The following is a 132,603-nucleotide window of genomic DNA, read 5'->3' as shown; positions in this document are numbered from 1 at the left end:
TCATAATTTTGGTTGGAAGGGGAACCCATTCCAGGGCTTGAGAGTGGCTCTTGTCTAATACTTGGAAATGAATTATGCGAGGAGACTCACGCTGACAAAGCGAGAGGCTTTATTGGGAAGGGGCACCTGGGTGGAGAGCAGCGGAATAAGGGAAACCAGGAGAACTGCTCTGCGTGTGTGTGACTCGTGGCCTTGGGTTTTATGGTGATGGGATGAGTTTCCGGGTTGTCTCTGGCCAGTCCTTCTGACTCAGGGTCCTTCCTAGTGGTGCACACATCACTTAGCCAAGATGGATTCCAGGGAGGAAGAGTCTGAGAGATTGGTACACATATGGACTGGAGTCTTCTCTATGGTTTTGCCACCTTTCCTGAATTCTTCCGGTAGGTGGTGGCTCATTAGTTTCATGTTCCTTATCAGGACCTCCTGTCATAAAATAACTCGTGCAGATGGTTACTGTGGTACCTGGCCAGGGTGGACGGTTTCAGTCAGTGTTCCCCTTAACAATAACACAGTCACAAATGATTAAATCATTGGCCATTGGTGATTAGATTCAATCTCCAGCCCCTCTCCTCTTCCTTGAGGTGTGGTTGGGGCTGAAAGTTCCAGCTCTCTAATCACAGTGGTTGGTTCCCGTGGAAGCTAGCAACCCCCACCACATCCGTAGGGTTCTTCCAAAAGTCATCTCATTAACATAAACTCAGGCTGTGGTTGAGTTGCAGGAAACAGTGGTGCAAGAGGATGTTGCAGTGAAAAAGAATAAAAAAGTTTTCCTTTTACTCTTGCCCTTCCCTGAGTTTTTTTTTTTTTTTCCTTTAACTGTTCTAATCTATAGTCTGTAATGAAGTTTACTTTTCTAAAAACTAACCTGATAATATGTAAGTTACACCCTGTACCTATCTCCCTCTAACTCTGGATGAGCTACATTTTGCACCTGTTATCCTTCGTGCGCATGTTAGTCGCTCAGTCGTGTCTGACTCTTTGTGACCCCATGGATTGTAGCCCTCTGTCTATGGAATTCTCCAGGCAAGAATACTGGAGTGGGTTGCCATTACCCTTCCAGGGGATCTTCCCAACCTAGGGATTGAACCTGGGCCTCCCGTGTTGCAGGCAGATTCCTTACTGGCTGAGCCACCAAGGAAGCCCTGTTATCCTTTAACTCTATGCTAATCACATCCTATATCTGGTGCTTACCTTTGCAGCACTCTTTTCAGACCACCCCTTGTAGTTCTCTTTTTGCACCATAGAAAGAAGGCTGCAGGGAATTCTCTGGTAGTCCAGTGGCTAAGACTCTGAGCTCCCAATGCAGGGGGCCTGAGTTCAATCCCTGGTCAGGAAACTAGATCCCATATGCCCCAACTAGGACCTAGAGCAGCCAAATGAATAAATTAATTTTAAAAAGAAAAGAAAAGAAGGCTGCAGTACAATAAACCAAACCAAGACAATAGACCTAAGTGGCTACCAGACCTAATCATAGGGCTACCTGTTGCCAGTCTATGACTGCTTTTGAAACAATGCAAGAGGAAGAAGAATGTTAGATCCTTTCACTTTGTTTCTTATCACCTACCCCTGACTGGGAGCCCCTATCTATATGATCCTGCAGATTCCTGATTAGGGGGGCACAGTTCTTGAGGTGCCAGCCTGCTGTGTTTCCCCCCCTAGCCAGCGAGGATTAAAACCATCTTTCTATTTCCTCCAAACTCTGTCTCTATAATTTCTTGTCTTTGGTGGGCATGTGTGCAAGGTAAGTTACTCAGTAATATCTGACTCTTTGCGACCCTATGCACGATAGCCCGTCAGGTTCCTCTGTCTATGGGATTCTCCAAGCAAGAATACTGGAGTGGGTTGCCATGTCCCCTCCGGGGGATTTTCCTGCCCCAGGATCGAACCCGATCTCTTACGTCTACCTGTATTGGCAGGTGGGTTCTTTACTACTAGGGCCACCTGGGAAGCCCCTTAGTGGGCAGAGAAAGCCAAGATTTTGGCAATAACAAGGATGGTGATATCCCAGATCTCAAGTGAGTCCCTGGGACAGGCCACCAAGTGTGGATCCTTGGCTTCACATGGGAAAGAACTCAAGAGCAAGCCATACTAAAGTGAAAACAGATTTATTTAGAGCGGTGCACATCCCATAGATGGAATGTGGTCCAGTTCAGAGAGTGAGAGCAACCCTGGGAGAAACTCACCATAGACAGAGTGCGGTCCATCTCAGAAGGTGAGAGGTCCTCAACTAAGGGTGGCTAGCGTTTATGGACTGGGTAATTTCATAGGCTAATGAGTGGGAGAATTGTTCCAACTATTTGGGGGAAGGGGTAGAGATTTCCAGAAATTGGGTCACTATCCAGTTTTTGGCCTTTTATGATTAACCTAGGAACCGTCAGGGTGCCTATTGGTGTGTCATTTAGGTGCTAATGTATTAAAATGAGATTATAATGAGGCTCAAAGTCTACTGGAAGTTGACTCTTTCACTATCTTGAACCCAGCTGGTTCTAACCAGTTTATGTCGTGTCCTCAACAGCCATGTCATTCTTTTAAAGGTTATACCTTCCCAACTTCCTGTCTCATTTGAAAGGGACTTGTAAAAATAACTCAGGATACTCCTGTCACTTTTATGCTCTGCAACTATTTCAGGAGCTGGGAACAAAAACTAAATATCACAACAAAAGATATTCCTACAACTCTTATCACTTAGAAAATCACAAGGGCTTTAAGAGGAATCATGGATGAAAGCGAAATGTATTTCTTATTCTTCTATATCGCTCTCTGATGGACCCTGTCAATGATGAAAGGGATGAAAAGACAAGCTAAAGACTAGAAGGAAATATTTGCAAGCTGCAAAGCTGAAGAAGGACTTATATCTAGAATGTGAAAGGGGGACGAAAAGACAAGCTAAAGACTAGAAGGAAATATTTGCAAGCCGCAAAGCTGAAGAAGGACTTATATCTAGAATGTGAAAGGAAAATCATAATGAAGTTGGTGAAAGGTCGGGTATGTTGAGACATGCCCCGGGAAAGTTCCGCAAGGCAAATTCCGGAGGCTGGCTAAACTTCCGGAGGCCGACCCCCTGCAGCCTGGTCCAATCATGTACCAACACAGAGCCCTTGGACACTGACCGCCGCTGTAGCCAGCGTTTTCTTCCTTATATGAAAAGACCTGGCTTGGACGCCGGCCCTGGCTATAAAACCCCTCCCCACCCCTCATACCTCGCAGACTCCCTTTGTCTCCTCACTCACCCGACCCCGGGAGTTCTGCCTGAGAGCGACCGCTCAATAAAGGCCTTTACCACCGGTCCTTAGAGGCGGCTTTTTTCCTCCCGCGGCGTTTTTCTAACAGTTGGTTTTGCTAAGAGACCTCTAAACTGGAGCCAGGAGACCATTGAGGAAGTGTGACTTATGCAGGGCTCAGCCAGATGGAATATGAACTTTGAACACATTGTCTTAAAGTAGGCTTCCAGAACATCTGCACAATGTTCCAGAAACTCAAGATAACTTATCAGACTATTATTCTAAATAACTCATGACTGCCTATAAGGACAAATATTTTCTTTTTTGCTTCAGAGCCAATCATAGTCTTGAGAGACAACTTTAACAATCTTGTTGCTTTTGCCTTTATAAGCCCCTGACTCTTTTTCGGACTTGGAACATTCTTCTATGTTACCTGAATCTCTGTCTCCTACATTGTGTTTCTTAAGTCCCCCAATAAAACTCTTTGTTCTTTTCAGCCTCAATTCGATTATTGTTGGACAAGAATATATTTTTAAATGCTGAAAACTTAACAGTAAAAAACAAAAACCAAAAGGATGCAATTAGGAAATGGGGGGGGGGGGGTGCAATAAGCACCTAGAAAGATATATAACACCACTAGTCCCTAGTAAAATGAAAATTAAGACTATCAGCAGATAGGGTAGGGGTCCCCAGAGAAAGAGAACCAGGCATGGTTTTCTTGTCAGAAGAGAAGCAATTTTGTGATCTAAGCCTAGTCACAAAACTTGCCCTTGAACAAGCCTCAGTGGTTAATGCTCTTAAGGGAACGAAAGAATGCAGGAACAAAGGAAAAGCAGTCAAGAAACAATAGTTCAGCCGTAAAGCAAAGTCCTAGTTCCTCCTCAAGGGAAATACATTACAATCTGATGCTTATCTTTGAGTTCTGCAGGAACTCAGCCCCTCATCCAGGTGGAAGACAGTTACTACATGCTGAGACCCGAGAGTGGTCAGAACCTAAGGAATGAGTGTGTCAACCTTTTCTAACTCTCATGATTTCAAGTCAATGTTTGCACTCTGTCCACCTTTGCCCTAATTCTGTGCTGAATGCTCAGCTGCTCAAACCCCTTCATGAATATGCATGTATCCTTAGCTTAAAACTTCCATAATATTGCTGTTTTGAGTTGACATTGACACTGAGCAGGGCTCCGTGGGACTCCTGGGTGCAGGAGACTTTCTGTTCAGGCTCCTTGACCTTCCCTGAGTTCCAAAGGCCAGGTTCAAGCCATTGCTAATTAGGGAAGGGAGAGGATGCAGAGACCAGGGAGGAGAAACAATAGTGCGGCCTTGAGGCAGGGTCCTGGTTCCCCCTTAAGGAATATACATAACAATATCTTTGAGTTCTTTGTAGAACCAAACCCCTCAATAAATGAAGGACAGAATTACTTGAAGCATTCTTCAGAGAAGATCAGGAGACCACCTGAGGCCAGATTACAGGAGTGTAGGCCCTACAGCACACACTAATCCTATCTGTATCCCCTGCCCTTGAAACATTGTTATAAAATTCCTCACTAAACTCTCCTGGGTTGGGGCACAAAGTTTCCACTTTGCCTGGCAAAGCAATAAAGCTATTCTCTTCTACTTCACTCAAAACTCTTGTCTTAGATTTGATTTGTCACCAGTGCACAAAGTCTGAGCTTTCAGCATCAGTGCTACTTTGGGCAAGATCTCTGGTGTTCTCCTTACTTGATACAAGTAATAAATTCTCCCTTCCCCTGGTTTTTTTCTTTTTTGGGCTGTGATGGGTCTTTGTTGCTGTGCATGGCATCTCTCTAGTTGCCAAGAGCAGAGGCTACTCTCTAGTTGCGGTGCACAAGCTTCTCATTGAAGTGGTTTCTCTTGTTGCAGAGCACGTGTTCTAAGGTGCATAGGCTTCAGTAGTTGCAGCTCCCAGGCTCTAGAGCACAGTCTTAGTTGCAAACACAGTATGTGGGATCCTCCCAAACCAGGGATTGAACCTGCATCTCCTGCATCAGCAGGCTACCAGGAAAGCCCCCACTGCTCTCACTTTTTATCTTGATCGTGTCTTATGGCTGGACATAGGTAACAAGACCATACTGAGATATCACTTCATGCCTATTAAAACAGCTAAAATAAAAATGGGTGGGTTTCCCTGGTGTGCGCATGAGTGTAAGTTGATTTAGTCGTCTCCAATTCTTTGCAACCCCATGGACTATAGCCTACCAGGCTACTCTGTCCATGGGATTCTACAGGCAAGAATACTGGAGTGGGTTGCCATGGCCTCCTCCAGGGGATCTTCCCAACTCAGGAATCAAATCTAGGTCTCTTCCATCTCCTGCATTGGCAGGCAGGTTCTTCACCACCAGCACCACCTGGAAAGCCATGACCCAGTGGTGAAGAATCTGCCTACCTATGCAGGAGATGCAGTTTCCATCCCTGGTCCAGGAAGATCTCACATGCCGTGGAGCAACTAAGCCCATGCACCACAACTACTTAGCCCACTTGCTGCAACTACTGAATCTCGCACAGCCTAGAGCTTATGATCCACAACGAGAGAAGCCACTGCAACGGGAAGCCCCCACTTGCCATAACTAGAGAAAAGTCCGTGCAGCACCAGAGACTCAGCACAGCCAAAAATAAAATAAACAAAATAAAATTAATAGGTGACAATACCAAATGATGGAAAGGATGTGAAGAAAAGGAATTTCTCTTATATTGCTGGTGAAAATGTAAAATGGTATATCCTGTGGAAAGAGCTTGGCAAACTTAATTTAGTTTAAAAAGAAACATGCACCTAGAACATGACCCAGCAATTGCACTCCTTGATGTTTAGTCCAGAGAAATGGAAACCCACATCCACACCAAAAGCTATATGTGACTGTTCATCAAAACTTTATTTGTAATAATAAAAACTGGAAACAGCTATTAACAAAAGGTCCTTCAACGGGTGAAAGTTTAAAAAAATGTGGCACATACTTTCCATGGAACTTGACTCATCAATTGAGAAGAATGAACTACTGATACACACAACAGTATACATGGACCTCAGAGCATTACACTGAGTGGGAAAAAAAGCCAAGCTGAAAAGATCACATACTATAGATTCCAGTTAACTAACATTGTCAAATGACATACTAGACATGGAGAGTTGATTAAGGGCCAAGGTTTAGGAATGGTGGAAGGGAGAGTTGGGGTGTGTATATTGCAAGTAACTGACTATTAGCTCTTTTTATTGTAAAATACAAGTGTCTGACTTAAAGCTTTTGAGGGCTGAGGCCTCTACTTCAAAGGTGCTCATCTTAAACACACATGCTACTTGTAACACAACCAGATAAAGAGCCAGGCTGCCCCACACAAGAAGCTCCCCTTTTGGAAAGCCCTGACCAATCTCAATAACTGACCACTTGACTGAGCAACCCTGCTTTTTTCTTCCCACGTTTTAATTCCCCAAAGAGTAAACCTGAGAAACCCCAGGCACCCCATCTTTAACCCCAATAAAGACTGAACCCGAGGTCCGTATTGTCTTTCTCTCTCTCCTGTGATCTTGCTGTGTGGCCCAAGACGTGCTGTGTACCCTCCAGTGTAATAAATTTTGGTTTTTTTTTTCAAAGTTCCCAGATGGTTTTTGACGATATGTGTCATGTAATCGTAATAAGAGCCATAAGGGCCAGTCCAGTTGCAACTCTGGCTCCAAAAGGGGAAATGATAAGATGGGGATTATCAAGCGCAGTATAGCTCAGGTATTTCTAGCCCACAGTATCCCCACAGAAGGCTAAAACATACACAGAATGGGGTGACTTTACAGGGCATTTGTGGTGAAGGAATAATACTGTCCTTTGATAGCAACTGGGTTGCATGAATTTATACATGACCGAATAAAAAGTACTCACACATATATTGCAGCAATATTAATTTCCTGGCTTTGATAGTGTTACTGTAGTTACAGAAGGTGTAAAATGTTTGCAGCTTCTTATGAGTATATAATTACTTCAACATAAAACACAGACATAGAGAACCGACAAGTGGACATAGGCTGGAAGGAGAGGGTGGGATGAATTGGGAGTTTGGGTTTGACATATATACACTACCAAGTGTGAAATAGATGGCTAGTGGGAAGCTGCTATAAAGCACAGGAAGCCCAGCTCCGTGCTCTGTGATGACCTGGAGGGGTGGGGTGGTGGGGGTGGGAGGGAGGAGCAAGAGGGAGGGGATGTGTGTATACTTATGGCTGATTCATGCTGTTGTGCAGCAGAAACGAACACAGCATCGTAAAGCAATTATACTCCAATAAAAACGTAAAATGTCAAACACATACAATTTTGTGTATGTAAGCTATAATACAGTAAAGTTAATTTTTAAGTGATCTTTTAAATGTTTGGGGAAATGTAGGGTAACAGCCTGAGATCATGCTGTGGAGCCAGGAATAATCGTGCCAGACCCATAACCTTCTTCTTTAATCTCAGAGAAATGTCTTAACCTCTCTGAGGATCCATTTTGTCATCTGTAAAACAGACACAATACTGCCCACATTACAAGGTTGTTGAGAGGTAAAGAAATCTACATAGAATGTTTAGTTCCCAAAAGCATTCCACAGATTTTAGTTTTCTTTGTCTTTTCCCTTATCCTCTAATGGGATTTCTTATATAAAAGAATTAAAAAATCATTAAAATATATTCTTTATCATCTCTCTTTACTTTAGTGGTTAGTCATAGCATTGGTACTCACCCAGTCCTTACCCACTGTAATTCTATGTTCTGTAAATTCACCCAACACAGGAATTGTGGTTTACCAGGGAGCAGTGCTAACACTTACCACTAGGTGGCAGACCACTCTGTCTATTGAAGAAGCGATTTGGTCACCAGAGGTGATGGTAACCAGCTATATTTAGATTATGAAGTCTTGGGGATTCCTGCTCTGCAGGATATCTGGAAGAGATATCGCCAGTTTCTCCAAATTTTTCTAACCCTGAGATTTCTTAATGTGATCCAATCCTGTACTCAGTTAAACTTGGTTCAACAGTGTATCAAATATTCATTAAGCTCCTATGACAAATACTCTGCAAAGGGCTGGGGACCAGAGCCATGCATGGCACGGTAGCTTTTAGACTCTGTGTGTGTGTGTGTGTGTGTGTGTGTGTGTGTGTGTGTATGTGTGTATTTATTACAAAGTGTTTTCCTATCAAATCCTCCTGTATAAATCATATAAGGAATTGCAAAATGTATCTGTTCTACTTTGACCTGGGCAAAGCTACAAAGAATATGACTAAGTGGACAAAAATGATTCAGATGGATTTCAAATCAACTATGGTACCTTCTCAAGACATCTGGAGTCCTAGGGTAACCAATCTGTCCCAGTTTTGCTGGGACTTTTCCAGTATTAGATCTAAAAATCCCACATTCCATGAAACCCCTTATGCGTGAGTGCTAAGTTGCTTTAGTAGTGTCCAATTCTTTGTGACCCTGACACAGGCCTGACAGGCTCCTCTGTCCATTGGATTCTCTAGGCAAGAATACTGGAGTGGGTTGCCATGCCCTTCTCCAAGGGATCTTCCTGACCCAGGGATCGATCCCGTGTCTCTTGCATTGGCTGCATTAGCAGGTGGATTCTTTGCCACTGAGCCGCCTGGGAAGCCCAGCCTTTGGATTGGGCATAGGCAAATAGACGATGATTTAGGCATGAAACTTGGGCGAAGCTGAGGCAATGAATTGGTCAGCTGGTGTTAGTAAAAACACTCAACCACACAGAGTCTTCAACAACACCATCCTCTGCAACACATACACACACACACACACACACACACACACACACACACACACACACACACCAAACACCCCTCGGAGGCTGAGTGTGTGGATTACACAACTCTGCACTCTGCTACCAAGAGCATCTTGTTAGGCATGGTAAAAGCAGACACCAGTTACATGCTTAAAATAAGTTAGGAGAGGGACTTCCCTCATGGTCCACTAGCTAGGACTCCATGCTCCCAGTGCAGGGGGCTTGGGTTCAATCCCTGGTCAGGGAACCAGATTCCACAGGCCACACTGAAGATGGAGGATCCAGCATGCCTCAGCTAAGACCTGACACAGCCAAATAAATAGATAAATATAAAATGGCTCAGAAGTAAAGAATCTGCCTGCAATGTAGAAGACCTGGGTTCAATCCCTGGGTCGGGAAGATCCCCAGAAGAATGGCAACCTACTCCAGTATTCTTGCTTGGAGAATTCCATGGACAGAGAAGCCTGGTGGGCTACAGTCCATGGGGTTGCAAAGACATGACTGAGCGACTAATACTTTCCCTTTAAAAAAGAAGAAGAAAAAGAATATCCTTTTTAAAAAAGAATGTTAGGAGGATTGCACAAAGATGGATCACCTGGCACTGTCAGATGCTGTTCGGTGCTGGCAACAAAGAGGGACGGGGGCGGGGTGGGGGGGGGGGCGGTAGATGAGTAGGAAAGTGGGACCCAGCCTGCTGCCCATGCTGCCCATGTACAGCCTGTACATCAATAATGGATGGACTTCAGGGGCTGTGCCAATTTTCAAGGTAAACAAGGCTCAGAGCTCTGCGGCCAGTGTGTTTGATTTGGCACGGGGCCAGGGCGGGAGCAGAGACAGGCATCTCATGATAGTGACTCACAGTGCCTGGGAATGGCTGCACCTGGGGAGGGTGTGTGAGGGACCATCCAGCCACCCTCGGGAGAGCCGACCTCTAGTTTGGGTGAGTCATGAGGCCCGGTCACCAGAGGTCATCCCCTCCTCCAACCTCAGTGACTTGCAGTCATTTCCTGTGTCACCCTTAGGCTCTGAGGGAACAGAATGAGATGTTGATAAAGATAAGGCTCCCTTTATCTATTCTTTGGCTAACCTGAAGTCAAGTTTGTATGTGAAATGGAAGATAAGTGACTGAATCTTTCTCTTATTTAATAGGTCACTGTCACTTTCAATCTGGTCCTGATTGTTAATGTTCCATTCTGATACGTTTACCCTTGTGTTTAATCACTAATACACTTACACGTAGGGCTACTCTCGTGGCTCAGTGGTAAAGAATCCACCTGCCAATGCAGGAGACACGGGTTCGATCCCTGAGTAGGGACGATCCCCTGGGGAAGGAATTGGCAACCCACTCCAATATCCTTGCCTGGAGAATCCCATGGACAGAGGAGCCTGGTAGGCTACAGTCCATGGGGTTACAAAGAGTTGGGCATGACTGAGCAACTATTACTTATAATTGATAGTCAAGATTGTTGAATGAGTGAATGACTATTCTGGTCCAGGATTTTGTCTGTGTTTTTACCTTTATGCTGCTACCAGAGACTGCTTCCAAGGAGATTTCTCTCAAATATCTCTGGCCTTGAATCAGAGTCAGGATGGAACCCTTTTTGTCGACCATTTGGCATTTAGGATCTTAGTTCCCCATCGAGGATCAAACCCGTGCCCCCTGCAGTGGATACTCAGAGCCGTAATCACTGGAACCTTCCATAAAAAAAAAAACCCAGAGCTTCCAAACAAGACCAAGAACCTCCATATGAAGTGCAGGCAGCTGGACCCTGAGATTGCACCCTTGTTTAGACCCATTGGTCATTTTCCTCTGCTTGCCCATCTGTGAGCAAATTCTTCCTATTAGACCTTCTATTATAGCTGAATCAGCTGTAAACAATTTCTACCTCAAGAAGAAGTGGGCAATAATAAGTATGAGTAACATATAAAAAAGAAAACTTGCAGATCTCTGCTTTTTTTTCTATTGCTTTTTCTATTATTTGTAAACCAAATAAAGCTCATAATGAAAAATCTAGCATAAATTCTTCAGTGAATTTAAATATTTTTGTATTTTATTAAAGATACCATTTCTACAGATATTGGATTGTCATATATCTGTGTGTGATACTTTCTTTAGTCAGCCTTCAGTCAAAGACTTGGTGATTCGGTGGGTTTTCAGAAGTTGGGTAAGAATTCCTTGGTCTCTGAAGTTGGGCTCAACATGCTAAGGAAGAGAACGTTACTTGAATCCAAGATACAACTTGATCCCAGACTCAGGAGACCCCCCATTTGAATAGAATCCAAGGAAAATAAGGGAGTTTCCCCTTCTTCATCTCTTAACTTTTCCTTCTTCAATATTGGTTATGAGTCTCTACACTCTTCTAGAAAGATATTCCTTCAAAATCCCCCAGAGAAATATTTGATACTTCCAGGAGTTCTTACGGACTAGATTCCAGTTCAAAGGTCTTTGACTTTGAAAAGTGAAAAACAAAAGGTGGGGGACTTTCATATGTGGGAGAATTCCAAGTCCTTACAAAAATCCCAGGTGGCTCAGCAGTAAAGAACTCACCTGCCAATGAAGGTTCAATCCTTGGGTCAGGAAGATCCCCTGGAAGAGGAAATGGCAACCCACTTGAGTATTCTTACCTGGAAAATCCCGTGGACACAGGAGCCTGGCAGGCTACAGTCTGTGCAGTTGCAGAGTCAAACACAATTTAGCAACTGAATCACAGCAACAACCTACTGTATAGCCCTGGGAGCTATAGCGGACATCCTGTGATAAACCACAATGGAAAAGAATATTAAGAAGAATGCATATATATGTATAGAATATATATATATAACTGAATCACTTTGCTGTACAGCATTGTAAATCAACTATACTTCAATAAAATAAAATTTAAAAAACTACCAATGCCTGCTTCCCTCCAGATATTCTAATTTTGTGGATCTGAGATACAGTCGAGCAATAGGATTTCAAAAATCTAATAGGCAGCAAAATTAGACAACTACTCACCTGGACAAAAAAAACCATTTGATCTGTGCATTGGCCACAGTGCTAAGCATTTGCACTGGTCTCACTAAGGCTAGATGCTAGTACCCTCTCCTTTAGTCTGCTAAGGGTCTCAAGCAATCAGTTAGGTTATTATACCAAGTTCTCGCTAGTGGTAGTTGGAGAGACTTTGAAAATCAGAAAGGCAATGAATATGAAAATTCCCAGATTACCATGAGAAATAACATCCAAGACAAGGGAGTTGAAAATTGGACTACATACTTTTCTTAGAGTCTGTTGCTTAGATATTCAGCTCAATACCTAGTACACTACACATGTGCATTAAATGGCCACAGAAGAAAATTGGATACTGATGAAGTACCATTTCCTAATGGGTACTAATGCTTTCAGACTGCTCAGATTCATAAGACTATGCCCTGCACAAGCAATTAAGACTTAGAACACATTTTCAATATGATGATACTTGGGTTCTGTGTCATGAGGCCTGATGAAGGTGTGGTCTGTTGTGTTCTAAAGTCAAAGGCTTGGTTTAGTTCCAATATGGATCCATATTATAACAATTTTTTTTTAACATAGTGGGATTTTTTAAAAAGTTACGAATGAGGGTGGGATGTATGGAGAGAATAACATGGAAACATACATTACCATATGTAAAATAGATAGCTAATGGGAATTTGTTGTAAGACTCAGGGAACTCAAACTGGGGGCTCAGTGACAACCTAGGCTCCCACCTAGAGGAGTGGGATAGGAAGGGAGGTGGGAGGAGGTTCAAGTGAGAGGGGACATGCGTAAACCTATGGCTGATTCACGCTGATGTTTGGTAGAAACCAACACAACACTGTAAAGCAATTATCTTTCCATTAAAATAAATACATTTTCAAAAATATGCTAGAGCAACAAAAAATAAAAAAGATATTATGAATGTAACTTAAGTTACAGATGCTACAGATATAATGTATAGCACAATGAATATAATTAACACTGCTATATGTTATACATGGAAATTGTTAAGAGAGAAATCCTAAGAGTTCTCATTACATGGAAAAAAAATTTTTCTGTTTCTTTAATTTTGTCTCTGTATGAGATGTGGATGGCCACTAAACTTATTGTGGTGATTGTTTTCGTGACATCTATGAGTCAAATCATTATGATGGACACCTTAAACTTACACGGTAGTGTCTGTCAATTACTTCTCAATAAAGCTAGAAGAACAAAACAATAGCATTGTGAATTACAGGTATGCACATCAATACATCAATACAGGGGCTTTCCAGGTAGTTCAAATGATAAAGAATCTGCCTGCAATGCTGGAGACCTGGGTTTGATCCTTGGGTCAAGATTCCCCGGAGAAGGGCATGGCTACCCTCTCCAGTATTCTAGCCTGGAGAATCCCATGGACAGAGGAGCCTGGTGGGCTATAGTTCATAGGGTCACATGCTGTTAGTAGGCAGAATTAGAAGTTACCATTCCACGATGGACTATGATGCCTGAGCTAGTTTGTGTGAAATAAGTTAGTAGTATCAAAATCACCAGGCATTCTTTAGTGACAGAGGCCTGGCTTCCAAAAGAGTTCTAACACTGGCATCTCTGAAGGGGAAAGACTGAAAAAAGAAAAGGGGATGACTTTAGAATGGGAAGAGAGGAGAAGTAAAATTTAGAAAACATTTAATGGATGAAGTCATAAATCTCACCCCCCAAAATAGTTTTAATGAATCTGAGATTAAGAGCCTAGGTAGATCTAACCAAATCACTACGGCTGAAAATATTCTCTGCCATATATGGACCCATAGAGTATCACACAGTTTCCCTGGCTTGGTATCACCCATTTATTCCCATTATACATTGACATCCCCCAAACTCCTGTCATGCTCTGAACTCAGTTTCTTTGAGCATCAAATTATCCGGTAGTATTGTTGTCTTCCTTTATTGTCTGGTAGCCAGTCATTTACTTTGCATTTCCATATGTCATTCTATTAAGTTTTTAAAGAAATAAACTTAAAGATTTCAGTGTTTGAGGAAAGAAGAAATTCTTTGCAAAAGGAACTTTAATGACAAAACTGCAAACGGTCATGCAAATCAATCGGAGCTGGTTTGATGGGTTTCAGAGAATGGTTCTGTCTACTTTATATTACTTTGGCTGTACCTGAGTTAAGAGCTTAGTTGAGGTCTGGCCCCAGGATGTCAGATGGCAGAGAAGGACAAGTAGCCCAAGAGGTAAGTCACTGCAAATGACCCAGGAGCCTGGCAGAGTGAACCCAACTGCACGTCACACCTGGGTGTGATGGTTAATTTCATGTGTCAACTTGGCTATAGCACTGTACCCAGTTTTTGTTGAACACCAGTCTAGATATCAGGCTTCCCTGATAGCTCAGTTGGTAAAGAATCTGCCTGCAATGCAGGAGACCCTGGTTTGATTCCTGGGTAGGGAAGATCAGCTGGAGAAGGGATAGGCTGCCCACTCCTATATTCTAGGGCTTCCCTTGTGGCTCAGCTGGTAAAGAATCTACCTGCAGACTCTGTGGAAGAAGGCAAGGGTGGGATGTTTCGAGAGAACAGCATCGAAACATGTATATTATCTAGGGTGAAACAGATCACCAGCCCAGGTTGGATGCCTGAGACAAGTGCTCGAGCCTGGTGCGCTGGGAAGACCCAGAGGGATTGGGTAGAGAGGGAGGTGGGAGGGGGGATCTGGATGGGGAATACATGTAAATCCATGGCTGATTCATGTCAATGTATGACAAAAACCACTACAATATTATAAAATAATTAGCCTCCAACTAATAAAAATAAATGGAAAAAAATAAATATTATGAGCTGAAAAAAAAAAAAAAGAATCTACCTGCAATGTGGGAGACCTGGGTTCAATCCCTGGGTTGGGAATATCCCCTGGAGAAGATAAAGTCTACCCACTCTAGTATTCTGGCCTGGAGAATTCCATGGACTCTATAGTCCATGGGATTGCCAAGATTCAGACATGACTTAGTGATTTTCACTTTCACTTAGTCTAGATATCACAGTGAAGGCACATTTTAGAAGAAATTAATATTTAAATTGGTAGACTTTGAGTAAAGTAGATAACCCTCCACAATGTGGGTGGGCCATGTTCAATCAGTTGAAAGCCTTAAGAGAAAAAGACTGAAGTCTCCAGTTGTTGTTTAGTCTGTAAGTCATGTCTGACTCTTTGCAAGCCCAAGGACAGCAGCCCACCAGGCTCCTCTGTCCATGGGATTCTCCAGGCAAGAATACTGGAGTGGATTTTCATTTCCTTCTCCAGGGGATCTTCTAGACCCAGGGGTCAAACCCTAGTCTCCGGTATTAGCAGGTGGATTCTTTACCACTAACCACCAGGGAAGCTCGAGGTCTCCAGAGGAAGAGGGAATTCTGCCTCCAAAGGGCTTTTGGACTTGAGATCACAACATCAAATCATCCCTGAATCTCCATCTCCAGCCTGCTGGTCTGCCCTGAAAATGTCAAACTTAGTCCCTCAAATCACATGAACCAATTACTTAAAAACCCTCCTCTCTCTCTCCATGCGTACACAACACACACACACACACACATCTTTTTTTTTTTTTACATTTTTTAAAGGTTTTTTTGTTTTGTTTTGTTTTTAATTGGAGGGTAATTGCTTTACAACGTTGTATTGGTTTCTGCTTACAATGTGAAACAGCTTAGGTATACATATATCCGCTGGGATATATTTATGCTGGGAAAGACTGAAGGCAAAAGGAGAAGAGGGCGGCCAAGAATGAGATGATTAGATAGCATCACCAACTCAATGGACATAAACTTGAGCAAACTCTGGGAGATTGTGAAGGACAGGGAAGCCTGGCACGCGGCAGTCCATGGGGTCACGAAGAGTTGGATACGACGACGGGTCGACTGAACAACAATAAGAAAGCCCCCTCCCTTTCGAGCCTCCCTTCCACACCATCCCCATCCCACTCCTCTGGTTCGTCGCAGAGCACCAGGCTGAGCGCCCGTGTTATCCAGCGGCTTCCCACTAGCTGTCTGTCTACACATGCTAGTGTGTATATGTCAGTGCTACTCTCTCTCATTTTGTCCCACCCTCACTTTCCCCTATTCTCTACATCTGCATCTCTATTCCTGCCCCCACACACATCCTATTGGCTCTGTTTCCCTGGACAACCCTGCCTAGTATAGGAGGGAGCCTTCTCCTAGGTCCGATTCTTCCCCTTATACATATCCAGCATGCAGGTGTGTTTAACACTCTGAGAAGGGGAAGTGTTAGTCACTCAGTCATGCCCGACTCTTTGCGACCCCATGGACTGCAGCCCACCAGGCTCCTCTGTCCATGAGATTTTCCAGGCAAGGATACTGGAGTGGGTTGCCATTTCCTTCTCCAGGGGATCAAGGGGAAAGGTACAGCTAAAGGGGAAAACTATGACCCAGGCTTCCTGCAGCTCCCTTCAGCTTCAGAGCAGTCACTCTGAAATGGGTTTCCCCACTGCCCAGAGAGGAAACAAACAACGAAGAGTCATCTAGAAGCTCTCCTCTCCATGTGCAGGCAGTGAGGGGCAGGGAAGAGTGACAACAGTCTGCAAGCAGGGCCAGGTGAGCTGGGCATGGATCTGAGCAGGGTCTCTCTAGCTCATTTGTCCTCCTAATAGGAAAAGGGGCTTCACTGGAATCAAACTGGCCAAGCCTAAAGGGCATTAAAGCTTCCCTGGTGGCTCTGATGGTGAAGAATCTGCCTGTAATTCAGGAGATCTGGTTTCTATCCCTGGGTTGAGACGATCCCCTGGAGAAGGAAATGGCAACCGACTCCAGTATTCTTCGCCTGGAGAATCCCATGGACAGAAGAGCCTGGCGGACTATAGTCCATGGGATTACAAAGAGTCAGACACGACTGAGCAGTTATTATACAAAGGGCGTTGGGACTAGACCTGTGAGCATCCCAGGAATATCTTCAGAGGAGAATCTCTAGAAACCCAAGACTTTCTGTTAGAGGCTCTGAGCATTGAGTTTATTTATTTAGCTGCCAAGGGTCTTAGTTGGAGCACTTGGGATCTTTCACTGTGACTCGGGAACTCTCTTGTTTTGGCACACCAGCTTAGTTGCTGTGAGGCATGTGGGATCTTAGTCCTCCAACCAGGGATCGAACCTGTGTCCCTTGCATTACAAGACAGATTCTTAAGCACTGGACCACCAGGGAAGTCCCTGAGCACTGGGTTTTTTCATATTACAACCGTGGGACTTTATTTTGAGGTCACTCGCTGCTAGAGTTTGAAAATGTGAGTTATATTTGCGTGATACTACATTAATTGGACAATATTCCATTACCATCTGAGCCACCAGGGAAGCCCCACAAATTACAAAAAAAAAAAAAAAAAAAGCGACCTGTCAATTCATTGCTGTGAAGTGGACAAGAAAAATTGAATAGATTTGTCAACAATATATTCTCCTTTGTGTTTTCATCTTTCCCTGGATTACGCAGAATAAAATCAGTTTCTTGTGACATTTCAGGGACTTTTAAAACAAATGAATCTCCAGGAGATTCCAGGACTAGAGTGGACTGACTTTCCAAAACTTATTTGTCCATGTGATCATTTTTTCAAGAAGCATTTCTTGAGGTTTGTGTTTCATGGGACATGTGAAATAAACATAATCTTCTTTCTTATTACTCCCCAGTTCTCTATTCCTTTTGTGTGCAGAACAAAGCTCTCAGTCTGACAAGAGAAGCCCTTCACAACCTGCCCCCTGCTCTGTAGGTGTATCTCTCACAATTTCTTTCTTTCCTTCTTTTTTGGTTTTATTAAACTACTTGAGTTAGTACTAGTTAAATCTGAAGTCTCTGGTCTGGGGCTAGACTAATAGAATTTTTTCTTGAGCAAGAAATGGTTTACCTGCTCCCTCATACCACCACTCCCTCTTTGACCATAAGGATCATAGCTATCCTAGTTATTATGTCAGCTTCTTAGACTTTCAAAGGAATATTCAAATCAAGCAAATTTGCTGTGGAGGAAGTTAGTTGTTTAATATGAAAGCAATCTAATTTTTGGAAACCTAGCTAAGTTCTTCTGGAAACTCTAAAGACTAAATCTCTTGCTGGTATTTTCAGATAATGATTTTGTACATTTCAGATGACTTTATCTTAATTCATTTCCATTTTTGCTTTCTGTGTCTGTCCTGATGGTAGATATGGTTCGCATGATTTCTGTTCAGTGATGCAACCAAATTTACCATCCCTGGAACCCATCAGGTCCATGCCCATCTTTCATTATGAAAGAAGGATTTGTTTGGCTTCTCAGGACAAGAAAGATCTATGTACAAAGGTTCTATCCTAGCACGTATGCACAAAGAGCCTTTTGCATTTAATTTTTATTGTTATTATTCTTAATTTTTGGCCATACAGTGCCACATGCCAGATCTTAGTTCCCCTACCAGGGACTGAACCCATGCCCCCTGTAGTGGAAATGCTGAATCTTAACTGCTGAACTGCCAGGGAAGTCCTGCCTTTTGCATTTAGAAAAGAAGTAAGTAAGACTTAGTCCTGTTAGGCTCATACAGCTCTGAGAAATTTAGTATGAACTAGGAACCAGTCATGAGAGCTGGAGTTTACATCTAAAGGACTTCTGTATTCGTGGTTTGGGTTATTTATATGCTTTGGTTTAGCGTTTCCTCCTCTAACCATCATAGAAAAGCAAAAAGAAAAAACAAAGTCTCTGGTATTGCCACAAGCTGAGAAATACACCCAATGTCTACAGAACGATACCATGCAGTAAAGTCTGGACCAGCGTTGAGGAGGCTCTTAGAAGACACCCTTCCACGTAAGAAGGTTGCTAGGCTTGAAATGTTCCCTTTCAAGAAAAGGTTCTCTCTCCCATCCTCAAAGAACCTTTACTTGGGGGTTATCTCTGCTCTTCCCTGCTGAACTGCTTATGGCTAGCTACCTGGTACACATTCAAGTTCATGACATGCTTGGCCTTTTAACTTCACCAATTCCAAGGCCAGAGCTGTGTTTAGAAGCCACCCTTCCTGCTTTCTTTTCAGAACCAAGATCAAGGTTTTCTTATGAAAGTGGGACTTCCCTGGCAGTCCAGTGGTTAAGACTCCACACTTCCACTGCAAAGGGCAAGGGTGTGGGTTTCCAGGAATTAAGACTCCACATGTTGTTGCATGCTAAGTTGTGTTGGACTCTCTGTGACCCCAAGGACTGTAGCCTGCCAGGCTCCTTTGTCCACGGGATTTCCCAGACAAGAATACTGGAGTTGCCAGTATTCCCCCTCCAGGCGATCTTTCCAACCCAGGGATGGAACCCATGTCTCTTGCATCTCCTGCCTTGGCAGGTGGATTCTTTACCACTAGTGCCACCTTGGAATCCCAAGATCTCTCATGCCAAGCAGCCAAAAAAAAAAAAAAAAAAAAAAAGAGGTTTTCTCATAAAGGATAGTTTTTTCACTGATTTAGCAAAGAGGGAGATGGTCATCAGAGAGAGGTTTAAAAGGATAAAGTGGAGGACACTCTTCTATCCCACAGCTCTCTCTGATCTCCACGTTTTGGCTTCTGCCAGTTCTCTCAGAATAAACTGTTAAAGGAAGCACAGATCGTCTGGGCCCCACCCACTAGCAGCCCGGCCACAGCTCCATCTGTCTTGGGGTTTCAGAAAAACCAGATCCACATCTGAGTCACTGGTGGCCTCTCTGGGTGAAATGGGGGCTGGCCTCTGGGATCAGGTGATGGTGGCATGGCTGGAAACACAATTACTAAGCCAATAGGAAGAGTGAATGTATTATAGGCATGCTTGCCCTGCTTCTGAAATTCAGGAGCTGCAAGGAAGCTACTTTCAAAGTGCAAGGAGGATTTCAGTTCACCACAGGCTGTCTGGAAAGCAAGAATGTGGAAACATCTCATTACCTCAAAGCACAGCTGCTAGAGAGGAAGCCTGAGTTTCTACAGATGGATCAGAAGAGCAAAATTCACAGGCTGACAACTCTCCACCTCAGCTCAGCCGGGGTTGATCACTTCCCTCAGAGTATGGTTGTTGGGGGAAGTCTGTAAGGGGGTTACTGGCCTAAATTTCCTGCCCGGGGAGGGGGGGGGGTGTCTCTAAACTCAGCATTAAGAGAAGGGTGGGTACCTCCACCATCTCAATTCTGCAACAAGTGCAGGCAAGCACCAGTGGTTTTAGTCATTCATTTATTCATTGGTTATTTCACATCATTTCACCAATACTTACTGAGCGCCTACTAGGTGCCCAGTGGTGCACGGATGCTGAAGAGACAGCAATTAACGAGAGGGGCTGTATCTGAACTGGTGACAGCTCAGACTCACGGTGCTTTAGGATAAAGGACAGATGACCCTGTCTTCATGCTACCCAAGAAGGGCCAACCTGCAGGAGTTAGAAGTCCAAATACATGAACATGAGAGCCAAAAGACCTATGGGTTGGAAAGGACAGTTGGGAATTCCCTGGCAGACCAGTGGTTAGGGCTCCATGCTTCTATGGGCTTGGGTTTGATCCCTGGTTGGGGACCTAGGATCCCTGAATCTCTCGCTGCCAAAAACGAAAAGGGAAGGGTCTCTTTGGATGATCCCTCTGACTTCCTTTTCTGACTCCCGGTGTTTTTCCAGGAAAATGACACTTACTGACTCACAATTAATAGTGTGAACTCTGAATTATTTTCTTAGTTCTGGGTCAGCATTGATTCAAACTCTTTACACCAGTCCTCTCTCCAACCAGTTGCATTTATTTGTAAGAAAATTAATGGGAATTATTAGTTTATAAGTTTTTTTTTCCAGTCATGCCATGCAGCACATGAGATCTTAGTTCCCTGACCAAGGATTGAAACTGCACCCCTTGTCTTCACAGAGTCTTAACCACTGGACTGCCAGGGAAGTCCCTAAGTTTATGATTATTCTATAAAATTAATGGGAATTATTCCGTTAGAACCATAGAATAGAGGAGGGAAGGATAAGTATTTGTTTCCTACTGGGCACATTCAAAGATAATTAAAAATTAAACTAATGTCTCTGATATCATTAGTGTTTCGGTTTTATCAAGATAAATGTGCAAGTGATAGGAAAAGAAGAGGTAGGGAGGAAAAAGGAGAAAGAAATGGAGCTTACAGAAGTCAGGAGGCTTCCCTGGTGGCTCAGTGGTAAAGAATCCACCTGCCAGTGCAGGAAATATGAGTTCGACCCCTGGTCCAGGAACATCCCACATATTGAGTAGCATCTAAGCCCAAGCGCCACAAGTACTGAGTCTGTGCTGTGGAGCCAGGGAGCTGTGACTACCGAGCCCACGTGCCCTAGAGCCTGTGCTCTTCAACAAAGAGAGAAGCTACCACAATGAGAAGCCTGAGCACTACAACTAGAGAGTAGCCCCCGATCGCCACAGCTAGAGAAGGCCCGAGGGGAGCAAAGAAGACCCAGCATGGCCAAAAATAAATAAATAAAATTATAGGGGGAGAAAAAAGTCAGGAGCAAGACTTCCCTGGTGGTCCAGTGGTTAAGACTCCATGCTCCCAATGCAGGGGGTCTAGTTACCATCCCTGATTGGGGCACTATATCCCACATGCCACAACTAAAGACCTCACACACTGCAGCTAAGTATTAGAATCAGCCAAATAAAAATAAATAAATAAATATTTTTTAAAAAGTCAGGAGCTTTGCCACAATGAAGTAGGTAAAACAAGATTGGAATTTAATATCGCTGTTTCCTGGGCTTCTCCTAACTGCTGCACCCAAAGGGTTCAGATCTTTCTAAAAACTGATGAATAAAGATAACAGCCACTCATCCTTCAAATCTCAGCATCCAAGCTTCAGAATATGAAAGCCAGGAATTAATACAACATTCAAAGAGGCATCAAAACTATAATTGAAAGACACATCCTGGTTTCTATTTTTACTTTTCAGCTCTTAAAAGCATAAAAAAACCTTAGGACTGGCAGCACCTAGAAAAGACATCTAGAAGTTGATATTTAGCTGGAAATTTATTTCATTGTCTATTTAAAGATATCTAAGGAAGAAAATGTCACAGCTTCCTAGATGAATCACTCCAGTGTTGAATAACTTCTTTAGCCTTCACCTACATCCAGTCTTCTGAGTTTCTCTAAGATGCTCTGCTTTTGTGATCAGGACTGTTACTAATCTACTTTTTTCACAATTCAACATCACAGTACAAGCACCCTCAACAAGACCCGTGAACCTCTCAAACAGTGGGATTTGTATGAGTTGGTGGCTAGTGACCTGGGAGCACTGAAAACACAACCCTATCCACCTGGACCAATGGATGGGACCTTCTCTGTCATGGGCAGGTGGCAGAGCTCTTGCTTTGAGCTTTGGTGAGTCCCTGCATGTCCTCCTGCCCAGGAATCTTTCACGTTGTGTCTTCTCCTTTATTACTTTGAAATCTGCTTTTAAATATCCAGGTAGTTTACTTATTTATTTTAATTTAAGTACAATTGATTCAGAATATTGTGTTAGTTTTGAAACAGAACAAGACCTTATGTTCCTTGACCCCATGTCCTCAACCTTCTTTTTGTTTGTGGAAAATTTAGCCAAAGAATAAGTTTAGAGAAGTGAGAAAATGCAGAAGCAAAGAAAAGTAGTCAAAGAGAACAAAACAATAATAGATTAGACAGTAAGCAAAGTCAAGGACCTTCAGTTCCTTCTCAAGGGCTATAGATAATATTTGGAGCCATATCCTGTGAGCTGTCTTGTAGATACTTAAACCTCCACCAGGTGGGAGGAGTTAATGACCAGACTGTAGCCATGACATAAGCCGCCACAATTTCAAGAACTGGTCTGACGGAAATAGGAACAAATCCACCCTAGAACTGAAGATTAACTGTACCTAAAATAATCAGGAGGATGCTGATCAGAACTCTGATGACCAATTTCAAGATGACTGTCAGAGCTGACTGTGCTCTTTTCTGCAATGTAGCCCCTCTCTCTGTCTATAAAAACTTTTGCCCCCTGATTATCAGTGGGGGGTGATATACTCCAGTATTCTTGCCTGGAGAATTCCCGTGGATAGAGCAGCCTGGCAGGCTACAGTCCATGAGGTCGCAAAGACTCCAATACAACTGAGTGACTAACACTTTCATTTTCATATATTTCATGTATTTATATTATTTTTCAGATTCTTTTCCATTATGGTATATTACAGGATATTGAATATCGTTGCCTTTGTTATACAGTAGTTCCCTGTTTATCTATTTTATGTGTAGGTGTTTGTGTCTGCTAACCCCAAACTCCCAATTTATTCCTTCCTGCTTCCCCTTCAGTAACCATAAGTTTGTTTTTCATGTCTGAGTCTGTTTCTGTTTTGTAAATAAATTCTTTTGTGTCGTATTTTAGATTCCACACATACATGATATCACAGGCTATTTGTCTTTCTCTTTCTGATTTACTTCACTAGTATAACAGTCTCTAAGTCCATCTACATTGCTGCCAATGGCAGTATTTAATTCTTGTTTATGGTGAGTAATATTCCATTATATGTATTATGGGGCCTCTATTTCTCCAGTGCAGCTCTTGTCTCTCAGGCTTCACCAGTGAAGAGAAAATCACGAGCCCAAGTCATAACTCCAGAGACTGATCCTCTAAGGCCCACTCAGTCCTCCTGGAACTCCAGCTCCACACTTGGCCATGCTAAGGCCCCACTCCAGAGTTCTTCCTCTCCTCAGTACTAGACACTTGTTTTTGCCTGCCCAGCCTTCATCCCCTCCTCAACTGATAGAACTCTGATTTCCTGTAGGATCATTCCCTCCCCCCAAATTACTAATACCGTATAATCCAGAAATCTCACTTCTGGGTCCATACACAGAAGAACTGAAAGCAGGGTCTTGAAGAGATATTTGTACACCCATCTTCATAGCAGCATTATTTACAATAGTTAAAATTTGGAAGCAACCAAAGTGTTCATAAATGGATGAATAGATAAGCAAAATATGTTACACACATACAATGGAATACTACTTGGCTTAAAAAGGAGGGAAATTCTGACATATGCTACAACATGGTGGAACTCTGAGGATTTTATGCTAGGTGAAATAAGCCAGACACAAAAAGATAAATACTGTATAAGTCCACTTATATGAGGTATTTAGAAGAGTCAAAATCTTGGAGACAGAATGTAGAGTGGTGATTGCCAAGGCTATTGTGTAATGAGTCTAGAGTTTCAGTTTTACAAGACAAGAGTTCTGGAGATGAATGGTGGTGATGGTTGTACAACATTATGAATGTATTTAATAGCATTGGATTACATCATTTAAAATGGTTAGGACAGTAAATTTTATGTTATGTGTACTTTACCAAAAAATCTCTTGAGAGCTTTTAACCAGCCTGATGCCCAGGCTGTATCTCTAACTAATTAATTACATCAGATTCTCTGAGGGTGGGATCCAGGCATATATATGTATATATATTTTCTCCCTTGAAAATAATGGAAATAATGACAGACTTTATTTTCTTGGGCTCCAAAATCACTGCAGATGGTGACTGCAGCTATGAAATTAAAAGACCCTTGCTCTTTTTAAGAAAAGCTATGACAAACCTAGACAGTGTATTAAAAAGCAGAGATATTACTTTGCTAACAAAGGTTTCTATAGTCAAAACTATGGTGTTTCCAGTAGTCATGTACGGATGTGAGAGTTGGACCATAAAGAAGGCTGAGCACCAAAGAATTGATGCTTTTGAACTGTGGTGTTGGAGAAGACTCTTGAGAGTCCCTTTGGCTGCAAGGAGATCAAACCAGGTAATCCTAAAGGAAATGAATCCTGAATTTTCATTGGCAGGACTGATGCTGAAGCTGAAGCTCCAATACTTTGGCCACCTGATGGGAAGAGCTGAGTCATTAGAAAAGACCTTGATGCTGGGAAAGGCTGAGGACAGGAGGAGAATGAGCTGAGAGAGGATGAGAGGGTTGGATGGCATTATCATCTCAATGGACATGAGTTTGAGCAAGCTCGGGGAGATGGTGAAGGACAGGGAAGCCTGGTGTGCTGCAGTCTGTGTGCTATGCTGTTCTTAGTCACTCAGTCATGTCTGACTCTTTGCAACCCCATGGGCCGTAGCCCACCAGGCTCTTCTGTCCATGGGGATTCTCCAGGCAGGAATACTGGAGTGGGATGCTATTCCCTCCTCCAGATTATCTTCCCAACAGAGGGACTGAACCCAGGTCTCCTAGGCCTTTACGGTCTGAGTTACCAGGGAAGCCCAAGAATACTGGAATGAGTAGCCTTCCTTTCTCCAGGGGATCTTTCTGACTCAGGAATCAAACCAGGGTCCCTTGCACTGCAGGCAGATTCTTTACCAGCTGAGCTACCAGGGAAGCCCAGTGCTACAGTATATGGGTCACAAAGATTCGGATGTGACAGAGTGACTGAACAACAATAAAACTCCCCTGTTAATTCAAGTGCAGTCAAAGCTGAGTCCCAGTACACTAAAAGTAAAGTATATGTCAATTCTCCCTTCTCAAACTCTTCTGGAATAGCACTGAGTGGAATGTTGGGTAGGATCCCCTGTAAATTAACAAAATATAAAGACCTATATGGCCCTCTCTGGTGGCTCAGATGGTAAAGAATCTGCCTGCAATGCAGGAGAGCCAGGTTCTATCTTGGGATCAGGAGGGTCCCCTGAAGAAGGGAATGGCAATCCACTCCAGTATTCTTTCCTGGAGAATTCCATGGACACAGGAGGCTGGTGAGCTCCAGTCCATGAGGTCACGAAGAGTCGGACATGGCTGAGCAACTAACACACACACCTATATCATTTATTTTTTAAGCCTACTGATTATTTCTTTTTTGTGTTTTTTTTTTTTTCTTTAAAACATTTTCATTTATTTATTTGACTATTTGGCTATTTCTCTTGTATCTTCTTTCTCCACCCCCTCTTACTTTCGCTTCTTTCCCTCTTCCTGTCTTCCTTTCTGCTAAGCATATTTAATGTATAAAAACTATAAAATGTATAATGTGTAGAAACTATACAGTCCATGGAATTCTCTAGGCCAGAATACTGGAACGGGTGGCATTTCCCTTCTCCAGGGGATCTTCCCAACCCAGGGATCGAATCCAGGTCTCCCACATTGCAGGCAGATTCTTTACCAGCTGAGCCACAAAGGAAGCTCATATTTAATTGAATGCATGTAAGTTTGGTGTTAGTATGGTGCTCTTTTCCTCCTCTATCAATTGTCTTCCAAAACAGAAATTCCTGAATTAACTGCCTTTCCACCTCCCAATTTACATCTTGTCTGAAGTTCTAGTTCTAGTTCCTAGCTCTCTACCTTCCTCTCCTCTTCCTTTCATTCTTGAGCAATATAGCTCTTGCCCAAATAGTATGCCCAAGGTCCTTTACTTACAGCATTCCCAAGATGGCCGTGCCAACAAAGGCCTTCTGGAATCCTCATTTTCTCATATTAATTTCATAGTGTTGGGTACTCAGGGCTTAGTAAAACTTGTCTATGTGTAAGGCGCAAGTTCCCTAGGAAGACAGGAGATGGAAACCCTGCATCCCAGGGCAATGGACTTTTGAGAAGTGCCCCCTTCAACTTGTTACTGTTGGCAATAAAGTTTACTCAATCAGTTGATTGAAAGGACGGTCTTCTTTGGTTTGGGTGGGTGTTAAAGGCAGGACAGTTAGGGGAGGTGGAAAGAGAAACGCTCTTTCTGTGTACCAGATCCCAGTCAAGGCCCAAGGGATGCAGTTATAAAAGGCACAGCGCCTGCCATAAGGAAAACACAGTCTAAGGGAGAGGCAAGTGATTAGCAGGTGATTAAAACACCTTATGGTAAGTGCTGTGCTAGGGGTGAGCATGGGTACCATGGAAACTAAGAAAAGGGAACTAAACCTACCATGAGGAAATGAAGGAGTAGTCAAGAAAGGCTTCTTGTAGGAGGCATCATGAGGACTATGTTTAATTTTTAACTTAAAAAATATGCAGGTAACATAGGTTCAGTGTAGAAAATTATAGTGAGTCAAGAAAGGACACGAAAGATAAGTGTAAACACATTTTTGAAAACATCTGGGACTTCCCTTGTGGTCCAGTGGTTAAGAATCTGCCTTGCAATGCAGGGGACTTGGATTGAATCACTGGTGGGGAACTAAGAGCCCACTTTCCCCAGAGCAACTGAGCCTGCACTCTACAACTACTGAGCCTCTGTGCTCCAGAACCCTCGAGCCACAACTAGAGAGTCCATTTGAAAGTGTTAGTTGCTCACTCAGAGTTTTCCGACTCTGCAAGTCCATGGACTGTAGCCCACCAGGCTCTTCTCTCCATGGGATTCTCCAAGCAAGAATACTGGAGTGGATATCCATTCCCTTCTATAGGGGATCTTCCTGACCCAGGGATCGAACCCGGGTCTCCTGCATTACAGGCAGATTCTTTACCATCTGAGCCACCAGGGAAGCCCAGAGGGTCCATGGTTCACTACAAAAGATTTCATATGATCCAGCGAAGATCCCACATGCTGTAACTAAGACCCAACTCAGCCAAAAAAAGCAAAGTTCTGATTTGGGCAATGTTGAAGGGGGTTACGAGATTAAACATGCAACCACACTTTATTTTACAGTGTCCTGTCCTGGAATGCCATGCTTGGTGACAGGTGCCTGAAAATGCTGAAATCTGTCCCTGCAAAGATATAAGTTCCCTGAGGAGACAAGAGGGGGAAGATCTGTATACAGGCCAAGGTCTTTCGAGGAGTCCTCCTCCACCCTCTGATTACTGGCAGCAAAAGTTACCCACCCAGTGAGGACCTTGAGGGGTCTTTCCACCTGAAGTGTGCCTTTGAATCTTACATTATTTTTATTTTCTTGAGAAAGAAATGGAAAATTTTATTTAAGCCAACCTGATGATTAATCTGGGAGACAGACTTTCAGGAAACTGAGGACGTCTCCCAGACTTTATTTTTTAATGCATCTATGCTGCAAGCACTGAATGTGTGTCCCCAGCTACCTGGTTGGGGTGCAGAATGAAAATGGGAATATAGATCATGTATTCCTCCAAAGAGCTACCAGTTTTGCTAGGAACATCTAAAATGAATACTGTTTTTCTCCTGATGATGAGAATACTTTCTGTCTGAATCTCAGTGCCTAGCAGCCTAGGCATTTAAAATATTTGATAAAGAATGCATAAAACAAGTAGCAAACACTGAGTCTGTGTATAAGCTCCAGCCCCATAGATCATAGGGGAATAGAAACTCTTGTTGTTGTCAATTTTTATTAAGTAATCTATTTCTTTTTTTTTTTAATTTATTAATAATTATTTTTGGCTGTGCTGGGCCTTAGTTGCTGTGCTGGCTTTCTCTAGTTGCAGTGAATGGGCTTCTTATTGTGGTGACTTCTTGTTGTGGAGCAAGGGTTCCAGGCCCCAGGCTTCAGCAGCTGCAGCACACAGGCTCAGTAGTTGCAACTCACAGGCCTAGTATGCAGAGTCAGCAGTTGCGGTGCATGGGCTTAGTTGCTTGGCAGCATGTGGAATCTTTCCAGACCAGGGATTGAACCCATGTCCCCTGCATTGGCAGGTGGATTCTTATCCACTGCACCACAAGTGCATTAAGTCCCTTAATCTATTTCTTTATTAAAGTTGTAGTAGATGATATAACATCTGATGTCTACTTGGAAAGATACAAAAGGGTACACATTTAAAATTCTCCTTCTTGGGAATTCCCTGGATGTCCAGCGGTTAGGACTCAGCACTTTTGATCTCTGGTAGGGGCAGGGTACTAAGATCCCACAAATCATGTGGTACAAGAAAAAAATAAGCATAAATAAAATTCTTCCTGGTTGCACAACTGGGCAATATATTCAATCACTGAATGTTACACTTTAAATAAGTGAACTGTATGTTATGTGAATTGCATCTCAATAAGGCTGCTAGAAAAATGGAAGTCTGTCTCCTATTCTCCCATTCTTGTGCCTTGGCCACCCTGTTTTTCCAGGAACAATCTTGTGGCCTGTTTTCTTCTTCCAGAGGGATATAGATATAGACAGGTATAGAAATACACATTCATTTACATAGAAATATATGCATATAGTAGCACACATGCACATATGTATACAGAAATATATGTCACCCTCTTTTTACTTAATTAATTGATTTAATTTATTTATTTGGATGCACTGGGTCTCAGCTGAGGCATGCAGAATATTTTAATAGCATCTTGCAGGATCTAGTTCCCTGAAAGTGTAAGTGTTAGTCACTCAGTCGTGTCGGACTCTTTGTAACCCCACGGATTGTAGCTTACCAGGCTCCTCTGCCCATGGGATTCTCCAAGCCAAAATACTGGAGTGGGTTGTCATTCTCTTCTCCAGGGGATCTTCCTGACCAGGGATTGAACCTGGGTCTCTTGCATTGCAGGCAGATTCTTCACCATTTGAGCCACCAAAAAAAAAAAGGAAGCCTAGGGCTTATTTGTGACACACAGGATCCCTGGTCTTTTGCCACCATGAAAGGGGACCAATGTATCCCAGTTTTGCCCAAAACCTTCCCAGTTTTAAGGCACAAGCTTCCAAGTCCTGGAAAATCACTCAGTCTCAGAACAATTCAATCATCCTGGTGGGTTGATCCTCTCTTCTCCGGCACCCTGCCCAGGCAATGGAGATGCTGAGTTTTATTTCATCTTGTCTGGATGGAGGTTTGATTTGTTCTCAAATGTTCCAGGATAGAGAGAGACAAGGAGAAAGCACAGGGTTAGATCGTCAGCTTTGTTTTCACCTTCACTGTCAAAGGAAAAAGCAGCATGACCGATTGCAGAACTGAACCTGGAGGCTGGATTTTCTTCAGGTTTCTTTGGCTCCAATGTAAATCAGATCAGGAGTCTTGATCCTTTTTACCATCCTTCACACCTGACTCTCTGGCAGTCTTTTTTCCCTCCACGGTCTGGATCAGGACTGGACTTGCCACTTTGACCTTTTGGGACATTTGCTCAACTATCTTCTTTTCACCTTTCCTGCTGGTCTTTGCTCAGATGGCAGAGCCAGAACTACTATTGCTGCTCTGTGTCTGAGCTCTGAGATTAGCAGGAGGGTTAGATTGCTTCTCCAGGGGCCTTCTCCTTTGGTGGAGCAGTTGGCATTACCTTTAGAGACTGCTCAAGTTTGGTAGGCTTAGAAGTTGGAGAGTGACAATTTTCCTCCTTAGTAAGTGTTTTCTTTTCTAGAGACTTCTTCCTATCTTTTCTCCATACATTTCTGCTAGGTGCAGTCTGTGATGATTCACTTCCTGTCCTCAGCCCTTCCTTTTCCTGAATTTCTTCACTTTGTCAGCTTATGTGTCTCTCCCAAGTTTGAAGTTTTAGTTTTGGTTCTAGAACGTCCCTAGCAGCTGTGTCAACAAGTTTTGCCCCTCACTCACAGAGGCTGCTCACCGGGAGGTGCTAGTAGAGGAAATGTCTTCCTTGGGAGTACCCTGGGGCTTTACATTCACGATGAGTCTGTGGGTGGGAGGACCTGTACCATCATGCCTCTCTAATCGTCTGCCATATCTATCTTCATAGTGGTCTCCCCTTCCTTCGTATTCCTAATCCCTCTGGTGCCCACAACCAAATACTCTTCCCGCCACTGCCTGTCCTGTAACCATAGCCACTGTCATAGTCTCTACTGCCTCAGTCATCATAGCAATCCTGGCCCCTATGTCAAACCACATCCCCGTGTGGACTGGACCATCCTACTATCCTGTTTATCCTGACACGCATATTGGCATGAATCATAATGATCTCAACACTTGTCTCCAAAGCTATCATCACCTCTTCTGGACAGGTAGTCATCAAAGCTGTCTGCAGCAGGATGGGCCCTTCAGTGTGAATCTCTTGTCTGAATACCAACTTCTGTCTTGACCGAGAGAACCAAGTATCGGCCGAAGGATCCAGTATTGGATCAGCAATGTCCATTTGAAATCTCCTGCCCTCTAGAAATCCTTCACTGATACTACGGGTAATACTGAGCAAGGAATCTAAACTCAGGACCTCAAAGTCAGGGTAACCAAAACCTTTCAGTCTGCTTGCTGGGTACATGGGATAAATGCACTGGATTTGGGATGATAATGATGCATCAACTCAAGTTCTTTGATTGTAGTGAATGTACCACCCTGGTGGGGGTGGACTTTGCTACTGGGGGTAGCTGTCGGTATATGGGGAGAGGAGGTATATGGGAACTCTGTACTTCCTGCTCAATTTTGCTATAAACTTAAAAACTACTCTTCTGTTTTTTAAGATCACTTTTTTGATGTGGACCATTTTTAAAGTCTTTACTAAATTTGTTACAATATTGTTCCTGTTTTCTGTTTTTTTTTTTTTTTCTGCCAGGAGGCATGTGGGATCTTAGCTCCCTGACGAGGGATCAAACCTGCACCCCTTGCATTGGAAAGCGAAGTCTTAACCACTAGACCACCGGGGAAGTCCTAAACTACTCTCAAAAAGTACAGTCTATTTAGGTCTGCCACCCATTTTTTGATTGGATTGTTTGTGTTATTTTTGCTATTGAGCTCCGTAAGCTGTTATCACATTTTGGAGATTAATCTTTTTGTCTGACCTAAACAGACATTTCTCCAAAGACATACAGATGACCAAGAGGCACAGGAAAAGATGCTGAATATCACTAATTATTAGAGAAGTGTAAATTGAAACCACAGTGAGGTATCACTTCACACCAGCTAGAATAGCCATCATCAAAAAATCTACAAACAATAAATGATGGAGACAGTGTGGAGAAAAGGGAACCCTCCTACTCTGTTGGTAGGAGTGTAAATTGGTACAGCCACTGTGGAGAACAGTAAGGAGGGTCCTTAAAAAACTAAACATAGAACACCACATGACCCATCAATCCCACTCCTGGGCATATATCCTGAGAAAACCATAATTCAAAAAGACACAAATACTCCCATGTTCCCTGATGCTCAGGGTACTACTATTTACAATAGTTATGCTATTTACAATAGCCAGGACATGGAAGCAACCTAGACGTCCACTGACAGATAAATGGATAAAGATGTGGTACATATATATAATGGAATATTACTCAGCCATAAAAAAAGAATGAATTTGAGTCAGTTCTAGTGAGGTAGATGAATCTAGAACCTGTTATTTGAGTGAAGTAAGCCAGAAAGAGAAATAAATATTGTATATTAATGCATATACATGGAATCTAGAAAAATGGTACTGATGAACCTACTTGAAGGACAGGAATAGAGGTACAGATGTAGAGAACGGATTTTTCAACACAGTAGGGGGAGGAGGCGGGGCAGAACTGAGAGAGTAGCATTGACACATATACACTACCATGTGTAAAATAGATAACCAGTGGGAAGCTGTTGCATAGCACGGGGACTTCAGCTCAGTGCTCTGTGATGACCTAGAGGGTGGAATGGGAGAATGGGAGGGAGGCTCAGGAGGGAGGGGATATAGGTATACTTATGGTTGCTTCATGATGTTGTACAACAGAAACTAGCACAACATTGTAAAGTGATGATATTCCAATAAAAAATAAAATTATCATACAATAAAAAAGTAAATCTATATTAAAAATGTTCAAGTCATTTTAAAAATCAACTGTTCCAGATCTAATTATGATTACATCAGATCTCTTTTTGCTATTGTTTGCATATATAACTTTTGCATGTTCACCTTACAGTTAAGGTATGTCTCTTATCTTTTATCCAGGCAGATAAGCTTTGTATTATAACAGTTCTCATGCCATACATGCTTAATGTCAATACTGATATACTGGCATTTATAGCTACCACTTACTGTTTTTAATCTCTACCTGTCCCACCTGTTTCTTGTCCTCTTTTTCCTCTTTTCTTGCCCCCTTTGAATAAATCACAGATTTTTATTATTACATTTCCTCCATTAGTTATATCGCCTTTGTATGACTATCATTCTTTAAGTGATTACCCTGACTGTAACATGCATCCTGACCTAATACAGTATAACAAAATTAGTACTTTATTTTCCCAGATAATGCAAAGATGTTTGACTGCTTATTAAAAATTTTTATTTATTTTTGGCTGTGCTGGGTCTTCATTGCTGTACTCGGGCTTTCTCGAGTTGCAGAGAGCAGGGGCTACTCTATTTGCTGTGTGTGAATCTCTTGTTGCAGTGGCTTATCTTATGCATGGGCTCTAGGGTGCTCAGGCTTCAGTAGTTATGGTGCACAGGCTTAGTCACTGCGCAACATGTGGAATCTTCCCAGACCAGGGATTGCGAATCCATTTCCCCGGCACTGGCACTTAGATTTTCAACCACTGAATCACCTGGGAAGTCTAGTGTTAGGCTGCTTTCACTGCATTTACCTACTCCCACCTTTCAAGCTGTGAGCTTCCCCAGCGGCTCAGTGGTAAAAGAATCCGCCAATATAGGAGTCACAGGAGATGATGGTTTGATTCTTGGGTCAGGAAGATCCCCTGGAGGAGGAAATGGCAACCCATTCCAGTATTCTTGACTGGTCGCAAAGAGTCCGACAGGACTGAGCACATACACATCTTGTACTATTGGTACTTATTTTAGTTTTGCTATTGTTTAGTCGCTAAGTCATGTCCAACTCTTGTGCGACCCCATGGACTGTAGCCCACCAAGCTCCTCTGTCCATGGGATTTCCCAGGCAAGAATACTAGAGTGGGTTGCCATTTCTTCTTCCAGGGGATCTTCCCAACCCAGGGATCAACCTCGCTTTTGCTCCAGGCTCTTCAAAAGTGACAGAATTGGATTTTTGGTCTCTTTGCATTTTGGGGGCCAGAATTTGCCCCAACTGCACATGCATGCACATGCATGTAGTTATTTTTAGTCTCATACAGTTTCTTTGTATTTTGCCGCTCGAGGAGAGATGTGTCCAGGTCAAGCATTGCAGCACTGCATTAAAGAGTCCAAGGCCCCAGTCGGTCTCACTTGATTCAGATTCCAGAGCTACTGTGTAGTCACTGTGACTCTGCATGCTGTTAAAACTGGCACATACTCTTTTCCCTTCCAGCAATTTTTTATCCCATTCAGCTGACCATGACTCAGGACTCATCTTCTTTTTCCAAAATGGAAATTCTTGCATGTTTTTTTCCTTGAATATAAAGCTTGACTCTCCTAACATTTTCAACCACTGTGTTCTCCTGCCTGTGCCCTTTACACCATAGCACTTATCTTGGTTTTATTTTTTTATTTTTATTTTTCTTGGTTTTAATAATATAAATATTTTACTAAAGTAGTGTCTGCCTCCCTAACTAGATAATTGTTAAGCTTCAGAAGGGCAGGGACCATGCCTGTTTTGTTCACATCTTTATTCCCATTACATGCAGGTAGACACATGGTCCTCCCTGCATGGTAAATAAATAATAACAATAATAAAAACCTTCCACATAATTTACAAATGGCAAGCAGATTTCTGATTCATTAGCTCAGATTGTTATTGTTCGTGCCATGATCATCTTTTGAAAAAGTCACAGATCTATGAAGACTAAATCCACTAAAACATACACACAAGCTAATTTCAAATGCAGGCTTCCCAGGTGGCTCGGTGGTAAAGGATCTGCCTGCCAATGCAGGAGATGCAACAGATGCAGGTTGATCCCTAGGTTTGGAAGATTCCATGGAGAAGAAGATGGCAACCCTTCTCTAGTATTCTTGCCTGGAAAATGCCATGGACAGATGGGCCTGGCGGGCTACTGTCCATGGGGTCACCAAGAATTGGACATGACTGGGCACATAGCCCAGGGCAATTTCAAATGGACATTATAAATAGTCAACAATCATTTCTCATCTCACGTTAATTTTCTGACACTTTCCTCATATTATATTCTCTCACTTAGGATATCTGAGCTCCTGTTTAGTTGAGTAGAAAGTGATCAACTAGTTTGAGCTCTCTCATCTATATTCTCTTCATTTCAAAATAATTTATCTTTTCGGGGTACTTTCTAATCTCTACTTTCAACATGGAAGGCACAGCAGTCTCTGTTTTCTCCAGATACTCTGGGTTCTTGCTTTCTTAATCACTCCCTTCTATCTATAGCAACTACAATCTCATTCATTTATCCATTTTGTTCTGTCCTCAGATTTTCATTTATTCAACAAATATTTATTAAATGCTCACTAAATACTTTGCATTGTTTTAGGCTCTTTGAACATATCAATGTGTAAATGGTAATGGAATTTATGTAGGTGTGGAGGGAGACAGACAATAAATAAATATGCAAATTATAGCATCACTGACTCAATGGACATGAGTTTGAACAAACTTGGGAGATAATGGACAGGGAAGCCTGATGTACTGCAGTCCATGGGGTCCCAAAGAATTGGACAGCACTGACTGACTGAACCGAAAAGATTGTATTAAAGAGAAAAATAAAGCAGGGGAGTTCAATTTTAAAAAGGATGGTTAGGAGAGGCTTTACTGGGAAGGTAACAGAACCCTGAAAGAAGTGTCAGAACTAGTCTCATGAATATCTGGGTGTATGAGCTGAACTGTGTCTCCTTTGAAATTCGTGCATCTAAGTCCTGACCCTAGTACCCCTGAATGTAACCTAAAAGGAGAGAAGCCTTTTAAGGAGGAGATTAAGTTAAAATGAGGTAGTAATGAGGGCTACGATTTGGCCCACATGGAAGCTGGAAAACCAGTGAAAAGTGTTTTATACAGGAAAGACTGATGTACTGGGTTAGTTATTGTTGTTGTTCAGTTGCCAAGTCCTCTCTGACTCTTTGCAACCCCATGGACTGCAGCACGCCAGGCCTCCCTGTCCTTCACCATCACCAAGAGTTTGCCCAAGTTCATTTCCATTGAATAGTGATGCCATCCAACCACCTCATCCTCTGTCTGGGTTCATTATGTAGATGATAAAATGAAGATGAAGAATAGTCTTTTGAATTTAGCAATGGTGGCCACAGCATGAGCAGTTTGGTGGAGTTGTGGGAACAAAAGTAGTGTGTCTGAGAAGGGGACACAAGGAATCGAAGACACTTTAGAGTTTTTCCTGAACTGAGCAACTATGAAATACGGTTGACTGTGGAAGGGGAAGTGGAGGGTTTTGCTTGTTTTGCTTTTGGACTGAAGAAATTAAGAGCATGTCTGTATGCCAGTAGCTTAGAAAAAATAAGATCTTCAAAATTTTGATGGGGACATAGCCTCTCACATATAGCCACACAGCTGGTCTCATCTTTAACGCTCTTTTGAGAACACTGCTGAGGGATTCACAGCAGTTGGGTTGTTTCTAAACCACTTCTCTTGTCACTTCACTCATCTGCTCAGGAATCTTCAGGGTGTCCGGAACCGCTGCATGAAAAGTTCTACTGCCTTGGCCAAGCATTCAAATCTCCAGTTTGGCCTTTTGTGGTTTTCTCTCTTTCTTGCCCTGTTAGTGAGCTACAAAGCATGGCAGACCAGGATCAGAAGGCTTGGATGAAAAGTCATGGTTCTGTAAATAACTCCTTATGTGACTGTAGACAAATGACGTAAGTGCACCGGCCTTGTGCTCCTTCTCCTTTCCAACAAGGAAGGGGCGTGTCGGATAGACTAGATTGCTGTAGGTCACCGAAGAAATCAGCATCTCTAAACAAGCCGTAATTTCCAGCCCGATGGCTGGATCGTCTCCCCAACTCACGTCACCCCTTCCACTTTCAGGAACTACATGTTTTGTGCGGTCACTTATTTTTCCTGCTCTTATTCTGGCTTTCCAAACGGACCAGGCTTTACAGAGATAACTCCTTGAAGATCGGCCGCCTCCCCACCACCAGGGACTCGCCTTTCACTCTTTGCTTCACTTGGGACTGTCCTCTCCGCAGTCAGAATCCGCCACGTAGTAAGTGCTGCTTCCAACCAATCAAGAAGAAATTATCTCAGACTTTTGAAGGACAACCGCTTTCACCAATGATCTTTAAGTATTCTCTAGCGCCTCGCTTTGAGGGGCGAGGCCAATCAGCACAATGGCCAATCTTCTCTGGGGAATGGTGTTCTGGGTACTGCCAAATCAACCAATCAGGTAAAAAAACTGCTTGGAGGGGCGTTTCTCATTGGTAAGCGCGTCCGGAAGAGGGCGGGCCTCGGGCTAAAGGCAGTACAATTTGATTGGCAGCTTTGCTGTTGACAACCCGGGAGAGCCCACCTGCTCCAACAAGACTAGCGTCGGTGCCCAGAGTGGCAGAGTCTGAGGCCAATCAGAGAGCAGATGCGCGGAAAGCTCGCTCAATGGGCGATGTCCGAGGGAAGCTGTCACTCAGGTGGCGCTGGCGGAGGCCGGGCTAAGACGTGGCCGAGGGAAAGCTGCTGGACTTCCTGACCGTCTAGGCGGCGGCGGAGTCCCTAGCGCGTCCTCTCCTTGGTCGGGGATTCTGAACTGCGGGAGAGGCGGGCGCCGGCGGCTACACCTCCATGCCGGCTCGCGGGGCGGGCCGCTGATGGAGCGCGCCACCGGCCCGGGGTCGCTGGCACGGGCGCTGCTACTGCCACTGCTGCTGGGGCTCGTGGCAGGGACAGTGGCCGCGCGGCGCACCTCTGACCTCCTCGCACCGACAGCGGAGGCGGCGTTCGGCCTGGGGGCCGCGGCGGCTCCCACCTCGGCTACGCGGGTGCCGGCGGCGGGCGCCGTGATTGCAGCCGAAGTGACGGTGGAGGACTCCGAGGCGCTGCCGGCGGCTGCAGGCGAGCAGGAGCCGCCGGAGCCGGAGCCGGAGCCGGAAGAGGAGCCCGATATTCGGCCATGCGGCAGGTAAGGGGCGCGGTAGAGCATCGGGATCACTGACCCCCTGGAGGCGACTTGTTTATGCGCGTGCGCCGCGGAGGATCCGGGGGCCGCGGTCCCCCCTCCGCCGCGACCTCTAGCTGGCCGAGGACCGCTGGTGACCTGGGGGAGAGATCGGGGCCGCCTCTCCATCCCCTGGACCAGAGAAGGGCCTCACTCTGCTCCCTGGCGCCCAGTTGTAGTTCCCTGGTACGAGCAGCATCCTCGAAGGTACCTGGAGGATGCTAGGAGAACGGACTGCGAAGTGGGAAAGAAACGTTACTTTCTTTCTTTGATTGCTTTCGAGCTTTACTCGTACCCCAAGCAACTTACAGCACCCCCCATCTTTTTTTTTTTTTTTAATGAATTACCAATTTTGTGCTAGTGTGACAGCTGTTTGGGGAAAGAACTTCACAAAGAGATTTCAACATTAAAGAAAAAAAAAAATCCCTGTAGTGCCCACGCACCAGGGTTGAGGTCAGTATTTCTCTAATTGAGATCTGTGGAACACCTGCATCAGAACCGCCCGGAGATGCTGGTGGACTGTACAGTTTTCTAAGTCCCATTCCAGATTGACTGGATTAGACTTCCTCAGGGTAAGAAACTGGAATCTGCACATTTAATACGCACTGCAGACAATTCTTGAACACACTGAAGTTTAGAAGCTATGGTTTTGTTTGTTTGAATTTCGGCAGTTCTTTGATATTTAGAGGGTTTACTATTAAACATTTAATATAGGGCTGTTTTGGTTGAATTGTTTCATCTCCTTAAAAACGTTTCTTCAAGATACGTGTTTTAAAGCACTTTTCATGGCTGGGCACACGTGTGAGGCATTTTAATGGTAGATTATTTCTCAGATGGCTAACCTTAGCACACCGGAGGAGAAAGTGAGATCCCATTTAATGGATGGAATGATAATAGGAGCATTAGGTAAATTAAACCAGAGAGGGTTACTGGATTAGAAAGTATTTTAAGTTTAAATGTAATCATGACTAGATTATGACAAATTAGGTTTAATTTTTCAGTTAAATATCAGAGCTTTGATCTGTATGCGGGTGAGGGCGCTAAGTCACTTCAGTCATGCCCAACTCTTTGTGACCCTATGAACGGTAGCTCGACAGGCTCCTCTGTTCATGGCATTCTCCAGGCAAGAATACTGGAGTGGGTTGCCATGCCCTCCTCCAGGGGATCTTCCCGACCCAGTGATTGAACCCACCTTGGCAGGTGGGTTCTTTACCACTAGCATCACCTGGGAAGTACTAAAATTTTAGAAACACCCTTTGAATGTTTATATGTAGATGATTTCAAAATGCCAAATATTTGACAGAATTTTCAGAGGTTTTGCTAATGAATTAGCTATCCAGAAAGAATGTTTTTATTTATCTTAGACTTCTGAAGCACTTGCCCAAAGTGAGGTACATAAAGTAGAGTGGTATGTTTCATGTTTCTTAAAATACAGATCCACTAGAGCAGGTGTTTGTTGGTGCTTAAAAGGCCCCCCCACGATACCCTGGGGTTACCGAGGTTAGGCAGTTAGCCCCTGTCCTCCAGCAAGAGGTGCAGTCCAGCAGTGAGGATTAAATAAGATGACCTGTAATGACATTATAGGGCAGAAGCCATGCAAATTAAGTGCTCTCAGTGTCCCATGTTTCTTGTGGGCAGTGAGTGGTACTGGGGTGAGGTTGGAAAGAAGACAAGAAAATACTCTGGGAGAATGAGTTGCTTCCTCAAAAGTGGGTAGAAATGTGGTGAGCAGAGCCTGGACTTGAGGACACAGTGAGGGGCACGGAAGCTGTGTGTTTAGGGAGGGCTTCCCAGGTGGCGCTAGTGGTAAAGAATCAGCCTGCCAGTGCAGGAGATGCTAGAGACTTGGGTTTGATCCCTGGGTCTGGAAGATCCCCTGGAGGAGGGCGTGGCAGCCCACTCCAGTATTTTTGCCTGGGAAATTCCACGGACAGAGAAGCCTGATAGGCTGCAGTCCCCAGGGCCCCAAAGAGCCAGACACGACTGAGTGCATACACACACACCCATTATTTTGTTTGTATGCATTTGTGTGTATGTGTGCATGTGAGTGACCTGTAGGCACAAAAGAGTTACAAACATACATACATGTGTGCTGGGCAGGGAGGGGTAGAAGATAAGGCTAGAAAAATAGGTTGCAGCCATATTGTATATATACAGCTGTATGCTAGTAACATCATCATCACCTGGAAATGTTAGAAATGTTAGAAATCCAGAATCAGGCACCGCTCAGACCCACTGAATGAGTATCTGCATTTTAACAAGATCAGCATGCAATTCACATGCACTGTAGTTTGTTTTCGGCTGCACCCCTTGGCATATAGGATCTTAGTTCCCTGAATGGGTGCATGCTGAGTCACTTCAGTCGTGTCTGACTCTGTGACCCTATGTACCGTAGCCTGCCAGGCTCCTCTGTCCATGGGTTTCTCCAGGCCAGAATACTGGAGGGAGTTGCCATTTCCTCCTCCAGGGGATCTTCCCAACCCAGGGATCGAACCTGTGTTGTTACATCTACCTGCATTGGTAGGTGGCTTCTTTACCTCTAGCACTACTTGGGAAGCTCCCTTAGTTCGCCAACCAGGGATCAAACCCGTGCCCCCTGCAATGAAAGTGAGGAGTCTTAACCACTAAACCATCAGGAAAGTCCCCCACACACTACAGTTTGAGAAGTGTTGTGTAGAGTATCTCAAATGCCAGACTTGATCTAAGCTTGTATTTAGGGACTGTTTCTCTGGCATTACTGTGTACATTAAAAAAACTTGAGGTGTGGAAACCAGAAGGAGCATGTTATGGCAGTGCCCATGAGAGGTGCACTGTCCAGTGGATAGAGAACAGAGGAGGTGGAGATGAGAAATCGCAGGTGGAACCTTGGTTCTTGGCAAATAAATTGATTCCTCCTCTCTTGGCACCACCGGCTGAAGATGCAGATGGGATGTCTAAGAAGTAGAGCACAGGTGGAAAGTGGAAAGATTAAGGGGAGCAGAGAGGAAAAGGTAACTGGTTGGTGTTGGACATGGTGACTTGGCAGTGCTGGCAGGATGTCTAGAGGGAGAGATTAAGTAGGAAGTTGAATGCCTGCAGGTGGAGAGATGTCAGGGTAAATTGTTGAAACTGCAAAGAGGAGCTTGTGATAAAAACTTCAGGAAATGCCCTTTATGTTTTGGAGAGATAAGCCGGCAAAGGAGACAGGTACAGCTGTCCAGGTTGTACAAGAGGCATAGGGTAAGGACTGAGAAGATGAAGGTAGTGGTAAAGATCCTGCCTGCCAATGCAGGTGGATGTAAGAGAGGGTTCAATCCCTGGGTCAGGAGTGACAACCCAGTCTAGTATTCTTGCCTGGAAAATCCCATGGACAGAGGAGCCTCGCAGGCTACAGTCCATAGGGTTGCAAAGAATTGGATGACTGAAGTGACTTAGCAAGAGAGCAAGCATACCTAAAGAAGGGGTTAAAGATTCATCCTTTCTGGGAATTCCCTAGTGGTTCAGTGGTTAGGACTCTGAGCTTCCATTGCTGGGGGCATAGGTTCAGTCCCTGGTTGGGGAACTGAGATCCTTTAAGCCACGCTTCACGGCTCCCTGCTCCCCCTGCCCCCTAAAGAAAAGATTCATCCTTTTGGCCCCACTTCCTCAGTCCCTCACTGTTAAACCTCTTGGGATCACTGATTTTCTTTATACATTCAGAGAGTGGGAGCTTATATAGACAGGTTGGAAAAGGAAGGAATAGGAGAGGAGGCGAAGGTAGTTGGCAAGCAGAACTACTTCTTTCTCAGAAAGAAAAAGAGTGAAGAGAGGAATTTCGCCTGCCAAAGAGTGAGAGATCTTTGGCAAACAGTACTGGTTAGGATAAGATGGGCTGGGGTTTAGGGGTCTGCCTAGTAGCTTAAGATAGTACGGAAAGTTTGAGAAACCTTGAGTAAATTGGTAGAATCAGCAAGAGATAAGTATGTAGTTTGTAAAAGACTTTTTTTAAGTGCGCTACAGAAAAAAGTGAGAAAAAAGAGAGAGAGAATATCAGTTCTATAATAATAAAACAATATCCTGTTTATTTAAAGAAGGAAGATTAGGGGAACAAATTTGGATTAACCAAGCGTTTATTGCAGATAACTGTGAAGAACCATAGTCTTTGCAAAACTTTTTAAAAGTAGGAGGTGGGAAATTGAGATCTTTGTTTTTACAGGTTGTCCTTTATCTCCCAAGAAGCAGAATGCAACTTGCTCATTCTTTTTTTTTTTTCTCTTGATGGACTTTTCATTTTCTTGTGATGGAATTTTCAATCTAAATGCTTACTCTGCATCTCAGGCATGTAAATGAGTGAATAAACAATTTTTTTTCCCTTTAAAAAGTAGCTAAAATGAACTTGTTTTTCTTGTAGCAGTCTTGTTGTCAGCGGTTCTTCTGGTGAATATTACATTTAGTTGAAATTTAAATGAGACGGTCATTGCAGAGTGTTGGGAAGAAGGTCAGACTCTCACCTCACTGTTCAGTTTTATGCATGCATGTTGGCTTTATATGATGAGTTACCAGTTTTCTGACTTCAGCACAAAAAGCAAACTGCAGGATGTCATTTGGCATTCTTGTGATGGGTTGAGCATCCTCCAATTGATATCTGACAACCTTGGAAATTGTAAAGCACTAGTTTTAGCTATCACACCAATTTTAGAGGCAAAGTTCCTTTTGCCTCTGATTCCCCTCTAACAAAAGTATCACTACATTTGACATTCATTTCATCTCTCATGCTTCTTTAATTGGTACATCTGTAAACTGGAATTTTTGGATTTAATGAGTTGTAACAGGAAAACACTTCCCAAATGTAAGATGATTTAATTTCTCTTTATTTTTTTCTCCTCTCTATCCTTTACAAGCTGATCTGATCTGAATCAATGGTTTAGAAATCTAGTCTTCCTCAGATTTTCAAATTCATAATCAAGCCTTTTTTTCCCCAACTAAAATGACCATTGAATAATAGAATTACAGGATACAGTGTTAAAAGGAAAGTCAGTTATCTGTTCACTTTTCTGACCCCAGACTTTTTTTTCTCACTTATTTAAAACTTTTTATTTTGTATTGGGGTCTAGTCAATTAATAATGTGTGACAGTTTCAGATGGACAGCAAAGGGACCTAGTCATAGATATCCATGTATCCATTCTCCCCCAAACTCCCCTCCCATCCAGCTGCCACATAACACTGAACAGAATTTCATGTACAATACAGTAGGTCCTTGTTGCTTACCATTTTAAATATAGGACTATGTACATGTCCATCCCAAACTCCCTAACTATCCCTTCCCCTCGGCAACCGTAAGACCCCAGACTTTTAAAGTTGACTAAGAATCACACTGAAAGAAGAATTTGTGCATAACTTTCAAGGCAGGCTATAAGCCAAAGTAAATATACCTGGTGAGTAATGGATTATCCTTCCTGTCCTATAATTGTCTTTTTAGTGTAATTGACACCTGGACTCTGGCTTTGATATTGACAGGGTTGAAGAAACTGTTCTGTGTTCACACTCCTGGGCGCAGAAGGTGACCTGTCTTTATCACCAGCTGTAAGCTGTGGCTTCCACGTGGTCCTTCATTCCATAAATACTGTCTGGAAACTCCATCGGTTTTTTTTTTTTTTTTTTGGTAAGATAGGAGCTGATTGTTTATTTTTATTACAAAACATTTTAAAATGCAGAAAGGAAAGCTGGTAGATTTTAGAAATAAGTGTGAGGGGGGAAATTTTTTTTTAAGTTTTTCAGAAAGAGACAGACTTAAGAGAACAAATTTATTATGATTGACGTGGGGAGAAGGGGTAGTTAGGAAATTTGGGATGGGCATGTACACACTGCTATATTTAAAATGGGTAAGCAACAAGGACCTACTGTATAGCACCTGGAACTCTGCTCAGTGTTATGTGGCAGCCTGGATGGGGAGTTTGTAGGAGAACGGATACATGTATATGTATGGCTGAGTGCCTTCACTGTTGACCTAAAACTAACACAATATTGTTAATTGGCTATGTGCTAAATTACTTAGCTGTGTTGGACTCTTCGTGACCCTTTGGACTGTAGCCTGCCAGGCTCCTCTGTCCATGGGATTCTCCAGGCAAGAATACTGGAGTGGGTTTTCATTTCCTCCTCCAGTTAATTGGCTATACCCCAATACAAAATAAAAAGTTTAAAAAACACTGTTTTAATGTTTTCCACCCTGTTCTATTTGTCAATAACCATTTTATTTAAAAGATTTCATAGAAGAAAGCAAAGTGCTTCAAAAATGTTTAATTCTAATTAGAAACGGATATCTGCTTCCCTCACTTGGTTTATGACAGTGAAAACTTAAGAGTATTTCTGTAAGGCTTAGCTGATATGTCAGAGTTATATAGTCAGTCATTTTTGGCATTATATTTGTTTATATTGGGGGCATGACTAGTCTTGTGACAGGTTTAAATAAAGGAAGTTTAATCTGAAGATTTACTTAGTAGGTGAGGACTACGAAGTAAAGCCCAATTAATATATTTGTTTTTCTTTTTTTCTTTTTTTAATATATTTGTTTTTCAGCAAGAATATATGCTTCCTTGAGTGAGAGCATATATTTTAGGTAGAGGATTCTTGGTTACATAAAAAAAAAAGCAGATTTAACCCAATCACATTTTTAATTTTGTGACTGTTTTTTTTTCTATGAAAGGAAATGTGCAATTTTATTTTATTTTTTTTTTCTTCTTACTGGATGTTTCCTGCATGATTTGTCTCCTCAGTCATTGTCCACAGGACTCTGAGAAGCTGTAGGAATATGCAGGTGCAGACTCAAGGCCCAGCTTCATCTCCAACGTTGTGGAAAGGGACTGTACATCACAGGGCTGAGCCCTATGCTCCCCTACGCCACCTGGACAGAGCCCAGGGAGAGTGACCTCCTGGGGTATCCACGTTGGAGAAATGTGCAATTTTAAAATAAGCAGTTGTTAACGTAGAAACCATTCAATCGATAGAACTTTCTACTGTCACCTACTTCTGTTTCAAATGGGAAATTTATTCAGGCCAAGTTACTGTATGAAAGAATTCAGCATTTATTTATCAGACTCTGATAAACTTAATTAGAAATAGGCAGGGATTCTAGGTGATGGACGTTGGAGCAAACAAAATTTTTTAAAATTGGTATTCATTGTGGCCTAAGAGCATTTCTGCTCAGTTAAGGGCATAATCAGAGCAGTAACAGATGTGTGACATTTTGATGAGATTTCTGGGGGAAATAAAAGCTGCACATTATAGTAATATAGGAGTCGCCACTTACGCAGACACATAGTTAACAGAATAGTTGAATTAGAATTAAAAAAAAAAAAAAAAAAATTTATGCTTCACAGTTCTGTCCAAAACCTCTTTTAGGTGCATGACCTTAGCCAAGTTGCATCTTTTCACATCTTTCTCAGCTCCTTTTTTGTTTTATGTAAGTAGTAGTATCTGCCCCAGCAAAATTTATTCATCCAACAAACATTTACTGCCTCTTACTAGGAGCTCCACACTATTGGGTGCTGGGGATGGATACATGGACTGTCCTTGAGTCCAGGCCTGAGAGGGAGCTACATGTGTTAAAGAATTAACTGTGCTGAAATGGATGATAATGACATAAGAGGAGTTTGAGAGCGAAGAGAATGGAGACGGCAAGTGAACGAGCCCTTGAACATGAAGTGTCAGGGAAGGTCTCGGCTGCTGGGATGATGTGAGCACCGGCTCAAAGCTGTGGTTGCCAAAGCAGGGCTCCGGGACCCTTATGTACTTGCTTGTTGGGGAGCCAGGAGATGGGTTCCATGTTTTCCAAATAATATAAGGGAAATTGGCCATTCACTGAGGAGAAGGCTGATTAAAAAGGCAAGTTTTCTCAGTTTGCACTGGAACTAAATACCAGACTTAATTAGTAATATTAGCTCTTTCTTTCCAGAAGTCTTGAATATTTTGATTAGTACTTAAATGGTTTCTCTGAAGATAGGAAAATTCATTAGAAGTGATATTTGGGGGATGTATAAAATCATTTAAGACACGAGACAAAAAAAAATAAAGAAAAAAAAGACGTGAGACAAGAGCCAAGTTAACAAAGGAACTTTGTTCAAAGAGTTAGAAACCTAGGTTATGCCAGATTATGTGTGATACCAAGTAGTGTGGCCTTTAGTCAGTGGGCACAGGGAGCTTTGGAAGTTGATCAGATTTCAGTTATAGAAACAAAACTGTCAGAAGAATAGAGGAAGGAAGAAGCCAGAGGCAGGAAGTCTTTTGTTTGTTTGTTTTGGGTTTTGTTTTCTGTTAATTTTTTTTTTAGTCTTTGGTGTTTTTTTTTTGGTTTGTTTTTGTATAGGCTGGATGTCTTTAAGATGTTCTAATGCGACATGCGAATCTGTCATAGAACAAGGGCAGTGGGACTGAAGAAGAATGAAAAGATTTAAAGGAAGCTTGAAAAACAGATCAAGAGTACACGACTGTTGTTTAAATGCAGGGGGTGAGGGAGGAGGCAGGTTTCATTTCTGATATAGATGTTCAGTGATAGGGTGGATGCAGAAAGCCTGGGGAGAGAAGGGAAACTTTCTGAACGCGTTGTGGTGATGCCTTGCTGAAAATGCTGAAGTGGGGTTGGGAGAGGGATGAACTGTAAATACTACATTAGTTTAGGGATCTGTCAGATTACACATACAGTAAGTGGCGACTTTGGATAAAACTAGAACTCCTCGGCCTGCTTTTTGGAGATTGAAAGCTGTCAGGATGGCAGGTGAGGATGGGGGCAAGGACTGGTCTAGAATGGGAGACAGCCAGTGTTCCAACTTAGGGCTTCCCTGGTGGCTCAGTGGTAAAGAATCTGCCTGCGATGCAGGAGACATAGAAGACACAGGTTCAATTCCTGGGTTGGAAAGATCCCCTGGAGGAGGGCATGGCAACCCACTCTAGTATTCTTGCCTGGGAAGTCCCATGGACAATGGAGCCTGGTGGGCTGCAGTCCATAGGGTTGTAAAGAGATGGACACGACTGAGTGACTGAGCCCTCACACTGTGTCCCAGCTACCATTGGAGGGACCAACCTGATGAGGGGAGGAGACCTGGCCATCAAGTCGAGGTCATTGCAAACCTTTCTTGAAAGGGGCTTTGAAGAATCACGCTATGAGTGAGAGAACAGTGCTTGCTGTTGAACCATCCAAACAAATGACTTTGTAAACCAAAGTAGCCTGTAAGTGAGAGAAATTTCTAGAGTTTGCTGATAGTGTTGATCAGTAGGCCATCTTCATCCAGGTAATGGATTATTATTATTTTTATTATTTTTTACTCCCAGGCAATCACCCTTTGAGGTAAATCACTCTTTGCCAGACTGGTCTTATCTTGAGACTCACCTTGGGTACTTATTAAGCCACCATCTCTGAATCCCCTCTGCAGAGGGAACCAGTGACCCTTTACTGGTTTTTAACAAGCACTCCAGATTATTTTGGTAATCAGGTCAATTTGAGTTATGCTGAGCTGGGTGAAATCGTCCTGTTTTATCCATGAAAAAGCAATTTGAATGGAGCCATGAGCAGAACAACAGCAGGGCCATGGGGATGGGTACACAGGGTTGACTTCAAAGCTCTTTCTGCTGGAAATGCTGCCTGTGTAGTTCTTTTGATTTTTAAATGAGTTAAAGAGTTTTTCATCTCGTTCATAGAAACTGCCAAATAGAGTAGATCATGGGGAGATAAACGGCCTTAGATTCTCCGTCTTTTTGTTTTTTTTTTTTGAGGAAAGGGAAGGCCTTGATGTTTGTTCTAAGTGCTGTATCTTATTTTGACCTCTGGTTGTTCTGCATTCAGCTGGAGGGACTGTTTTTCCAGCAGTGTCTGTCTCCTTCATGTGGCTCTCAACCAATAGTATGTCAGAGCACCTCTCTCCAAGAATGTGATAAGATGTAACCGTCTCAACTATTAACTATCTCTTTGCCCTCCAGCTGTTACTCATTTCCAGCAGCTGCAGAAGGGAAAGCCCTCTTCCAGTGATGTGCTTGAGACAGAGCCCATAAATTGTAGCAGTGGGGATAATGAATTTTTTTTTTTTTTTGACATCTGACATGTGCTTCCCAAGTGGCTCAAGTGGTAAAGAATCCACCTGCCAGTGCAGGAGATGCCGGAGGCACAGGTTTGATCCCTGGGTCAGGAAGATCCCCTGGAGAAGGAAATGGCAACCCATTCCAGTATTCTTGCCTGGAAAATCCCATGGACAGAGGAGCCTGGCAGGCTATGTTCATGGGGTCGCAAAGAGTTGGACATGCCTGAGCGTGCAAGAAGAATTGACAGGGTTTGTTATGGGAATTTCTGTTATTCCCATTAAGAGGAGTTAAAAAGAATTAAGGATATACCATTCAAATCTAAGAACCAGATTATACTAAATATCAATGGCCAGTTTAAGAGCATGATGTACTTAATTGTCCCTGCCTGCATGTTTTTCTTTCTTTCACTTATTGCTTAAATTCACATATACCCTCTAGATCCAGTTCATCATCTGAAAATATCTTGTTTATTTTAAAAAGCAAAATCTTTACATAAGACATATGCATCTTTAAAAAAGAAATGTTTATTCTTGGCTGTTCTGTCTTCGCTGCTGCTTGGGCCTTTCTCTGGTTGTAGTGAGCAGGGGGTTGCTCTCCATTTGCGGTGCTTTGGACTCTCAACTGTGGTGGCTTCTCTTCTTGTGGAGTACGGGCTCTAGGCACGCGGGCCTCAGTACTTGTGGCACACAGGCTCAGTAGCTATGGCTTGCAGGCTTTAGAGCGTGGACTCAGTAGTTATAACACATGGGCTTAGTTGCTCTGTGGCATCTGGGTTCTTCTCAGACCAGAGATTGAAACCATACAGCAAAGTGACTCAATTGAAAGTATGTAATATACTCTATTTTACATATATATATATATATATATGTATATTATTTTTCATATTCTTTTCCATGGTGGTTTGTCAGGTATGAATTTTTTTTACCTTTCATTATGATATAATTTTTTGGCTCACTATATCCTTCTCCATCTCCCGGTAGATCTCTATAGAATGCAAGATAATGTGTGGGGAAGGAAGTCCAATTGTTCCTTTTCTTTTGGTTTTTTATTCTAGTTTGTAGTATGGCAAAAATGTTTATTTTCATAAATTAGGCTAAGAGTTACTACTTGAACAATTCAAAGTGAAAATTAGTGTATAGATAGGGAACTAAATTAAATTAACACTTTTATTCACTTGATAAATTTATTCATTTGCTAAATGAGTAAGTCCTCTGAAAGGTTTCAAAGGAGTTTACTTGAACTGGCTTGTCTTATTTTCTTTGAAAGGTTTCAAAGGAGATTACTTGAACTGGTTTGTCTTGGTCAACTTGTAGCTTTACTTTGAATTTGTATATATCGTATATGAAGTAGAATAGATAAAAGTAGCATTTTATAATCCAAGCCAGGAGTATAACTGTCTATGTTTGGAATTTGTGTCATCTTCGAGGAGTAGACAAATATACCTAACAAATTCCCAGAAAGACTGTTCTACACATCTTTTCATTCCGCAGATATTTGTTGAGAGCTTGTCATGTATCTGGGGTATATGTTCCAGGATGTGAAGGAAGAGCAGGTACAAAGACCTTGAGGGAAAATTGCACAAGATGTGTTTGAGGAATTGGAGGACTCAGTCTGCTGATATTGATTTTAGGTATGTGAACTCTGAGAAGCCTGTTGCACAGTCTGAATCTGGCAGGCAGTTAGATATGTATGCCCAGAGTTCAGGGAAGGGGCCTGGAACCAGAAATATAAATTTGGAAGTTGTGAATGTATGTCATTATTGTTGCTGCTGGCTGCTACTGCTAAGTCGCTTCAGTTATGTCTGACTCTGTGCGACCCCATAGATGGCAGCCCACCAGGCTCCTCTGTCCATGGGATTCTCCAGGCAAGAATACTGGAGTGGGTTGCCATTTCCTTCTCCAGGGGATCTTCTCAACCCAGGGGTCAAACCCACGTCTCCTGCATTGCAGGTGGATTCTTTACTTTCTAAGCCACCAGGAATAGATGATATTTTAATCTAGGAGAGCACTAAAGAAAAGTACATGTAGGTAGAGAATATTTTTGGAGATAGGAGAGATGAGGAGCAACCAGGAAATGAGACTGAGAAAGGAAGCATAGAATGGAGAAAAAATAATTAGGAGAGAATGGTGTCCTGGAAGCTGTGTGAGGGTGGTTGATGGAGGATGAACAACCAGGTCCTAATATATGTGTTATTCACTAAGTGGTGTCCTACTCTTTCCGACCCCATGGACTGGGGCTCGCCAGGCTCCTCTGTCCATGGATGGAATCCTAGTGTATAACACAGGGTTATTCAGTTGCTCAGTCATGTCCGACTCCTTGCAACCCCATGAACTGCAGCAGGCCAGGCTTCCCTGTACTTCACCATCTCCTGGAGCTTGCTCAAACTCATGTCCATTGAGTTGGTGGTGCCATCCAACCATCTCATCCTCTGTTTTCCCCTTCTCCTCCTGCCTTCAGACTTTCCCAGCATTAGGGTCTTTTCCAGTGAGTTGGCTCTTCACATTCAGGTGGCCAAAGTATTGGAGCTTCAGCATCAGTCCTTCTGATGAATATTCAGAACTGTTTTCCTTTAGGATTGACTGGTTCGGTCTGCTTGCAGTCCCAGGGACTCTTGAGAGTCTTCTCCAACACCACAGTTCAAAAGCATCAATTCTTCAGCGCTCAACTTTCTTTATAGTCCAACTCTCACATCCATACATGACTACTGGAAAAACCATAGCTCTGATTATATGGACCTTTGTTCGCAAAGTAATATCTGCTTTTTAATATGCTGTCTAGGTTTGTAATAGCTTTTCTTCCAAGGAGCGAGTGTCTTTTAATTCATGACTGCAGTCACCATCTGCAGTGATTTTGGAGCCCCCAAAAATAGTCTGTCACTGTTTCCATTGTTTCCCCATCTATTTGCCATGAAGTGATGGGACCGGATGCCAAGATTTTAGTTTTCCGAATGTTGAGTTTGAAGCCAGCTTTTTCACTCTCCTCTTTCACCTTCATCAAGAGGCTCTTTAGTTCTTCTTAATGTAACAAAGGGAATTACATTCAATATCCTATAATAAAGCAAAATGAAGAAGAATATGAAAAAGAACATAGATAAATGTAACTGAATCATTTTGCTGTATACCAGAAGCTAACGCAACACTGTACATCAGCTACAAGTTTTTAAAAAAGTGCCAATAAACTAGAGGGAAAAAAAATGTAGCTGATAGAGAGCAGGAGAAGTGGCTGGTCATGTGCTACTGGATGGTCAAGTGAATGGGATTTGTCAATGTGAAAGGCATGGATGAGTCCTATGAGAGCCTTTTCAATGGAGGGGTAGAGGCAGAAACTTGGTTAGAAATAGTTCAGTACAGGAATGGGGGAGAGGATTTGGAAACTAAGACTACACAACAACTCTTTCAAGGAGCTTTGTTCCAAAGTGGGGCAAGCAATGGATTGGAAGCTGGAGCATGGAGAGTTAATCTTCATGTTTAATCTGGTTTGGTTTTTAAGTTGGGAGAAATAGTAGCAGGTTTGATGGCTGGGGGTGGGGAGTGCTGTGTTAGTTGGGAAATAATTGATGTGAAAGCAGGAGGAGAGATTTTGAGGAATAAGTCCTCATATATGCATGGGGAAAGTACCTGTTGCCTGAGTGGAAGTGTTGGGAGTGGATGGGAATGTGGACAGTTCACTTACAGTACTAGGAGGTGAGGGGGATTTCATGGGTCCAAGTGCTGATACATAGAGAGATGGGATAGTGGGGTCTCTTGATTATTTGTTTTCCTTAGTAAACACCTGTCTAGGAGGCCTAGCCCCTGAGTTGCACGAGCTTGGAAGAAGTAGTGGAGGAAGTTTGAGGACAAAGGCAGAATGAAATAGTTAACCTAGGGCAGTGGGAGAGGATAGACTAGGGAGCCATATTATGATTGTGGAACATCATTTGTAGTCCTTTTGACGTTGATGGTAAATGAATAAAAGTGATACCTGTCAGCATGGTTATGTCTGTCTGTCTTCAACCACACAGATGCAAGAGGGAGCAAAGGCAGACAGTTGAGTTTAACTCGGGTTGGAGTTCTGCTAGTCCAGTGTGATGTGTAGGAGAGGAAAAAGGGAGTTGAAGGCATGAACAGGGAAGTGCTTAAAATGAAAGATGTGGAATTTAAACTGGAAAAGAGGAACTTCGCTGGCAGTCTGGTGGTTAAGACTCAGCATTCCCAATGCAGGGGTCCTGGGTTCCATCCCTGGTCAGGGAGCTAGATCCCACACTCGGCAGCAAAGATCCCTCATGCAAGAACTAAGTTTTATTTACTTAGTAAATAAAAACTATCTTGGCTTTAAGGAAATAAAGTAAATAAAAACTATCTTGCCTTTAAGGAAAAAACCAAAACAAAAACAAAAAACTGGATAAGGACAAAGTAAAGACATAATGGTGGTGAAGTTCAGGGTAACAGTGGTAGGATCAATAGCTAATAGATTCTGGTGGGGTCAAAGAAGTAGAGGAGGTGAGCTGAAAAGAGGAGTTGGTGGCTTAGGGTTGGATGCTTAACATTTCAGTGGGACAGGGAAGCTGTGATAGATAATGACAGTGTCTTAGGCTCTGATCATGGGAATGACTGGGGCAAGGTAGACAGATCTTGAAAACCCACAGAATGTGTTAATATTGACAGTGAACCAGGAGCTCAAAATTTCCAAGGAATGGAGCCAAGTGACCCAAAGATCAAAAGATAATTATTAGGAGGGGTAATGGATGGAGTGATTTGATCCTGAGGGTTTTTAGAGAGGAAGGAAAGAAAATAGTCTAGAAATGGTAGCACGGTATGAGGACTACACTTACCCCATCACTGGACCTGGTAAGGGTGATGGAGAAAAAAAATTCTCATAGCTTCTGAAGGAGTGTCTTCAGGTTTCTATTAGAGCAAGAAGGTGAGTGGACATTCAGGGGAAGCTGTTTCAGGGTAAAGGCTTCAGGAGTTGGGGAAATACAAGAGTAAGGGACAGAAGAGGGTATGTTGAGTTCCAAGTGGGGATTAGAGTGTGGGGACGAGGAGTGACCTTGGACTCTGGGGCTTTTCATAAGTGGCACAAACAGAAAAAGGGCATAGTGCAGTTGTCTTGGAGGGCTCAAGACAAGGTGAAAAGACTACAAGTGTCACGGGGATGTACCCCTGCTCCCTGCCCTTACAGATAGAGGCCTGGGGAGAAGCTGGTTTCTTTCTTCATTCTTTATTGGCTGCACTGGGTGTTTGTTGCTGCCCTTTGGCTTTTCTCTAGTTGTGGTGCGTGGACTTCTCCTTGTGGTGGCTTCTCTTGTGGAGCACAGACCCTAGAGCTTGGGCTCAGTAGTTGTGGCACATGGACTTACTTGCACTGTGGCGTGTGGGATCTTCCTGGACCGGAGATCAAACCCATGTCCCCTGCACTGGCAGGTGGATTCTTATCCACTGGACCACCAGGGAAGTCTGGGAGAGGCTGGTTTCTTTTGAGTGTGTGCCTTTGGAATCTTTTTAACTCTGTCCTTTTCATTGTGAATTTTACAGATCATTAGTGATCATCAGCACTTTAGATGGCCGAATCGCTGCCTTGGATCCTGAGAACCGTGGGAAGAAGCAGTGGGATTTGGACGTGGGGTCTGGTTCCTTGGTGTCATCCAGCCTTAGCAAACCAGAGGTGAGAATTTTCTGTTATGTGTTGACAAGAAAACTTAGTTAAAATGAGCACTTGCTGCTGTTACTAGTAGATATTTGCTTATAGGACTGGGGCTCAGGAGCTGATCACCTAGGTGTGGGGGGTGTCTGTCTCTAGCAAGCTGTGTCCCCTGGAGGCATTTGCTTAGCTCTTCTTTCCCTCAATTCCCCCTTCTGTAAAATGAGGTGGATGATGTCACCTACTTCTTAGGATTGTTTGGGGCCTGAAATGAGTTAATCGTATAAATGAGTAATTGAGGATACTATCTGCTATACCAATAAAGCTCATTAGCTGTAACATGATCATAATTTCTTCTTCCTAATATCATCATCATCACCATCACGAGGTCCCTAGGAATAATAAAACAAATGTAAACAACTGTGTTTTAACAGTTGGAAATACATGTTGCAAAACCCCATAAATTATTCCCTATGTGTTCCCTCAGTTGTCCATCCTAATTTTGAATATAATTCATCTGACATTTTCTTTGAGTGTAATTTTAGACAAATTGGATTATTTGCAGTTAGCTGCTTTCAAAACTTTTCTGGCACATGACTCCCAAACTTGCACAGGTAACTTAGCCCCTCAAGAGCTTTAGCATCTGCTTGCGTAAAGTCACGACATTGCCTACCTTGATGAGCGGAGCAGGTTAAGGAAAATTAAATGACAGAAGTTTATTTTTCTGACCTTTAGTCTCGACTCAGATGAAGTCTCTCTCCTTTTCTGGCACTCTACTCTCTTGTTTAAATCATTTAAAACAGGTCCCTCTTTTGAGTTATGACTGCTGACATAGAAGCAGTCATCTGTTTTCTAGAACATTCTCAGCCTTTTACCTTGTTCTTAGAGGTAAGATACTAGGATCACTAGGATACTCTTCCTCCTCCTGCCCCCACCCCCACTCTTTTTTTTTTTTTGGCCTCACCTTGTGGGATGTGGGATCTTACTTCCCTGACCAGGAATCAAACCCAAGCCCCTTGCAGTGGAAGCATGCAGTCTTAACCACTGGACCACCAGGGAGTGTTAGTCTGTCAGTCATGTCTGACTCTTTGTGACTTCGTAGACTGTAGCCCTGCCAGGCTCCTCTGTCTGTGGAATTCTCCAGGCAAGAATACTGGAGTAGATAGCCATTCTCTTCTCCAAGGGATCTTCCCCACCCAGGGATCGAACCCGGGTCTCATGCATTGCAGGCAGATTCTTTACTGTCTGAGCCACCAGGAAGGCCCCTCTGGAGCACCAGGGAAGTCCCCCTTTTTTTCCTCTTTCATTATCAATCTTTCCCTTTCAGAAAGCTTTTAAGCTGGTAACAAGTTTGGGAAAAACCTAGCATGAGGGGCTTGAGAATGACCTGATTAGTGATGATGGAATAACTGCTATCAGTGACCCCACTGCTCTCTAGAAAACCCAGGCTGAATTGTGTTCTGGAGCACCCAGGCAGATACTTAGGGCGATGGCACTGCCCAGCCTCCTGCTTGCCGTGTGCTGAGCCTTGAGTAGACTTTCAGAGTGCCTGCTGCTTATCCAGCAGTATGCTGAAAACATCTGTTGAGAATCGTGAACTTCTGTGTTGTGAATTATTAATATAAAAGCACTTTGATTATAAAGTATGTTACAAATTTTAGTCAAATGAATTACTACCCAGACTGAAGAGTCGTTTATTTGTGTCCTCCTGGGATAATGCTTGGGCATGCACATTTTGCTTTATTTTCAAACTAGACGTGAAAGATGATGAGCAAAATCAGAAGACTGTAAGCTGTTTACACCTGAGGTAACATTCTGGTGTGTTGTAGTGGTGTAAAGCATGTGTGCCTTTACAAACTAAAACACGCTTACTGACAAAAAGAGAAATTGCACGTTATGACAAATAGTTGTGATAACCTGGGTGCCATTGAGTGTGTTTAAATTATAAGCAGCTGGTCAACCTTGAAGCTTTTCTTACTATAGCAGTTATATTAGCTATTTTTAAACTACAATTTTCTCACTGTCCCTACCATTTTCTGTGGCTTATTAGGGCTCTCTTGTTTTTTGTTTTGAAATTTATATATTTTAACTGGAGGATAATTAGTTTACAGTATTGTCATGGGTTTTGCCATACATCAGTAGGAATTAACTGTAGGTGTACATGTGTCCCCTCCATCCTGAACCGCCGCCCCCCCCCCCCCCCAACCATCCCTCCAGCTTGTCACAGAGTACTGGTTCTGGGTGCCTTGCTTCAAATATCAGACTCGCACTGGTTATGGGACTCTCTTGTTTTAAATGTCATGTTTCTAGTTTAATAGAAGACAACTTGATTTTCCTGTATGCCTCTGCCTTCAACATGTTGCATTGTTGTTTTGGTTGAGCTATATGATGAAGAAAATCCACAGGTAGTTGGGAAAAGATTTTTTTAGTAGCCTTTTCAGATAATTGTGATCATTCTTTTTTGGTTCTACACAAGAACAGGTGAAAGTTTCTGGAAGGTTAGTTGCCCTGTGGAATCTGAAATCATATCAATGAGCAGTTGTACTCTGTTCCAGTAACATCCATTGGCCTGTCTTGCTTTTTACTCATGCATGATCTCCTAACATCATTGGGAAAATATTGATTCATTGAGTTACACAGATCTTGCAAATGTTGACATATTTCCTTGTAGAATGTTTTGTAAAGTCAAACTTTTTATTATCCCCACCAATCTCTTGAGAAAATCCTTTAAATACTGGGAAGCTTGCATGGGAAGATACAGCTTTTACAAGATTCTAATTTTCACTTGGCAACTTAGATTTGATCATTAACATAGTCAATTGTTTTCCTCAAAGTAAGAGGTTCACTTTGTTTATTTTTGAGAAAATGTCTGCCAGATACCCAAGTCTCATAATCATAGCTTTTCTCTCAGTTTTTCAAGTAAAAATGGAGCTTTGTGAGCAGTGCTGCTAGTTCACCTCAAAACTCAGTCTCACAAGTGCTTTTTCTCAAAACATGCTTCCATTTGGCTGAAGTCCTTAATGTATACCTCCTGGTTGGTTGGGCAGAATAGTAGAAAGGTATGTATTTGGGTCACAACTTGATGAAATTAATTTTTATTGTTTCATCAACACTCTTTTTTAAAGAAATTTATTTTTAATTGGAGGATAATTGCTTTACAATATTGCGATGGTTTCTGCCATACATCAACATGAATCAGCCATAGGCATACATATGTCCCCTCCCTCTTGAACATCTTTCCCACCTCCCTTCCCATCCCACCCCTCTAAGTTGTCACAGAGCATCAGATTTGAGCTCTCTGCATCATATTGCAAATTCCCACTGACTGTCTCTTTTACATGTGGTAATGTGTATGTTTCAATACTGCTCTCTCAACTCGTCCCACCCTCTCCTTCCTCCACTTCGTTCATAAGCCTGTTCTCCATGTCTGCATCTCCACTGATGCCCTGCAAATAGGTTCATCAGTATCGTCTTTCTATATTCTATATATATGTGTTAATATAGGGTATTTGTTTTGTTTTTCTCTTTCTGACTTACTTCACTCTGTATATAGGCTCCAGTTTCATCCACCTCATTAGAACTGACTCAAATGCTTTCCTTTTTATGGCCGAGTAATATTCCATTGTATATATGCAGCACAACTTCTTTATCCATTCATCTGTCAGTGAACACCTAGGTTGCTTCCATGTCCTAGCTATTGTAAATAGTGCTACAATGAACATTGGGGTATCATCAGAACATTCTTGAGTGAAACTTTTTTTCTTCTATTTTGTCACAAGTGTGCAACAAGTGAAGATTCCAGGACTACAAATTTGGTGCTAGATTTAGGCTAAAGCACCAGTTTTAGTTACTGTTGCTTCTACACCATAAATGCAAGTATCACCCCAGGGAAAGGCAAACAGTACCACCTTCTTATGAAAACCGCTTGACCGTCTGCACTTGAAACAGAATCCACAGACAGTGCTTTGAGACCAGCTGATCTAATATATAATAGAAATATTAGGAGAGTATTGGTAAGGTTATAAACATTAACAAGGAGAGAGAACTGTATTGTGAGCTTGGGTCACCTGTTATTCAGCAAGGTATGTGTCGCTCATCATCTAGAAGTTATGTTCAGAAACTGGACAAGACACCACTAAAAGGGGAACAAAAACTGCTCTTTTGAAATGCCCCAGATTGGATGCTTAGCATGACAATACTTTTCTGAATGCATCTGATAGACTATTTTATGACAGTCCTTAGCTTTTAGGGAGAAAAATTAATTTTCTCTGTCTGAAACCCAGCATTTGCTAGGGCAGGTAGTGTAGGGAGAAGGACTGGGTGAACCCAGCAGGCAGAAGGAACTGGTGGGGAGATGTAACAGGAGCCACCCAGCTGACAGTAAGTCTCCATTTGTTGACTCCTCTGCTGGAGTGTCAGTTCCTCCATGCTTTCATCAGGAGTGGTCTGAAGGTGAAACAGATTAAACCCAGAAGATCAGAGAAGATGTATTCTCTATGCAGTGATTATGTTTTATTTATTTTTTTTACTATTTGTTTATTTATTCTTGACTGCGCTGGGTCTTCATTGCTCTGTGGACTTCCTCTGGTTGTGGTGCACGGGCTTCTCACTGCAGTGACTTCTCTTATTGCAGAGTCCAGGCTCTAGGCACACGGGATTCAGTAGTTGCGGCATGTGGGCCCTATAGCGCAGGCTTAGTAGTTGTGGTGAATGGGCTCAACTGCCTGATGGCATATAGAAACCTCCTGGACCAAGGACCAAACCTGTGTCCCCTGCATTGGCAGGCGGATTCTGAACAACTGGACCATGAGGAAAGTCCTCTGTGCAGTGATTATTAAGTGACTGATTGATCTGATGCTTCCCAGGTGACTCAGTGGTAAGGAAACTTTTAAAGTTACTAGTGCTAGAGGAATTGGTTGTGAGTCACATGTACTTTTGCTTGAATAATAGAGTAAGAGCATCACAGGGAGTTTGTGTGGTGTGGTGTATGCACCAGGATTCAGGGGCTAGTTCTAGTGGATACGCTGCTGTTAACTGGCTGTGTGACTTGGCTAAACTATTTCGGTTGTTGTGGCTGTTGTTCAGTCGGTCAGTCGTGTCTGACTCTTTGTGACCCCGTGGCCTGCAGCGTGCCAGGCTTCCCTGTCCTCCACCATCTCCCAGAGCTTGTGCAAACTCATGTTCTTTATTTCAGGAGAGCTTTAATTACCTTCTCTGTAAAATGATGGATAGGACTAAATTTCTTAAGATTGTCCTAACCTCAGGGCTCAGGTACCATCAAATACATGAAATACCCTTATAAATTATCTAGAGGAATTTTTTCACTTCCCTTTTTAGTGCCTTTAAGGATTCTTTTAAAAATAGCAAAAATTCATGACCGTTAGGTACATGTCTCGTTGCCTCTCAACCTGCTCTGATGATGCCCTTAACCTTTTCTGACTCAAAAGGCATATAAAATAACTTATTATGTTGTTTTAGTCATGTTTCAATTATGTTAAGGAAAAAAATAAGTTCCCAGAGGATAAGAGAGATTGATGGTTCCATTAAAAACAAGGGTTTCACATTATTTTTAGAATGAATTGTGAGCTGCAGGAAGGTTGAGGTGCCTTGGGACAGAGATCTGATTTGCCACTCTTTCCTCTTGACTAGGTGTTTATAAACTTCCTCAAAAGAATAGTGATATAAACCAAGCTAAAACTGTGTGTGTGTCTGTGTGTCAGAATGAATGATGAACCTAAAGTTTACTCTGTTAGCTTTAGCAGATGTGCTCCTAGGTTCTAAATCTAATACTTTCTTTAAAAAAATATTTATTTTTAATTGGTGGATAATTGCTTTATAGTATTGTACTGATTTCTGCCCTGTATCGACATGCATAAGTATACATATGCCCCTCCCTCCTGAACCCCCCTTCCACCTCCTATCCCATCCCACCCCTCTAGGCTGTCACAGAGCCACAGTTTGAGTTCCCTGAGTTTGACAGCAAATTCCCACTGGCTATCTATTTAAATCTAATACTTTTGACAGTAGTTAAGAATTTTGTTTTTGGTTTTCAGAAGGACCACCTGAAATCCAATTTGCTTTTCTCTAGTGATTTATATGCAGAGTCAAAGCACTCAGGAGATTTGGCCATGGTTCTTCCCTGATGGTTTTAAAATTTTGTTTTGTGACATCAGTTCAGTTCAGTCACTCGGTCGTATCTCTTTGTGACCCCATGGACGGCAGCACGCCAGGCCTCCCTGCCCATCACCAACTCCCAGAGTTTACTCAAACTCATGTCCATTGAGTCGGTGATGCCATCCAACCATCTCATCCTCTGTCGTCCCCTTCTCCTCCTGCCTTCAGTCCTTCCCAGCATCAGGGTCTTTTTCAAATGAGTCAGTTTTTCGCATCAGGTGGCCAAGTATTGGAGTTTCAGCTTCAACATCAGTCCTTCCAGTGAACACTCAGGACTGATCTCCTTTAGGATGGACTGGTTGGATCTCCTTAGCATGGTTTTGCTTTTTTCTTTTTTTAAATTTAAATTAAATTTATTTATTTAAATTTGAGGCTAATTACTTTACAGTATTGTAGTGGTTTTGCCATACATTGACATGAATCAGCCATGGGTGTACATGTGTTCCCCATCCTGAACCCTCCTCCCACCTTCCTCTCCATCCTGTCCTTCAGGGTCATCCCAGTGCACCAGCCCTGAGCACTTGTCTCATGCATCGAACCTGGACTGGAGATCTGTTTCACATATGATAAATATACATGCTTCAGTGCTGTTCTTTCAAATCATCCCACCCTCTCCTTCTCCCACAGAGTCCAAAAGATTGTTCTATACATCTGTGTCTCTTTTGCTGTCTCACATATAGGGTTGTCATTACCATCTTTCTAAATTCCATGTATATGCATTAGTATACTGTATTGGTATTTTTCTTTCTTACTTACTTCACTGTGTATAATAGGCTCCAGTTTCATCCACCTCATTAGAACTGATTCAAATGCATTCTTTTTAATGGCTGAGTAATATTCCGTTGTGCATATGTACCACAGCTTTCTTATCCATTCGTCTGCTGATGGGCATCTAGGTTGCTTCCATGTCCTGGCTATTGTAAACTGTAGCATGGTTTTTCTTTGGGGTCTCTGGATGGCATTAGGATCATAGTTCACCAAATCTAAGTAGACATCAGATTCTTGAACTAGCTGCTTACTTCTCTATGTTTTGAAACACACTTATAAATACAAAGACCTTCCTTATCTGTATTTAGAATGCATATTATAACTGTGTATTTATAGCTAGTCTGTCCTTAGACAATATCTTTACCTTTTCTTTATTTAGAGATACCATATTTGTTTTTTGTTTCATTTTTCTGTTAAAATGTCCTCCCCTTTTTTTTCCTCTTAAAAGGAACAAACAATTCTATTATAAGTCTATACTTAGAGTTTGGGGTTTTGTTTTATTTTATTTTAGGCATGTTTCTCCCCAAGGGACACACTGCCTTTCTGTTTCAGACAGGTGCAGAAACAACTATAATCTGAGAGCCTTCCAGCCTCCTCCCTGCCCTACATCAGACTGCATTTGTTAAGACGGGCCTTCATGAGGCTGAGGGTTGGTAGAGGGAGCCTTTGAAAAAGAGTACATTTTTAATGGTTACTTGATTTGTTCATAAAAGGTCCATCAGTAGGCTGTTTTGAGCATTGCTTTATTAAAAAAGGCTCTGTAATCTCTTTTAAAGATTCTCTAATTTATACTGAAAGATGTCTGATCATTTGGCAGTTTTTCATTTGTACGTAAACTAGCACAACATGAGTCTTAGATGAGCACCATCTCAGATGGTAGTTTATTTGGAAAAGTCTCTGTCAGTCATGGAGCAAGCCAATATTTAAATAATTGCTTAGGCTAATTGCTTTTCTTTTAATTATAGAAGTGAAACAGTGCTTTGATATAATTTTATCTTATTCATCCCTTAGCGTGGCTGAAAGCAGTGCTGTGAACTAAATCAATTTGTTCCAGCATGCATGTTGTCAAGTAAGAAATTGATTGACTCTGTTTTGTAGGAAACTGACTCCTTGTGCATATTGTTTTATCTACTTTGTGGATGTTTATTAACCTAAGTGAAGGCAGAGGTAGTTACTAAACTCTTATTTTTCACCATGAATGCCAAAAGTATACTTAAGCAGTTAAGCTAGTAGTTTTCCTTGAGGTATTTTGTTTTGTAGGTTGAGTATAGGTTAAGGAAAGAAAGAATGAAAGAATGATTATCTACTTGGTATCTCACTGCTCTTGGGCAATAATTCAGAATCTTTGATGATTGTAAATTCCAAATCACTTCAGGATTTGTTTTTTCTTCTGCATTTTCTTTCTTTCTTTTTTCTTTTAAATCTACATTTCCTTTTAAGCATGTCACACAGGATGCCTTTGACTCATATCCAAATCTACTGAAAGATTTCATAATTCTTCATGTTAGATCAACTAACTAGTTGTTAACCATGAGGCCCTCTCCTTAATCCTTGAGGTATGATTCCCTGGAACACCGACCATTACGCAAATAAGCTTCCTCTTCTCTCCCTGTCACGTTAATTTCAACGTTCTCATTGAAATTTAGGGACAAAGACATCACATGTTAGTCGCTCAGTTGTGTCTGACTCTTTGTGACCCGCCATGGACTGTAGCCTGCCAGGCTCCTCTGTCTATGGAATTCTCCAGGCAAGAATACTGGAGTGGGTTGCCATTCTCTTCTCCAAGGGGTCTTCCCAACCCAGGGATAGAACCTGGGTCTCCGGCATTACAGGCAGATTCTTTACCATCTGAGCCACCAGGGAAGCCCATCATAATAGAGAGCAAACTTACCATGGTGCTCAGTACACTGTGAGCACCTGACTGCTGCTGCTTTTTTTTTTCTTTTTAATATTTATTTATTTATTTTGCGGCATTGGGTCTCAGTTGCAGCACATGGGATCTTTCATTGCCATGGGCGGGCTTCTCTCTAGTTGCAGCTCATGTGCTTAGTTGCCCTGCAGCATGTGGGATCTTAGTTCCCCAACCAGGAGTGGAACCCACGTTCCCTGCATTGGAAGGTGGATTCTTAACCACTGGAGCACCAGAGAGGTCCCTGCTTCTTAACCCTAGTGAGAGAGTCAGTGGTACTTGAACTTTAACACACCCAAAACTCAACTGGTCTTCAAGGCGGCAGAGGGTCCCGCAGGACTGTGCAGCTGGGGTTTCAGCAATGCACAGGTCTGGTAAGATCCTAGCCGTTATGGAACTTATGTGGAGCTAGCAGGGGAGCCAGAAATGAAACTATTATAGTGTAAATATCATAGTCTAATTACAGTAACTGCCACAAGAAAGGGTAGAACTAAGAGAGGCTTAGCAAGGGTACCTGACCTCCCAAGGTGGGAGGTCAGAGAGGGCTGCTCAAAAGAAACAGTGTTCACAACTGAGATCCTGTAAGGACAAAGAGCTGTAAGAGATGGACAGAGATGCTGAGAAGGATTGCTCTGGGAGAGGAAATGGCCAGCATCAAGGCCTTGCAGCAGGAATGATCACTGTGTGCTCAGAGCACTAGAGAAGGTGAGGATGGCAACTAGGATGAGGGTTGAGGGTGAGGTAGAGATGAGTCCATAGAGGGAGGCTGGGGTCAGGCTATATGGGGTCTCGTAATGTATGGGAAGCGTTTCGGATTTCATCCTCAGCCATGGGAAGCCACTGAAAGGTTTTAACTGGGAGAGACTCCTCCATAGTCAAAATGGAAAGGGTTTTTTCACATTGTGTTTTGCTGAGACTTTCAATGAGACTGGTGAATCAGAAGGTTGGCACAGTGAGGCATTTGTATTATAAGCCAGTTATCTCTAACTGTGGAAGTATTTATATTTAGAAAATATTTGTGAAGGGACTTTCCTGGTGGTCTAGTGGCTGGGACTCCCTGCTCCCAGTACAGGGGCCCCGGGTTCAATCCCTGGTCATGGAACTGGATCCCGTGAGTGTGCTCGATCGCAAAATCATTTTCAACTCTTTTCGACCTCGTGGACTGTAGCCTGCCAGGCTCCTCTGTCCATGGGATTTTCTACATGCCACCACTAAAAGGTCACATGCAACAACTAAAAGGTCTTGCATGCTGCCATGAAAGTTGAAGATCCTGAGTGCTGCAACTAAGACTTGGTGCAGCCAAATAAATAAATAAAAATGAAATATTTATGATGTATTCACACCAGTTAGAAGTTGTGGAAATCTGGAAGAGAGTAGATAAATTCTTAAAATCCTAGTAAAGCCAATCTCTCCTGTACTCTGCTGACTATGTATATTGTCTGTACTAACCACAGTATACTATGTTACATAGTTGTACTAACCATTGCTTTGCCGACAAAGGTCCATATAGTCAAAGCTATGGTTTTTCCAGTAGTCTTATATGGATGTGAGAGTTGAACCATGAAGAAGGCTGAATGCTGAAGAATTGATGCTTTTGAACTGTGGTGTTGGAGAAGACTCTAAGAGTCCTTTGGACTACAAGGAGATCAAACTATCCAATCCTAAAGGAAGTCAGTCCTGAATGTTCATTGGAAAGACTGATGCTGAAGCTGAAGCTCCAATACTTTGGCTACCTGATGGGAAAAGCTGACTCACTGGAAAAGGTCCTGGTGCTGGGAAAGGTTGAAGGCAGGAGGAGAAGGGGACCACTGAGGACGAGATGGTTGGAAGGCATCACGAACTCAATGGATGTGAGTTTGAGCAAGGTCCAGGAGATAGTGAAGGACAGGGAAGACTCTCTTGCTTTAGTCCATGGGGTCGCAGAGAGTCAGACATGACTGAGCCACTGAACAACAACCACCATGGAAAATGGACTGGAAGAGGAAGAAGAGCAAAAGTAGGGAGTCTAGTTACGAGACTAGTCTGGTACAGATGGGCATAGCTTGGATTGGAGTGAGACAGAGGAAGTGGAGAAAAGTAAAGTGATGGATCGAAGAGATGTTTAAGAAGGGAAGTCTTTGTGAAATTAAAAGACCAAAGGAGGAATTAGTAGTAACTTAAGAACAGGTGTAGAGAGGGAGAACATGAATTTGTTTAGATGTGATGAGTTCAAAGTGACTTTGAGAGGTCTCCAAGCAGAGAGGTTAAGAAGGCATTTGTATATATGGGTCTGGTGCTCACAGAGGAAAAGTCTGCACTGAAGAGAAAAGTTAGAAGTATTAGGGTCCTGGGAACTGAGAGAACCATCACCTGGTAGAGGAGAATGATGAGAAAATGATCTCCAACCAACCTTTCCGAATCCCTAACCCTTTTTTTTTAAATTTTTAAAAGTGTTATTGGAGTTTTGTTGCTTTACCATGCTGGGTTGGTTTCCGCCCACTGTACATACATCCCCGCCTTTTTGGGTTTCATTCCTGTCTGGGTCATCGCAGAGCACTGAGTAGAGTTCCCTGTGCTCTGTGATGGGTTCTCATTAATCATCTGTTTTATGCATAGTATCAATAGTGCATATATGTCAGTCCTAGTCTCCCAATTCATCCCACCCCCACTTTTCCTCCTTGGTATCCATCCATATTTGTTCTCTGCATCTGTGTCTCTATTTTTGCTTTGTAAATAAGATCATCTGTATCAACTTTTTCTAGATTCCACATATACGTGTTAATATACAATATTTATTTCTCTCTTTCTGACTTGCTTGACTCTCTGACAGTTTCTGGGTCTATCCATGTCTCTACAAATGACTCAGTTTTGTTCCCTTTTATGGCTGAGTAGAACCCCTAACATATTAAAATTCAAGTAGAGAGTGACGAATCAGAGAGAAGAGGGTTTCAAGGATAGATTGGCTTTAGTAGGATTTTAGGATTTTCCTGCTCTCTTCTAGATTTCCTGACCTCTTGGTTGGTGTGAATTCTTTAGAAGTATTTACAAATATGCTTAGAATGCACATGCCTCACTAAGAGAATCCTTTGATTCGTCAAAGTCTCATTGAAAGTCTTCAAGCTGAAGAAAATGTTAAAAAAACACCACCACCAAAACCCTTTCTGTTTTGACTGTGGAAGAATTGGGGGAACAGAGGAAGGAATGGGAAAATCAGGATCCCCAAAATGGTAGAAACATTCGTCAGTAGTTTGGGGACCAAGAGACATACCTTTTTAAAAATTAATTAATTTTAATTGGAGGATAATTACTTTACAATATGATGATGGTTTTTGTCATACGTCGACATGAAATCAGCCACAGCTGCACGTGTGTCCCCCCATCCTGAACCCCCCTCCCACCACCCTTCCCCCCACCCCTCTGGGTTGTCCCAGAGCAACAATTTTGGGTGCCCTGCTTCATGCATCAAACTTGCACTGGTCATCTATTTTACCTATGGTAATATACAAGTTTCAGTGCTATTCTCTCAAATCATCCCACCCTCGCCTTCTCCCACAGAGTCCAAAAGTCTCTTCTTTACATCTGTATCTCTTTTGCTGCCCTGCATATAGGATTATTGTTACCATCTTTCTAAATTTCATATATTTGTGTTTTTCTTTCTGACTTACTTCACTCTATATAATAGGCTCCAGGTTCATCCATCTCGTTAGAACTGACTCAGATATGTTCCTTTTTATAGCTGAGTAATATTCCATTGTGTCTGTGTACCACAACTTCTTATCCATTCGTCTGCTGATGGGCATCTAGGTTGCTTCCATGTCCTAGGTATTGTAAATAGTGCTGCAGTGAACATTGGGGTACATGTATCTTTCATTTCTGGTTTCCTCAGGGTGTATGCCCAGCAGTGGGATTGCTGGGTATTATGGCAGTTCTATTCCCAGTTTTTTAAGGAATCTCCATACTGTTCTTCACAGTGGCTATACCAGTTTGCATTCCCACCAACAGTGTAAGAGGGTTCCCTTTTCTCCACACCCTCTCCAGCGTTAATTGTAGACATACCTTTTTAAATAGCTGTGGAGGGGACTTTCCTGTGGGCCAGTGGTTAAGACCCCAAGCTCCCAATTCAGGAGGCCCAGATTCTATCCCTGATCAGGGAACTAGAGGCAAATCCAGCATCTAAAGTCTAACAAGGGAAGTTCTTTTTTTTTTTTTTAAGAAAAATTCTATCTAAGAAATGAAGAAAGAATGATAGAATTGAAAGTCATTCTTTTATCATTTTATTGAAGTAGTAGATCCTCAGTTGATACTAAAATGGTGAAAGGTTGATGGGGCTCTTTAAAATGAAGGGACCAGACTGACTCCACTGAATCCACTGATTAATAGTAACACATATGACATAACTCAGGGGTTGGCAAACTTTTTCTGTAAAGGGCTAGATAGTAAACATCTTGGGCTTTGTGGGCCACGCAGTCTTTCTAGTTGTAGTGAGAAAGCAGTCATAGGCGATACAGAAATGAATGAGAATGTCTGACCTCTATAATAGGAAGTATACAGCACAGCCTGTGAGGTAGTCTTGTCCCAAAACATCAAAGCTGCATCAGATCAAAGCTCCAGTTGTTATTACACCTTTTAAAGAAAAGTTGTATTACATCTTTTAAATACAGGGAATAGGGACTTCCATGGTGGACCAGTGGCTAAGACTCCATGCTCCCAATGAAGGGGGCGTGGGTTTGATCCCTGGTCGGGGAACTAGATCCCACATGCTGCAACTAAAACCTCGCATAGCCAAATAAATTTTAAAAAGAAAAGAAAAGGGGGTGGGGGGAGAAAGAAAGGAAAGAAATACTGGGAATAAAGTAACAAGTTAAGTCACTTGCAAAATCCACACCGAGGGATATTCTGTAGGATGAATAATCTGGTTTCTCAAGTAAATCAAAGCAAGAAAAAGGGAGTAAAAGGGGCCCTGATAGGGGACAAAAATAATCAAATGTGATATGTGGACTTTATATTCCTGTTGGAGCAAATGAATTATATAGTTCTGAGTGTTAAGTCACTTCAGTCATGTCTGACTCTGAGACTCCATGGACTATAGCCCACCAGGCTCCTCTGTCCATGGGATTTCCCAGGCAGAAATACTGGAGTGTGTTGCTCTGCCCTCCTCCAGGGGATCTTTCTGACCTAGGGATTGAACCCACGTCTCTCACACCTCCTGCCTTGGCAGGTGGGTTCTTTATCACTAGCACCACCAAGGAAGCCCCAATTATATAGTATGTCTTTGCAACAGTCAGGGAAATTTGAATGCTAGATGATTTTTAAGAAATTCCTCTTAATTCTGTTAGATGTAACATTTGGCATAGTAGTTATTTCTCAGCAGCAAATACTGAAGTATGTATAGGTGAAATGACAATGATGCCTGTGACTGACTTTAAAATACTGTCCTAACAAATATATGTAGCAGATGAGTGGAGAGTAGCCAAATGTTGATGATTGTTGAAACTGGGTCATAGACACATGGGGTTTTATTATAGTCATCTCTTTACATTTGATGTTTTAAAACTTCCATTTTAAGTTAAAGTTGAATATACCCACCCAAAGTGTATGTGTTGATGGTGGGAGGTTTGGGCTGGGTGAGTGGAGAGGTATCACATAGAAAAAGAAGGAAGAACCAAATGAAAATATGTTTTTTTCAAATAGGAAGAATTTTTGTTTTTAGTCAGTTCCTTTATTTTCTCAGTTGAAGTTCCTCCTGCCACTTGAAAACAGAGTTCTTATCCTCACATTCTGATTTCAAATAGCAGTCCTTGATTCCGGGTACCGCAGGTATTCATTATGCCATTCAGGTTTTGATCAGAAATGTTAACTGAATTACTTTTACTAAGCTGCTTTGTGACTTGGTGGTTAAAGACTGGGGTTGAATCTTTGATCCCGAGTTTGCCTGCCGATTTGACAAACCTTTTATTTTAAAATTATTCACAGGAAAAAACAAATAGAGGGAAACCCCACCACCACCCGCAGATAATAAGCGTGTGGGTTTTTGAAAATGACTGAAGTGGGAAGCGAGGCACGTAATTAGTTTGAGATGCAGAGCAGCGAATCAGAACAAATGGCTCCTTCCAGAGACAAACTGGTGGAATGTGAAAATGCATCACCATAACCTACATTTTTTTTATACCAAGAGATTTGCAGCTGACTCTCCGGGTGACTCATTCCTATGCTGGGAGGGTGAGGTAATGCTTTTCTGAGAGGTGAGGTCATCTCTCTACCTGAACTGCAGGCCTCGACCGCTTCTTGTGGCTCTCAAGGAAAAAGCACCATCTGCTTCACAGCTGCAGCCTCAAAGACTTCACAAAGATTGGTGCAGAGGTTAGCAGCCGTGAGTATGACTCATAAGCAGCCAATTAGTGAAGAGCAGCTATTTGAAAGTGAACTTTAAAATCATCATCCAGAAATATGACATGATCAAGGCTTGAATCATAATGCATTTTTGTTTGGGGTTTTGTCCTCTTTTAAAATAAGGCCAAAAAAAAAAAAAACCAGCAGATAAAATAAGGCAGTTTGTCTTCATATGGTCAGTCACATGACATCTTCTTGGTTGTTTAAACCATATTTTTAGTTGCAGATAAGTTTACTTTCTTTTACATTTGGAAGCAAAGGTGAACTTTAGCTCCTGTTCGTCTGATGGAGGTTTTTATTTGTTCTTTTTTTGTGTGTGGCGGGGGGAGTGATTGGGGATGGTTGCACTTCGAAGCCTTTGTGTTCCCTAAGGACCTGCTGCTTGTTTAGAGGAAGAGAAGTTGTTTAATGGAAGAGGAAACAAGTAAAAATAAATGTTATTTGTTTACTGCAGACCCACTAACCACTCTTCCTCTTTCTTGTAGTGATAATGCACCTGCTCTGCCTATTTGTCCTCAACCAGTGCTGCTGTTGACATTACCAGACAATACCTGTTTTTTAATTTTATCATTTTATTGAAGTTTTTATTATCATTATTTTTATTATCATTTGTTAAAAAAAATATTTATTTCACTGCATCAAGTCTTAGTTATGGTATGTAGTAGGATCTTTGCTCTTTAGTTGCAACATGTGAGATCTAGTTCCCAGACCAGGAATTGAACTCAAACCCCCTGCATTGGGAGCGAGGAGTCTTAGACATTGACCCACCAGGGATGTCCCTTATTATCATTTTTATATCATAGTTTGAATTTATTGTTCTAGTGAATAGAATAGAGAATATAATGTGGAAGGTAGAGAACAGTAAACTTGATTTTCTGACTAATGTGTAACTTAAAATGGGTGATTACTTTGGCTAAATACCATGGTAGCTTCACCATAGGGTATGTAAACTATGACTAAATCTGTTTTTAATAACAACTTCAAGTTGAACATTCTTCAAAAGATGAAGAACTTTGATTTTTGAAAATAGAATTATTTATCTGTTGTTACCAAGAAATAGAAGAAAGCAAAGAATGAAATAGTAATGTTAAAACTCTAAGATAATATGCGGTGGTATACATATGTATACATGCCAGTGTCATTTGAGAGCTCATTAAAAATCAAATGTTTATTTATGTATTTATGTACTTTTGACCATGCTACATGGCTTGTGGGATCTTAGTTTCCGACCAGGGATCGAACCCAGGCCTCTGGCAGTGAAGGTGCAGAGTCCTAACCACTGGGCCGCCAGGGAAGTCCCCCCAAATTTAGATTTCTTTAAAATAAAGAGAAATAGTTGGAGATCTTTAGATATCGAGAATTATGATGAACCTTCAATTTCATGGTATAGCCTTCTGAGTTTAATTACAGCTGCAAAGCTGAGTATCTTTTCTCTTTAACCTTTTATTTGGAAGTAATTTCACAGTACAAGAAGTTGCACACTTTTTGGTATGAAAAGTAGTACCAAAAAAAAAAGAACCAACCCTTGTATTCCCAGATTAATCTCCTCAAAACTTATTTGCTCTATCATTTGAGTTGTATGTGTAATCTCTCCTCTCCCAAACCCCCATACATACTCTTTTTTTCTTGAAATATCTAAAGATAAATGAAATATCCATTTTAGCTCTTTACTCCTAAATACTTCAGTGTGCATTTCTTAATAGAGATACTCTCTTACGTAATCACAGTACAGTCATCAACTTCTAATCTATCGTCTATATTCCAGTTTTATCAGTTGACTTAATAATGTTTTTTATGGTGTCTTTCATTCCCAGTGTAGCATCTAGTCTAGGGTCAGGTAGTACAATTACTTGTCACATTAGCTTCTTTTAATCTGGATTTTTTTTCCCCACAGACTCTATCTTTTATGACACTGACATTTTTGAAAAATATTGTCTCTCTGGCTTTTTGCTTTAAAAATAAAATAGAATTTTCCTTCTTTTGTGCTTGTCTGATGTTTCCTGATAATTAGATCCAGGCTGTGCATTCTTGGTTCAAAATACTGTATGGGTAACCTTCTCTTAGGGTTTCCTGTCTATCAAACTCATTTGATCATCTAGTCAAGGTATTGTCTAAATTCTCCACTATATGACTTTTCTGTTTTTGTTTTTAGTCTATTGTAACTAATAAGCAGTTGGGAAGGTACTTTGTTGTTGTTTAGTTGCTAAGTCATTTCCAACTCTTTTGAAACCCTATGGACTAGAGTCTGTCAGGCTCACCTGTTCATGAAATTCTCTAGGCAAGAATATTGGACTGGGTTGCCATTTTTTCCTCCAGGGGATCTTCCCGACCCAGGAATTGAACTTGAGTCTCCTGCATTGGCAGTTGGATTTCCTACCGCTGAGCCACTAGGGAAGCACAGGAAGATACTTTAGGACCATACAGATATCCAGCTTCTCATCAAAATTTTCACCTAGATTTAACAGCATGGCTGATTTTTGCCTGACGCAATCTTAACTGCAATGACTGCAAGATGCTAATTTTTCCAACTGCAGTCCTCCCTTCAAATATATCAGTAGACTCTTGGCATTTTATTGCAGTAAACGCATTCCCTTCTCTCCCATATATTGTTTATCTATTTGTTAACAATATGGACTCATAAATTCCTTATTTTTTTCAATGCTTTATAATTCAGTAGTTGATCATTCTGGTACTTCAGTTCCAGATGTGGTCAGTGACACGTTTTCATCTTTTTTGGGGGGCATATTCTTACTTTTCAGACCAATAAGATATTAAAGGTTCACCTTCTACCTGCCTTGTCCCAGCCCAGGAGTCAGCCATGTCTCTCAGAGGCCTTTGTTCTTTTGCTGAGGGAATGGAATTTGAAAAAATCTGGCCATTAGGTTTGAGTGCATTAATTTTACAGCTACTGTATAAGCATAAATGTGTACACATTAACATATTTAATATTTAACAGTACAATGAACATTTTTTGAGACTGTAATATTGTCTCAATATAGTTACAGCAAAAAGTATAGTAGTAAGACTTCTGTCAGTGAACTTCCACTGCTAAAATTTTCCTGGATTTCAAAGGAAAAGCATAAGTGATGCTAGCCTGAAGGCCAAATGGGATTTCAGTGGGCAGAGTTGGTACTGGAGGGTGCTCCAGGGAGAATGAATGACATTGACAATGACATAACATGAAATATCCTGCTTCAGTAATGATGCCTGATTTCCACCCACGTGGGGAAAGGTGAAGGACAAGGAGGAGAAGATTGTACAGGGTTGTGTTTCGAGGACTTTGAATGTTGGACTTAGGATTTGGGGTCTTTAGTAAGAAGATAATGGAGAGCTATTGAGGATTTTTGAATAGTGTCATAACAAGCTTAACTCTGACTTAAAGATTAATCTAGAAGATATGCAGAGGTTAGGTTGAGGAAATTTCCAGCTAAGACCTGTGAAGAGATTATTATAATAGTTCACGCAGAGATATAAGGATTTGAAATGAAGGAAAGAAGTGGATTAGAGTCCAGTTTTTCAGCCTGTTTTCTAGAACTCCAGGAGTATGGGACAGACCTGGGGGTAGGGGGTGGGGGAAAGAATATGTTAACTAAACAACAACTTAAAACTCTTTGTGACAGAAAAGGATCTCTTTAAAAGATCCCTGTAAGTATCTCTTTAAAGAAAAGATTCTGCTGCCTAAGGAACAAAGAAGTCCATAGAGAATTTTTTTTTTTTTTAAGTTTATATCGACATTTGTTTGGAGTCTTTGGTTTTTAAGCTCATACTTCTTTCATAGCCCCCTTTCCAAAGTTTTGAGCCTTCACAGTCAGGAAAATAGTTGTTGTCATTAGCTGAAATAAGTCAAGCTGTGTCCTTTTTTTTTTTTTTTTTTTGCATCACATGGCTAGTAGGATCTTAGTTCTTTGACCAGGAATTGAACTCGGGCCCCAGCAGTGACAGCACCAAGTCCTAACCACTGAACTGCCAGGGGATTCCTGAGTTGTGTCTGTTTGTTAATGCTGAAAGGCCAGTGTCACAAAGGCATGTACTAATTTAACTCTTTCTCCAGAAACAAGGTGTTCTTGGTCAAAACCTTTAGAGTCATCCTGGGCTCTTTTTTTTGCTCGTGTGTATGGGGAATCCACCATGAAATCCTGCTGCCTTTACTTTATCCAACCACCGGCATCACCTCTGCTGCCAACCACCAGCACAGTCTCGGGCTTTCTGCTTGCTCTCCATCCTTGCCTCTCCAGCCTGTTCCCCTCCGTTGTCACCATGTACTTCCCACTTAAGATCTTTGCAAGGGCTGTTCCCCTGTATCAGCAGAGTTAACACTTGAGTTTCAAGTTTGCTCAAATGTTACTTTCTCTATGGGAGCCTGCCCTGAACTTAACCCTTAGTGACAGGCCCTTCCCCTCCCATGCATACACTTTCCCTTCCTCCTTTATCTTGTTCTGTTTTGTTTTTTTTTCTTATGGCATTTATGCCCTAACATAATCTGTAATTATTTATTACGTTATTTAGCTCCCTAATCCAGAGTTTGAGATCCAAGTTGGTAGGTGTTTGTTTTTGTTTGTTTGTTTTACTTACTTGTGTATCCTAAGCAACTGAATAGTCCCTAACATGTAATCAGTTCAGTTCAGGTCAGTCGTTCAGTCGTGTCTGACTCTTTGCGACCCCATGAACTGCAGCACGCCAGGCCTTCCTGTCCATCACCAACTCCTGGAGTTTACCCAAACTCATGTCCATTGAGTCGGTGATGCCATTTAACCATCTCATCCTCTGTCGTCCCCTTCTCCTCCTGCCTTCAATCTTTCCCAACATCATGGTCTTTTCCAGTGAGTTGGCTCTTCGCATCAGGTGAGCAATTTATGAAGCTGAGTTTCAGTTTCAACATCAGTCCTTCCAATGAGCACACAGGATTGATTTTCTTTAGGATGGACTGGTTGGCTCTCCTTGCAGTCCAAGGGACTCCAAGAGTCTTCTCCAACACCACAGTTCAAAAGCATCAATTCTTCTGCGCTCAGCTTTCTTTATAGTCCAACTCTCACATCCATATATGACCTCTGGAAAAACCATAGCCTTGACTAGACTGACCTTTGATGACAAAGTAATGTCTCTGCTTTTTAATATGCTGTCTAGGTTGGTCATAACCTTCCTCCCAAGGAGTAAGCGTCTTTTAATTTCATGGCTGCAGTCACCACCTGCAGTGATTTTGGAGCCCCAAAAAATAAAGTCAGCCACTGTTTCCACTGTTTCCCCATCTATTTGGCATGAAGTGATGCGACCGGATGCCCTGATCTTGGTCTTCTGAATGTTGAGCTTTAAGCCAACTTTTTCACTCTCCTCTTTCACGCTCATCAAGAGGCTCTTTAGTTCTTCTTCGCTTTCTGCCATAAGGGTGGTGTTATCTGCATATATAAGGTTATTGATATTTCTCCTGGCAGTCTTGATTCCAGCTTGTGCTTCATCCAGCCCAGCGTTTCTTGTGATATACTCTACATGTAAGTTAAATAAGCAGTGTGACAATATACAGTCTTGATGTACTCCTTTTCCTATTTGGAACCAGTTTGTTGTTCCATGTCCAGTTCTAATTGTTGCTTCCTGACCTGCATACAGGTTTCTCAAGAGGTAGGTCAGGTGGTCTGGTATCCCCATCTCTCTCAGAATTTTCCAGAGTTTATTGTGATCCACACAGTCAAAGGCTTTGGCATAGTCAATAAAGCAGAAATAGATGTTTTTCTGGAACTCTTTTGCTTTTTCAATGATCCAGCAGATGTTGGCAATTTGATCTCTGGTTCCTCTGCCTTTTCTAAAACCATCTTGAATCTTGAACATCTGGAAGTTTACAGTTCACATATTGCTGAAGCCTGGCTTGGAGAATTTTGAACATTACTTTACTAGTGTGTGAGATGAGTACAATTGTACAGTAGTTTGAGCATTCTTTGGCATTGCCTTTCTTTGGGGCTGGAATGAAAATGGACCTTTTCCAGTCCTGTGGCCACTGCTGAGTTTTCCAAATTTGCTGACATATTGAGTGCAGCACTTTCACAGCATCATCTTTCAGGATTTGAAACAGCTCAACTGGAATTCCATCACCTTCACTAGCTTTGTTCGTAGCGATACTTCCTAAGGCCCACTTGACTTCACACTCCAGGATGTCTGGCTCTAGGTGAGTGATCACACCATCGTGATTATCTGGGTCATGAAGATCTTTTTTGTACAGTTCTTCTGTGTGTTCTTGTCACCTCTTCTTAATATCTTCTGCTTCTGTTAGGTCCATACCATTTCTGTCCTTTATTGAGCCCATCTTTGCATGAAATGGGGCTTCCCTGGTGGCTCAGAGGTTAAAGCGTCTGCCTTCAATGTGTAGGACCTAGGTTCGATCCCTGCTTTCGATCCCTGGGTCAGGAAGATCCCCTGGAGAAGGGAATGGCAACCCACTCAAGTATTCTTGCCTGGAGAATCCCATGGATGGAGGAACTTGGTAGGCTACAGTCCACGGGGTCGCAAAGAGTCAGACACAATTGAGCGACTTCACTTCCTTTTCTTCTTTCTTGCATGAAATAGTCCCTTGGTATCTCTAATTTACTTGAAGAGATCTCTAGTCTTTCCTACTCTGTTTCCTATGAAAACCATACTGGAGTATACCTGTGGGCCCCAGGAGATACAGGTTCTTTTAAATTGCTTTTGGTTGATAAGCTGTGCACCTTCGTATGCTGCTCCGGAGGCCAGAGTACATCAGGCGTGAGACCACGGCACTATTTCCTATGACAGGTAATAGGCCCTCCATAAACATTGTTAGAAGAAGGAACGACCTCTAAGAGCATGAAATCATTAAGCTTGGTTACCAGGCTTCTTGCTCTTAGCAGATCTGAGAAATTGAATGAAAGAAAGAGTGGGATGCTGCTTGAGTCAACCTGTGTTCCTTGGACCTGAATCATTGGTGGTAACTGGCTTGGATAAAACAGGCCTGGAAAGTGCTGCATAAACTGTCCCTTTACTAGAAAATCACATTATCTGTTGGCATGGTAATCACCGTAAGAACTCCTCCAGTAACCTCTGCTTGAACTCACTGAGTCACAGAACTCTCATTTGGTAGCTCTTATTATGGAACACTCTTGGCTCCTGGTGAGCAGAGTTTGAGGAAAACCATGTTGGGGTGTACCTGTGGGCCCCAGGAGAGGTGGGTGGTTCTTTTAAATTGCTTTTGGTTGATAGGATGTGCAGCTTCGTTTGCTGCTCCAGAGGCCAAAGTACATGAGGCATGAGACCACGGCTCTTAGTTCCTACTGATCCTTTTATTTATTTTTTTTAAGATTTGTTTTATTGACATATAGTTGATTTACAGTGTTGTGTTAATTTCTATGTACAGCAAAGTGATTCCGTTATATATACATATATATATTCTTTTTCATATTCTTTTCGTATTATGATTTATCACAGGATATTGAATATAATTCCCTATGCTATAAAGTGGGACCTTGTGGTTGGTTTATTCATTCTATGTATAATAGTTCACATCTGCTAATTTTAACCTTCCAGTCCATCCCTCCCCCACCCCTCCATCCCTTGGCAACCGCAGGTATATTCTTAGTGTCTGCTGTGAGTCTGTTTCTTTTCTGTAGTTAGGTTCATTTGTGTTGTGTTTTAGATTCCACATATAAGTGATATGATATGATATATGTCTTTGTCTGGTTTACTTCATTTAGCGTGATAATCTCTAGGTCCATCCATGTTTCTGCAAATGGCATTGTTCTGCTCTTTTTTATGACTGAGTAATATTCCTTTGTATATATGTAGCACGTCTTTATTCATTCGTAAAATCCTTTTAAAAGTTAGCTTTTATTTTAGGTATTTGGGAACAAGATGATCATTCCTTCCCTGGATGGAGACCTCTTCCAGTGGGACCGGGATCGTGAGAGCATGGAAACAGTTCCGTTTACAGTTGAATCACTTCTTGAATCATCTTATAAATTTGGAGATGATGTTGTCTTGGTTGGAGGAAAGTCTCTCACTACATATGGACTCAGTGCATATAGTGGAAAGGTGAGTAAAAATGTTCAATTTGTTTGGGGAGAAGTCAGACTAAATAAGAATAGAAGAAATAATTTCTTAAACTATGCTATTACTGGTTGAGATCTGTTATAATTTTCCCCCAACTGTCATTTCTTTTGATAAAAGAACTGTGAAGTAGAAAGGGGGAAATACTATTAAGAGAAACGGAATTTATCCAAAATAACAGAATAAACAGCAGAGTCAAACAGCAGAGCAGGAATAGCAGAAGGACGAGAATGAATAACTGTGATCTGCTGTGTGTCAGTTGCATTTTTCATGCATCATTTTGAAATCATCACAATATTTCTAATGGTTGCATTAAAAAATTTTTATTTGGATAGATGAGGAATGCTCCAAGGATTAATAATAATCCTGATGATAAGAATAATTGCTACTACTATTTATTTCTCTAGTTTGAGCCTGTCATGAGAGAATCTAAGAGGCAAGTCTGTGCTCATTTTAGGATGAGAAAATTGAGGCTTTCAAAGGTTCAGAAACTGCCAAGGTCAAATTTGATTTAAATCTGTCTGATGAAAAAGTCATGCTGTTAATGACCTATGCTTTCTCCGTTATTAGTTCTTAGGAAATAATCTGACTCTTAAGATTGGCTCTTATAAATCCATTGTTGGGAATAAGTAAAAACACACTTTTTTAGGAAGGTAAAAATTTCTTTCTAACCCCTTAACACATCAATACTTGAATATTTGTATATAGACTTGAAAACAAGGAAGAATAGAAAAAAGGTCTTTGATCCTTGAGTTTTCCAAACTTGATCCCTTGTCTGAGTGTTCGGCCCATCGGCCCTTCTTGTTCTCGCAAACTTTTTTGCCTTCTCCAGCCACCTGCATCTGTACTGTACTGAGGGGGCCTTGTGGTCCTCTCTCTCCTCCAGTGCTCTCATCGGTAAAACAGTGGGACTGAACCCAGGCACCTAGTTTCGTGATTTGATGTGCTGCTCCAAAATTCTGGTATCCTAGCAGGTACACTTTCTGTGAGGATTTTGGTCACACCATCCAAAGAATTTCCCCTTTCCTTTGAATGAGGATTTGAAGGAGGTACTTGAAAATGTTAACAGCTGTTAGATAAGGTTTGAATTTTTTAGAACTAAATGCTTCTGTTGTATGGAAACTCCGAGGCGATTTTTCTTTTTTTTTTTAGCTCACCTTGGATTTTATTCATGGTATTATTACTAAGAGATCACAACTAGCTCTCCATTTCTTCATGGAAATGCTCACAGTAAGACTGAAATTGTCTAAATCCTGAAACTCGCTCCCTGAAGTAAATAGTAACTGGCACTTCTATGGTTCTGAATGTTTCATTTTAGGAACTGGTGGTAATCTGGCTATTGCTGCTTTTTTTTTCCAGTTTTTAAAATTTTATTTATTTAAAAAAAATTTATTGGCATATAGTTGATTTACAGTGTTAGGTTAGTTTCAGGTAAACAGCAAAGTGAATCAGTTATACACATATCCACTCTTTTTTTTTAAAGATTCTTTTCCCATATAGGCCACTGTCATCATTGTTCAGTCGCTAAGTGGTGTCCAGCTCTTTGCGATCCCTTGGACTGTAGCTTTCCAGGCACCTCTGTTCATGGGATTTTCCAGGCAAGAATACTAGAATGGGTTGCCATTTCCTTCTCCATTGAACCCATGTCTCCTGCTTGGCAGGCGAATTCTTTACCGCTGAGCCAGCAGGGAAGCCCATATAGGCCATTACAGAGTATCGAGCAGAGGTCCTTGTGCTAAATAGTATAGCTGTTGCTTCTTAATCCTTGGGTACTTTTTACACATTTCCTCAATTTCCTTTCACTTTTTATAAGTTATTGAGAGTCTTTTACTGTCTCTGATCTCCTGGAACATGTTCCCTTTACTAATTTTACACCTGTCTTTTCAGGTGAGGTACATCTGTTCAGCTCTGGGTTGTCGCCAGTGGGATAATGATGAAATGGAACAAGAAGAAGACATCTTGCTTCTGCAGCGCACCCAGAAAACCGTGAGAGCTGTTGGACCTCGCAGCGGCAATGAGAAGTGTGTATTTAGATGATGTTGCTGTTGATGTTTAGAAGTACAGGAAGAGCAGAGTTCATCGGCTTTTTCTTTGTTGAAATTTTCTGAACGGTTTTGTTTCCCCAGAAGCATACTACTTTTTAAGGAGAAAAGTAGCCCCTCGATTTATCTGTTTATTTAGGCTGTGCTGGGTCTTGGTTGCAGCACACAGGCTTCTCCAGTTGTGATGCGTGGCATGTGGGATCTTAGTACCCCCACCAAGGGTTGAACCCACGTCCCCTGCATTGGAAGGCAGATTCTTTACCCCTGGACCATCCAGGAAGTCCTTGTAGCCCCTAAATTTAAAACAGCTTCATGACAAATCTTGAGCTGAACTTCTCACCATGTGCTTTTGGATATGGTAACCAGGAGGAGTCCCGTACAATGACTGTATATTAGCTTTGTTGTTGTTATTGCTTAGTCACTCAGTTGTGTTTGACTCTTGGCCCCATGGAGTGTAGCCCCCCAGGTGTTTCTGTCCATGGGGTTTCCTAGGTAAGAATACTGGAGTGAGTTGCCATTTCCTCCTCCAGGGGTTCTTCCCCACTCAGGGATTGAAACCAGATCTCTGCGTCTCCTGCATTACAGGAAGATTCTTTACCAGAGTCACCAGGGAAGCCCATATATTAGCTTAATTTTAGGTTAATGATACTTTTCACAGTAACCTCACTGGTCAAAGTTCTTTGAACACAGAAAGACAAAGCTGATGTGGTTTGTTTTACTTGGGCCTGTTGGACTCTGAAGTTCTCTCTGGTAGATAGTTTTGTGGTTTGTCTGACTATCACATCAATTTTAAGATAATATTTTAATCTGTTTTCTTAAAGTGTTAAAGTATAGTTTATTTGGTCAAATACTTTTTTGTTTCCTTTTTCAAATAATGTAAATTTTTACATTTAAAGCAACGTGATTAGGGACTTCCCTGGTGGTCCAGTGGTTGAGAATCTGCTTTCCATTGCGGGGGGATCTGGGACCAATCCCTGACCAGGGAACTAAGATCCAACGCTACGGGGCAAATAAGCCCACATGCCAAAACTATAGAGAAGCCTGCACGCCACAGCAAAGGGTCCTGCTTGCCGCAACTAAGACCCAACCCAGCCAAATAAATAAATATTTAAAAAGCTAAAATAAAATTACATGATTAGATTAGATATACTAGTGGTCATAAATTACATGCTTGACTTTTTTAAACCTAATGTTTAAATTCTAAATTGCCATGCAATAAAAAGAATTTGAGAGCCCATCTTTATCTTTTTGAAAGTGAACCAGACTTTGAGATTTTGTCTAATTTGATGCACAATAACTGTTTCCTGAAAACTTTTCTCAAGTTCAGTGAAGAATGTATTCTCTCTTCATTCCCTGGACTGTAAGTCAAGGGCTTTGCTGGCAACCAGAGCGCCTTTATCCTGATGAGATTTTGTTTCCCTAAATGTTGAATGCTTGTTGCGTGTTCAGCCACCATAGGAGCAGATGTTCAACTTAACAGAATTTGAAGTATCAGAATGGGAAGAGTCTGACGTCTGAGATCCATATTCCTTGAGTATCTACTTTTTAACAGATGTCAGAATTCTAGGGCCATTTTATATCTAAGTGTCAAGACCATTATAGTGTCAATAGATATGTGATTTTTCTATATGTTAATTCTAGAGGAAACATTACTGCTACCACTTTACAGATATGGACACTAAAACTCAGACAAGGTTAAGGCTAACCAGATCTCAGTCAGTAGAGAACTAAGGTTGGAGCTGAGGTGTTATGACCTTCAGACTTGGTATACTTGGTCACATTGCCTTTCAAGGCTCTATTTTCATAAAAATCTAAAATTGATGTATTCTTCTTGCCTTTTACATTGGCTTATTGGGATATCCCAATAAGGGTTAATTTCTCTACGCTTGAGTGAAATGTTTCCACACTTTAATTAAGCAGTAGGACTGACTGCAAGCTGCGTCATTTTGATGTGACTTTAATGTGTTTTGAGAAAATCGCCTTGATTTAGAAATGTGAACATTTGTTAATCTTTGAGAGAAAAATCTATCCCATAGCTGTTGTCACATCACAGCTCTCAGAATCCCTTTCTAAAGGGTCGCGACCCAAGTTACGCCCTCTTGTGGCTGAAATCAGTAGTGTGCGCTTTTCCTGAAGATTGTGTTTAATTGTTCCTTTTCTCATCACCCAGGTTTTAGTGTTTGTTTCTTCACTCTACAAGAGTTCTTTATTGTTTGGTCCCTTTTTTAAAATGTAAATTTCTAAAACACGCCTTTGTAAATTTAAGGTGGAATTTCAGTGTTGGCCACTTTGAACTTCGGTATATTCCAGACATGGAAACTAGAGCCGGATTTATTGAAAGCACTTTAAAGCCCAGTGGAAACAAAGAACAGTCTAAAATCATTTCAGACGTGGAAGAGCAGGAAGCTGTCATGATGGATACAGTGATAAAGGTCTCCGTTGCGGATTGGAAAGTTATGGCGTTTAATAAGAAGGGAGGACACCTGGAGTGGGAATACCAGGTACCTAGAACCACTGAGAATTTATGAACGTGTTTCTTTCCTTCTCAGTCTGACCAGACATGTTGGGTAGAGGGAAGTGACTGCCATTTTGCAGTTTTTCAACTTGTTCTCTGTGCTCTAAGAAATTTGTGATTTTATATCTTTTAAAATGTGAAAGTTGCTCAGTCGTGTCTGACTCTTTGTGACCTCGTGGACTATACAGTCCTTGGAATTCTCCAGGCCAGAATACTGGAGTGGGTAGCCTTTCCCTTCTCCAGGGGATCTTCCCAACCCAGGGATCAAATCCAGGTCTCCTGCATTGCAGGTGGATTCTTTACCAGCTGAGCCACAAGGGAAGCCCTCTGTTAGAATGGCTATTATGAAAGACAGAAGACAGCAAGTTTGGGTGAGGTGAACAGCATACAGCAGCGTTTCTTTGACCTAGATGTTATGGAAAACAGCATGGAGGATCCTTACGATATTAAACAGAAGTGAAGAGAGTTGATCTTAAATGTTCTTAAAACACACATACAAAATAACTATGAAGTGATGGATATATCAGCGTGATTGTGCTAATTATTTCACAGTGCGTACATGTACCAAAATAGCACATTCTATACCATAAATGGCTTCCCAGGTAGCTCAGTGTTATAGACCCGCCTGCCATGCAGAAGACGCCGATTCAATCCCTGGGTCAGGAAGATCTCCTAGAGAAGGAAATGGCAACCCCCACCAGTATTCTTGCCTGGGAAATTCTGTGGAGAGAGAAGCCTGGCAGACTGTAGTCCATGGGGTCATAAGAGTTAGACATGACTTAGCAACTAAACAACAATATCATAAGTACATACATTTTTATTTGTCAATTATACCTCAGTAAAGCTGAACAACAACAAAAAAGCTGGAAAAGTGAAAATTTTTAAAATAAATCTGTGGTTTTAAATGGTATTTCAGGAGTTGGGATACATATAAATACTGCTTGAAGATATTTAAATTTTCTTTTCCATTTTTGTTTGTTTGTTTAGTTTTGTACTCCCATTGCATCTGCCTGGTTGGTTAAGGATGGCAAAGTCATTCCCATCAGTCTTTTTGATGATACAAGTTACGCCCCCAATGATGGAGTTTTAGAAGATGAAGAAGATATTGTAGAAGCTGCCCGGGGAGCCACAGAAAACAGTGTTTACTTGGGTGAGTGGATGTCTCTTATCTCGAGATAGTACATGTTGAATTCAGGTTTTATTCCTACATGGTCTCTCCCTACTTCAGGTGTGCCTATAGTAGTTTTAATTCCTTAGTACATTCTCTGGCCTTAGGATTTATACTTTGATTTCTGTTCTGCAGTATTTTCTCATTTTTTCAGTTGTGAAACTTCTGATTACCATAGTGTATTCTTTTTCTTGGAGACCTTTATTTAAAAGGCTTAAAAATGTTGCCATTACGTAGCATGGTTTCATGTTACTTATGTATCTTCAAAGTCTAAAACTTTTTACATTTGTATTGGTATCTCTATCAGCTTGCTCCCTCTTAAAGATTATGTTTAGTTTTTTCTATGTGTCTATACAGCTTATCTGAAAAATTAAAACAAAATGCTTGTGTGCTACTGGGCAATTGAAAGCCTTTAATATAATACATTTTGAAAACCCTAAAATCTAATTATTTGAACTAATTTTGTGGCCAAATACTCATGAAATTCTTTTAGCGCTATCAATGTGCTACCCACCCCTCAATCTCAGTGAAATGCAAGAATTTGAAAGAGTAACATGTCACACACATGATATGATAGTATTTAATTGAATTGTTAGTATCTTGTGAATGGCAGGTGTTTTAGGTTTTCTTAAAGAAAAGGTTACTTCATCTAAGCTATTAGTTTCCAAAGAGAACAATTATTTCTTTCAATTTTCCTGCCAGAGGGGTTTCCCAGTTTTTACCAAAGATTATTCAGTGAGAAACATTGTAACTTGTACATAACTTTCCTGCCCTGTTTTTGTTGAATAACCTTTGGGTCAAATTTGAGTGTTTCATGCATGAGTCTTTGAAAAGAGCAGTGTAGCACATGAATAAATAACTGAAATTCGTCTAATTTTATTAAACCAAAATGAACCTTTTTGAAAAAAAATATCATGGGAACTTGATTCTAAATGTGATTGACAGGGTTCTGGTTGATTTAGGAATGTACAGGGGCCAGCTGTATCTGCAGTCATCAGTCAGAATTTCAGAAAAGTTTCCTACGAGTCCCAAGGCCTTGGAATCTGTCAACAGTGAAAATGCTATTATTCCTTTGCCAATCATCAAATGGAAACCTCTAATTCGTAAGTGAACTGTGAACTTTTATAAATGTTATTAAGACGTTCAGAGGCCTGATCATGACTGTCTTTGCCCTAGTTTTGAGTATCACAAGGATCACAACTGTTATATACTCTGTACTTTCTAATGGCCTCCTAACGGCTCAGCAGGTCAAGAACCCGCCTGCCAATGCAGAAACAGGTTCGGGAAAATCCCCTGGAGGAGGAAGTGGCTACCCACTCCAGTGTTCTTGCCTGGAGAATCCCATGGATAGAGGAGCCTGGTGGGCTACAGTCCGTGGGGTCACAAAGAGTAGGACATGACTGAGCACACATGCTCATCCTTTCTAATAAATGGGGAAGGCATTTCAGAAGTTAATGAATTTTAATTATCATTTTACAACATGATTTCATCGAAGCAACAGCTGCTTCTGTAGAAATCAGTGTTAATAATAAAATGTTTCTCTAGACAGGTTAGAAAAACTTCTAACCATTCTCTGACCATGCCTTGGTATCATTTAGTTTATATTAAGAATATTTGTGAAACATTATCTGGCTATCACATCATACTTCTTTGAGACACTCAAATGAACTGAATTCATATACTAAGCCATCTATTTTCTTCAGCTGTCTTTCTGTACCTTGTATATGTTTTTTTTTAATCACATATACCACATCATATTTTAATGACTTGTATTAATGACTTATCTTCTCTATAAGACTGTTTTTCAAGGGAAAAAACCTTGGGCCATTGTTTGACTAACATATTTAAACTGAACTGTGGTTGAATATCTGTGTTTTGAATGAATGAGGCATACACATTTTCATTAAAATCATAACAGTTAAGATTTCACCATTTTCTTTTAGATTCTCCTTCTAGAACTCCTGTCTTGGTGGGGTCTGATGAATTTGACAAATGTCTTAGTAACGATAAGTTTTCTCACGAAGAGTACAGTAATGGTGCACTTTCAATCTTGCAGTATCCTTATGGTAAGTGTGATTACATTTGAACTGAAAATGGTGTCTGATTTTTCTATTTATTTTAGTTTATTAATTTGAAATTAATTAATAGAATTCAAAAGCAGGGCAATCAGTTCGAGGGTAAAAAATAAAATATCTTGGGAAGCAAATGTTGTATGTGGTGGCCAAGGTTCCAAAGACTGTTTGCAGGGGTTTTGTCACATGCTAGATTGGACACACCTAACTTACCTATGTTTCTATTCCTTCGTCTGTAAAACAAAGATATAATAATCCTATGTATCTGTTTATCGAATTGTTCTAAGGTCTAAATGAGATAATGCAGTCTTTTTTTGTTTTGACATGTACACGCTGCTATATTTATGTTTTTATTTTTGGCTGCACTGGGTCTTCGTTGCTGCATGAGGGCCTTCTCTAGTTGTGCAGAGCAGGGGCTGCCCACCTTGAGAACGCAAGGGCTTCTCATTGTGGTGGCTTCTCTTGTTGCAGGGCACAGGCTCTAGTGCGCGAGGGCTTCACTAGTTCTGGTGCACGGGCTCATTAGTTGTGGCTTGTGGGACCTAAAGCATCCAGGCCTCAGTAATTGTGGCTAAGTGGTTGTGACTCACAGGCTCTGAAACACGGTTGTGGCATGTGGGCTTAGATACCCCTCAGCATGTGGAATCTTCCCAGACCAGGGATTGAACCCGTGTCTCCTGCTCTGGCAGATGGATTCGTATCCACTGTGCCACCAGGGAAATCCAATAATGCTTAGTCTTAATTAGCACCAAGTCTGGCAAATAGTCAATGTTCAGTAAGCCTTAGTTCTTGTTATTACCTCTTATTTAATGATCAACTCATATAATATAGTCTATGTAATATCTGTCTGTATAGTGAAAATAGATGTTTCCCATAGAGCTATGTGAAAATGCTATACAATGGGATTATTTTAATTTTGTTTTAAGACAAGGAAAATTAGCATGGAAGTCAAAAATAGGTGAAATTTGGCATGCAGCACATTCCTATTTATTTAGGAAAGTGAAAGTGAAGTCGCTTAGTTGTATCCAACTCTTTGTGACCCCATGGACTGTAGCCTACCAGGCTCCTCTGTCCATGGGATTTTTAAGGCAAGAATACTGGAGTGGGTTGCCATTTCTTTCTCCAGGAGATCTTCCCAACCCAGGGATTGAACCCAGGTCTCCTGCATTGTAGGCGGACACTTTACCATCTGAGCCACCAGGAAAGTTAGGGTATGTTCAGATATGAAAGTCTTTTGAACAGTTGAACATTAAAAAAAAAAATCCTCGAATCTGTATTAGGCAAAAACATAGACTCCTCATCAGTTACTTACCCTTGATGGTAGAACTGGAAAGTTATTGTAGAATTTAAATTGATTTAGTAAAAAAAAAAAAACAAACAAGGTGCTAAAGTCTGCTATTGATTAACATAGAAGGTAAAAGAGAACTGAGTAATCTGCCCACATGGTGTAAAACAGAAGTTAAAAAGAAAAGCTGCTTTCTAGGACAGACTCATTTTGACAGCCTGAAATGAACCAGAGGGCACAGTGAAAATGTTTTCCTTTCCTTGTGAAGAATGAGTCATGCTAAAATTTGGTATTTTGGAGGGGCTAAAGGGAGGCCTGGTGTGCTGCGATTCATAGGGTTGCAAAGAGTCAGACACGACTGAACTGAACTGAACTGAAAGGAAAGTTTAAAATCCTCGAAGGAAGTTTGAGTACTAATTTTTTCTTCCACTTAAGGGATTGAATCAGATAATAAGAGTTTTTTTTTTTAGTCTTATTATTATTCAATAGAAAGAAAATGTATGACGTTATGGAATAAAGAAAAATATATATGTGTAGAAGGAAGAAAAAGCACGGTAAATGAGGCTGTGGAAATGTTCTAAAGAGATGAAACTTTAGGAAAAGGAATTCAAAGTGTTATGTCATAACAAATGAGATAATTTTTAGCAATTGGTGGTGGAACTATATTGGTTTATTTTTTTAAAAAAATCTAATGTTTATTTTTTTGAAGATAATGGTTATTATCTGCCATACTATAAGCGGGAGAGAAACAAACGGAGCACGCAGATCACAGTCAGATTTCTTGACAACCCGAATTACAAGAACATCCGCAAAAAGGACCCCGTTCTTCTCTTACACTGGTGGAAAGAAATAGTTGGAACCATCGTGTTTTGTATCGTAGCAACAACTTTCATTGTACGCAGACTCTTCCATCCTCATCCTCACAGAGTAAGACATTTTTTAGAATCTCATTTATTTCAAAGTGTTGGGACTATAGAAAGCTTTGTGTGTGTGTATGTGTGTGTGTGTGCACGCGTGCGCGCGCCCATGTGCTGGGCAAGGGGTACGTTTCCTTAAATTTCACTCTAAAATCACTGTTGCCTGTACTTTTGTTTCCACGTGTATGTCACCCCTCCTTCACTCTTCAACCCTGGCTCCACCCTGATCGTTTCCCTTCCCTTTGACAAAGAAAATGCTGTTGTTTTTCATTCTTCTAATACAGTTTCTCAGTATTGTTTGTTCTTCCATGTTATTTTGCAGCCTAATATTGTTAGCTAACTTCAATTCAGCTTTTGTACTGAGAGTGATTTTTTTCCCCCACCTCTTCAGCAAAGGAAGGAATCTGAAACTCAGTGTCAAACTGAAAACAAATATGATGCTGTCAGTGGAGAAGCTAACGACAGTAGCTGGAATGACATAAAAAATTCCGGATACGTGTCACGGTAAGAGTCTTATGCTAAAGTGCATGTGTATGTGTTGTAGCTTCTGGTGGTGACTGTTCAAATCCAGAAAGGAATAGCCTTAGATACAGAGAGCAAATGGATTGCCAGAATGGAGAGGAGTGGGACTGGTGGGCGAAATAGATGAAGACTAGAGTAGTTGTTCATTTAACATGTGCTCTAAACCTCCAGTTATATAATAAGTCACAGGGATATAATAGACAATGTAAGGAATATGGTTAATGATACTGCAGTAACTGTCTATGGAAACAGATGGTTACTAGACTTACCATGGTGATCATTTTATATTGTATACAAATGTCAAATTGTTATATGGTGCACCTGAAACTTACATATTATATGCCAACTATATTTCAATTAAAAAAGAAGAAACAACCTCTAAACTAAGATCTGTTTAACTTGTTTTTTTTTTAATGTATGTGTACTAAGTCGCTTCAGTCACATCCAACTCTTTTTGACCCTGTGGACTGTGGCCCATCAGGCTCCTATGTCCTTGGGATTCTCCAGGCAAGAATACTGGAGTGGGTTGCCATGCCCTCCTCCAGGGGATTTTCCAGACCCCAGGGATCAAAACCTATCATCTTACGTCTCCTTCATTGGCAGGCGAGTTCTTTACTACTAGCACCACGTGGGAAGCCCTGAAACAGACTTATCCTTCAAGTTACTTAAACTCATTCAAAGTGGCGTATAAGATGGATAGAAGTATAGTGTTACAAAGGTTTAAAAGTACAGCCACCATGTATGTCAATTACATTTCAGTAACATTGTAATTAAAAAAAGAATTATGGCCACAAAATTGAGTTGTTATTCAGATAACTCAGTTATTGAGGGTTTACCATGTACTGGGCTTGACATTAATGATTGATAATTATTACATTGCTAAAATATGATATAAATGATAATGTTAATTATTATATTATTAGAGTATGATATAAATCTCCTGTGTGACTTAATCCTCAGTTATTTATCTCATCCTTATTCTGTCTAAAATAAAAAGCAAAAAAATGGGAGGAATATACCAATAGAAGAGATCATTGTTAAAAGCAGAAGAGTTTGGTTACTTAGAAAGCAGCCAAGTCAAATAATTTGAAAGTAAAATATAAGTAGAGAATCTGTTAGCAGGTCTGTCAGGTGTATGGATTTTAATGCTTTGTGGGACTAGAAATGATGCTGTGATTCAGTTTTCTTATTCCATGGGTTATTGCTACATTTCCCCTTGGTTTTGATATCGTGCCTAGCACTTCTGTAATGTCAGGACAAGGGGAAGTTCTGTATGAAACTTATTGCTTAATATCCAGGATAACAACAGCTTTATGACAGAAAAGACTTATAATTACAACTAAAATGTGTGTTATTTTGATTATCTGTGGATTTATCTAAGCTGCATTCATACTGTATTCTCAAAAATTGAGAATTGACTATAATCAGTATGTTCTAGCAAAACGTCCTGGGTGACCAGCAAGTGGTAAATAAAGGCTTTAATACCCTTGCTGATAGAGATGCTGACTTACATGTCAGTGGCCAGCACCACCAGCAAGCAGGGAGGGATAGGAGAGGGGGGCCCACCAGCTCCACGGGCAGTTCATCACCCAAGCCATTCATTGTTCATTCAACTTCTATGCTGAAAAATTGTGTGCAGGACAGTAGCTTAGGCTTTGGGAGAAATATCAATAAAAAGACTGGGCTTATCACCTGGAGGAGCTTAAAGTCTGTGGAAGAAGGTGATACTAGATAAAACATAAACATATGGAGGAAAAAAACCATGAGCTAAGTGACTAATCCTGATTGTGATGATTCAGGAAGGTGTCATAAATGAGGTCACATTTTAATTGAACCATAAATCATGAGTAAGTGACAGGTGGAGATGGAGGGTGAGTGGGGTATGATGAATAAGCATATATTTGTAAGGCTGTTCTGAAGAGAATTGGGATAATGTACTCTAAAATTGTATCAGACTTAATTTTCCTTTCATTTTATTCAATATGAAGAGAATGCTGGTTGTTTTTAAAATACCAGAGTTCTGTGTAATACCTGGCATTTATTGAGTGCCTACTATGTTCTAGGCATCATTAAGAGCCTGAACTCTGGATTTAGTCATGAATTTAAGTCCTACGCTGGGACCTGAGTCAAGGTGATATTTATGTTTATAAAGTCTGTGATCATGTATAGGATATGATTATATATATATATATATATATATATATATATATTATATACTTAGATTATATATATATATATAATGGATATATCTCTTTTTCAAAAGAAATATCCATTTTCATATTAGTGTTTTCTTTAATGTAGGCAGATAATTCAGTTGGCCCTCCAGGAGCAGTATGTGAACTTCATGGGCTTTTGCAGTTGGGGAGATGGATTTGTACTGAAGTACCTTGAGTAGCTATTTTTAGGCATACAGATTACTACTCTTCATTCTCTGGACAGTAATTGGCCCATGGAGGGTTGGGATATATTGTCTCTCCTCCTTACACCACACTCTAACCAGCTGAGCCAACTGCTAAATTAATATGAGTGTGTGAGTCATAAAGTAATAAACTTAACCTTATAAGGGACACCAAAGGTAATCTAGTTCAACTCTCCCTTCTGTGGCTGGAAGAATATCTTCCACAGAACACATGCATGCATTCGTTTGTTTATTAATTCATGCATTATTCGATAGATATTTGTTAGACCTTCTATTTGCCAAGTAAAACCAGACTTTGGAAATACAAAGAGAAAAAAGAATGCTTTCCTGCAGTCAAGTCTGTTAGTCACTCAGTCACGTCCAACTCTTTGCAACCCCATAGACTGTAGCCTGCCAGGCTCCTCTGTCCATGGGATTCTCCAGGCAAGAGTACTGGAGTGGGTTGCCATTCCCTTCTCCAGGGGATCTTCCTGAGCCAGGGATCAAATTAGGTCTCCTGCATTGCAGGCAGTTTCTTTACTTTTTGAGCCACCAGGTAGTCAAGTCCCCCAATAGTGGAAACAAAAGCCCTCAAGTCTGAGAAAACCTGATGCAAGCTGACTGGAATATACAAGCTGCATATAAATAACTGCAAAATAGTAAGACTTAATTTAAATATTCCATGTACTGTGTGCAAAGTGCTGTAAGATCATTAAGATAGGGGTCTAGGAAGGCCTTACAGAGGTGGTGAGACGAGCAGAATGAATGAAGAATAGAGTTTTATTAAGTCCAAAGAAGTTCCCATTGGAGCAAATAGTGGAAGCAAAAGCCCTCAAGTTTGAGAAAACCTGGTGCAAGCCGACTGGAATATACAGAGCAGAGCAGCAAGGCCAGACATTAATGGGGAGATAGGCTACAAAGTGGGGGTCTACCTGTAAGTGCCAGATGGTGAGTTAGCTCTGTCCAAATACCTTTGGGCTGAACTGAACTGAACACTGTCTCCTGAGGCATCTCAGCAAATTTCAGATAGCTTTGGTTCCTAGAGAAATTTCTGGATAAAAATGTACTTAAGGGACTTCCTTGGCGGTCCAGTGGTTAAGACTGCATGCTTCCGCTGCAGGGGGCATGGGTTTGATCCCTGGTCACGGAACTAAGATCTCACATGCTGCATGGTGCAGCCAAAAAAAAATAAAAGTTACTTAAATATAATAGGACTGATTAAATCTTTTTCATAAAATATACAGGCACTGACATAAGAGTAAAGTACATTTTCTACTTGAGTACAGAATGCCACAGGAGATAAAAGGTTAGAGAATTAAGGATTAATTATTTGATGGATGATGGAAAGTATTGTATAGGACTGAAGAGTTTTAAAATTGCCGTGAAAAGACAGCCTTCAGAATGGGAAAAAACAATAGCAAACGAAGCAATTGACAGAGAATTAATCTCAAAAATATACAAGCAGCTCCTGCAGCTCAATGCCAGAAAAATAAACGACCCAGTCAAAAAATAAGCCAAAGAACTAAACAGACATTTCTCCAAAGAAGACATACAGATGGCTAACAAACACATGAAAAGATTCTCAACATCACTCATTATCAGAGAAATGCAAATCAAAACCACAGTGAGGTACCATCTCAAGCCGGTCAGAATGGCTGCTATCAAAAAGTCTACAAACAATAAATGCTGGAGAGGGTGCAGAGAAAAGGGAACCCTCTTACAGTTTTGGTGGGAATGCAAACTAGTACAGCCACTATGGAGAACAGTGAAGAACAGTGTGGAAATTCCTTAAAAAACTGGAAATAGAACTGCCATATGATCCAGCAATCCTACTGCTGGGCATACACACTGAGGAAACCAGAATTGAAAGAGACATGTGTACCTCAGTGTTCATCGCAGTGCTGTTTATAATAGCCAGGATATGGAAGCAACCTAGATGTCCATTGGCAGATGAATGGATAAGAAAGCTGTGGTACATATGCACAACGGAATATTACTTAGCCATTAAAAAGAATGCATTTGAATCAGTTCTAATGAGGTGGATGAAACTGGAGCCTATTATATGGAGTGAAGTAAGTCAGAAAGAAAAACACCAACACAGTGTACTAATGCATATAGATGGAATTTAGAAAGATGGTAATGATGACCCTATATGCAAGACAGCAAAAGAGACACAGATGTAAAGAACAGTCTTTTGGACTCTGTGGGAGAAGGTGAGGGTGGGATGATTTGAGAGAATAGCATTGAAACATGTATATTATCATATGTGAAACAGATCGCCAGTCCAGGTCCGATGCATGAGACAGGGTGCTCGGGGCTGGTGCCCTGGGATGACCCTGAAGGATGGGATGGGGAGGGAGGTGGGAGGAGGGTTCAGGACACATGTATACCCATGGCTGATTCATGGTAATGTATGGCAAAAACCACTACAATATTGTAAAGTAATTAGCCTCCAATTAAATAAATTAAGAAAAAAAATTGCTGTAAGAATAAGTGATTAACAAGTGATTTCCCCATGAAGCAGAAGCTTTTTAACTTTTTATAAATTTCCCAGGGAAAAAAATTAAAATGTGTTTGCTTGATTTATACAAATAGAAAAGCAAAGAAAGCTAAATAAGAGTTTATTTGCAGTCTATTAAGGTAATTTCTAGGAGATTTAGTTTTTACAAAGCAAAATTTAAAACTATTGCAAACTTTTATAAATTTACCTTTTTTTTTTTTTTAGTTATCTAACAGACTTTGAACCAATTCAGTGCATGGGCCGTGGGGGGTTTGGAGTTGTCTTTGAAGCTAGAAACAAGGTTGATGACTGCAATTATGCTATCAAGAGAATCCGTCTCCCCAACAGGTAATGGATGGTACTTTTAGTAAACTTGGAGTTGGAACTATATTATCTAATCTCATAGGCAATATGTCCTTCTTACTGTACTCCATAGAGACTATAGAAAACATAGTTTCTGAATTTAATGTCCTGTGCCACCAGGTAATCAACTCTAAAAAATGTCATCTACTTTGACCGCTTTGTATCCTCTTAAAAAATATGCCCTGTTTTTGATTCTTAACAACTCAGGGCATTCCCACAGTGCATTTTGATAACTACAAACTTCTAGTACATATCACCATTGAAAAATAATCTATATTTATTGTGGAAAATAAGAAATAGCATTAAAACAAAGACCAATCCATGTCTGCTCTACCCAGTAATAACCACTTTTAACATTTCAGAGTATTTTCTTTTGATTTTTTTTTACTGATCATAAATTTACCTCATTGATAGCACAGTCACCAATATAATACAGTTTATCTACTGCTTCCTTTGCTGTGTGCTCAGTATTTTCTTTGACATTAAGGGTTTGTTATTGAGATGCTAAAATATTTTGAAGATGTCTTATGACTGGATAATAGTCCAATGAATCCTTGTGCCATATCTTATTTAACTGTTTGCTGTCATTAAATACTTAGGTTTCCAATTTGTTGAAATTAAAAATAACTTTGCAGTGTTCAAATTTTACAGAAAATTTTGATCACATCTATTTCCTTAGGATAGATTCCTGAAAATAGAAGTTTGGGCTCAGAACATGTGCTACTTAAAATGATTGGCCTTCAGTAATACCTTTCTTGCCATCTACTGTTGAAGCCTCCTGTGGGTTCTTTTCTTTAAATACTGAATGTATTTATTTTTGGCTGTGCTGGGTCTTTGTTGCCACACAAGGGCTTTCTCTAGATGTGGCGGGCGGGGGACTTCTGTTACCGTGGAGCGCGGGCCCCAGGGCACATGGGCTCAGTAGCTGTGATGCACAGCCTCAGTTGCTCCAGCCGGGCATGTGGGATCTTCCTGGACCAGGGACCAAACCTGTGTCCCCCTGCATTGGCAGGTAGATTCTTAACCACTAGACCACCAGGGACATCCTCTCCTCTGGATTCTTGATTAAATGTTCACTAATTGCTGGACTGTCATTCTATCGAATAGTTAAACGTGCTGTCCAACAGATAGAGACACAGAAATGAGACAGTCTGAGTGAGACAGGCTGGAACCTGGACCCTTTGCTGCGATGCTTGCACCTAGACACACCTCTCCTGAAGCAACAAAATACAAAGAAACTATTACTACATAGGACTAATAAATAAGTGCATGCATGCGCAGTTGGGGCAAATTGTGGACAAAAGATACAAAGAGACCGAAAAACCCAACTGCCACTTTTGAAGACCCTGGAGCAAGAGCAGGGTACTGCGCATGCCCTCTGCACACAACACCACCTAAGGTGTGGGCAGACCACCTAAGCCACCCCTCTGGCGCAACCCCTGGACACATGCCTACACTCACCCCATGTAAGGAACCAGCCTGCCCCTCCTCAGGCAGCGAGTGAGCAAGGGAACCTGTTGGTTATTCTTGCTGCCCCTGCTATAGCAGGGGCCCCCATAAAGCCTTGCCTGAATTTCTTATCTGGCTTCTGATCAATTTCTATTGATTAAGGAAGCCAAGAACCCTGGTTGGTTGGTAACATGAGTGCTTTGATTATAATTTTCTTTTCTTTGGTGTATAATTTTTGAGTAGTTTAAATATTCCTATATATTAGGCTCTGCATAGGATGTAAAATTAAGAAAGGCTTCTGCCCTCCAGACCCTGTAACTATTTGAGGCCCTTGTATATGTACTCAAATAACTGCAAAGCGAGGAAGATTGTCACCCATGGCTTAGCTTAGTAAATAGGTTCTCATGAAGAAAGCATAGATGTAGCCAAAAAGCAGTCAAGGAAAGCAAGTCTTATGATGGTGGTGATGTCTGCACCATGTTCAAGGGGAGCCTGTCCGTTGGTGGACACACATGTAGGGGAAGGACAGCCAAATGCACTACTTGGGCTGAGCGTAGTCTCTAGGCAGACACTCGCAGAGGTGTAAAGGTTAGTAAGGATTCTGGCAGGAGTGAAGCAAGGTTAAAAATGGAGGGGTAGGACTTCCCTGGTGAACATTGGTTAAGACTCCATGCTTCCACTGCTCAGGGCATGGGTTTGATCCCTGGTCAGAGAACTAAGGTCCTGTAAGCTTTGCAGCATGGCCAAAAAAAAAAAAATGGAGGAGAGTATGGAAGAAAGATGGGAAAAGTGGCTTCCAGCACCTGAAATGCCAGGCAGAGGAGTTTAGATTTTATTCCATAGACGGTCAACTTTGTGCCTTTGAGCAGAAGAATGACATGATCAAAGTGGAGGTGGTATGTAGTAAGAGACAAGCATGTAAGCATGTTCAGTAGATTTTTTTTTTAGAAGTTCAGTCCTAAGATGCAGAGCATTAGTACAACAGAAGTGGAGACAGATGAGGAAGGAATTGTTCAGTTGCTCACTCGCGTCCGACTCTGTGGCACCCCATAAACTGCAGAACCACAGGCTTCCCTGTCCTTCACTATCTCCCAGAGTTTGCTCAAACTCATGTCCATTGAGTCGATGATGCCATCTGACCATCTCATCCTCTGTCGCCCCCTTCTCCTCCTGCCTTCAGTCTTTTCCAGCATCAGGGTCTTTTCCAGTGAGTAGACTCTTCAAATCAGGTGGCCAAAGGATTGGAGCTTCAGCATCAGTCCTTCCAGTGAATGAATATTCAGGGTTGATTTCTTTTCAGATTGACTAGTTTGATCTCCTTGCAGTCCAGGGGACTCTCAAGAGTCTTCTCCAGCTCCACAGTTCAAAAGCATCAATTGTTCCACACCTAGTCTTTTTTATGGTCCAACTCTCACATCCATATATGACTACTGGTAAAATTATAGCTTTGACTATATGGACCTTTGTCAGCAAAATGATGTCTCTGTTTTTTAAATGCTTTCTAGGTTTGTCATAGCTTTTCTTCCAAGGAGCAAGCATCTTTTAATCTTATGAGTGCAGTCACCACCACAGTGATTTTGGAGCCCAAGAAAATAAAGTCTGTCACTGTTTCCATTGTGTCCCCATCTATTCTCTATGAAGTGAGGAAGGAATGAGTATCAGGAATTAAAAGGAGGAGCTGATAGGATTTGGTCACTGAATGTGAAGAATTCAGAAATCTGTTGGAATTTTCAGGGCAGGACCATTAACAGTAATAAAGCCCAGAGAGAAAAGTGGGAGTAGCTGACTCTCTCTTGGTGAGGGAAGAGGATATAACATATTCATTAATATTATGTTGTTTCAGGTGATGGTGGAATCCCTTGAATGTGAGCTTAGATCCATCAGAAAAGGTGTCAAAGCAGATCAAATCCAGATGCTTTTCTGGCTAAACATTACTGCCTGTGATATTCAGTGAAAGAAAGTCATGCAATCATGTCCAACTCTTTGCGACCCCATGGACTGTAGTCTGCCAGGCTCCTCTGTCCATGGAATTCTCCAGCGAAGAATACTGGGAGTGGGTTGCCATTCCTTTCTCCAGGGTATCTTCCTGACCCAGGGATCAAACCTGGGTCTCCTGCATTGCAGGCAGATCCCTTACCGTATGAGCCAGCAGGGAAGCCTGAGGCTTTAAACAGTCAGGGTACACATACAAGCCTTTAGGATTCTTGTATATACCTTGTCGGGGTGCTCCTTCTGTCTCCTCCAGAGCTGCCAGGCTGAGCTCTCTTTTCTGAATACTTCACTTCCACCTCTTCATCCCCCTATTAAGGAATGAGCATTAAGCAATTACCTGTAAGGGTCTGTAAGTTAAGAACTCTTTATTTGAATGGATGGATATACTTGTAGCATTTATTTCTAGAAGAGAAAAGAAATACTCTACTTTTTTTTTTTTAATACAACACTTTGTTGGTTTTTAGAATTATGCTACTAGTCTGATTTTTCTGTTTCTGATTTTTAGAATCAAGCAAGAATTCTTTTCTTATTATTTTGCACTGTTGGATATAATTGCTTCTTCAGAGCAACCTTCAGTGTCTTCTTTGTTTCTCTGTTTCAGGGAACTGGCTCGGGAGAAGGTAATGCGGGAAGTGAAAGCCTTAGCCAAGCTTGAACACCCAGGAATTGTGAGATATTTCAATGCTTGGTTGGAAGCGCCACCAGAAAAGTGGCAAGAAAAAATGGATGAAATTTGGCTGAAAGATGACAGGTAACTTGGTTTGACATAGACTTATAAAATGAGTGTTTCTTTCAGGTTAGTCTTTGACTTACATGAATAAAATATCCTTTCTATTAGTATAACTTTAGAGGTTTTTTTCTTTTAAACAAAAGAATAGCACATTACTGATTCTGTTATCATGTTTTAGAATCTTCTCTAGTTACTTAAGTTGGTTTAGTTTTTAGAACATGAACTTTTTTTTTCCTTTTTTTTGTCCAGAACGTGAATTTCCAAACTTATTGGTAGATAGGGCTATATGATTTATAATTCACTGAGGGATTTACAGTAGCCTTTCTCAATGAGAGACATTGTCTGACTTTTGTCTCCATTTTTTATTTTCAATTTTCATTTAGTTTCTTAGGATTGATGGTTAGCAATTTTACAACTCCTTTCTGAAGTAGTTTTAAACTGCTTGCATTTAAAAATATGTGAACTTAGGCAACATGTAGATAATTCCTATGTTAAACATGCTATTCCCTAGGAGAGAAGGTCCTTTTTAAAAACTACTAAATAAAAAGAAAAAGGAAACAGGCTACTTACTAAAGGGCTGGAGTAAAAATAGACTACTTACTAAAGAGCATGAGTACATGCATGTATGCGAGCATGTGCATGCTCAGTTGTGTCCGACTCTGTGACCCAATGGACTGTAGCCCACCAGATTCCTACGTCCATGGAATTTTCCAGGGAAGAATACTGGAGTGGAATTTCCTCCTCCAAGGGATCTTCCCCACCCGGGGATCAAACCTACATCTCCTGTGTCTCCTGCATTGGCAGGCGGATTCTTTACCACTGAGCCACCTAGGAAGCCTGCTTACTAGATAGACTACTTACTAAAGAGCTGGAATAAAATTTCTGCCTAGAAGTTTCTGACACAGCCCTAGATCCACATGAGGTACCTAGTTAGCTGCAGTGCCCATTGTCTATAGCCCAGCCACAGAAGGACCAGGAGAAGTGGCTCTGTATGTCAGGCCCTGATTTGGATGGGGGCTTCCAGATCACAGGTGCAAGGGTTCCTGGCCTTGGTCTTCCTTTGTGCTTTCTGTTTTACATAGAACATGGCTGCTCTGGGCATGACAGTCTCAGATAACAGTCTCTGGTATGAAATCAAGCTTTCCAGTTAGGGAACGGCCCGACTATGATCTTTGTCTCCTGTGGCATGTTTTCATTGAATTTCTGTGTCCTCCTCTGGGGACTGGCTTTATTATAGATGAAGCTTTGGAAGCAAAGGGTGTAGTTACAACATTGTAAGTCAGCTATACCTCAATAAAATTAAAATCAGTGGAGGGCAGGAGGGAGGCTCAAGAAGGAGGGCATATATGTATACTTAGAGCTGATTCATGTTGCACAGCATGCATGCTAAGTCGCTTCAGCTGTGTCAGACTCTTTGCAACTCTATGAACTGTGGCCCACCAGGCTCCTCCCTCCATGGGATTTCTCCAGGAAAGAATACTGGAGTCAGCTGCCATGCCCTCCTCCAGGGGATCTTCCCGACCCAGGGATCAACCCCTTGTCTCTTACGTCTCCTGCATTATCACTAGCGCCACTTGGGAAGAACATAAGATTGTAAAACAGTTGTACTTCAGTAAAAAAATTTTTAAAAAAGATACTCTAAAAAAAATTAATAAGCAGATAGAGGATGTAGTTCATGCAATTTAACCTGCACATGTTCACTCCTGTGCCTTTCACTTCTCCCACTCTTAGCACAGACTGGCCGCTCAGCTCTCCTAGTCCCGTGGATGCACCTTCTGTTAAAATACGCAGAATGGATCCTTTCTCTACAAAGGAACGTATTGAAATCATAGCTCCTTCGCCACACAGCAGCAGGTCTTTTTCAGTTGGGATTTCCTGCGGCCAGACCAGTTCATCCGAGAGCCAGTTCTCTCCGCTGGAGTTTTCCGGGATGGACCACGGAAATGTGAGCAAGTCAGCAGATGTGGTATGCCAACTCCAGGACAGCTGCCTTACAGACTGCGATGGGGAGGATGGTACCATGGATGGTAATGATGAAGGGCACTCCTTTGAACTTTGTCCTTCGGAAGCTTCTCTTTATGTAAGGTCCAGGGAGCGAACCTCCTCGTCTATAGTATTTGAAGATTCTGGCTGTGATAACGCGTCCAGCAAAGAGGAGCCCAGAATGAACCAGCCGCCTGTGGGCAACCATTATGCGGATAAACTAACTGCGCTCCGGCATTCCGGTAGCAAATCTCCTTCAGAACCTACTGTGTCTGTTTCTCCGTCAAGACCGACCACTTTAAGTTTAGACCTCACTAAAAGCTCGGTGGGAAAACTCCAGCCCAGTTCGCCCAAGGTTTATCTGTACATCCAGATGCAGCTGTGCAGAAAGGAAAACCTCAAAGACTGGCTGAACAGCCGCTGCACCATTGAGGCGAGAGAGAGGAGCGTATGTTTGCACATCTTTCTGCAGATTGCAGAGGCGGTGGAGTTTCTGCACAGCAAAGGGCTCATGCACAGGGACCTCAAGGTCTGTTATCTGTGGCTTGTCACCCGAGGGTTTCAGCCTGTTTTATTTTTCTATTCATTTATTTTGTTTACTTATTTTTTAAAAAATTGATCTTATTTATTTATTTGAGTGCATTGGGTCTTTGTTGCAGCACACGGGATCTTTCAGTGCAGTGGCTTCTCTTGTTGCAGAGCACAAACTCTAGAACGCTTTGACTTCTTTAGTTGTGGTGCATGGGCATGCTACAGTCCATGGGGTCGCAAAGAGTTGGACATGACTGAGCAACTGAATTGAACTGAACTGATGGGCTTAGTTGCTCCCCAACACGTGGGATCGAACCGGTGTCCCCTGCATTGGTGGGTGGATTCTTAACCACTGGCCCACCGGGGAAGTCCTTTACTTATTTATTTTTCTTTTTAGAAGATTGACTTGACTTTTCTGAACCACTTTTCAGAGTCAGACCCATCTGGGCCAGCCCCCTAGGAGCTAAGTGACTGCACATCTCAGCCTCAGTTTGTTGTTATTGTTCAGTCGCTTGGTCGCATCTGACTCTTTGCCACCCCATGGACTGTAGCCAGCCAGGCTCCTCTGTCTGTGGAATTTCCCAAGCGAAAATACTAGAATGGGTTGCCATCTCCTTCTCCAGTACTTATTTATTTTTATTGAAGTAACACAATGTTGTGTTAGTTTCGGGTGAACAGCAAAGTGATTCAGTTATATATATATTCCTGGTTGAAAAGTTCTTTACTGTGTTCATTTTGACCTGTCTTTGAGCCTAATGTTTAGCCTTCTAGGCCGTCTAAGCTTTTTATATTTTGGTCACGTGTTTGTCACATGTCAGTCTCAGCATAACTGCCAACAGTTCTCAGGGCTCCACGTTTTAAGTCTTTTCGAGGTGCTGGGGAGAAAAGTATTTTTTTCTGCCGCTGTTGATCATGAAGTCCTGGGCTTTCTTCTAATTGATAAGCCAAGGACACACTGTTGTTCAGTCGCCGGTTGTGTTCAACTTTTTGTAACCCCATGAACTGCAGCACACCCGGCCTCCGTGTCCCTTACCATCTCCCAGAGTTTGCACAAGTTCATGTCCATTGCATGCCGGCCAATCATCTCATCCTCTGACGTCCTCTTCTTTCCCAGCATTCTTAATCTGCCCTTAATCTTTCCCAGCATCAGGGACTTTTCCAATGAGTTGACTGTTCACATCAGGTGACCGAAATCCTGGACACATACCCATCCCCAAACCAGTCTTCTGGCCAGGGGCTGGGATTATGCTTATGGTGGATGCAAGCTCTAGATGCAACCTCCAAATAACATCCCACATGAACCATGGACTTGCTGCCCAGAAGAAGGAAATTTCTAAAGTCACTTCCAGATGCTTCCAGTGGAAGCATAGAGGGATGGAGAGATGCTGGAGAACCAAAAAGGAACCAAAGTCTGTTAGTGCTGGGTACATAGAAGCTGACACCAGAGCCCAGAGAGGGGAGGAATGAGGAAATTGAAGGCAGCACAGTCTAATCCTATCTCTTGTACAAGGTTATTTGAGGAAGAATGGGGGTTATGTGCAAAGTCACTCAGTCTTGTCCAACTCTTCTAGACCCTGTGGACTGTAGCCCACCTGGCTCCTCTGTCCATGGGATTCTCCAGGCAAGAATACTGGAATGGGTTGCTATTTCCTTCTCCAGGGGATCTTCCTGACCCAAAGATTGAACCTGCATCTCCAGCATCTCCTGCATTGGCAGGCAGATTCTTTACCACTAGCACCACCTGGGAAGCCACATTTGAAGCCCAATGAAAGTAAATTTTATGAGCTAAATGGCTTTTTCCCCCTCTTATTTCAAAGGTCTATGAATGGTGGTCATGTTAGCTGAGGTTAGAGTAAGCTGTAGGGAAAGATGATAATATTATATATACATATATATATATATATATATATTTTTTTTTTTTCTTGCTGTGGAACATTTTTAAAATCTTTACTGAATTTGTTACACTATTACTTCTGGTTTGGTTTTTCGGCCAAGAGGCATGTGGGATCTTAGCTCCCTGAGATCAGGAATCCAACCTGATTCCCTGCATTGGAAGGTGAAGTCTTAACTTCTGGGCTGTCGGGGAAGTCCCAAGATGATATATTTCTTGTGCAAGATTTTGAATGTGAGGAGCCCATGGTTAGGTGTATCCAATGAGCAGTTGCATATAAGAGTTTAGAATTCAGGACAAGGTTCATGCGGTATAAGGGAGCCTGTGTTAGAAGAGACAACATAAGATTGTAGTTAAGGGAATTTCTTGGCAGTCCAGTGGTTAGGACTCTGCACTTTCACTAATGTGGGGCCCAGGTTCAATCCCTCGTTAGGGAACCAAGATTCCTCAAGCCGCACAGCCAGAAGAAAAAAAAATTATATATATATATATAAAGATTGTTGTTAAGAGCTCTTATTATTCTCCGTGACAGCCTGTGTTTCCCTTTCGTAACAAGCCCAAAGATCCTTCTGTTTCATTCATTCACCAGGTAGTAGTGATTTGCTGCCACAGGGCAGTGGGGCAGATGCCCTTTTCTCACGGAGCCAGACTGCCTGGGTTTGAAACCCTGCTCCACTCCTTACTAACTGGGTGACCTTGGGTGATTTACTTAGCTTCTCTCTGGGCCTTAGTTCTCATATCTGTGGAAGGAGAGACCAATAGGACTAAAAGGGTTATGAGTATTGCATGAGTTAATAATAATAAACAGTAATAAAACCACTTAGATCATCTTCTGGCCTATTGCAAATGCTCTGTATGTGTTTGTTGTTATTATAAACATCCTGTAGGTCAGAAATGTAGAGAAGCTTAACGAGAGAGTGTACAGAATAATGAGATTTAGTGTTATGTGGCAGCCTGGATGGGAAAAGGAGTTTGGGGGTGAATGGATACGTGTGTGTGTGTGTGTGTGTGTGTGTGTGTGTGTGTGTGACTGAGTCCCTTTGTTATTCACCTGAAACTGGCATAACATTGTTAATTGGCTATACCTCCAATACAAAATAAAAAGTTAAAAAAAGAATAAGGAGATTGAGGATTAAGCACCATAGACACTAGGGAATGTGACTCTCTAAGGGTTTATTTAAACAGATGTTCAGTGAATACTTGCTCCCCTTGCCTCTTCTTTATTCACAGTACTTGTCTAGCATTGAAGGATTGTTTTCATTTTCATATTAGTCCATTATAAATGGAGAGATGCTTGAGAATATCAAGTGTCCTGTATTTATTTTCTGTAGTCATTTAAATAGTTCTCTTCCCTGTCTCTCCTCCATACACACCCATTGTGCTTTTATCTGCTTTTTTTTTTTTTTCAGCCTTCCAACATATTCTTTACAATGGATGATGTGGTCAAGGTTGGAGATTTTGGATTGGTGACAGCAATGGACCAAGATGAGGAAGATCAGATGGTTCTGACCCCAATGCCAGGTTACGCCAGGCACACAGGACAAGTGGGGACCAAGCTGTATATGAGCCCAGAACAGGTAAGCTGTTCCTTTTCCTTCTGAGGAATAACTAGATTTTTGTTAAAATTGTTTTTTTAAGTATGCTCTGTCCTTTTTTTTTTTTTTAAAGCCATGAAGTCTGGCATGCAGGATCTTAGTTCCCTGATAGTAGATCGAACCCATACCCCCTGCTTTGGAAGCACAGGGTCTTAACCACTGGACCACCAGGGAAGTCCCTAAATAATTTATTAATTAGGATGGCAGCAAGCTAGATGTTTCCCTGTGAATCTTCATCTGTGCTCCATTTAAAATACCCAATAAAATAAAAATATGAAAATGATGAAAACTGACAGTAGTGTTCCACAGGCAACACAGCTAGGGTACAGTTTCTGCAACCTGGATTGGGGGTGGATAAAGAAAAATACTCACAATGCATGAAATGTGCTTGCCCTTTGAACCAGAACCTGACAACAGCCAGAAATTTAATGTTTGTTTATTTTTGGCTCTGCTGGGTCTTCATTGCTGCGTGGGCTTTTCTCTCCTTGTGGCAAGCAGGGGCTGCTATTTGTTGTGGTGCGCAGGCTTCTTGTGGTGGCTTCTCCTATTGCGGAGCGCAGGCTCTAGGCAGCGGGCTTCAGTAGTTGCAGCCCATGGGCTCAGTAGTTGCAGCTCCCAGGCCCTAGATCACTGGCTCAATAGCTGTGGCCCACGGGCTTAGTTGCTCTGCGGCAGGTGGGATCCTCCCAGACCAGGGATCGAACCTGTGTCTGTTACATTGGCAGGCAGACTCTTTACCACTGGACCACCAGGGAAGTCCCAGAAATTTAGAGGAGACTTTGAATGTTCTCCTCCCACACCTAACTCTCATTTCCCCTTATGTGAACTAGGTAGGAACTGTTTTCAGAGACAGTTGGAGGTAGTTTAGCAAACTGCCCTCTGTGTTAATCACAGGCACGGCAGGAAACAGGCGGACAGGCTGACCTGTGTTGCCTTGTGGGAAAAACTCGGTAAACGGAACGGAGACCGGAAGTGGTGGGAGCAGGGCATCCTGGGAGATTCAATGTAGCATCCCCAGCACTGATGATATTCACAAGCTTATAGATGCTTAGATGAGTGGTTCTCAGACTTTTTGACCAATGCCTGTTTATACTTAAATATGATTGAGAGCTTAATAATTTTTCTTGTGAGATTATATCTATCGATATTTGCCATATTAGAGATGAAAGCAGAAATTTATAAAATTTTAGTAATTCAATTAAAAATAGCCGTCTTAAATCTATCACTTCTTCAGGATACTTTCTGAAAAATAAATATTTTTCCAAAGAAAACTAGTGAGAATAGTGGTATTTATTTCCATTTTTATAAAGCTCTTTACTATCTGACTTAAAAGGGTTAGATTTCATATCTGCTTTTGCATCTAATCCCTTGAACTATGTTATTTTGGTTCAAGTATATTAAGCAAATCTGACTTTAAACAGATATGCAGTAGGGAAGGGAGGAACATTTTAATACCATATTCAGGTAGTTGTGGGCATGACCAAAACTCAATAAGCAAAAGTTTCTGAAGTTTCTGAAGAATCATTTGCCCTCTAGAATCTAAAACCATAGCAGTGGACATTCTGTATTCTGTTACTGTAGCATCCATTTCACACTTTGAATGGACCTGTTTTCCATGCCTGAGTTTTTAAAGTTGTGCATTGGTCATTTGGAAACTATTGGTTCTCTACATTATGTGTCTTTCCAAAAATTGTCACAATTCATTATTGTTGTTGTTCAGTCGCTAAGTTGTGTCCAACTCTTTGCAATGCCATGGACTGCAGCCACCAGGCTTCCCTGTCCATCACCATCCCCCAGAGTTTGTTCAAACTCATGTCCATTGAGTCGGTGATGCCATCCAACCATCTCATCCTCTGTCGCCCCCTTCTTCTATTTCTCTCAATCTCATTATATAATATTTTTAAAAATCATCAATATTTTAATATCACCAGCAAAGCTCACCAGAAAGAGCTTTTAAGTATTAAGAAAGCTGTCAGGTTCCCAGTGATGGACACAAATTTTCCAGAATTCTGAAGTTCACTTCAAAGTTCAACTTTTATCTTTGGCAACAACTGTCAGTTTTCCTTGAAGTGCCATTCTCACTTCATTCATCTTTAAGAAAATACTGTCAAGTATCCAAGTCTGAATAACCACAGTTGGTCTACCAGTTTTTCTTTCAAGTCAAAGTGGTGCTCGATGAGAAGAGCTCAATTAGACATTCATATAGGAACTCGAACAATTACATAAATGCTTTCTTTTGAGACAGCATTTTACTTCAGTGTGGAGCAGAACTGCTTTATGAACACTGCTCATTTTGTCACACAGAATATTAAAAAGATGTGTGCCTAAGGGGCAAGACATAATAAAATTAATCAGTTTTACTGCTTCAGCAAGGATATTTTAAGTGAAACTGTCTTTCTCTCTTACTTCCACTTTCTCTTTCTCTTTTTCTCTTTTCTTTCTTGCTTTCTCTTTCTTTCCCTCTTTCTCTTGTTGTTGCTTTCTCTCTCGCTTTCTTGCTTTCTTTTTCCTTTTTTCTTTCTCTTTCTGTCTCTCTTCCTTTCTCTTTCTTTCTTTCTTTCCCTCTTTCTCTTTCTTTCTCTTGCTGTTGCTTTCTCTCTCGCTTTCTTGCTTTCTCTTTTTCCTTTTCTCTTTCTCTTTCTGTCTCTCTTCCTTTCTCTCTCTCGCTTTCTCTTTCTCCTTTTCTCTTTCCCTCTTTGTATCTCTTACTTTCACTTTGTCTCTTTTTTCTGTTTCTCTCTGTTGCTTTTTCTTTCTCTTTCTTGCTTTCTCGTTTTCTCTTTCTCTCTTTCTTTTTCTTTCTTGCTTTCTTTTTTCTCCCACCCTACTCCCCCACTATGTAAACTGAAGAACATAATTACTACTAGTATGCTTTGGTGCCACTGCCTTAATTCGTGCTAAGATTCAGCAGAGCAAATGTCAACATAGTGAAAAGACAAATCATGTCTTAGAATTATGTGAAAATAGTCTTGACTTTGTAGACTTCCTGAAAGGATGTTGGGATCCCCAGGGATCCATAGACCACACTTTAAGAACCAATGGATTAGATTATCTTTGGAAGGTTTTATCAGAGACCAGTCATAGGAATTGGCCTTTATTTTACTGTTGTACAGTATCCTTCTAGGCTGCCTGAGTTGTTTGCATTATTCAAATGTATTCTTTTTCATGCTTAATATTTTCATTTTTTAATTTAATTAGGTTTTTTTATATAGTCCTATACTTAGACATCTTGAATTTCAAGATAAAGGAAAAATAGTATTAAAGTATTTAGGTAGGGAAAAAACCAGGTTACAGCTTAAAGAGTTTGTTTTCTGTAATACTCAACCCTAGAAGACAATAAACCAATAAGTACAGTTTTGATGAAAAATAGCTATGACCTGCAAATCATGTTTCTGGAAAAAGTCATTTGTGTATAAGAAAATAGGCATTTTTAGGTAAATAAGATTAAAAAAAAAAAATCATGGGGCATTGGTTGGTGGTCCAGCGGTTAGGACTCCATCCTTTCACTTTTGGGTGCCTGTGTTTGATCCCTGGTTGGGGAACTAAGATTCTGCATGCCTCATGCTGTAGCCAAAAAATTTAAAAACTAACTAACTTAAATAAAAAGAAATATTGATGTGAGTATTCTCAAAGTTCCGGCCTTCCTTGGCCTTTGCCAAGTGTCAAGTTATGTGCCTAGCTTCATTTTCCCAAATGAAAGGCTTCTTCTGAGTCCTAGGAGGTCACTTTTAATTTGAATGAGACTTTTTAAGAGTCTCTTGGGTTGTAATTCGTTTGTTCCTTTTAGCAAATAAATTTTTGTTGAAGGCCTTCTATGTACTTAGCTCAGTTCTGGATGGTAGGAATACAAAAGAAGCAGCTCCCTTCCCTCCAGGTCTTTATAATTTAGTTGTGAAGAGTAAGAAATAACACACATGAAAAATACAACCAAGAATGCAGAGAAGTCCATAATTAAGTGCTGTAATGAGGGCTAACCACAGTTGATGAGTGGTTTGGAAGGTTTTCTCATAAAAATAGGTGAGGACTAAGATAGTCAGAAGTGAGAGATTTACTTTAGATAGTGCCGGCTTTGAAAAACTTCACCTCAGGGGTAGGGGGGCAGCTTTTCCTGGCTCCTGGCTTCCGCTGGGCCTATTTTACTGATGCATATCTCAGAGCTATACCTGGGCTTCCTTCTGTGATGCTGAGTAGTTTAATTACTCTTGCTGTGGGTGACTTGAAGAAAAGGGGCTTCAGAGATGATTAACTCTTTGCTGACATTTTTACCTGCAGGATTACGTTTAAACCAAGTAGGGACTAAGTCAGTGTTGGGATTCACTCATGCTGTATGATCATCTGTCATACTGTCTCTGTGACTGTTCTCCTAATCCTCTTTATTTGGGATTGCAGATTCATGGCAGCAGCTACTCTCATAAAGTGGACATCTTTTCTTTGGGCCTCATTCTGTTTGAATTACTGTACCCGTTCGGCACTCAGATGGAAAGGGTCAGGGTAAGTTCTTCTCCTCCTCTCCTAAAAGGCAGAAGAAAATACTCTTCAATTTACAAAAGAATGCGTTGTAAAAGAAAAATAAGTTATTCTTAATACCAGCAACTTTGTTGACTGCAAGTAGAAGAGAAAGAATTTGTAGGCTCTTTGCTTCCATTTAAAGCTCAGCCTTCAAAAATGGTTGAGGTGAATTGTCTGTTGCTTGCTGTTGCTTAAATTCATCATAACTTAACCATATTTTCCACTCAAATTTGTCATAAGGGCAAAGCTAGGGAAACCACAAGGTGGGGCGATGGTCGTGGTCAGAGAATTTTCCAGAGAACAATTGGCCACACAGTCATATGCTTAAAAGCTGAAAACCTAAGCATAGTTAAGTTTTCTTTCCCCTCTCAAAATAAACCATGACCATTGCCTTTAAGGAGTATAGTAGTGAAAGTCTTAAAAGTAGTGTCTAGAATATGTAAAGAATGACTACAGTTCAACAACAAAAAACAAACAACCCTGTTAAAAAATGGGTAAAGGACTTGAGTAGATGTTTCTCTGAAGATTACAGATGGCCAATAAGTACAGCATCACTATTCATCAGGGAAATGTGAATTAAAATCACGGTGAGATACCTCTTCACACCATCCAGAATAGCTCTAATAGAATAAAACAAAAGCAGAAAATAAGTGTTGGCAAAGATATGGAGATATTAGTGCTCTCATACATTGCTGGTAGGAATGTAAAGTGGTACATTCTACTGTGTAAGACAGTTTGGCACGTCCTCAAAAAGGTAAACATGGAATGACCTAGGTTCTACTCCTGTTTCTCCAAGAGAAATAAAAACATAGGTCAACACAGAAACCTGTACACAAATGTTCATAGTAACATTTTCATAATGACTAGAAGGTAGGAGCAACCCAAAAGTTAATCAGCTTGGATCCCTTGTTTGCTAGATTTCATGTTTTGTTTTGTTTACATTACTCTCTTATTTTGCTGGAGCACATTCTGCCGTTAATTTCTCAGAAAGAATGTATGAGAGGGAAAATTAATTTAGAGTCCTCAGGTATCTGAAAATTTATTTTTTTTTCCCCATCCTTATACATAATTGATAAATTGACTAGGTTCTAATTCTAGACTGAAAGTAACTTTCCTCAGAACCTTCAGGGCATTGCCCCCTTCTCTTATAGCTTCCACTACTGCTGTTGAAAAGCTGATACCATTCTGATGCATCATTTTTTTTTATATGGGGTATTTTGGACCCATTATATCTTCCTTTCTGAGGGCTTTAGGGATTTAGTTTTTATCAGTGCCATTATGAAATTTAGTCCACTCAGATCCTTAAAGATCTCCCTACCAATCCCGCCCACCACCCCCCACCCCACTCCCCTGCTCACTTACTATACTTAGCACTTGGTAGATTCTTTCAGTTAGAAGGGATTCATCCTTCAGTCTAGCAAGTTTCTCATATTTTTTTTGATAAATTCTTCTCCAACTTTTTTGTTTTTTCCTGGAACTCTTGACTTATTCCTAAAAATGTCTAATTTTTTTCCCTCCTATTTTCTATCATTGTCTTTTTGTACTATTTTTTGCAGAAGTTCCTTAACTTGTTCTTATAACTTTCCTAATTCCTTTGACAATTCAGTTTTTACCATCTGAGATTGTTCCTTTTTTTTGTAGTGTTTGCACTCTTTTTGCATGAATTCATTCTCTTCATATTGCTGAGAATCTCAATTATATGTATGTATGTATTTCTTCCCCCGTACTGTCTCTTCCCTTTGGTTTTTTTTTTAAGCCTTCTATTTGAAATTATTATAGATGCACAGAAAGTTGCAAAGATAATACAAAGAGATACCCTCCATCCAATTTCTCCTAAGTGTTACATTTTACATAATTATAGTACAACATAAATTTGACATTGGTACTTTGTATTATGTATGGCTCCATGGTATTTTATCTCATGTATAGGTTTCTGTAACCAACACTACAGTCTAGATACAGAAGTGTTCCATCCTTCTTGCTACCCCTTTATAGTCACACTTACTTTCTCCCTACTAATATCTCTGAGTTTTGTAATGATGTGTGTGTGTGTTTCACATGTTGACAATCCTGTCCATATTTAAGAATGGTGCTCTAAAATGGTAACTAGAAGTGGACATTAAAAAATAAACAAAAAAGGGAATTCCCTGGCAGTCCAGTGGTTAGGACTCAGAGCTTTCAACTGCTGTGGACCCCTATTCTATCCCTGGACAGGGAACTAAGATCCTGCAAGCCAGGCAACCAAAAAAAAAACAAAAACAAAAAACCCTGAGGTGGATATGACTGTTAAGTGTTATGATCCAGTTCTTTCTTTGGGGTGGCAATGGGGGAGAACACTCACATGTTAGCATCTCTTGGACTTTTGTCATTCTCTCCAGAGAAGAAGCTTCATTCTCCTGCCTGAGAAAGAACTGGGATGGATGGGGGCGGGGGGGTGGGGGGGTGGAGAGTGTCTTACTATTGCAGATCTTCGCTTGTTCTGTTTTCCATGCCCACCCCCGACTCAGCCTCATGCCTCTGTATTGGCCCTATGTTTGAAAAGCCTTGGTTCAGTTTCTTCAAATAACAAACCTATGTGTTCTGTGAAAAGTGAAAGCGTTAGTTGCTCAGTCCTGTCTGACTCTGCAATCCCATGGACTGTAGCCTGCCAGGCTCCTCTGTCCATGGGATTCTCCAGGGAAGAATACTGGAGTGGGTTGCCCTTCTCTTCTCCAGAGGATCTTCCCAACTCAGGGGTTGAATCTGGGTCTCCTGCATTGCAGGCAGATTCTTTACTGTTGGAGGCATCGGGGAAGCCCTTGCCTGTTGGAGGCATGGGGGTATGTAATATCACTTCCTGTACAGAACTTCCGACAGCTCTCCTACAGCCATCCTCATCCCTCACCCCCACCTCCTGCAGGTTCCACACAGCTGAGCAATTCCCCATCTGTTGGCCTTATCCCTCATGGGTGCCCTGGTTTAGCTTTCTCTGTTGAGCTAAAGTAGTTACACTATGTTTCCATCTACTTTCTCTCTCTTTCCAAAGATGTGATCTTTTCTTCCATTGCACTGGTTTTAAAGATTTAAAATGTTTTTCCTTTCTTTGCCCTTGCTTTAGTGAAAATGTTTCGAAATGTAGTAAAAAAAAAAAAAAAAGAATCTGCCATGTTTACTCTTTTTTTTTTTTTTTTAGTATTTATTTATTTGGTTGCACTGGATCTTAGTTGTAGCACAGAGGATCTCTGATCTTTTGGTGTGGCACGTGGGATCTAGTTCCCTGACAAGGGATTGAACCCAGGCTCCCTGCAGTGGGAGTGCAGAGTCCTAGCCACTGGACCATCAGGGAATTTCAGAAAATCTGCCTTGTTTAGGCAGAACCCCTCTGAGATTCTATTAGTGAATGCAAAAGAGACTATTCAATGATTTGACCAAGATGTTTTTCGAGAAACTAATTTTATTGAGCTATAATTTACACACAGTACAATGTACCCACTTTGTATATTTTTGTGAGATTTTGATACTTTTAAACCTTCATGTAAGGACCACTACATTCATAATACAGCATATTTCTATCATCCCCAAAAGTTGCCTTTTGTTCCTTCCCAGTCAGTCTCCTGTTCTTTCATCCCCCTCTTTCATCAGTTTCTTGCTGATTCCAAGCAACCACTAATCTGTTTTGTCTTAGAAAGTTTCATATGAATGGAATCATACATGTATATACATTTTTGTGTCTGCCGTCTTTGACTCACCTTAAAGGTTTTAAGGTTCATTCATTACTCAGTGTATCAGCAGTTTCTCCTTTTTATTAAGTAATATTCCATGGTATATATACATAGTTCGTGTCCATTTACCTGTTGGAAACACCTATGAATAACATGACTGTGGGATTCTCCTGGTGGTCCTCTGGTGGAAAATCCGCCTGCCAATGCCGGAAGCAGGGGTTCGATCCCTGGCCTGGGAAGATCCCACATGCCACAGAGCAACTGAAGCCTATTTACTACAATTACTGAGCCTGCACTCTGGAGCCCATGCTCCGCAACAAGAGAACCCACCACAATGAGAAGCCCGTGTGCTGCAGCCGGAGAAAGCCGCTGGGCAGCAAAGAGGACCCAGCGCAGCCATAAATAAAGAAATAAAGTTGCTGTGAACATTTGTAAACTGGTCTCTTTGTAGACATACATCTGTTTTCATTAGTCTTGGGTAATGAGGAGGTAGGGTTGGTAAATTATGTGTAAGTGGTTTAACTATATAAGAAAGTGCCATTTTATATTCTCACCCACAGTGTAGGTGAGTTCTAGGTCCTCGGCATCCTTATCAACACTTGGGTTTTTTAGTCTTTACATTTTTTGGGTATTCTGATAGGAGTACAGTACAACCAGATTGTGGTTTCAGTTTGCATTTCTCTGATGACTAATGACCTTGATCATCTTTTCAAGTCCTTTGCCAAGTATATGTATTATGACTAATTTATTCTAGCCAGTGGCTTCCCATTTGATTTCCTTAATGATGTCTTTCAAAGGGCAGCAGGTTAAAAAAAAAAAAAATATCTGATGGGATTAAAAATTCTGTGATTCAAGACTTAAGCATTTATCTACACATTGTTTGGTATGACCTACCTATTAGCAGGTGGAACACTCCCTTCTATGGCCTGCATCATAGATTCTTCTAGTGAAGTTTCTGTTTTCCTTTAGTGGGAAGTGACAAATGCCAACCCAGTTCATGTTTTTGTTTAAGTACATTTTAGCTTATTTCTCAAGAAATATGAAGACATGCTTTATTTCATTCCTCAAAACTGATTCATTACAAAAGGAGTATCAGGGACTTGCCTGGTGGCACAGTGGTAAAGAATCCACCTGCCAATGCAGGGGACACGGGTTCGGTCCCTGGTCCAGGAAGATTCCATGTGCTGTGGTTCAGCTCAGCCCCTGAGCCAGAACTCCTGAGCCTGTGCTCTAGAGCCCGGAGCGACAGCTACTGAGCCCACGTGCCACAGCTACTGAAACCCATGTGCCTAGAGCCTGTGTTCTGCAACAGGAGAAGCCACCACAATGAAAAACCCACACACCACAGCTAGAGAGTAGCCCCCACTCGCTGCAGCTAGAGGAAGCCCAAGTGTAGCAACGAAGACCCAGAGCCACCAAAAAGAAATAAATAATAAAAATGTTTTAAAGGAGTTTAAGGCACTGTGCCAAATAGTTTGCCTCAATTACCTTATTTAAGTCTCAAAGCAGTCATACAAAGTAGACACTGTTATCCTGTTTGTATGAAAATTTCCCAAAAAGCTAGTTTATTTTGTATATTCAGAATTTTTAGCACAATTGACTTAGTTTTCTTCACTTAAAAAGAACACTCTGTCCTTTTATATCAAATAAAGTGATTAGTGACTAGTACAAGAAGTTACCCACTTAAGAACACAAACGTGTGTTTATGAATGATTGAATTATTTTTGATACAGATCAGTCCATTTTCAGTTAAAATTCAGATGTCAGGATCATGTACAGTTCTAATATATGTAAATTATTTGGTGATTTGGTGGCAGGTAAATCTGTGCCCAGGGAGCACTGATGTATAGATTATCAAGTCAGGAAGAGCTATTGATAAATTTTCCATCTGCTTAATGGTCAGCCTTGCTTACAGTATCAAAAAATATCTCTGTTTAAATAGATCCACATATCAAAATAGATTTAAAGATAAGTAACACTTTTCTTTCTTTTCAGATCCTAACTGATGTAAGAGATCTCAAATTTCCACCACTATTTACTCAAAAATATCCTCGTGAGGTTGGTATAATTCTCATCTTTTATTTTCTTTAAAATCTTACTTAGGACATGAAGTCAGCAGTCAGCTCATCAGTCTCCACGTTTTACAGATGAGGAGGCCTAAGGTCTAAAGAGGAAAGTGACCTGATCCCAACAACATACAACTTGTTAAAACCAAAGCCTGGGGAATTCCCTGGTTAAGAATGACCTTCCACTGCAGCGGTGCGAGTTTAGTCCCTGTTCTGGCAGCTAGGAGTCTGCTCCATGCTGCATGACAGCCCATCCGGGGATTGTAGCAACCTCACTTTTCAGTAGGGCTTCCCAAGTAGCTCAGTGGTAAAGAACCTGCCTGCCAATGCAGAAGATGCGAGAGACACAGGTTCGATCATGGCAACCCACTCCAATATTCTTATCTGGAAAACTCCATGGACAGAGGAGCCTGGCAGGCTATAGTCCATGGGGTCACAAAGAGTCCGACATGACTTTCAGTACGGCTGAACGTAAAGAGCTCACCCTCATAGGAATCAAGTTGCCATTATAATCAGGCCATTAATTTCTTTATCTTAGTGAATTTGACACAGATCTTAAAAACCAGCTTCTTAAAAAAAGTCACTCATTTCCACTGATTTTGTGTGTTGGAATTATACCCCTCAGAGAAACAGTAAATGATTCAGAATAGTGGGAAGGGAAAATTAAAATGGTCTTGATGGTGAAAACTATGTGTAATGAACTTTTGAAGTTTCTTTTTGCAGTTTTCGTTTATTTATGTTATGTCCACAAACACATCGCTTTAAAATTTATGCTTGAATTTTCTTAGTAAATTCAGTTGAAGTAAATTAAAATGTGTGGCTAATTATCAAATTGGAAAAAGTCTAATTGATCTTTCAGTATTTTAAGTATATTGAAGGATTGCATTAAAAATGAACTTTATAACAATATAGAGATATGCTAACTTGAAGTTTATTTTACTAAAAATTAGTTTGTTGTGTATTTTGAAAAGTGGTGAATCATTTCCTGGGGGACTCACAAGAATCTGTGTTATACTAAAGTGGTTCGAAAAAAATCAGGAAAAGGGGCTAGGTACTGGCATGATTTATTTTTCTTTTTATTTATTGGGGTATAATTGCTTTACAGTGTTGTGTTAGTCTCTGCTATACAATGAAGTGAATCAGCTACACATTTACATATATCCTCTCCCTCTTGTATCTCCCTCTATAGGCCCCCTTATCCCACTCAGCTAAGTCATCACACAGCACTGAGCTGAGCTCCCTGTGCTATAAAGCAGCTTCCCACTAGCTATCTCTTTTACACATGGTAGTGTATGTACATCAACACTACTCTCCCGGTTCATCCCATCCTCCCTGTCCCTCTGTGTCCACATGTCCATTCTCTGTGTCTCTGTGTCTCTTTGGTATGGTTATTTTTTAATTGAAATCTTTATTGAAGTAATTATACATTCACATGCAGTTGTAAGATGAATTTATTTTAAAGGTCAGACTGTGTTTCAGAGATGTGATTTGGGGCCCTTTATATTAGGAAACAACCAATTAACCTGAAATAGTCCAGGTGTATTTGGAGCAAGACTTGGCCAAACTATGACCTGTAAGCCAAATCCAGCCTGCTACCTGTTTTGGTAATAAAGTTTCATGGGAACACAGGCAGGCCCACCTGTTTACGTACGGTCTGTGACTGCTTTTGTATTTCAGTGCCACAGTTGAGAAGTTGCTCACACACAGATGTAGAGAACAAACATATGGACAAGGGAGGGTGAGATGAGGTGGGTGGGATGGGATGGGGGACTGGGATTGACATACATACCCTGTTGACACCATGTATAAAATAGATGACCAGTGAGAACCTTCTGTATAGCAAAGGGAACTCCACTCAGTGCTCTGTGATGAGCTAAATGGGAAGGAGATCCAAAAAAAGGGGGATATATGTGTACCTATAACTGATTCCCTATGGAATCAAGTGGCTCAGATGGTAAAGAATCTTCCTGCAATGCCAGAAACCCAGGTTCGACAACATTCAACACAACTAACACAACATTGCAGAGCATATACTCCAATAAAAATTAATTTAGGAAAAAAGAGAAACTGGCATACCAACTTAACATAGTTACAGAAACGTAATATTTGGCAGACTGCTGATTTAGGCAATGGTTCAGTGGCCCCTTGATCACAAAACAAATTTTTATCTTTCAGTATGCCATGGTGCAAGACATGCTGTCCCCATCTCCTACTGAACGGCCAGAAGCTGCGAGCATCATTGAAAATGCGATCTTCGAGGACTTGGAGTTTCCAGGAAAGACGGTCCTCAGACAGAGGTCTCGATCCATGAGCTCATCTGGGGCGAAACATTCAAGACACTCCAGCAGCCCCCACAGCCCTTTGCCCAGCAATTAGCCTTATGTTCCGCTCACGCCCCTAACAGGTGACAACGGAATAGCCTGCTTCAAAGGAATATTGCTTTTCCAAAATTGCAAACTTGAAAATATGGTTCTCCACTTGATTTTGTTTTAGGTTGCCTTTTCTAAATCAGATTTTAAACTGGATTTTGGAGCGCACACCTCATTTGAGCCAACTTTTGATTTTCGCTCCAGTCGAGGGGAGGGCTGTCACATGCGGTCCTTTCCCTCGCTGGTCTGTTGAAACTGGCTGGCCAAGCATTCCGCCCTCACATTTTGCCTAGGGAGGTAGAAGCAATCCCTAAAATGTATAGAGATAATTATAAAATGGAAATATTTTTATAGTACAGAAAATGAAAGTCCCTACATGGTGGTAACCATATTGTTCTAGAAACACGCTTTCTAGAGAGATCATGGGGGTTTTGAAACTGATTTCAAAACAAAGCTGACTCCATTTTTGTCCCTGGTGGGTGAATTAGGAAGCTGCATTATTTTGGAGGACAAGTAGCACAAATTATATAGCTAGTTTTCTAGGGTCATTTGTAGCATTAAATAGCTTTATTCCTCAGATAGTTCTAGAGAGAAAAATTTTTAAGAGCTTTTTGTACTTTTACCTCCAATAAAGGGAAAATGAAGCTTTTTGTGTAAATTGGTCAAAAATTCTGGCTTGAAGAAGGAAAAAAAGCCGTAGTAAGAAACAAATCATATATCACAGCTAACTGCTTCAATTACGGACTTCTTAAACCTAATGAAATCTTACATGTCTTAAATGTAATACTGTAGGTTGATACTGTCTCAGAACTGATTGTAGATAACAGTCTAATCATCTAACTTGCTAACATGTTTTTATTTTTCACTGTAAATAGGTTTATTTTTTATTTATAAAAATTCTGAACTCAATCCATTTGGGTTGGTGGTGTACAGAACGCACTTAAAAGTGTGTTAACTATTGTGACTTCTTTCAAGTCTAAATGGTTTAATAAAACTTTTAGAAATGATTTATGGTTGATTCTTATTTGAGGGAACTAGCTCCAAAATGGAATTTTTCAGATTTTAAAATGGGATCATAGGTCTCAAAAGAGTCATAACCCTACTCTCAAGAAAACTTATTCCTGATAGATGATCTTATTTACAAAGCAGAAATAGAGATATAAATGTAGAGAACAAACATAAGGACATCAAGGACCAGGGGATGAAATGGGAGATTGGACTTGACACATACATACTATTGATACTGTGTATAAAATAGATAATTAATGAGAACCTACTGTATAGCACAGGGCTTCCCAGGTAGCTCTGTGGTAAAGAATCTGCCTGACAATGCAGCAGTCGCAAGAGACAAGGGTTCAGAAACCTGGATTGGGAAGATCCCCTGGAGTAGGAAATGGCAACATGCTCCAGTCTTGCCTGGAAAATTCCATGGACAGAGGAGCCTGGTGGACTACAGTCCATGGGGTTGCAAAGAGTTAGACACGACTGAACACACACACACACACACAAACACACACACTGCATAGCACAAGCAACTCTATTATTCAGTGCTCTGTGGTGACCTAAATGGAAAGGAAACCCAAAAAAGGGGATACATGTGTATGTATAACTGATTCACTTTGCTATACCGCAGAAACGAACACAACATTTCAAGCAACTATACTCCAATAGAAATTAATTTTAAAAAATAGAAAACTTATTCCTAACCTGTTCTAATGGACATGAGTTTGGGTAAACTCCGGGAGTTGGTGATGGACAGGGAGGCCTGGCGTGCTGCGGGTTCATGGGGTTGCAAAGAGTCGGACACGACTGAGCAACTGAACTGAACCTGTTCTAAACAGGCATCTTCTCGTCCTCTCCCAAAGAGCTGACAGGATCAAGTCCTTTTCAAAATTCACTGGACTCATAATCCAAACACATTAGCTCAGTTTCTACTCTGTGCCAGAGACATAAAGACCATCCTACCCTAAAGGGAGGCTGCGTAGAGCAAAGGCTACGTACAGCAAAGCCAGTTGTGTTGGGATCACGATGTGTCTGATGGAGGCATGTGGCGTGCAGAGCTGCCAGGCACAAACTCGCCAGGCCCAACCTTCAAGGGTCAAATGCATGATTATTTCCATCTTACAGACACGTTATGTCTGCCCCATAGAGTCTGAGCAGTTTGTAAGCTGGGCACACGTCACAGATCCTTGTGTGCTCTTCCCAGATTCTCACTGCTCAATGAGGCTCCGCCTCGTCTTTCTTCCCTGTTCTACTTGGCTCCTAGCCAGTTCAACTCTTTTTTTTTTTTTTTTTCCTTCCTCTCAGCCTGCTTCAGTTACTGTTTTCCCCTTCACCCCAGGGAGGGATCTTGTTGATTTCTTCCCAGTTTGTCTGCTCAGTTCCAGCTGCAGACCCTTGGACCCTCACGACCACCGTGAGAGCTAGCTATTTAGGGATTTCCCTGGTGGTCCAGTAACTAGGACTCCAAACTCCCAATGCAGAAGGCCCAGGTTTGATCCCTGGTCAGGGAGCTGCAGATTCCACATGGTGTAACTAAAGATTCCACACGCAGCAACTGAAAAAAAAAAAAAGATCTCGCTTGCTGAGGCTGGGACCTGGTGGAGTCAAATAAATAAAAATATATAGTAAAATAATAATAAAAGTTATAAAAACACTATGACAGATGTTATTATTAACCATTCTTATTGTACAACTCAGGTCCAGAAAGATGCTGTGATTTGCCCCTTGATAACAGCCACTCAGAGCAGAACTGGGACCAAATCCCAGGAATTTCAATCCCTAGTTAAGGTTTTTGTCTACTGCCTCATACCAAGCTGTCTTAAGGATTTGCACATATCTAACCTGGGCTGGGAGGGATTGGGGGCAGGAGGAGAAGGGGACGACAGAGGATGAGATGGTTGGATGGCATCACCAACTCAGTGGACATGGGTTTGAGTAAGCTCCGGGAGTTGGTGATGGAGAGGGAGGCCTAGTGTGCTGCGATTCATGGGGTCACAAAGAGTCGGACATGACTGAGCGACTGAACTGAACTGAACTGAACTGAGCTGAACCTGGGCTTCCCTGGTGGCTCAGATGGTAAAGAATCCACCTGCAATGCAGGAGGCCCAGGTTTGATCCCTAGGTCTGGAAGATCCCTGGAGAAGAGAATGGCTACCCACTTCAGTATTCCTGCCTGGGAAATCCCATGTACAGAGCAGCCTAGTGGGCTACAATCCATGGGGTCATAAAGAGTTGGACATGACTGAGAGATGAATACTCACTTTCACGTGGGGTCTGTGATCTTTGTTGCAACACATGCAAATCTAGTTCCCTGACCAGGGATGGAACTCTGGCCCCCTGCACTAGGATTTCAGAGTCTCAGCCACTGGACCAGCAGGGAAGCAAGCCCCCCTTCTTTCATTTTAATTCTACCTGTGCCTCTGCTGGCTACCAGTAGGAAAGCAGTGTTGGAAGCTCAGGGGCTGGGCCACAGAACCTGACAACTCCTCAGGGGTCGCCAGAATGGAGTCTCCTGCATTTTCTCCCAGAGCTCTTTTTCTGGACTCCAAACCCTGCCTCCTCCTCCTTCAAGTTGTTGCTTTTCTGACATCTTTCCAAGCCCTCTCCCTCCAGACTTGCCCCACAGAATGCAGTTGAGTCAGTAACTGGTACAAATCAATCTCCTTAATAGCTGAGATCCCAGAAGATACAGGTACCCCTTCTTGTAATCCCATCAGCATCCAGCATAAGGTGCATATTTGTCAAATTGGATTTGGAGAACACATGTAACTGACATAGCTGCAGCCCTCAGGAAATAGCCAAATGAGGAGGAAAAGAAATGTACCAGTCATGGCAATAAATAACTATTTGCAAAATGAAGGAGAAAAGATGGTTCAACAATCTTAATGTTAAAAACAGATAAAAAAAAAAAACAAAAAACAAAAAACAACCCTCAAATCCTAGAAGTTTTCTAAAGGAACAAGATCTTAAGTTTTAATTTAAATGAGAGGAAAAGTGGACTGGGACACTGAGCATCCATTTGGCTCTACCTGATGCTGTTGCTTTAGCCTACTACCTTCTCCACTTTTCACTGAAGTGGGTTACATCCCCCACCCCTAAAGGGGAGAGGTCCCATGGGGAAGCCACACAGCTTATAGACTCTGTGCTGGGAGAAAGCACATGCACACAGCTTGTTTCCCAGTCAGGAAAGCAATACCTTGGCAGCAAGTACTGGTCCAGAGGTCAGGAAGACTGTGAGAAATTCTGAAAATGAGCTACCTAGCCTGCCCTTTGCCTCCTAGAAGAACAGAAAAGCGGACACTTAGGATGTTCCAGTTTTCTTTTTCCAGGTTGTTTCTCACTGATACTTTCTTCTGGATGCATTTACACCAAAAGTGATTGTATTTCTCCAAGGAAATGGAGACAGAACAAGCTTCCAGTGCAACCACGGGTCATGGAGTGACTCAGTTCTACTCCTGGAGTAAGTCAAGGGCAAAGCAGGAACTCTGGATGTTTTCTGGATCACTTCCAGGGATGTTTGCTCTTTCCAGAACTAGATTTGTAAGGCACTTTGCTTAAGGAACAGTGGAGACAGTGTCAGACTTTATTCTGGGGGACTCCAAAATCACTGCAGATGGTGATTGCAGCCATGAAATTAAAAGACGCTTACTCCTTGGAAGGAAAGTTATGACCAACCTAGATAGCATATTAAAAAGCAGAGACATTACTTTGCCAACAAAGGTCTGTCTAGTCAAGGCTATGGTTTTTCCAGTGGTCATGTATGGATGTGAGAGTTGTCCTGTGTGGAAAGCTGAGCACCGAAGGATTGATGCTTTTGATCTGTGGTGTTGGAGAAGACTCTTGAGAGTCCCTTGGACTGCAAGGAGATCCAACCAGTCCATCCTAAAGGAGATCAGCCCTGGGTGTTCATTGGAAGGACTGATGCTGAAGCTGAAACTCCAGTACTTTGGCCACCTCATGCGAAGTGTTGACTCATTGGAAAAGACCCTCATGCTGGGAGGGATTGGGTGCAGCAGGAGAAGGGGATGACAGAGGATGAGATGGCTGGATTGCATTACCGACTTGATGGACATGAGTTTGGGTAAACTCTGGGAGTTGGTGATGGGCAGGGAGGTCTGGTGTGCTGCGATTCCCGCACATGACTGAGCAACTGAACTGAACTTGCTTAAGACGTCCCCCTCCAGATTCTAGTCCTGCAACCACCGTAACTGCCACCAGGGGGCTCATTTTCGCCTTTTCTCCCAAGAAGTTTGGAAGTAAATAGGGACCTTTCAGGGGCTTCCCTTGTAACTCAACTGGTAAAGAACTCACCTGCAGTGTGGGAGACCTGGGTTTGATCCCTGGGTTGGGGAGATCCCCTGAAGGGAAAGGTTACCCACTCCAGTATTCTGGCCTGGAGAATTCCATGGACAGTCCGTGGGGTCACAAAGAGTCAGATACAACTGAGCAACTTTCACTTCACTTCCACAGACCTTTCAAACAGGATCTTTGGACAGTATAGTGATGCGAAAGTGATATACATTCAGTAGAAACTGTACTTTGAATTTAAAGTTTTGATCTCTTCCTGGGCTAGTGATACACTGTGTGACATATTCTCTAGTGATGCTGGGAATTCAGCCACACGTTAGGAAGAGAAACAACCAGTACACTTAAAATCATTCTGCACCCAGACAGCTATCCTGTTTTTCACTTTCAGTACTATATTAAAAAAATGATGACTTCCCTGGTGGTTCAGCGGATAGAAACCCACCTGCCAAAGCAGCGGAACAGGTTCAATTCCCAGTCTGGGAAGATTCCACATGCCACAGAGCTGCTAAGCCTGTGAGCCGCAAATACTGAGCCCTCGCTCCAGAGCTCCAGGGGCACAACTACCGAGCCCGTGCGCTGCAACTGCTGAAGTCCGTGCACCTAGCCTGTGCTCTGCAACAAGAGAAGCCACTGCAATGGGAAACCTGCGTGCACACCACAACTAGAGAGTAGTACCCGCTCACCACAACTTGGAGAGCCTGCCACAGCGATAAAAGACCCAGTGCAATTAAAAATAATAAATAGGCTTTGTATTAGAAGATTTTGCCTGATTGATATGCAGATGGCATCACCGTGACGGCAGAAAGTGAAGGGGAACTAAAGAGCCTCTTGATGAAAGTGAAAGAGGAGAGTAAAAAACCTGGCTTAAATTGACATTCAAAAAACTAAGATCATGGCATCTGGTCCCATCACTTCATGGCTAATAGATGGGGAAACAATGGAAACCGTGACAGACTTTATTTTCTTGGGCTCCAAAATCACTGCAGATGGTGACTGAAACCATGAAATTAAAAGACATTTGCTCCTTGGAAGAAAAGTTATGACCAACCTAGACAGCGTATTAAAAAGCAGAGACATTACTTTGCCAACAAAGGTGCGTATAGTCAAAGCTATGGTTTTTCCAGTGGTCATGTATGGATGTGAGAGTTGGGCCATAAAGAAAGCTGAGCACCAAAGAATTGATGCTTTTGATCTGTGGTGTTGGAGAAGACTCTTGAGAGTCCCTTGGACTGTAAGATCAAACCAGTCAATCCCAAGGAAATCAGTCCTGAATATTCATTGAAAGGACTGATGCTGAAGTTGCAGCTTCAGTACTTTGGCCACCTGGTGTGAAGAACTGACTCCTTGGAAAAGACCCTGATGCTGGGAAAGATTGAAGGCAGGAGGAGAAGGGGATGACAGAGGATGAGATAGTTGGATGGCATCACTGACTCCATGGACATGAGTTTGAGTAAGCTCCAGGTGTTGGTGATGGACAGGGAAGCCTGGTGTGCTGCAATCCACAGGAATTGCAGAGTCGGATACGACTGAGGGACTGAACTGAACTGAGGCTGATATTCCGAGCACATTTAAAATAGGCGAGGCTATGATATTGAGAAGGTTGGCTGTTTTAAATGCATTTTCGACTTAGGGGTTTATGGGTATGTAACTCCATGATAAGTCGAGGAAAATCTGTAGTTGAGAGCTGGAATAGAAAACACTCTTCCACCTATAAAGGTATTCCCCCTCTTTCAGACATCATGAGAACAACATAACAAGCAGGTCCACAGTGACTGACTTAAATATGCCAGACATAAAAAAATTCAGCCATCACAAGTCCCATAATGCTTCTGCCATGAGGTACTTTTAAATTCCTCAAGTGACTTAAAATAACAAACCCAGGGCAATATGTACTGGCTACTTCCAACAGCTTTAGCATCCCTCATCCTTGGCTCAGCATCCCTCTGTAGAGCAAGAGAGTAGCTTCTTTCGCTGCTTCCCCTGCTTGGGCTGGTGCAATAAGAAAAATGGGGAAAGCAGGAGGAACAGCCCAATCAAAAGCTTGATGGGGAGGGGAGGAATGAGAAAGTGAGATCTCTGTAATGGGAGTGGAGAGAAATAGAAGAACTTGACAATTATTTTTGAGGCAGGAAGGCCAGGGACATTGGAATTAAGTGAATAATTCAGTCAGTCATTCAGTCAATTCAGTCGCTCAGTCATGTCCCACTCTTTGCAACCCCATGGACTGCAGCACGCCAGGCTTCCCTATCCATCACCAACTCCCCGAGCTTACTCAAATTTATGTCCATCGAGTCGGTGATGCCATCCAACCACTTCATCCTCTGTCATCCCCTTCTCCTTCCGCCTTCAATCTTTCCAGCATCAGGGTCTTTCCAAATGAGTCAGTTCTTCCCATTAGATGGCCAAAGTATTGGAGTTTCAGCTTCAGCATCGGTCCTTCCAATGAATATTCAGGACTGATTTCCTTTAGGATGGACAGGTTTGGTCTCCTTGCTTTCTGAGGGACTCTCAAGAGTCTTCTCCAACACCACAGTTCAAAAGCATCAATTCTTCAGCACTCAGCTATCTTTATAGTCCAACTCTCACATCCATACATGACTACTGGAAAAACCATGGCTTTGACTAGATGGACCTTTGTCTGCAAAGTAATGTCTCTGCTTTTTAATATGCTGTCTAGGTTGGACATAACTTTCTTCCAAGGAGCAAGCATCTTTTAATTTCACGGCTGAAGTTACCATCTGCAGTGATTTTGGAGCCCCCAAAAATAAAGTCAGTGAATAAGTGGTAGAGGAGAAAAAGATGAGTCTTGGATTTCTTGTTTTCTTAAGGTTTATTTTATTATTTATTTTTAATTGAAGGATAATTGTTTTACAGTACTGTGTTGGTTTCTGCTAAGCATCAGCATGAATCAGCCATAGATATACCTATGTCCCCCTCCCTCTTGAACTTCCCTCCTACCTCCTTTCCCAGGCTCTTGGATTTCTGGTGCAGAAACTTCCATAGAATCTAAAAGAAGGAGGAGGTGGTTTGGGGACAGATTGCTGCCTTTTGAAAATAATGGATTTCCCAGGTCTCTGTTGTTAAAAACAAAACAAAACAAAAAAAACCTGGGGCTTTAGTCGGGAGAAAATGGGAAACCATTCCAAGTTTCTGAGCCAGGGGGGCTCAGATGTGATGTGATCCTTAAGATCCCTGTGGCAAGTGAGGAAGAGAATGGACTGGAGGGAGGAGTCACCCAAGAGAGAGAGAGAGAGAGAGAAAGAGAGAGAGAGAGGCCTTCACCCAGCAGAGGGGGCAAAGGGCCTGAGCCTGGTCTGTGGGAGCCAGGAGACACCCCTTGTCCAGTGATTAAACCTGGGCTGGCTCCCGGGAGCCCAGGGGCTGCAACTCTGTCATCACTCTTTAGGGCTGGGTATGGAAGGATTTCTCCAGGGGCTGTTGCAGTGGGAGGCTCCCTGTCTTCTGCCTCCTGAAAAGAAGGGAGCTTTTATTTTGTGATTTTTTTGTAGTTCTACTTTACCTTTTTTAAAATCAATTTTTACTGGAGTAGAGTTGCTTTACAGTGTTGTGTAGTTTCTACTGTACAGCAAAGTGAGTCAGCCACATGTATACATATATCCCCTCCTTTTTTAAAATTTCCTTCCCGTTTAGGTCACCACAGAGTACTGAGTTCTCTGAGCTATACAGTAGGTTCTTATTAGTTACCTATTTGCTATATACAGTATCAACAGTATATATATATGCCTTTCCCAATCTCACAATTCATTTAGAAAAATGGTACAGATGAACCTATTTGCAAAGCAGAAATAAGAGACACAGAGAACAAGCAAACAAATGTATGGGTACCAAATGGGAAAGGGAAGGGGGTGGGATGAATTGGGAGACAAGGACTTTCAGAACTCACTCTTTCCTTACTGTTTCATGGACTGCAAGGAGATCAAACCAGTCCATCCTAAAGGAAATCAACCCTGAATATTCATTGGAAAGACTGATGCTGAAGCTGAAGTGCCAATCCTTTGGCCACCAGATGCAAAGAGCCGACTTATTGGAAAAGACCCTGATGCTGGGAAAGATTGAGGGCTGGAGGAGAAGGGGGTGACAGAAGATGAGATGGTTGGATGACATCATCAACTCAATGAACACGAAATGAGCAAACTCTGGGAGACGTTGATGGACAGGGAAGCCTGGTGTGATGCAGTCCATGGGGTCGCAAAGAGTCGGACATGACTGAGCTATTGAACAGCAAGAGCTCACTCAGAGAATATGTCAGGAAGGATAACAGCAAGGTTGGGATCAGCTCAACCTTGGCATCTGCTTTGTTGCTAGCAGCAAGAGCATGGGTAGGAAGAGGAGCCCAGACAAGGTAGAGTTCACCAGTCAGAACTCAGGTGCTTTCAGGAGACAGAGGAAATTTGCACTCGCCAGAAAGGTCACAAATTTGCCCAGTTGCAGGGAGAGGTTTTGATACTGAGAAGTAATGAAGGGGAAAGAAAGGGTGTTCTTTCTTCAAAAGGATCTTTTGAAGAAATACTCAGACTAATGGCTGAATAGATGAAGATACATTTGTACTCTGATATGTTGCAAATGAGTCAGCAGCCTAGATGGAATGATTAAATGTCTGTGAAGCAGATAAGCGACAAATCTCCAGGTTGCAGAGGAGTGTGAGTAGGGTGATTGCAGCCAAATGGAATGGCTTCTATATCTGTTTAAATGGAATATTTTCATCGGGATAAAGTTTAGAAGTATCTACACCAAACGCCACACTGGTTACCTCAGGAGGGAGGAGTAGGGGAGGAGGGTCAAGGGAAGAGATTACTAACTCCAATCTTCATCTCACCCATTGTTTGATCTCTTCCAACAGATGCACTATTTTCAGGATTAACAATATCCAAGGGCTTCCCTGGTGGCTCAGTGATAAACAATTCGACTGCCAATGCAGGGGACATGGGTCCGATCCCTGGTCTGGGAGGATTCCACATGCCACGGAGCAACTAAGGCCATGCACCACAACGGCTGAGCCTGTGCTCTAGAGCCTGGGAGCAGAAGCTACTGAAGCCTGTGAGCCCCAGAGCCCGTGCTGGGCAACAAGAGAAACAAACCACCACAATGAGAAGTCCGCGCACGGAAACTGGAGAGCAGCCCCCGCTCACCACAACTAGAGAAAAGTCTTTACAGCAATGAAGACAGAGCACAGCCAAAACTAAACAAGTAAATAAAAATAAAATTATAAAATATCAAATAATAACAATCAATTAATAAAACAAGAAAAAGGAAACCAGCAAACTTTCCACTATTTCCACTATTTTAATTGATGTCATCTTTGTATTCTGCTCTTTATAGTTCAGACAGACGTGATATGGTCTCATTTAATTCTGCTGGGCCCTCAGCAACTCAGATATTTTCATGGCAGTTTTATCCATAAAGAACCAACATCACTGTTAAAATAACAACAGTCACATAACAGGAAGTTTGTAATAATCCACTTATCATCCCACTACCCCTAATTTCACTTCTCTGAATTTCCTTCAATCCAGAGGGCGATTTCAAAGAGTGACAGGTAACAAAAGAGACTGCTTTGTAGTCACAATCAGCCGTATTACTATTTACTTGTTTATTATAATTTTCCTTGAGGTCTCTAATCTGTTTCTACAACTGCAAGTAACAGGTTTTGAAGATCAAGGGGATAAGATATATAATGTTTAGCACAGAATCCTACAAGTAGTAAGCACTCAATAAATAGAAATGAAAACAAAATCATAACCTCAGTTTCCTCAACTCGAAAATGGGTATAATTTGGGACTTCCCTGGTGGTCCAGTGATTAAGACTCCCCCCGGCCAATGCAGGGAGCTCGGGTTCCATCCCTGATCTGGGAACTAGGATCCCCCATGCCCTGCGGCACAGCCAAAAAATAAAACAACAGAAGTAAACAAGTAGGGTCTCCCTGGTGTCTCAGTGGAAAAGAATCTACCTGCCAAGAGACAAGGGTTCAGTCCCTAATTTGGGAAGATCCCAGTTGCCAAAGAGCAACCAAGCCTGCACGCTGCAACTACTGAAGCCAGAGTGCCGGAGAGTCCATGCTCCACAACAAGAGAACCCACTGCAATGAGAAACCCACACACTGCAATGAACACTGATCCCAACTTGTTGCCCGCAACTAGAGAAAAGCCCGAGCAGCAACAAAGACCAAGCACAGTCAAAAATAAACGAATAAAATGGGCATAATTTTTTGCAGAGTTACTATGAGGATTAAGTGACATAATTTGAGTTAAAGAGTCACACAAACGTGCATATATGCAAATCTACGATTACCTGATGAGGGGGGAAGGGAAGGTAGAGAAAGAACCCCTGGCTGTTAGCTACCCTCAAGGAGTAGAAAGGAAGGAAACAAGAGATGAAAGCAGGAAAGATTCCAAAGTAAAATATATAGCTTATAAATTTCATATAGTTTCTGCAAAACTACAGACATTGAATATACATATGACAAAGACCAGAGGCTGACAGTTGATGTTACGAGGATAATGTTAGGTTAAGGTGAAAGTGTGGTTATTATTAAAGTAATCAAGAGACGCCCTTTGTTAGCCGAGGGGTGTGGGGCTGCCGTGTGGGGCAGCCCTGTGGGGCCAGGCAGGTGGGGGGTGGTGCTGAAAATTCCCCCTTTCTTTCAGAACTTTGACCCTAAGCTTCAGGTCAACAGGGCAGCCTGAGAATCTTCCTCGGTGTGACTCCGCGGGGAGCCCGGCCGCAGGGTGGCCAGAGGGTTTGGAGACCAAAGGTATGTGGATGAGACTCCTATTCTCTGGCCCGCGGTCTGAGGTCTGGCTCCTGCGCAGCCGGGAGCGGCGCCAGGAATTGTTATTGGTGCAAAGACTGGTGGCGGAGGAAGAGAGCTCCGATCGACCACGTGGGGGCGATAAGACACCGAGGGAAGGCCGTGGGGTTTGACTGGGTGGTACCTAGTCGGCCCAGTGGCTTGTCCCTTTGCGGAGCAGATGCAGGAAGGCGAACTGGACAGAGGGCACTTCAGTGGGGATGTGATGGAGCGCGGACGCTGCGCGAATGGTGCGCGCTGCGCGGAGGAGCTGGTACCTCCGCGTTGTTAATCACCTCCCACCTCCAGCCCTCTTTCCCTCTCCGCTCCCTCGGGTGGAATGAACCTGCCTGGGACTCAGACCTGCTGGCCGCAGTAAGGTGGGCTCCTGCGCGAGTTTCAAAGGCAAACATTTCTGGAACGCCTACTGTACATCCACTCCTATACTAAGCACTGTATATTCATGTGATCCCTTCTAATCTTCACAACCGCCTTGGGAGATAGTATTGCCACCATTCTATAGCGGAGGAAAGGAAAACTAAGTCGAAGGATTTACCCACAATAGGGATAATCAGGCACACCAGGAGGATTGTAAATAGTTTAAAATAAATATATGAATGAAGAGAACTCAACCTCGCTGCTCAACAGGGAAAGACGAAAGAAAGCAACAACGGGGATCCCATTTTTCCACCCGTCGATGGCAAGAATTTGAAAGATTTACCTGTGGGGGTGCATGTGTGATTAAAAAAAAAAGAATTCTCCACAGTGTTAGGAATGCAAAGAGGAATGCATTTGAATGAATTTTGGTATCTGTTGAAATTTGCAAAGAAATTCTTCTTGATACAGAAATTCCCCTTGTGGAATCTATTCTTCAGAAATAGCCACACACTGTATTAACCTTAGTGGGAAAGGCAAATAAGGTTTTGTTTTGCTTTGTTTTAAGGTGATTTATATGCAATTATGCAGCTATTGAATGAGCCTGGAGTCCAAACCCGCTGTATCTGATTCAGATAATCGCTGGCCTTGGGCATCGTTTGGAGCGGGGGGAGGGGGAGCGCTCCCGCGTGAACGCGGTTCATGGGCAGTGGAGTCTCTAGGGGTTCCTGCTAAAACGCACATTTATTTGGGAACCTTTTCCAAGGCTTAAAGAATCAAAGGCTTTAGGAATGGTTATCCTAGAACATGTTGTTGTTTAGTCCCTAAGCCTTGTCGATTCTTTGCGACCCCATGGACTCCTCTGTCCCTGGGATTCTGCAGACAAGAACACTGGATTGGGTTGCCATGCCCTCCTCCAGGGGATCTTCCCATCCCAGGTATGGAACCCGCCTCTCCTGCTTTGGCAAGCAGATTCTTCACCACTGAGCCACCTGGGAACCTACATTAAAAAAAAAAAAAGCTCCCTGGATGATTTTTAAAGCTCTGCTTTTCCATCTCTGCAGCAGGTTAGGATACTGGGACCTTTAAAAATTCCAGTAACCCCCGGCCACACTCCAGCCTTAAAAACCTGCACTCTCTGTCTGTGAGGTCCAGACATCAGGCTTTTTTTTTAAGCTCCCGGGTGATTCCCAAATACAACCAAGCCTGGGAACCACAAGCCTCAACAGTCATAGTGAAACTGCTGGCCCAGGAGTGTGGGCAGAAATGCAGAATCTCAGGTCCAACACCTCAGACTGGCTGGTTCAGAATCCACACTTTAACTGGAGCCCCCAAATGATTCATAAGCAAATTAACGTTTGAGATAGATGTGGGTGAGGTTTTCCATTTATTTCAGCATTCTTCCAGTAGCCTAGCCTCAGTATGATAGTGTGGAGAGAAGATTGAAATTATGAGTAGCCACCTACAAGTAGCATAAATAACTGGGCCATAGTTAATTCTACCAACATCTCCTATTGTTGGTCAGTCGCTAAGTCATGTCCGACTCCATGCAACCTCAATGAACTGCAGCACACCAGGCTTCCCTGTCCATCACCAACTCCGGGAGCTTGCTCAAACTCATGTCCATTGAGTCAGTGATGCCATCCAACCATCTTATCCTCTGAAGCCCCCTTCTCCTCCTGCTCTCAGTCTTTCCCAGTATCAAGGTCTTTTCCAATGAGTCAGCTTTTTGCATCAGGTGGCCAAAGGATTGGAGCTTTAGCTTCAGCATCAGTCCTTCCAATAAATATTCAGGGTTGATTTCCTTTAGGATTGACTAGTTTGATCTCCTTGCTGTCCAAGGGACTTTCAAGAGTCTACTTCAGCACCACAGTTCGAAAGCATCAGTTCTTCAGTGCTCAGCCTTCTTGCTTTCCTTTTTGGTTTATTATCATTTTTCCAATTGGTATGGAATCTCCTTGTCTTACTGTTCTTGCTGTGTCTTACTGTTCTTGCTATATTCCCAGTCCTTAGACTTGTGCCTGGCATATACTGTTAAACAAATATTTGCAAACAAGTAAAGAGTTGAATTCAAAAATAATTTTTCTCCTGCATTGTTGGCCTTTTTTTTTTTGGTATGTAAGGGACTCAGATGCTTTTTTCATTTGTGTTCTAAATGTGTATACATATATATAGGCCTCCCAGGTGGCACTGGTGGTAAAGAACCTACCTGCCAATGCAGGAAACATAAAGTGATGTGGGTTCAATCCCTGAGTCAGGAAGATCCCCTGGAGGAGGACATGGCAAACCACTCCAATATTCTTGCCTGGAGAATCCCATGGTCAGAGGAGACTGGTGGCCAGACATGAGGAGCCAGACGTGACTGAAGTGACTTAACACACACACATATTTATATATTTTGTGTGTGATAAAATATACACATAACATAAAATATACCATTCCAACCACATTTAAGTGTATAGTTCAGTAGCACTGAGTATATTCAGACTTTTGTGTAACCATCATCTATCCCCCTCCAGAACTTTTACATCATCACCTTCCCACCTCCTCCCATCCCTGGGCAATCACCATTCTTCTTTCTGTCTCTATGGGTTTGACTATTCCAAGTACTTCTTAAAAGTGAAACATATACATACATATATATACACACACATACATATACACAAGTTTTGAAAGTGAAAGTTACTCAGTTGTGTCGGACTCTTTGTGACCCCATGACTGCACAGTCCATGGAATTCTCCAGGCCAGAATACTGGAGTGGGTAGCCTTTCCCTTATCCAGGGGATCTTCCCAACCCAGGGATGGATCCCAGGTCTCCCACGTTGCAGGTGGATTCTTTACCAGCTGAGCCACAAGGGAGATGTTTGGGAATTAATGCACACATTCTGGCTTGTTGCATGGCCAAAACACTCTTGAGACATTTAAATAGGTGTTGAAATTCCCTGACAGTCCAGTGGTTAGGACTTGGGGCTTTCTCTGCCAAGGTTATTGCTGTTGTTTGTTGTTTAGTTTGTAAGTAGTGTCTGACTCTTTTATGACTCCATGGACTGTAATCCACCAGGCTCCTCTGTCCATGGGATTTCCCAGGCAATAATACTGGAGCGGGTTGCTGCTGAGTCACTAAGGGAAGCCCTCATGGCAAAGGGTCCAGGTTTAATCCCTGATCAGGGAAGGAAGATCCCATAAGCCAGTGTGTCTCAGTCAAAAAAAAGAGATGCTACTCTGATCCACTCCCACCCCCTCCATGCTGTCTCCTGTGATTTAGCTCCATCAGAGATTTACTACTGGCTGATCTTGTCAAGACTTCCAGGAACTCGGCATTCTCTTCTGCTGCTTCTTGCAGCACCAGGGAGCCAATCTCTAGGTAAACTGGATACAAATGCAGATGCTTGACATTTGCTCCAGACCTAGTGACTTTCCACCCACACCTGGTGGGGCTGAGGAATCAGCATTTTATCAAGGCGCTCAGATAGTATTGCCTGCTAGGCGTGACTTCAGAGTTTCCAGTCTGCAGTGGATCCAGAAGAGGGCACACGGCAGTACAAGCCTGAGGTCTGCAGCCCCACCCTGCCTTAGGTACTTACCCTTCCGTGAAATGGGGCTAAGAATTCCTAAGTCACAGAGATGAAATGAACATCTTGGGAGATAGCATCTGTGATTGTGTTTTGTAAACGCTGAAGAATATACACATGTAAAGGCTGTTCGTATTATCTCACAGAAGCCTCCTGGTCCTGTTTCTGCAGGCTCATCATCAAGGCCCCACCCCAGGCCAAGGAATGACAAAAACATCCCATCAGGTTGACATCATGGTGGGGGCAGGGAACTCAGTGCATGTGTCATGTCTTAAGCAAATGAAGCAAAACACTTTATTAACATTTACCAAAAATTTAAAATATCCATTCATGTACATTCTTTTTATTTTCTTTTAAGTACACCTCTTTTTTTAAAATTGAGATATAGTTGATTTACAATGTTGTGTTAGTTTAAGGTGTACAGCAGAGTGATTCACTTATATATATATATATATATTCACTTATATATATATATATATATTCACTTTTATATATATATATATATATATATATCTCCTGTTTCAGATTCTTTTCCCCTATAGATTATTATAAGGTACTGAGTATTGTTCCCTGTGTTATCATGTACTGGTTTAGATGGTAAATAATCCACCGGCAATGCAGGGACCCTGGTTTGATACCTAGGCCGGAGAGATCCCCTGGAGAAGGAAATGGCAACCCATTCCAGTATTCTTGCCTGGAGAATTCCATAGCCTGGCGGGCTATAGTCCATGGGGTCACAGAAGAGTCAGACATGACTGAGCAGCTAACGTGAACATTTGTACCTTGTAAGATGGGTATAATTATCCTCATTTTACAGATAAGAAAACTGAAGGTTTTCATGGAAATGAGATTTCATGAAAGAAAGAAGCCAAGCTTTAAATCCTGTGACATTTGGCTAAGTCACATGATCCTTCAGGTTCCTCGGCTATAAAGCAGAGTGAGGGGTAGATTATCTCCTCAGTGGTTATGATGGGTATTTCATGAGGCATGTGCCTGGCCTGACACCGGGGTTGGCACATGGGTCCCCTGCACAGTCCCTGCTCCCTGTTCTGTGCTCTACTCATATGCCGGGGGACCTCAGGGAGCTCTAAACATGGAGAGCAATGAAGATAGATGGGGTGGCTACTAGTATCCAGCCATGTTCTGCTGCAGGAATAACCAGGCATGGAGCTAAAAGCCTTCTGCTGAGAAAATTGCCATGTCTGTTGGCCATAGCAGGCTTCTCCTGGATCCACTGATCAAACAGTCTAGGCTAGGGTCAGGACTAGGAAGGCATGGGGCCAGGGAGATTGGGGGGGGTGGGGGGGAGTTGACAAACTTTATTTGAAGTTCTCACCATCCTGCTTTTCCCAAAGATGACTCTGAT

At 41.9% G+C, this 132,603-nt stretch overlaps 1 protein-coding gene, 2 non-coding genes and 1 pseudogene across 3 annotated transcripts; 1 reads left to right on the top strand and 3 right to left on the bottom strand.

Moving 5' to 3' along the window:
• Positions 1–29,559: 29,559 nt before the first annotated feature.
• Positions 29,560–30,960, bottom strand: LOC133065309 (eukaryotic translation initiation factor 4B-like; annotated as a pseudogene).
• Positions 30,961–37,139: 6,179 nt separating this feature from the next.
• Positions 37,140–116,178, top strand: EIF2AK3 (eukaryotic translation initiation factor 2 alpha kinase 3). Its single transcript, XM_061155310.1, has 17 exons — positions 37,140–37,625; positions 53,202–53,331; positions 76,364–76,558; positions 78,461–78,594; positions 80,882–81,116; positions 82,118–82,280; positions 83,261–83,401; positions 84,242–84,364; positions 86,365–86,582; positions 86,964–87,076; positions 92,218–92,340; positions 96,398–96,547; positions 98,258–99,038; positions 102,341–102,508; positions 106,916–107,017; positions 112,732–112,794; positions 114,978–116,178. The coding sequence occupies exons 1-17, from the start codon at positions 37,315–37,317 to the stop codon at positions 115,176–115,178; spliced, it is 3,351 nt and encodes a 1,116-aa protein (XP_061011293.1). The 5' UTR covers positions 37,140–37,314; the 3' UTR covers positions 115,179–116,178.
• LOC133065693 (small nucleolar RNA SNORA73 family) lies at positions 44,364–44,567 on the bottom strand. Its single transcript, XR_009694955.1, has one exon. It is a non-coding gene; the product is annotated as a small nucleolar RNA SNORA73 family (small nucleolar RNA).
• TRNAG-CCC (transfer RNA glycine (anticodon CCC)) lies at positions 110,288–110,360 on the bottom strand. The gene has a single exon. It is a non-coding gene; the product is annotated as a tRNA-Gly (tRNA).
• Positions 116,179–132,603: the final 16,425 nt, after the last annotated feature.

This window comes from Dama dama, chromosome 11 (assembly GCF_033118175.1).
Source record: "Dama dama isolate Ldn47 chromosome 11, ASM3311817v1, whole genome shotgun sequence".
In the NCBI taxonomy this organism is placed as follows: domain Eukaryota; kingdom Metazoa; phylum Chordata; class Mammalia; order Artiodactyla; family Cervidae; genus Dama; species Dama dama.
The sequence above is the reverse complement of the archived record's forward strand: the minus strand, read 5'-3'. Positions and strand labels throughout refer to the sequence as shown.

What these genes read in the sequence shown, in the direction of transcription:
- EIF2AK3 (XM_061155310.1), top strand. Translation starts at nt 37,315, where the DNA reads ATGGAGCGCGCCACCGGCCCGGGGTCGCTGGCACGGGCGCTGCTACTG. An exon ending in CAAATGGAAACCTCTAATTC is followed by an intron (nt 83,402 to 84,241) that starts GTAAGTGAACTG and finishes ATTTTCTTTTAG; the next exon opens with ATTCTCCTTCTAGAACTCCT. An exon ending in ATTTGGCTGAAAGATGACAG is followed by an intron (nt 96,548 to 98,257) that starts GTAACTTGGTTT and finishes TCCCACTCTTAG; the next exon opens with CACAGACTGGCCGCTCAGCT.